This window comes from Malus domestica, chromosome 14, assembly GCF_042453785.1.
Source record: "Malus domestica chromosome 14, GDT2T_hap1".
NCBI classification, from domain to species: Eukaryota; Viridiplantae; Streptophyta; class Magnoliopsida; order Rosales; family Rosaceae; genus Malus; species Malus domestica.
Genome location: NC_091674.1, coordinates 31,145,451 through 31,285,540, shown reverse-complemented (window position 1 = coordinate 31,285,540; position 140,090 = coordinate 31,145,451). Strand labels below are relative to the sequence as shown.

Below are 140,090 nucleotides of genomic sequence, written 5' to 3'. Positions count from 1 at the left end.
TCATTAATAAAGCAAAAATAAATAAAAGTTATCTATAAAACGTTACAACTGATTGCACTTATGTGATCTGTTGGTTTAACAATATTCAATCTACATTGTGTTTGAAAGAGATTTTACGTTTGAATCATAATTCATTATAACTCATCGGTGGTTAACGAGGTGTTATAGAAGTAATTTGTAAATATCTTAGTTTGAAACAACGTGGTGCTCACTTACTATAAACCTTTTGTTTTGTACTAGTTTCCTTCCAAATCGATCGCTTGGTCAATGTCCGGTCAAATATTGGACAATTTTTAAGGATGATTTACGGCGGAATGACTTTGTTTTAGTTCGACTTTGTAAGGTGCTTACATACCTTATATTTCACAAGCCTCTGATTTTGTTATTTTCTTTTTCTAAACTCTTCCGGCTTTATCTTTCCCCGATTGATGGTATTTAATTGTTTGTTTATTTGTTTGTTAATTTGTTTTTATTGATTTTTATTCTTCAAAACAGACCAGTACAGTACCCCAGCTTTATTAAAAAAAACAAACAATATGGCTTGCAGCTAAAGGAAAACATGAAGAACTGAATTTAGGGTGGCAAGGTGCGGGATGATGACGTTTTTTTATATATTATTACGAAGAAGAATGAGAGGATTTGAAACTATTACAATAATTTAAAGGATGAGAAGTTTCGAACCTCATGAGTGGAAATGCAATACCCTATCCACTATGATGTTGGACCACATGCACGCAATGATCACAATTCAAAAGCCATGAATATGAAGATTTATCTGTTGTTACGATCATTTAAAGTGAAAATGTAAACTAAATGGTTGAGCAGTTAATGAAAGTGATCTACTACTACAAACAAGGGAAGTAAATCAAAATTAGGAAGATCATGAAACTGATTATTGGATTTGATCCTTGAAAATCCCAAAATATATTGTTTGGGGTCCGCGCAGTGGCCATTGGATCGAGTATAGGGGTGGTTCGGTATGAGATCTCATATCGAAACTCTTGTCCCGATTCCCAAATCGAAATTTTCGGGAATCCCAATTTCAATATCGACCCCAAACCAAATTTTTGGGAATCTCAAAATAGTTTCAGGATTTCGGGATAAATCGGGAATTCCGAAATGGTTTTAGGCTTTTGGACTAAAATTTGACATATATGCTTTTGGGCTAAAATTTAACCTTTTATATCCACACGAACAATTTCAATGCAAAGATTTCTACAAGGACTTGAAACTAGAAACACAAACAAAATATAACATTTGGATTTGGTTTAAAAAACAGATTAAAGCTTCATCCCAAAACTCAATTCTAAAATGATTATCCCAACAATTTCGATACACAGATTTCGCACCAAAGTTGGAAATTAGCAATGGAATCATAACATTTAGTAAATAACAAGTTCATACATATAGAGCTGCAACAGTGAAAAAAGTAATTAAAAAGAGGGAAAAATTAACCTTTCTCCTTGTAATTGCTGTAAAGCTCAATCTATTGGGTATATAATTCATATCAGTAAACCCACAGAAGAAAAAAAAATACAAGAATTTATCAATTGAAATTAAACCAGAAAATAAAAACAAAAGAAAAAAAAAGGAAAAAGGGAAGAAGAAGAAGAATCATTTGGAAGCAACATTGACAACGAGGACAACCTTCCCTTTGTAAACGCTGAGTGATAGAGTGAGTAGTTAGTTTCTGTTCTTCAGTGGATTTGATAAGATTCAACGGTTGAGATTAAATCTCACCGAATTCGACGGCTATTAAAATTCTAAATATATATTTAAAAATTAAATAATATATATATTTTTTGTTTCGGTTTGGGATTACTGAAATCCCGAAAACTTGAGACCGATTCCCGTACCGAAATTTCGGGATCGGTTCGGTATTGGGTACCGAAATTTTCGGGATTTTCGGTTTGTGATTTTTTCGGTTCGGTTTTGGGAATTTGGTATTTTTTTTTCCAGCGCTAATCGAGTACTATAAGAATATATGGAGGTTAAGATCCTAAATGAGAACATGTTTCTACCTTGTTTTTTTTTTTTTTTTTTTGTCAAACGATACATTTGTTAGATTCAATGTTAGACTAAAAAGTCGATAGGATTCGAACCCATGATGTGGTTTGAGGGCAACACTCCTCCACCACTGTGGTAGAGGGCCACTTGCCATGTTTCAACTTAGTTGGCGTCGCTATGTTATGTGAGTGTCTTATAGGTCATTTTACCTTCCACATATTTTTGTTAATTTTTTACCAGTGATCTTCTTCAATTCATTCAGTTCGACAACCGTTTATTGAGAACAATGTGTGAGAAATAAAAGTGAGTGTATAGATAGCACTACCCCTATCTCCTATTAGAGGATAGAAGCCTTGTGTTAAGTACTTAGAAGTAATTGGTTTTAGGGTTTGGCAATTGGGTTTCAAATTCATGATACCAACTCATGTGTGCATTAAGTATTGAAAAGATTATGTTTCATCTCAAAATACTTCTTTTAATGTTGTCATAATAAATTTACTCAAATTATAACATGTGTAATATTATCTACACCAAGGGGGAGGATGGTGGACTTAGCCTCACAATCCACTAGTAATAATGTGGTTTAAATTCGTCTTTGGTGATAACCGAATTTAAAACCTCACTTACAAGTGAAGAAGAATATCACTAAACCGTAGCACATGCTAAGTGTCAATGTTTGTTTACCAATTAAGATTTAAGAAACCAACCAAACTTCCTTCGTTGTAAGCATTTTTCCAATCTTCATTACACAAGGTTTTTGCTAATTTCCTAATACGTGGAGGTCGTTGTACAAAACGTTGCATGTGCTAAAAGTTAAACCATATTAATTAGGTATTAGTCAAAGATCAAAGGCGCGGCGATTGATGTTACATATTCGTCTAAAACTTGTACTTCGTACGTTGTTGAGAGAATCTTACTGAGATAGGGAATTCAGTTTGTTATACAAAGGCTAAGGATTGATCAAAAGAGTAAGAGTTTTCGAACCACATAATGCTAATTAAATTCAGAGCCTGTTGTTAATAGGTACTAGGAGTTGGGCACTTTAGTGGGTTTACCGACCAACTTGACCAACCCACTCGAAATTGGTTTAGTTGTGTTGGGTTGTAAATTTTAAAAATATATTTCTAATTAAGAACTTGATCACCCGTCCAATAGGTGGGTTGGATTGGGTTAAAGTAATATTAACCTAATTGAAATCCGACCCACCAAATATCAATAATTTTTAAACATGCCTGTATATTACTTGCATATACATAAAATCTAACATTTACTAATAAACAAACTTGTTTATTTATACTTTAGTTCAATAGTGAAATTCAAATATTAAGTAACAAATAGTGTTTCTACAACACCAAATTCACATGCTTTAAGCATGATAGAACATGCATTTTGAATTATTTGTCACTCACACTCACTCCAGGAATAAGAAAAAAAAACTAAATAATCTCAACCCGTGTGGAACCTGCCCAACCCAACTCGTCTTAAAATCATGAGTGAGTTGGTTTGCCCATTTTCTTGAGTGAAAATAATGTCAATCTGAACCTATTAATTTGACCAACAGGTTGAAGTTCAACCTGACCAACCCATCCAAAGCCCTTGAATTATTTAACAACCTGACCAACCCATTTTCTTGAGTAAATTGGATGTTGACTAGTATCGTGATGATAGTCAGCACCCGATTCACTCACAACCTATGTTCCCTAATAAACTAAAGCCACATGTAGTTTTAACTAGAGTAATGCTATGTATATTAAATTTGTAGATTAACTTTACAACTAAATGATGGATAACCAAAATCTATTCTCTCTTTCTTCCTTTCCTGTTCTCTCTCTTCAAGCCCATAAACCATTTTCCCTCCCGACCCCCCTTCATCTTCTTCTCTCTCTTTCTAAACGCTAAACTCTGAAAGTGGAGCTCAATAATCCTCACCATCTCCATCTTCATCAGGATACCGAGAGCAAGATTTGCAGGATTATCAAAGTCATTGCCGGAAGCGGAGGTGTCTAGTTCTGGCCATCGAAGCAAGCCGCCACCGGCCCACCGACTACTACGCCAACGACCTCATTATTTTGTTGCGAGGTTGGATGACGGGATGAGGGTGGTCAACGTTGTAGAAAGGGAGAAATTTTTCCAGGTTCCAGGCTCATAAGCTGACATGAAATTCTACCGATTATAATTTGATACCTATACACATTTAAACATAACCCCGCTATTTAAAAAAAAAACACATATTAGGGTGTGGGCCTCACTAGTCTCTCTTTCCTCTCTCCCTTCTTCGAAAACTGAAAGGTCTTTTTGTTTGTTGACAAAAAAATGAAAGCCTTATATGAGAATTTTTTCTAGGCAATCTCCGACCAAAATGTCCCCACCACCTACATCCGAATGTCCGCCACTGCCACAGCCAAGATCACCCACTTGATGTTAATGCCCTCTACTCAACAACCACATCATTGTGAACCCATTCGAAACTCCAATATCGCCCAACTGAAACATGAATTTGAAAGAGATTGGATAATTTTGAAATTAAATATTTTGAGTTATGATTTTGAATACTTTAAATGCAAAAATCCTTGACGTTTTGGTCTGAGATTGCTTGGTTGCCGGTGTGCATATAGACAGCGAAGGGAGAGCAAGAGAGAAGGCTGGTGTTGTGTTCACCAAAAGGCCTTTCAGTTTCCCGAAGAAGGAAAGAGAGGAAGGAGAGACTAGTGGGGCTCTTACCCCAATATGTTTAATTTGTTTATTTTTCAAACGGTGAGTAGTGTTTAAATGTGTACAAACGTCAAATTATAATTGGTGGATTTTCAGGTCAGCTTATGAGCTCGGAATCTGAAAAAATTTATCGTAGGGAGGGAGTGGGGGTCAGGTTGTAGGAGATTAGAAGAATTGGGTGGGTTGGAGTTGAGGTCGACAAAGAATGGTATATATGTTGGTGTTTAGTTAGAGAGTTAAGAGTGACATATAGCATTTTTTTAGGGAGTTTTAACAAAATATTCTCAGTACTGTTCATTTTTAACGAAAAACCACATTTTTACCTTTAACTGACACTATTCACTATACCTTTAAACATGACTTTTCATTAAAAGAGAAGTTTTTTTGGACTTTTCGTTAGTTTTCCTTTTTTTTTATTGAGTCACATAATTAGCATCCAAGTTTTGTCTTTGAATATATATCATGCTTTAAAGTGTCATCATGGCACTGCCATGTAAGATAGAGAGCTAGGAACCCTTGACCTCAAGTAATTAATCTTAAAATTAAGCCTCGTTGTTTTAATTATAAGGTCTCAATGAATTTACTTCACTAATTAAAGAGGGATTAATTTGCACTGCACTTGTTTCATTTAGTGGTTCAATTACACACATGGAAACTTAATTTGGTTGGCGAATTTAATTAACTTGATTGTTCCATGAAAAATAAAGGATCCATAAATTACAGTGTATGTTGAATATGTTTGTTCTAACTCTTTGTTAACCATATCGAAATATATATTTTTTTAGGGTTAATAAAAAAAAAAAATATATATATATATATATATATATATATTTGCAAGGTAATAGCTTGTGCCAAATATATTAATTAGAGTTGGAAAATTTGTTTGATGAGTACTGTATTAAAAGAAATTGAATATTAATTTTCATAATTACAGCCTTATTAATACTCGATCGATACATGCATTTATCTTTCGTCAGACAATTATCTTATGGTTTTGAGCTGATTTCACAAAGTCGGATGAGAAATGGATTTCAATTGAAAAAATTTGAATGTTTTATTCAAGGGCATTCCCAAATCAAAATACGAAATTTTTCCACCAATGGGCTTCTAACTGGTGGTGAAATTAATGTTTAATCATGGTCCAGAACCATGTGGTTAAAGGGGGACCGAAATACCAAAGTTTTCCCGCCGACGGACATCTAACCACCGGAGGAAATTTTTTATGAAAGGGCTGCGTGATATGAGGGGAGTGTGGCAAGATTCAGAGGAAGGAATCAAGTCAACGGTTTTGGATTATTTCTAGATATTTTTGGTTCTTAGGTTGTGGTGAATAATGTAGTGGTTGAGGTTGTGGGTGCGGTGGATACTCGAGTTACTCAAGAGATGAATGAATCTCTGATGTATCATTATTCAGGCAAGGAGATTTAAAGCTGTTGCATTTCATATGCATCCTTCAAAATTACCGTCGTCGCCTCTTTTTTACCAACGTTTTTGGGACGTTGTTGGACATAATGTGATAGTACGTTCCTCCTTCTCAACTACTGGAAGATTAGTGAGATCAATGTGTTGTACTCATATGTTGCTTTAATTTCGAAATTCGATGCTCATCCGGATATGACGCAACTCCGACCGATGTTTGTATAAAATTGATGCAAAGGGTCGGGTTGGCGAATCACCTGAAGCTTATTTTTCCTTCCATTATATCACCCCACCAAAGTGATTTTATGCCGGGTAGGTTGATATCTCATGACACATTGGTGGCAGCTGAGATTGGGTATTTCCTGCACAATAAGCGGATAGTAATGGACGGGATTTTGGCTCTCAAGTTGGATCTCAGTTGGCCTATGATAGGGTGGAATGGGTGTTCTTAGAGGATATAATGATAAAGTTAGGGTTTAACGAGGCATGAGGTTATGGCTATATATCCAATTAATGGTTTCATTTCTCAAATTTTCATCATGCATGTTCTTTTAACAAGCCACTTGGAATGACAAGGACCGAGCAAATAAAGCGAGTTAGTTAATCAATTTTTTGATGAAAATTTTGTTAGGTTTTTTAGCTAAAATGATCTCTAAGATTGGTGTAGCTCCTCATTTTGGTCCCTGATTGATAGAAATGGTCATTGAGTTTGTTCACATTAAATTATTTTGGTCATTTCGTGAAAAATCTGTCAATATCCTTATTAAGTGGAGGGATTGATTTGACAAAAATACCCTTAAAAAGTTGGTAACATAGTCGTTCACATGACAACTTAACGACGATATTAAAATTTTTCACGAATGGGCCAAAATGAATTATGGTGGACAAACTCTATTTATTTTCATTTTCAGTAAATAAGAAATTATGTCAATGTTAGATTCTGTTTTCGCTAAAAAAGCCAATTTTTAGGTTTATATATGAATTAGTACAAGTAATAAAAGATCTTAATAGTCTGTTGCGGCAAGTCATTGCTATTATATTATGGAAGGTTTCGTGGTAGGGAAGGTTAATTAGTGTGTTGCAGCTGCATCTGTTTTTTCAAGAGCCATTTAAAGAGATTATTAAATACTTCTGCTATAAAATTCAAATGTATACTGACAACAACAATAATCAAACAATTCTCCCTTCAATATATGAAAATGAAGAACAATATCGCAACATGCACGATTGAGATTACAAGTTCCGGTATGTTTTTGCTCACGACTCTCTAAAATGATGGTGAGGCTCACAACACAATTGATTATCATTGGATGAGTTTGATTTAATCTATTTACTGTATAAATTTCGAAATTTAAACTAATCTAATTGTTATTACTAAGATGGTGAGAAAAAATACACACAAGTTCAGGTGTAATGTGGTTAGAGAATGAGTCTCGTCCAAAGAAACCGTCTCACCTAAGGTTTAAGAATTAATATTGTAATCTAATTCTGATTGTGTTCTTAATTTGTAGAAATCTTTACTTGTACGTCAAGTATATACGATTATAGAATAATGTTTTTGCCTATGAATACAATTATCAAGTTTATAATTTTTCTATAATGGAGATTTTCAGCATTAAACATTGGTTAATATTCTTTTAGAAAACTGGTTTCATTTCATATTTTATATACACACACACACACACACACATACATACATAGATATATATGGGATAGTTATATAGTTAGCTAGAAAATGCATATTAAGGCATGCAGGGACGTTGATAGCGAGCGTGTGGTTTTTAATATAGTGGGGAGAGAGAGAGAGAGAGATAGAGAGAGAGAGAGAGAAACCTAGAAGCTAAAGGCCACAAAATGGAGAAGCCCAAGCAGAACAACTGTAGGAGGTTCCCAAATTTCAATAAAAAAAATTTCGAAATCGAACTTTCCCAAATAAATTTTGGAATCAATGTTATCTCAAAAATTTCGGAACAAGATTCAAACTTTCTACATTTTTTTAATTTTCAAACAATGGGTGGAGAGGAGCCGTCTGGTAAAGCTTTGTGGCGTGCAAAGGTCCCGGGGAAAGTTAAAATTTGTGTTTGGCGTGGGTGTATGAATGCTTTGCCTTCGAAGGTGAATTTGAAGATTCGTCGGGTGCTTCCGGAGGACATTTGTGGGTTTTTCCATAAAGAGGCTGAAACAGTTGAGCATGCTTTGTTACAGTGCCCACGTTCAGCTGCTATTTGGTTCTGTAGTCCTTTGGGTATTCGTACGTTTCAGAGGGTTGATGAAGGTTTCAGTGGATGGTTGATTAACATGGCAAAACAAGTTACTTTGGAAAGTTTTGAATTGCTTCTTGTGTTAGTGTGGAGTGTCTGGAAGGTTCACAATGATGTGTTATGGACTGGAGTTGATTTTTCTCCACTGGATGTCCAACTCAAAGCTCAAACATGGTTATCAGAATTCAAGAAATGGAATGTAGCTCCAATGCCTGCAGAATCAGTTCGTGATCTTAAATGGAAACATCCAGATTTTGGGTGGATAAAGTGTAATTTTGATGCGGCTTGGGAGGAGAATGGTGAATGCGGAGGATTTGGGGTTGTAGTTCGAAATGCAACATGGGGTTTCATGGCCGCTATGGCGGGTAGGGAGTATGGAATTGGCTTGGCTATGCATGCTGAAGCTGTTGCGGCACGGACAGTAGCACTGTTTTTGCAGCAATGGAGGACGGCCCAGGTCCAGTTAGAAGGTGATGCTTTATTAGTGGTTACTGCTATTCAGAATGCAGGTTCGGCATTAAATGGTCATCTGGGGAACCTGTTTGCTGACACAAGACGAATTCTGCAACAATTTGAGCATTGGAAGGTATCCTTTGGACCTAGAGAGTCGAATAAAGTGGCACATTGTCTTGCAAGGTGGAGTCTTACGCTGGATCATCCACTTTCCTGATTCGAAGAACCTCCTGATATTATTAATGATTTGTTAATTGAGGATAATCTTCATATTTAATTGGTGTGGGACACTCTTTTTTCCTTCGATCAGGTTGAAACCCGGACAAGATTTTTATTGAGACCCATTGTTAGCACCCTATCCTCTTTATGTACGTAATTCTCCTTTCAATGATTATCGTACTTTCTCAAAAAAAAAAAAAGTTATTTTTTGTCTACTTTTATATCTCAAACACCATCCATCATATTACATATTATACATAGATCTTTTTTTTTGGGAAACCTTGACGGTACGAGGGTAATTTTATTGATAACAAAAAAATAAGTTACACCTAGTCAGGGGGGACATAAATCTTACCCCTCAAAAAACAGAGACAACAAAAAGAAATACACTAAAAAGAAGGGGGGACATAAATCTTACCCTTCTAGAAACAAAAAACGAGAATGATACAAAGAAAAAAGGGAGGGGGGGACATGAAACCTAACCCCTCTAGAACCAAACATGAAAGTCTAAACCTGCAAAACAAGCCAAACAACACCATAAAGTTAGGAGAAAAAAAAAAGTGAGATAAACCTGGATGCCGACATGCACATTAATTTGAGAAACGGTAACCAGACAAGCCAACATAGTCAAAAGATAGAGCAACATGAACTACCATCGAAGGAGAATCATGCCATGTTAAAGATGGACAAGACAAGCCCATGTTAGCAAAATTGTCCGCAACAAGATTTCCTTCGCGATATATGTGAGATGCGTAGAAAGTCATTTTCCGAATGCGATCCAAACAAATAGACCATTGCGTATGAAGAGGCCAAGGAGGATCAAAATCAGATGATTGAAGAGCAGAAATAACACTAGAACTATCACTTTCCAACCAAAGACAATGCCAACCCAGCTAATAAGCAAACTTAATACCAATAATAATTGCTGATAACTCTGCAAAAAAAGAGTTGCGATGACCAATCTGTTGACAGAAACCTCCAAGAAAACGACCATGGCAATTCCTGAAAACTCCTCCACATGCAGCATAATCGGGATTTCCTTTAGACAAACCATTTGTATTAAGCTTAACCTAAGGAAACCAAGGGGGAGACCAAAGGACAGAAAGAATAGTAGGTGCCTTGCGAGGGATAAGTTGGATCCCCAAAGAAGAAATGACCCGAGTGTCAAAACCCTGAGAATAACCAGGAATAAACTTCTCACCATGAACAGTCGCCGAATTGATGGACATGCAAAGACGATGAAAATAGATTGGACGACCCTCAAAAATAAATTTATTTCGAACCTTCCAAATAGCTGAAATAGTAGAAAGACCCGCAAAAATCCATAGATTGTGCAACTGTTTGGAAAATGGCTTACGGACATATACATCCCAAAAAGCAACCAAAGAATCTAGAAGAGGCAAAGATGTACCAAATTAACATGTTAACCACCTCCAAAGTTGCCTAGATATTCGACATCCAAAGAAAAGATGATTAATAGATTCTTCAGAATTACGACATAAACAAATGGATACCAAAAAAATACCACGTCGTTGTAGCGCATCTTCTGTAGGAAGTTTATCATGAAAAAGCCTCCAAGCCAAAATAGATTGTCGTGGTGGAATAAAATGTTTCCAGATAACCTTAGCCCAATCACAATCACTATGTCTCCTTCGAATAAGGTGTTAACCAGAAGAAAAAGAAAACTTCCCAGTAGGTGAGGGCTCCCAAATCAATTTGTCATCCTCAACATTTAAAGGCAAAGGCAGACTTAAAATCTGTTGCACAATTGAAGGGAATAAATTTGTAAAATAATCTGGCAAAGACCAACTTTGTGCTTCAATAACATCTGAAACCCGAGGAAGAACCTTAGGTGAAAAGACCGAAAATAAAGTAGGGCTAATAATGGGCTCATCCAACCATTTATCAAACCAAAAGGAAACTGACCCCCCATTACTAATAATCCAACGATTATTATTATTCAAAATAGGCAAAGCACGCTTCAAATCATGCCACACAGAAGATCGTAAATAGATGTTTTGATTTCTGTAAGGCGAAAGAGGAAAACGCTGACGAGCAAAAGAACCCCACAGAGAATAGGATTGTAAAGCATCCCATCCAAAACTAAGCGAAGCCGTCAAATTCAAAGAAGCTAAATCACAAAGACCAAGCCCACCTTCTTTTTTAGGTACAATAACTAATACATATGCTAATTAGCTTATAACAATGCATTATTGGATTGGGATTGAGATTGGGGTTGAGAATGAGATTGAGACTGAGACAAGTCGGCTCGCTGTAGGCGTTTTTTCCTGTATCTCCATGCTACTTGAATGCATCTTGCTGCAAGGCCTCTCCAGTAAGGTGACTCATACCTGCCATAAAAACCAAACTTCAAAATCAATGTTCTGTCGTAAACCATTCCCACATGCATCCTAAACGATTTCTTGCAGACCATGTATGCATGTGTCACCAGTCTTCAATCGTGTGTGCATACATGAGATATGAATAGCTTTAATAAAATAAACCTTATGGCTCCTTGAACACGTGGTTTGCGCAAGAATCTGGAGAAAACACTGGTGACTTCTTCAATGTCAGCTGCTCGGAGTGAAAATGCTTCAACGTTTGTTGAGCATCTTACCATCCTGTTGCTAAGCAACCGCTGTCCGGGAATCCTGATCTTTTTACCATCTGCAACAGAAACCACACTGATAAATTGATGTTGTTTTTTTAAATTTTTGAAGAATGCTCAAGACTTGTACCTTTGTTTACTGAAGAATGCTCAAGACACCATGCGAGAAGTTCCTCACCACAAACGTCTCCTTCAGATAAAGAAATTCTATTCCCATCTTCTCCAATGCTCTCCATTTTTCCCCTCACTATAAAAACCATCTTCTCGATGAGACCACCACGGGACAAAACTATACTTCTGTTGATGTATGTCTTTTGCCTTAATCTTCCACAAATGGAATCTAAGATGGGTTCATCCATCAGGGCAAAAATTCGTACCTGCAGAATTTTCGGAATTTAGAACATGCATTATGAGTTAAAATGCGCCAAGCTGATAAATTTGAACCTTAATCAAATAATAATTCTAAGGAAAAATGAAGACCATCATTTAGGCAGTAAGCAGAAATCCGATCATTATAAATTTATTATTCCGTGATACTAAGATGCTCACTTTCTTAATGAACGTGAAGAGATGGCGTCTTATATCCGTCTGAAGGTCTTCAGGCAGGACTTCCAAAAGCATTTCTTCATTTACTCCTCTGGTTGCTGCCCAATTGTACCGCTCAGCTTCTCGTACTCGCCTTCAGAGCACAATACATGAGGCTTTATTAATAAAATTTTAACATCATAGACTTATCGATTTAAGAAGGGATTCTTCTTTTCATAAAGCATTAATTTATTTCTTTTACAATGGATAGTAAAACCTCATGCATAAGGAAATTCAAATGTCAAAATGACGTTATGAATACATCATACCTTCTAAGTTCCTCTGGTAAGCGCCTATGGCTCATCCACTGCTCAACATCACGACGTCTCAGGGACATTTCTAACTGTCTGTACAGAGAAAGAGAGTTTCCTTTTCTTAAAACATAGCATAAGCAACATGGAAAACTAACTGGCGTTTTCTATTGCTCTATTTCTTTGAGATTTAATCAAAAGAATGAATCACATCATGGTTGCAGGTGACAAGCGAATGCTCATGGTATTTATAATTCAATTAGTAGACATAACTTCTAACTTTGAATTTCAGACAAACAGGAGAGAGTTACTAACATTTATACAGCTGGACATGTACTCAGTAAAATATGCTACGATCGTGACTCTAAATGTAGGAATATTTAAGAAGAATAAATCCTAGAATAAAAGTTGTACCTCCGGCCAAGAGCCTGCAGAAAGTTCTGCATATTTCCAATAAGAAGAGCGAAAAGCAAGAGACCTAGGCCAATGATGGCCATTGTAAAAAGGACTTCCCAAACAAAATAGCTTGGAACTTGATTTCCAGCCAGGGTGCTGATTTGCTGCATAATGTAAATCACATGGTTAATTTCAATCAGCTTTGTAATGAGACCATACCAAAACAACCCTTACGCCAGGAGATAATGGAACGTAAATTTATTATTCAGTTAAGCACTGATGTCATCAACTTTGAGCTTTCATTTCAGAATAATAAGATTCAGAACCAACTCAGTTTAGCTTTGAACTAGGTGGGACAATGCAGATAAGAGTCAAGTTTGTACCCCCTACAGTATAAGTTTTTGGGGTAGAATGGTAGTCAATCGCAAGACTGTGATGGACTATTAACTTAACTGAGTATAAAGTAAGAATTAAACAGTTATTTGAAATGATTCGGCCAAAAGAAGGGACAAATGAAAGCGATACCTGGAATCCCCAAAATAATCCATACACATATCTAGTGACTATACTATTTTCTGTTGTAAGATTGACAGCTTGGACGTAAATTCCGTAATCAAAGCCATCTGCAGTTAAACAAGCAGTAACATTCACATTGTTTCTCCAGCTATCACGTGATGGATCATCTGCTTTAGAATCTTCAGTTTGACTTCCATGCCCACAATCTAGGAAGTCCATACACTCAGCAATTGCAGAGTTATGGCAGGCCTCTCGAAAACATTGATTAACCCTCTGGGACAAGAAAGAGGGGAAGTAAGTGGGTGAATGAAAACCAACCTTCAGTCCGATATCCAATAGAATTCACTGCCTCTACATTATTTAAAACTCATGATGTTATTTATTACAATAGTGAAAAAAAAGAACTATCAAATCAAATCATAATATTGCAAGTTTAAGCAAACAGATAAAGACGCAATTTTTCACATTTTCGCAGGCCTGAAAAGTTTCGATTGACTTAAGATAGTATGCAGGAAGAACTTATCAGATATTTCACTGTTTGACAAAGAGGTGAGAAGAGATTGTATATGAATCTTGAGTAGTTCTGGACATACAAAATGAAGACACACGAGGAACATAAAAATGTCTATCTCGGGAAACTTCAAGAGTTAAGAATAAAATCTTTTCCACCCACCTGTAGCCCAAAGAGGTACCAGCACGATCCAACAACGTGGCCAGACAACACAAAAGTGAGAAGATTTATTATAAAATTTGCCCATGCTGACTCAAATATGAAGCCACTTGGAGTCTGACCAGCAAGAAACGGTAGAAACCTAAACAACCTGGGAATATACTGAAGAAGAACTGCAGCACGTAAAAGATTTTTTGCATGGTTTGCTCCTGTTAATCCCAAGGTGTTTCGTAGAACTAACAGTATTATGATCTGCAAACAATTGAAAGAACAACTTAGCACATGGGAAGAAAATATGTGCTTACATCAGACTGAACAAGTTACAATGTCATGTTAGCGTACAAATAGATATATTGACTGATTCACGTAATTTAGGGGATTGAGAGGGCAGCAGGCACGGGTGATCACCCTCCCTCGGCAAAGCCACTGAAAAACAGTTTTCTTCCATGGCAAAAAGCAATATACCATCAAGCACTTGTTAGCATGTCAGAATCGCAAATTGCATCTGCCTTAAATCCTTCTTTCAATCTTTTTTTTTTTTTTTTTTTTTTTTTTTTCTCCATTTAGCCATTGGATTTTCCTTACCAAACACTAATTTTTATTCAGTGTCTAATCTAAGAGATAATTTATGAAAGAATTGTTTTTTATTGATATTCAACAATACTATAAAATTGTATCATTCCATGAATTAAAAACATGAGAAACTTGCTTGAAGTATAAAATGGATGAAACAAAAAAATTTCCAATACAGCGAAGGAAACCAAGAATACAGAATATGGCGCGCATGTGTGTGTGCGTGAGAGAAAGACATGTTTACCTGAGGCAGCGGTAATACAATAAAAAGGTCTAGTAGAAAATATCCTTGAAGGTAATTCAAAGCGATTTTCTTCGGATGGTCAACTAACTCGCCAGCACCAACCACCCTAGACTCAGGAGCCACATAAGCCAATCTAAACTGCAGAGAGAGGGAGAAAGAGGGAGAGAGAGCGAGAGAGAGGGATTCATTTGTCTGTCAAGGCTTGAAACTAATCAACTTATCTCATCCATAATTTATTTAACTTCTAAAATGAGATATGGATGGATGAGAGGGAAGGAAATCTTACCTGAAGGAGTATGTGCAGTAGGAATATGAAATCAGTGATGCTTCTAAATACCACAAGTGTTGTCGTCAAGGGCCAATCAATAACTATACAGCTATTCTCCTGCATTCAAAGATTGGGAAATCAGGTTCAAAAGGAAGCAATGTCACAACGAAATGATCCAAAAAAGTTCTCTTCTTCTCCATAGAAAGCCTTACAAATAAACAACTACAATGTGTAAATTGGAAAACCAAACTAGTCCTCGGTCAACTGATAATTCCAATCTAATTCATGAAATGACAAGGAAGAACCCAAGAAATACCTTTTCAACGGACAGCAGGAAGAAAAACAACGGATCTACAAAAATTGATATTAAGCAAGAAATGACGAAAAACTTGTTCCACTGTTGCACAAATTTAGCATGAGGGTTCATAACTCCAGGAATATATGGACGCAGAAAAGAGAAAAATCTCCTTGCCCAGCCTTTGGCATCCCCATACAGAGCATTATGGAACTGCACACAGTTGAGAATAAAGGAACTACGCATAAGTTTCTTGGAGTGCTTATATCTTGTCATTCCAAAAAATAAAAGAAATAGGGAAGCGACGATGAGAATATATTAATAAAGTACAAATCGTTGCTAAATCTCAAGCAATAGTCATATCAGTGAAACAAAAAAGGCAACACAAGAAAGAAACAGGATATGCAATGCAGCTTGAGAGGAATTGTTGCTTTGTAATTGCTTTTGCATACAGAGAATGTAAGTACAGATATTATTTCCATTCTCTCCAGAGTCTCCATGGCTATTAATTGCATTGTTAAAATAACAGATCAAATGATAAGCAAACATGAATGAATGTAGTTGCTTCTTCTTTGTAACTGAGAAGAAGAGACAGGCAAGCTCCTAATCATTTGACAGGATTAGACGCAAAACTCGACGTATTAACTAAGTGGCAATCATGCAGAGCATATAAAAAAAGACAGCACCTAAATTTCTACAAATATTGTACACAAATTAAAAGAAAAAAAAAAAACCTCTGATTAGAGAGTGAAAAACACCTTGGGATCAAATATATCTGAGGCCCTTCGATGTTTCGCTTGAGCAGCCTTGAGATTGAATGTTGGGCAAGTTGTGCAGTAAGGATCATTGCACAGCCCCAGTTGGCCAGATCTCAGCAAGTGTTCATTTTTACCCACATAGTTTTCACCCGCCCATTCAGTCTCAGTTGTTGCATTGGTAGAAGGAAACTTTTCTCCTGCAGGTTCCACCGCTTCTTGCCCTGCTGTTGGAGCTTGAACTGGCCGGAAAATGCTATCAGGCCTGCGGTTAGCATATAATGGACCGCTCATAGGTACGAAAAGAGTTTTGCTTTGACTCCTTAATGGACCAGTATGACCTACAAGTCTTGGTTTCCCTTCATATGACGAGTCCATAGAGCTCATAGGGATGGAAACTGATGCACTTCGGGTTCGGGACATAAATTTGTCGAGTTTTAGCTGCACATTATCGTCTGAGTCTTGCGGGTGAGTGTCTGATAGCATGGGTACCTCATCTTTATCATAACCAGCCATTTCTCACAAATTGAACCTAAAAACGAAGAAGCCAAAATAAAATTATACTACATAGGTATTCATACCAGTTCAATTAAATTACTTTCGAGTAGAATTACAATACAATTAGTACAATGTTTGAAGTACATTAGTGATCATGCTAGTTAGCTCCATTTAAGTTCAAAAAGTTGTTATTTTTCTTTGTTTTCTGCAGGGAACAAAGCTTAAATGTATCAAAGAACACCATAAGACAAATTCTGTTGCAAATTACTACTTCCAAATTTTTAATTTCTAGTTTCAAGGCATCAATTTGCAGTTTTAATTAGAAAAAACAAAAGAATATAAAGAGGAAAGGGCATACATTATAATCCATCGGAGTTCAATAAATCCTTAAATAAAAGGTGTGAAATTTACCTGAATAATTCGAAAGAGAAGCAGAGCTCAACAGGGGTTGCACCAGAGACCCAAGAATATTAACTCTTGTGATCATCAATTAGCCAACAAATTAAATAAAGATACATTCTCATCACAAGGAAAGAGAGAGAGAGCGAGAGAGAGAGAGAGAGAGAGAGAGAGAGGGGCCGGCGAAGACTAAAAGAGCTGACTAAGAACTTGGGGACTAAACAAAAGAGGGAAGCTTGGAAATTCCAAGGGAAACGTAGGAAAGGGGTGTTTGACTGTTTGTGATTGGATTTGGGGAGATTGAAGTTTCCTGGAGCAAGGAGGGGGGACCGGACACAATAATCTAACGACTACCGAACAAGACAATCCAATGTCTGTCCGTCCTCCTTGTTTACTTTTATTCTTGTGGACTTTGGTAGGCGGGTGTTGGTTTGACAGGTAACACCCTCTCCGGTTAACTCGTCTCTTGACAAAAACTTTACACACACAAAAGAAAAAGAAAAAGGAAAGAAAAACAAAGAAGCTTGTTCGCTTGCTGCATCATTATTTGTTTTTTGCTGCATATTCATTTGTTTAATATTAAATTTACTGTTGATATCTACGACCACAGGACATCGTCTTGGGATAAAATTTAGAAACTTTTATACTTTAATACATGATGATGTAAATACCCGAGGAGGGTAGGAGCTGAACTGACCTCCATCCCCTAGGCACTTGGAATTCCAAGGTTGATGTAATAAGCCTGTGGTCCTACAGATAATATTCCAAATTAATTATTCGCAAATCGCAAGCATCACACCCTTTGGGAGTGACCCAGCCATGCTGGTACCATTACCAAACATATTTACCACTAATTAATTGGAAGTTATGATATTTCTTTTTCAGAAATTTACTTGAAATTTCATACCTTATAGTAATACTCATTCTATGTTCAACTTGATAGTTCTTGGATATAAAGAGGTAATTTCATACATTTCAAAATTCATCCAACAACAAAAAATTAGTATAGCTTTTAAATAGTCAAAACAAGTGGGCACTTAGATGAAATTTGAAATGCCCGATCACTAGATCCGGTAGCCTTAATGAAAGAGATCCATGGAGGATCTCTTTCCGTAATTTTATTGTTTTTACCAAGTTTGTTAGTTAAGAATAAATTGTAGCAAGAACTTTTTTGAGTGTTCACTTGTAATTTACTTGGACTTACATGAGAAATTCTGTCTGCACTGGATACTTATTTGGGCCTATACCCGCTTAGATTTGGGCCAAACTTCTGTCTAGCTATATTTTTTGCTACTCTGCTCATTTCATAAAGTATTCTACCGGGTTTAACGACAGCTATATTCGTTGTCCAATTAATGAAACATAAGTACCTCTAACTACAAGATTACTACAAGGGAAATTCTCCTTTACGCATTGTTTTTCACAAGTAAGCAGTTGAGATTTAACCAAATGAGCTTTGGTTTTGTATTGCATTTGCCACTGCATGAGTTTAGATCCCGTCGGATCCCTAATGTTATCTAATCTAACAAATATATTATTTGACAAAAAAAATAAAAAAATAAAACTTTCTTTCTACGGTGCAAGTGGAATTTGACAAGATCAAAATTTGCGGAATGTTTATATATAATTATGTATTGCCAACGTGAGTTCCCTTCCGTGGTCACATTAATATTAATTAGTGTGTTTGAGAAAACCAATTCCATTACTCGTAGAGAGAGGAGTACGTTGGAATATTTCAATTGGCTTTAGCTACTTATACCTTTTTTAATACTTGCATTCCCATTTGGAGAAATAAACTCATTCTTTCACTTGCAAATAACGTATATTCACCGTAAAAATTTTGTAACCAAACCGTCCAATATCTTAATTTTTACTTGAAGATTATCCCTACAAAAAATCATTTATATTCGAAATCGTTTAGTTGTTTAGATGTACCAAATAAGTTCATAGTGTAGGTACCAAACAGAATATTCGTGATAAACCGTCTAATTATTTGATACATTTGGACAACTAAAAATTTCTAATTCGAATGTTTTTTTTGTAGAAATAATCTTCAAATGAAGGTTAAGATATTGGACAATTATGATTATAAAATTTCTACAACAAAAATACACATTATTTGCAAGTTGAAAAAAATGCAAGTATTATTCTTTTAATATTGTGTACGTCGTTTGACCAGATTTTCCCTCCTCCTAACAACTCTTGTTCTTTTTGGTACTAGTTTAACTCCTTTCCTCTACATCTTCCTCATTTTATAAATAAGTATATTTTATATACCTAACAGATAGACCTTTATTAAATAAAGGCAGTCCACTTATGCAAAGGAATCTTCATTTTTTTGCAAAAAATGAGGATTAGGTGTATGGCCCACTCAACATCGAATTTCAACGATCCGAATTGTTTATTTTGTAAGTCTCGATTTATAGATCTTCCTTGCAAAAATTCAATTCAATCCAAAATCATTTGCCTATTTATTATCAAGATAAAATTTCATTGTTTCTTATATAATAAAGTATACGTTAATTTTTTTTATCCCAATTAGATGTTTTAAATATATCCGATTTGGCTAATATTTTGCAAAGATGATCTATGAGATGCAACTTAAAAAATAAACGGTTTAGATCGTTAAAGTTTGATATGGTATGGACCCCATAACTAATTCCTATTTTTATATAAAAATAGAGATCCATTAGGTATCGTTTGGTATGCAGACAGGATGGGACGAAACAGAAAGGGAGCAAAGATGCCCTCGGATGGAAACAAGGAGGAAGAAGAAGGAGATGGAACGAAAATTCACCCAAGATGGAAACACATATGCGGAACGAAAATTCACCCAAAATTCGTCCCGTGGAACAGCGCGTTCCACCCGTTTTAGGCGCACCAAACGTGGGACAGAACGCCTCGTCCCACTCCGTTCCGTCCCGTCCTACGTACCAAACGGTACCTTAAAGGCTTCCTTATTAAAGGTACCCTTAACTGGATATTCTTCGCTTCTTCTTTTTCAAGCAAAATTATATATTGTATATTGGAACACCAAATCATCCAAATCATGGGACTCAGTCAAATTATTTATGTGCTTGAAAATTCTAACATAAGTAGCTTCTAATTTCAACTGTTAAATGCATGGTTGATCCGCCTTTTTTTATTTTTGTTTTGTAGTTTTTATTTCCGGCTATCTTAGTTAATATCGATTTAATTAGTTACTGTTTGGGTTAATTACATAAACATCTTTTAAATTTTACCGTGTTTTTACAAAACTCCTTTACGTTTCAAACATTACGCTAACTCCTTAAGGTTGGCGTGAGTTGACTCCTCATTATAGTAGGATTTGATACCTTTCTTTTCTCCTTGTAATCAGGATAGGGGTTATTAGTTTTATTCTTTCCTTGTATCATATATTTACGAAGCATTCCAAATCCCTAAATTAGCACATACAAACCAAGGTTGTTGCTGGGAATGAGTTGGGGAAAGGGTAGATGGGGATTGTCTGTGGGTCCGCAGTGAAAAAACTAAGGGAAGTTAGATGTTTGGATTCAAGGGAGGAGAAGATGTGAGATTCTGTCAAATTTTTTAGTTTGTTTTAATGTTTTATTAATTTTTAATTTGATTTCCTTTTCTTTTTATTTATAAAGGTTTTTGTTTTCATTTTGTTTGTAAGTAATTATAAGGGTAGATTTGTCCTATTAAGATGATTTTTTTACCAAAAGGGATTATGTGAAACTAAATTAAAACTTGAAGGAGTATTAGTGTAGTATTTCAAACGTGAGAAAGTTTTATAAAAACACAATAAACCTGCGGAGTGTTACTATAATTAACTCATTGAAAACACCTATACGTGCATGCATGTTTTAGTGTACAAAGCTTAATTTTCATCAAAATTTCTAACGAACAAAAGAAATGCCAAAAAATGCAATATTAGGATAATCGACCATATGAAAAAACGCGATATGGTCAGTGGCTTATTGCAAAAAGAAATGGTACAAATTAATATTAAATTTGAATCCAAGACCAGTTCAATTAAGTTGTAATTACAACCAAGTCTTTAGCTGCTTCTAAAATGATCCAAGTCTTTACCTGCTTCTAAAAATTAATACAAGTCTTTACCTGCTTCAATTAATTATCTACAGGGAAAATCCAAGACCAGTTCATCATCAGTCTCTCTTGCTAATCTATAAATAGACAAGTGTCCCCATACATAATTTTCATCCTTCTCAAAGCAACTGATCATCTAGTTAAGTACAAGTTCCAAGTCCTTGCTAATCCCCTATAGACCATAGCTAGCGATGAAGGGAGTTCATTTCCCTGTAACTGCTGCTGCCCTGTCAGTGTTAGCATTCGCCACCCTCCTTGCCTCTGCCTCTGATCCCGATCCTCTTCAGGACTTTTGCGTAGCAATTAATAACACCGATTCTGCTGGTACGTATACTTATATGTTTTAATTATGTAAAAACAATAACCTTAATTAAGATTCCATTCAGTACAGAGAGTACGTAGGAAATAGCAAGGCCTAAAGCCTGACTATATGATTTTGCATGGCTGATGGCTCATCATCCATACGTGTACAACACCTACGTACATAAAAAAGATTAATTTGCTTGTGTGTATCATTGCGAGCAGTGTTTGTGAACGGGAAGTTCTGCAAGGACCCAAAACTTGCATCAGCAAACGATTTCTTCTCTGACAAGCTACGGTACCCCGGAAACACATCGAATCCGGTCGGTTCAATAGTTACGGCGGCGAACGTGGATGTTATACCCGGACTCAACACTCTCGGCATATCCTTTGCTCGCGTAGACTTTGCGCCAAATGGCCTCAACCCTCCTCACACTCACCCTCGTGCCACGGAGATCCTCATAGTCGTTGAAGGCTCACTCTACGTCGGATTTGTCACATCCAATGGCGACGGCAATCGGCTGTTCACCAAAGTGTTGTACAAGGGAGATGTGTTCGTATTCCCAATCGGTCTCATTCACTTCCAACTCAATGTCGGAAAAACCAATGCTTTGGCCATCGCCGGTCTCAGCAGCCAGAACCCGGGAGTGATCACCATTGCGAATGCAGTCTTCGGATCCAACCCTCCCATCAACCCTGATGTTTTGGCCAAGGCATTCCAGGTGGACGATAATGTGGTTGATTATCTTCAGAAACAGTTTTGGTACAATAACAGTTAATCAAAACGACTCACAAATTATATGAAATCTAATTTTAAATAAATAAGATCATGGTTTGATTTGCTTATGTAATGATGTAACAATCTTCCTATATAGCCAGTCTCCTTCCTACTCCGAGGGATGTTTTGAGCATAATTTTAATAAAACAGTGATGTGTGTTATTTATCCCTAAATCTCTTACTTGGAAGGTTTTCTTTGTTGGTCGAGCTCTTACTTGCAGTTTGAACAATCGAAAAATGAACATAAATAAATATAATATATCATTCGATTCAACAAAATTATCATGACCACCTTCGATAAGAGCAAAAAGGCAACAAAAGAACGAACCTCACCTTATTGCCATAAGAACACCGTATCAACCAAAAGAGAAGAAAAAATTGGTTCCAGCAGCATATCCGAGGCGAACCCACATCTGCTGGGCCTGGAAAATTTATGCTCTGTCAAACCACATCTGCTCTTCCTACCAACCATCAAATACAAAAGAGAGTTTAAACTTATTGTAACACAGAGATCATGATAAAATCATTCGACACCTCAAACATAATGATCTGCTCGATTCATCCAAAACAACAAACAATCTGCTTCTCCAATCCACTTCAAACAAGCAAATGCGTTCCTCCAAACCACCTCGCCCCAAAATTGATCAGGGCACCTAAATTTCTCTTTGGGTCAGCATTTATACTACCAATTCCCACCACCACCATCTTATTAGTATGTCGTATGAGCCACTCATTTGGGTCTGATCAGAAAATACAAAAAGGAGGACGACGAAGCATGCAGCACTATTAATGTGGCCGGCTACTAACCATCTCAGCTCGGACCAGAGACACCACCATTGAGACTTGGGGCTCTTATTCTCCAATTTTCCCTTAATAATAATGGACCGGGTCACGCCACTAGCTACTCTCGTTGTTCATGCATGGAAGAAGTTTCTCCTAGCTAAGAACAAGTTTTCTCTCTTTAAGTTCAAGTAGAATAGCAGAATAAGTCAAATGCGCCTCCTAGCTAATAACGAAGTCTATTAACCAATTACATGAAATTGAAGCGGACCAAGTCATTTACAAATACACTTAAACTTGGTTCTTCATACTACCATGTCAACCAAAACGAGGCCATCCATGATGAGGTCGACTCGATCATTTTTCGAGCTCAAGCTAGGCGAACATTTTAGGTGGTTCGGTTGTAAATCACCAGCCACTTCACCATAACTAGGCTCAATCATTTTGCTCTGCCTTATATTTGATAGGCATTGTCAAAAATGGCGATGGGGGAGGAGCATGGTTGGTATGCGCCGAGCAGATGTTGGATTCGACAGCTGAAACTACCAAGTTGGATTTTGGTACTCGGTTTTCATTATCTCGGTTATATATTCTAGTTTGCAACTTTGGACAGAGCAGAATATAGGAAGGATCTGGGAATCCGAGTGGTTATCAGTCGTGATCAAGTCGGCAAGTTGTATAAATTTGTGTTTTCATGGTCAATTTTAATAGAGGTGCTCTGGACTTGTGGGTGTTGTCTTTGGGCTTCAGTCATCATCTCGTATTCTGTTTGAACAAAATCCAACAGCTTCGGATGCCAGTTGTGCCCTACAAGCATTATTTACTGCTTCTAGTATTCTGTTTGAATCAGCTTCAAATGCATCTACATCTCTAGGTACGTCAGAGATTTTGATGTAGTTAGCTGCATTGAGCTTGTTATTTATCAGTTCTTCAGTTGTACTTGGTTTTGGAAGCCTTCCCTCGAATCCGTTGGAAGAACAAGTTAAGTCTCCAGTGTTAGAGTATGAGTGTGATTCTCACAGTTTAGTAATAATCATTGTTATTTCAGATTGGTATAAAGATGTCTTAATGTGTTTATAAGAGTTAATTCAACTTTGGTTTGGATTGAAACTCTACTGTTGGCTCGAGAATAGAACTCATACTTATACAAGGATTTGGTCTTGTATTCCTTGTAGGATTGTAATAGGGCAATCTATGTTTAGTATAAAAACATAAGCCACTGCTCTCACAAAATATACGCTCAATATTGAACTAAGACCTATTGTTAGTTTGAGTACTTTTGATTTTGCAAGAGAGGAGAAGCTTGTGTGTAGATTCGTCCATGGCTTCTTCATCCATGAACATGTCTATGTTAAACTTAGAAACACGGCAGCTTTTCAAATCAATTTCATATCTCAGGCCTTACGGGAAGGCTTTGTTACATACACTACAACATACAAACTTTACAATTTACCGAGAACGCCGTTATTGAAGGAACTGTTTTTCAAAGATTTCCTCCGGACTTGCTTAAGAAGTTGAGTACAGATTATCTTGTAATGCAAAACCATAAATATGGAATCTCACCAGAGAGGCTTATGGAGAACGAGAATCTGTCGAGTTTCTTTAAGATCTTGACAACTTGTACTGATGAAGATGATAAGGTCTATGTGTCCACAGTACACGCATACAACTATCTTGTGACTGCCTTCCAATGACATCCAGAGCTGCACCATCTGTTGTCTTCTGACAGCACACATGGGAAAAACTTCGTCAAACAGTCTGCAGGTACGTGTTGCAGATATTACTTCAGTATTTGCATATGTAGAACATATTTGATGCGTTGGTTGTGATTTAGTTGCTAAATTCTTGTGTTCTTGGCTAAGTATATTATAAAGGCTATGCTTATTCTTACATGTGGTATCAGAGCCATTGAATTTAACAACTAAATTCGATCAAAAATCATTTCCTAAAATCTGCAACATATAAAGTCTGTCTATTTGGTTTTCTGAAGAACAAGGAATGCGACGTCGTTTTGTGCGAATAATTTTTTATTAAATGACTCTTGGCTGCCCAAAAGAAAACTGGGTTCTTTAAACTATTTTTAAAAGTTTTATGACCATTATCGATTCAAAAGAAGAAAACAACCAGCGATCTTTTGATCATGTCTGCAGACATCTTCATCTTGTTTGTCTCTAGAAGATCCATGTAAGTGATCTGTTAACATCAAATCTCACCAAAATATAATTATATATTTCTGGTAACTATTGCTTCCGTTGCGTTGTTAATGATGTCTGCAACTTATGGTATTTTCTGTTTTTCTGATCTCTCTTGTATTAATAATGGTCATAAATATAGATAGATGTTCTGGGTTTTCAAACCATGATGTCGTACAATGCTTATGAAATATTTACAGACTTTATTTGCATTTTATTGACCCGCATGCTGTTTCTTTTGGTTTTTGATGTTTCAATTGAAATCGCGACTGTAACAATGGCAATGCACTTCGATAATCTGCAATGGTACGAGGTCCATAGGAATTTGGAGTGATGGCAATCCATATGGATGGGTCTCAAGCATTGATGGATAATTTATTTCGTTGATTTGGAGCCAAGGAATTGCAATCGGGTTGACGAATACGGGTCCAATGATGCATTCAGGTAACTCACTTCACTGTTACATGCATGATTAATTGTTCTCCTATATGCGTGATTATAGTTCGATGAGTTGGAGCATAATGAATTAGGGCTTTTGCTATTTCGAGTATGCTTGTTTATTTATATATATTGTGAAGGCATGATTAAACTCGAAATCCCTATAGATGCCAACTTGTGATTTATGTGAGATGTCTGGAATCATCCTTTGCTGCATAAATAAATTAGTGTATGTCTAGATATACTCTTCTATTTTTCATTAAAGAGTCAATGTGTATGCATTTTTTCATGTATGAATCTCGATACATTTAAATTGCGGGGAGCTACACATGCACATCTTAGTGTCAATTCCTGATTTTCAATTGGTTTGATTTATATCAAGTTTGGGTTGGAATGGATTTGACTGCATATCATATGCAAGTCAGGAGGTATTATAAAGCGACAAAAATAAATGCATATATAAAGTGGATGCAAATTGCTTTGTGATTTATACATAATAGCATATTTGAATGAAATCTGTATATATATGGAGATAGCATTCGTGCATAGACGTTGTAATTATGGGCATGCGTTTTTATATATATCAAATGGAACTTGCATAAGTTTCTCTGCATATTGATGCATGCATGCATACAAAAAAAAAAAAATATATATATATATGAACAGATGAATATATAAGGTAGATGTTTTATTGACTGCCTATAATGAGTCTTGTGACAATAAACTTTTAGCCATTTACAATATATATATTCTATTATGAATCGGAAAGCAAATAATTATTTTGTCATCTTATTGGAAATTCATAAGATTAATGATATGTGGCTATCGTTATTTTCTCCAAGGACTTGCTTACGAATCTGTATATAATTGATGATGGTGTTGACAATGAATTAAAGGCATGAATATTTTTTTTTTTTGGATTATTGTCGACTAATCTTATCATGTATATATCGATGCATGCTTATTGTATATGTATATTTGTGATTTCATGATGCATGCTTCCGCTATTATATTTTGGTTGAAATCACAAATAGGGAGGAAGATGAACTTCGAGTTCTCCAGAAGAAATAGTGGTCTTGATTATCTCGTTTTAATCAAGACATGTTGTTGTGATATATATCCAGACATTATCAAAATTTGATCGATCTTGCTCGATGGATATTGAACTAGTTAGGATCAAATTGAATGCAAAAATATTGTGCTTGCTATTCTGATTTTGATCATTGTTGAAACTAGTGATTTTGGGTTTATGTGAGATAAGTTTTTCCGAATGGATTGTGACTATCTTTTGATACATAGACTGTTTGCATAATGGTTTAGGTGTATTTGACTAAACTGAGATTATGCAATTGGTAAGGAATCGGGAATCAATTGGTTCATATCTCCGGTTTCTTTATTGGCTGTGCAGTACATTCTGCTTATGCTTAAGTGGGAGAAGAATGTAAGCATAAGGTTAATTAGGCCGGCCATTATAATCCATTTGGATGCTTGAAAACCAGATTATGGTTTTATTGAAGCAATTGGTAATTATTTATGTTACTTAATTTGTTTAAGTAATGAGAAGTTTAGTGCTATTTGCTGGAACTAAACTTAACTTGATATAGTGGGAGCAAATCAATTTGTGTGTTTGTTCTAGTAAAGTAAAATCACATTGTTGTAAATACAAATTGGATGAATGTGATCATGGAATTTGTTTGCATATTTGTTGCGGCAATTGATCACATTGATAAGACATTCAGTGTATTGCAATGACCATTAGTTAATACAGTTGATATTAACTTATACTTAACTTGTTTGTGTTAAGTATAGCCCAGTTAAGTGGGAGCAAATTGGTTTGGTTTTGCTATATTGGTTCACATAATTACAAAGTGCAAATTAAGTATGTTGTGACTTTTGAGTTAATTCTGCGATGTAACAGAAAAGATTCTTAAGTTCAATACTTTAAAATGCATAGGTAAGTTGTATGTGAGGTTAAGCTTTTGTTATCCAAAAGATTTTGTGGCTATATGAGTGGGAGTAGACGTCTTGGTTTACTTTTAAGCTTAGATACATTGCTATGAACATGAACTAGACATTGTGATTTGTAAGTTAAATCTGTATTTTGTGTTGCATAGGCAATTATAAATTCATTGTTTTGGTTTATGTAAGCTGGTTGTGTCTATGTACTAGTGTGTTGATGAATGACTTATGTCATCACCTTTATATTGAATTTGAGATGATTATTTACTGTTGTGAATCATACTCAAGTGGGAGAATGTTAGAGTATGAGTGTGATTCTCACAGTTTAGTAATAATCATTGTTATTTCAGATTGGTATAAAGATGTCTTAATGTGTTTATAAGAGTTAATTCAACTTTGGTTTGGATTGAAACTCTACTGTTGGCTCGAGAATAGAACTCATACTTATACAAGGATTTGGTCTTGTATTCCTTGTAGGATTGTAATAGGGCAATCTATGTTTAGTATAAAAACATAAGCCACTGCTCTCACAAAATATACGCTCAATATTGAACTAAGACCTATTGTTAGTTTGAGTACTTTTGATTTTGCAAGAGAGGAGAAGCTTGTGTGTAGATTCGTCCATGGCTTCTTCATCCATGAACATGTCTATGTTAAACTTAGAAACACGGCAGCTTTTCAAATCAATTTCATATCTCAGGCCTTACGGGAAGGCTTTGTTACATACACTACAACATACAAACTTTACAATTTACCGAGAACGCCGTTATTGAAGGAACTGTTTTTCAAAGATTTCCTCCGGACTTGCTTAAGAAGTTGAGTACAGATTATCTTGTAATGCAAAACCATAAATATGGAATCTCACCAGAGAGGCTTATGGAGAACGAGAATCTGTCGAGTTTCTTTAAGATCTTGACAACTTGTACTGATGAAGATGATAAGGTCTATGTGTCCACAGTACACGCATACAACTATCTTGTGACTGCCTTCCAATGACATCCAGAGCTGCACCATCTGTTGTCTTCTGACAGCACACATGGGAAAAACTTCGTCAAACAGTCTGCAGGTACGTGTTGCAGATATTACTTCAGTATTTGCATATGTAGAACATATTTGATGCGTTGGTTGTGATTTAGTTGCTAAATTCTTGTGTTCTTGGCTAAGTATATTATAAAGGCTATGCTTATTCTTACATCCAGAACTTTGACCTGGGCACACTACTGCAACATCAGAAACAGGATTGTGAGTATTGAAAGCCGCGTACCCTTTAGCAGTGTCTTTAAGAGTCCATCTCCTAGAAGCTGCCTCATCAGAATCTTCGAGTGATGAACTGCCAGATCCAGTAGAGTTTGTCAATCCGGGATTCTTTAACCCAATTGGCATCCACTTGTGCGTAAAAGATCCAGAAGTACTATAGTTTTGCCTGCTTTCCGCAAGAGAGGTTTCTTTCTGTACTTCTTGACTTGCTGTATTACAATGTAGATGAGCAAGGTAAACTGGAGACTGCATTGTGCTACTCTCATTTCTTACACTTTGATTCTTCACGTGAGAGACACCATTACCGACGCTTTCAAGATAAGCCATTTCATTTGGACAGAGTTGCATGCTGGGAACTGATTCAGAGGTCATGCATTCTACTTTGCTGCTCTGAAATCCAGCGCTTGGATCTAATCCTTTGTTGTCCTTCGCCTGAACTGATATATCATCCTGTTCTATCCTATCCTTCACACAACTGGGCATGGTTATATGGGTATGGTTATGAAGCTGGGAGACCAAAATATGGCATCGGGGTCGAAAACAATGCGGCCTAGCTCGCGTGGGCTGGCTGCAATAAGGGGCAGGCCCTGCAGCGTGGCTACATGCCTTGTTTGGGCACGGGAAAGGGCATGCAGGCCTAGAGCCGTGTCTGGGATGAAGCCCAACAGCGCAAGGTTGCTGGTACTGGACCAAAACCAGTGCAGGGAGGCAGACCCAGCATGAGCCGGCCTGGGTGGGGTGTGACGAAGCCCAGCTACGAGCTGGCTTCGGGTTTTGGGCTTGGGTGCCAGAAGCCTAGCTAAAGGCTGGCTTCTGAACGTGGGCCTAGACTCGGACAAGCTCATCAATCGAAACAGGCTAGCCGGTGCACTAGGACATAGCCCAGCAAGCATCGGGCTTGCTAGCAATGGGCCATTTTACGTGGAGACAAACCTAGCAAGGCTGCAGGCCTGCTGGTGGGCTTAAGACTTTAGGACCGTATGAGAACCCAAACCAGGCCGAAGGCAAGTGTAGCAAGCCCACGGGGCTATTGCATGTGATCCATGGCGTCGTCCAGTATGGTGGCGTGGCTGCAGGCTAGGCAACTCGGCTTGGCAGCATAGTGTGTGATGGGTGCATATTTCCATATATTTTTAGGAAAACTAATGAAAATGGCTTGAAAACTTTGAGTTTTAATGATAAGGACAAAATAAAGGGTAAAGTGAATAGTACCAGGATTGACTTTTTAGTGTAAAAATATGGTTTTTCGTTAAAGTGAACAGTACCGGGTGCTTTTCGTTAAAATTCCCTATATTTTTAGGGGTGTGCTATCTACACACCCCAAATTACTTCTCACACACCCTTATTAATTTCTATCCGTTGATCTTCTTCAATTTATCCGATCCGACGGTCGAAAATTAGAAGGGTGTGTGAGAAGTAAAATGAGGTGTGTGGATATCACACCCCTATTTTTATCACGTACTTTCTTTGGATTTTGTATATATGAATGCGTTAAATGCACTAATTTATATTGTTTTAATTTATAGGCATTAAATATTGGAGTTATGCAAAAATAAAGTGAAAAAATGAGCTTCTTGGGTGTCTAGAGTAATTCCGGTGGAACAAAAGACTAATTAACTACACCAAGGCATATGCGTTACAACAAGAAGATGAGACTGCAACGGTTTTGGAAATCAAATGGACATGGGAGTGCTATTCAATGGATTTAACAAGAGACATAATTATTTGTTTTTATTATTTCCGTTTATTTTCTTTTTATTTAATAAGAACTTAAAGTGCATTAGTTAGGATTTTAGTGGGGTTAAATTAGTTTGACATTAGTTCTTTACATTATCTTTGTTTAAACTATATTTTTTTGATGATCATGACTTGGAAAAACAAATGCACATAGCCTTGTTGGTGTGAAACTAGAGCATGATTTAAAGTTTCATATGTGAATCTAATGAGCTAATGTAACCCTTGTGAGTTTTTGAGCCTATTTTATGATTGAACCACTATACATCAATCTCGTTTATTCTTGTGCACATGATCTCATTTTTACATGTATCTCTAGAACTTACTTTATACCTCTCGTTGCATTCATCAATTCACATAACAAACTTGGAAGTGATTTATGCATTTGTTTCTTTCGTTTGAGCCTTTCTAGCCAACCATTATAATTGGTTTTCCTAGTTAGCCATTTTGAGCCTTTTTGTTCTTAAACCTAAATTTTCCCTACCTAGCCTTGTAAAAAAAATTCTACCTGTCTAAAAAGCTTGTAGAGTAATTTTTTTAAGAGGAGAGAATTCCAAGCGTTGGGGTTTAAATATTATCATAGAAAGGGAAAAAAAAATGATGAGAAGAAAGAAAAAAAACTCATGAGAAAAAAAAATGAAAAGAAAAAAATAAAAACGGTTGTCTACTTGAAAAAGAAAAAGAAAAGAAAAAAGAGAAATGTGATGTGAAATTTTGGTGCTCAAGTTTTGAAGTGCGGGTTTAAAGTTTCTCTATCTCTCAAATACAATTGTGATGCTCTATAAGTTATTTAGATTTTGTGTTTTTTCATACTCTTTTCTTGTGTAACCAATTAACCCTCAACCTCGTTATAACTATGTGAAAGATCTTTTGATCCAACAAGTTACTTAATATTGATACCAAGTTAGGTAGACAAACAAGCATATGACATCATGTATGATGAGATCATTTGAGTGTGTTTGTACCATACTTGACCAATCCCGAAACTACCGAGCACCGGCCAACGCTATACTGTCAAGGACCCAGAAGAGTTCCCCTCCGACCAGGAGGCCAATCACTACTCGACACGTGTCAAGATTAGAAGCCAATCAGAGCGCAGCACGTGTCGACATCAAGAACCAATCATAACATGACACATGTCAATGTGACAAAGCTACAAGTTTTTCTATAAATAGGGGTCATTCCCCCACAATATTGCCTAATGCCATTTGTGTTAAATCATTCACAAGAACTCACTAAATTGAGAGCTTGATCCCTTGTACTTGTGTAAGCCCTTCACTACTAATAAGAACTCCTCTACTCCATGGACGTAGCCAATCTGGGTGAACCACGTACATCCTGTGTTTGCTTCTCTGTCTCTATTCATTTACGTACTTATCCTCACTAGTGACCGAAGCAACCAAGCGAAGGTCACAAAACCTGACAATTTCTGTTGTACCAAAGTCTTCGCTGATTTTGTGCATCAACATTTGGCGCCGTCTGTGGGAAACGACACTTATTCCTACTCTCTTCAGCTGTGTCAAGCTGGTTTCTATCATTCGTACACTTTCTTTTGATCAGGCATCCCTCTCCAGCATGGGAAGCGAAGGAAGCCACAGCACACAGAATGACACCCCCCTTGCACATAGTGCGAAACAACGAAAGAAGGAAGGAAAACGAGTTCTTCTTCAAGCTAAAGTCGATGAGTTGGAAGCTCAGAACAACAAGATAGCAATGAGGAATGAGGTCCTCCAGGAGCAATATGAGAAGCTCTTCGAGACACTTCACGAAGCTAGGCAAGCTCAGACACGCGAGCTTGTTGCCCCCGTGGAAGTCAACCATCAACTGGGTGCCCTCCAACATGGAGGGTCACATGCATTCGACATAGATATCCCTGATAGGGAACAAATTACCCCTCGATTTGATAATCAACATGAGGCTTCTCTTAACCCAGTTGCTTCAACCCGAACCATGAGAAGCGGAGGGAGACACCTCTTTGCTGAAGGGGCAGAAGGATCGAAAGCCGTCTTTCGCGATTGTCGGGATTTCCTGAAGCAACGTCGAGAGAATTCCATCCATATAAGCTCAAAGATCAATGACCCAAGGATTTCTGAGAGACTCGGTCCCCTGCCACGGCCCGAGCCGGCCACCAACTTGGGGAAGGTGCAACAAGTCCTAGAGAGACATGAGGGTACAGGGGACTCAGAGGTGTTCCGACAGACATACCCTGGAAGCCAGTACAGCGAGTCCAGGGAAAAATCACATGCCCTTGATCAAACCTTCCTAATTCCAAGAGGAGATGGAGATTTACGAAAGAAAGCTCCAGTGGCACATAACTCCGCTCAGGACCCCCTTGTCCTACAACTTCTTGAGGAAGTAAACAAGTTGAAGGCTGAACGTCAGGCTGAAATACCTGACTGGAACCAACCCAGGCCTGGCCCTCTTACAAGGAGGATCCTCAACACCCCCCTTCAAGCAAAGACAAAGCAAAAGCTTGGCTTGCAACTTTATACTGGAAAAGAGGACCCGATTGAGCACCTTAACCTCTTTGAGTCCACCATGGCATACCGGATGCACACCGACGAAGAGCGATGTCTTCTCTTCCCCTCCACCCTCTCTGGCGGAGCTCTAAATTGGTATTGTCGTCTTACACCTGAGACGGTAGACTCATTTGAGGAATTGAGGAAACTATTTGTTTCCCAACACATTTTCCAAACCGATCGCTTGCACTCTGCAGATGACCTGTACACTATCCGCCAGAAGCCAGACGAGTCATTACGTATGTATGCTGGCCGCTTCAGCCATGAATACTCCCGGTGTGCCGAGGCAGACGACAAGACTGCCCTCAAAGCCTTCACGGCAGGCCTACGTGATTGTTTCTTTAAATACATGATCAATGCCAATACTTGGAAGACTTACTCTGAGGTGATGGCGCAGGCTTATAACCATGCCTCCGCCGAGGCAAAGACATATCAGGAGAAACCCCCTCACCCAACGCCATGGAGGAAGAACTAGCAATAGCTAAAGTTCGACGGTTGGGAAGATCATCCAATGTTTCTCTAGTACAGGACTCTAACAAAGACCCTGAAGACTCCGACATTGCAGACTCAGACTTAGAGCTAAAGCTAGAAGAGCCCTCATCACTAGAACTTCCAGGCTCTGACATCTACAATAAGAAGAAACAAATTCTATCACTACATGCATGATCAAAACATAAGGAAGTTCCTATATTACCCACAGGAAGATGGTGCAAAGCGATGCCGGAACCCTTCTCAATCAGAAAGCAATCCGTCTTCCTCAGTCACTACAAAACAAGCAAATGAAGACCGTGTCAAGCGCCAAAAAAAAAAAAAAAAAAAAAAAAAAAACAGCTTCATCCAAAAAGCTTCACCCGAAAAGCTTCACCTCCAAAACTTCACCCAAAAAGCTTCATCCAAAAAGTTTCACCCAAAAAGCTTCACCTAAAAAAGCTTCACCCAAAAAAAAAACTTCACCTCCAAAAAGCTTCACCCACAAAGCTTCACCTAAACAGCTTCATCCAAAAAGCTTCACCCGAAAAGCTTCACCTCCAAAACTTCACCCAAAAAGCTTCATCCAAAAAGTTTCACCCAAAAAGCTTCACCTAAAAAAGCTTCACCCAAAAAAAAAACTTCACCTCCAAAAAGCTTCACCCAAACAGCTTCACCTAAAAAAGCTTCACCCACAAAGCTTCACCTAAACAGCTTCATCCAAAAAGCTTCACCCGAAAAGCTTCACCTCCAAAACTTTACCCAAAAAGCTTTATCCAAAAAGTTTCACCCAAAAAGCTTCACCTAAAAAAGCTTCACCCAAAAAAAACTTCACCTCCAAAAAGCTTCACCCAAACAGATTCACCTAAAAAAGCTTCACCCACAAAGCTTCACCTAAAAAGCTTCACCTAAAAAAGCTTCACCCAAAAAAAAAAACTTCACCTCCAAAAAGCTTCACCCAAACAGCTTCACCTAAAAAAGCTTCACCCACAAAGCTTCACCTAAACAGCTTCATCCAAAAAGCTTCACCCGAAAAGCTTCACCTCCAAAACTTCACCCAAAAAGCTTCATCCAAAAAGTTTCACCCAAAAAGCTTCACCTAAAAAAGCTTCACCCAAAAAAAACTTCACCTCCAAAAAGCTTCACCCAAACAGCTTCACCTAAAAAAGCTTCACCCACAAAGCTTCACCTAAAAAGCTTCAACCACACAGCTTCACCCAAAAAAACTTCACCCGAAAAGCTTCACTTAAAAAAGCTTCACCTACAAAGCTTCACCTAAAAAAGCTTCACCTACAAAGCTTCAACACAAAACCTTGCTCCAAATAAACAAATTTTGTTCACAAAACCCAAGATGCCCTTGAACTTGTACAAAAACACTTGGGTAAACATAAACATTTTTTGTTTTACACCCACAAGGGCCCAAAATTTTCCTTCTTATTTATTCACTTATATATGTTCCCAAACATATTATAATAGATCCAACAACAAGCCAAAGTCCCAAGTTTCATAATGGACAAAAGTACAAGCAATTCATCAATAATGAAGGTGCTACAAAACTTGGAATCTGCCCCAAAATAGAAATCCAACCCAAGAGACTTTTTCTCTCTCTCCCTCTTCCGCCTCCTTTCATCTATCAAATTTCTGCAACCTCTGCTCTTCTCCAATGGAGCTGAATTTTGGACACCCTATAGTTTTTGAGCATATGAACAACTTTCAAGAAGGAACCATTTCTGTTTGAGCGACGGAAATTAAAGTGTTGAAGCTCCAAACATGACAGTCGGATTCTTGCAGATTTCGAAGCTGCTGTGATGTTTCGAAGATCTGGAAATATTTAACCATTAGTTCATTCTGAATTTTTGATATGTTATGAAAGAGACGATGAGGAACAACTTCAATGAAGAAAGCATGCTGATCTGAACAATAGAAAATGGAGTTTCGAAGCTCACAACAAATCTGACGGGTTGACAGAAAAATAATAACCAGTCATTCATCATACCTGAATTTCTTGAGTTATACAGCTCCGAGGGATCTCAAATTTGGATATGTTGTAGTTCACAAGCTGAGGAACAACTTCAATGAAGAAAGCATGCTGATCTGAGCAAGAGAAAATAGAGTTTCAAAGCTCACAACAAATCTGACGGGTTGACAGAAAAATCATAACCAGTCATTCATCATACCTGAATTTCTTGAGTTATACAGCTCCGAGGGATCTCAAATTTGGATATGTTGTAGTTCACAAGCTGAGGAACAACTTCAATGAAGAAAGCATACTGATCTGAGCAAGAGAAAATAGAGTTTCAAAGCTCACAACAAATCTGACGGGTTGACAGAAAAATCATAACCAGTCATTCATCATACCTGCATTTCTTGAGTTATACAGCTCCGAGGGATCTCAATTTTGGATATGTTGTAGTTCACAAGTTAAGGAACAACTTCGATGAAGAAAGTATGTTGATCTGAGCAAGAGAAAATGGAGTTTCGAAGCTCACAACAAGTCTGACAGGTTGACAGAAAAATGATGAACAGTCACTCATCATACCTGAATTTCTGGATTTGTACTGCTCCGATGGATCTCAAATTTGGATATGTTGTAGCTGACAAGGTGAGGAACAACTTCAATGAAGAAAGTATGTTGAGATGAACAAGAAAAAATGGAGTTTAGAAGCTCACAACAAGTCTGACGGGTTAACAGAAAATTGATGAACAGTTACTCATCATACCTGAATTTCTGGAGTTGTACTACTCCGATGGATCTCAAATTTGGAGATGTTGTAGTTCACAAGATAAGGAACAACTTTCATGAAGACGACTTTGCGATCTGAGCTATAGAGAATGGTGTTATCTTGCATCCACTCAGGCTGATTAGTGGAAACGAAAAGCAATTCCACCAAAGAAAAGATGAAAAAGAGAGAAAAGCTACTAATTGCACTTAATCTTGTCTAGTCAATAGCATGCAGCATCAAACACACAAAAGTTGGAAATATTTTTAGATAAGGCATATGCGAATGTGTGACATCGAAACAAGGATTCGTTACTTTGACAAATTAGTAACAAGCGAGACACCTCATTCGGCAACTCTCTTCGCCTGAAGACTTGGGGGACTCCCACCATATGCTACTGCACCTTGACACTCAGCAGTCTCACAACCACTCAGTGACTTGGATTTTTCAAGTCTCCAACCGAGAAGTTTTCCTCACTCGGGAAATTAAGGGAACACTACCTCAAACTACATGCTTCACTCACAAAGCTTCAACAATACAGGTTCCAACAAAAGCAAAAATTCAAAGAACTTTATGAAGAAGGCTTTGGTGTATTTAACACAATATGTTGAAATGAAGCAAAGCTTATTTATTAATATTTTCGATAAGCCACAAATATGTACATATACATGAGTCAAAATAAACAAACAAAAGGAAGCCTTCACAAAGGTTGCTTAGGGGAAGTCTCAGCAGTCGGTAGAGCCCCAGAAAGAGAAAGCACCGGAGGGTGGTTATCCGGAGCCTCAGTACTTGACAAAACCCCAGAAGGAGGAGGCATTTGAGGGTCATCATTTGAAGCTTCATTACCAGGTACAGCCCCAGAAGACGAAGGCAATAAATGCCTTTGGAACAAACCCACAAACCGCTGATGATCAAGTAAAACCTTACCATCAGATTCCTTCATCTGGTCAAGCTTCCTCTTCATGTTTGTAGCATAGTCATGGGCGAGCCGGTGCAACTGCTTATTCTCATGCTTGAGCCCTCTAATCTCCTGTTTGAGACTCATCACTTCAGCAGCCAATGATTCAACTTGGCGGGTTCTAGCAAATAGGCGTTGGGCCATATTAGACACAGAACCTGCACACTGAACACTAAGAGCCAGAGAGTCCTTAACAGCCAACTCATCAGACCGTTTGGAAAGTAGTCTGTTATCTTTGGGAGTGAGAAGGTTCCTGGTCACCACTGCAGCGGTCATATCATTCTTCATCACAGAATCCCCAACGGTAAGAGGACCAGTAGGGGATATGAAGGATGGGCGCCATATGTTGTCTGGAGAAGGCGTGGCTGTCTCTTCTCCAAGGTTCAAGTCAAAACGACGGTCGGAGGGTCCAGACATTTTCAAATGTGTTGAAGAAGGAAGAGGTCAGACAAATCAAGATCTTAGAAGTGCAAGAAATGAGCTTCTACTGGTAGAGATTCAGGTGTGCTGTGGAACTTAATGCCAGCCTCTATAAAAATCTGCACTCGACGGAGCTTCAGAAATCGAAGAGGCGTTTGCTTTCTCAAAAGCTGGGCTGCTCAGAGACCACGAGGGCCGATCTCAGAAATCGAAGAGGCGTTTGCTTTCTCAAAAGCTGGGCTGCTCAGAGACCACGAGGGCCGATCTCAGAAATCGAAGAGGCGTTTGCTTTCTGAAAAGCTGGGCTGCTCAGAGACCACGAGGGCCGATCTCAGAAATCGAAGAAGCACCTGCTTTTTCAGCCTCGTCAGCACCTGTCACATGCACAATCAGCTTTGCGAAAATTACGGGCAATCTGTCGAAGATTTCTGGTGAAGTAAAAAGCACGTGAATCTTACTGTTCAATCACCGCTCTCCATATGCACCATCAACTCCTCGGGTACCACATATAACTTTGTCAAAGATCTCTGACAAAGTTTAGGCACGAGAATTTTGAAGTTCCAGCTACCCTACTATTACCCATAAGGGTAAAGGAACAGCACCACTGCTTGACAACTGGAAAGTCCCTATGTGTGTCGACCTCCGTGTTTTGCGGCAAGACAGGTTGGCAAGAACGTCCAACCTTTACTCACATTCGAGAAAAGACTCCCAACATAATTACTTTCTCAAAAACCGGAGTAGCACCGCTTTCCGAATCTCGAGAGTCAGATCCTCGACGGGATTGCTTGTTCGAAAACCGAAGTGGCACAACTCTCAGAACTTCGAGAGCCAGATTTCCTTAGATAAAGCTTGTCTGTAATCTTCACACGTAATATCAGCTTTCCAGATACCACATACCACTTTTTCAAAGTGCTCTGACAAAATTAAAACACGTGAAGCTGGCAAGAAGGGTAAATGAATAGCATTACTACTTGTTATTGGGAAATCCCTATATACATTGACCTCCCTCCTCAACGGACAGGCAAACCTGCAAAAATGCTCAACCCTTTCTCGCATTCGAAAAGGCACCCTCAACATAACCTCTCGAAATACTCAGCTTTATTTCCCCCCGATAATACCTCAGCAAATAAGCCACACCAAGAACAAGAGTATCTCATATCATCAGGGTCGAAAGCAAGGGTATCCCATATCATGCTTTCTCCCTATCTTTGTCTTTGTCATTGTCCACACCTGCAGGACAAGGAGAAAGAGAGCAGTCAGTCGGAACCTGAAATCAAACCTCCAATTTGGAACTGACTGCCTGGAGCCTTTGCCTGGTTACTTACTTAGCATTGCTCTCGAGTACTCATCCTCAACTGCTGTCAAGGTCACGAATTCCACCGGCAAATACCTCATGACAGTTGATCAGATATTGGCTCTTTACACTGAAGCTGCCAAGCATGGATGAGTCACTATGAAGGAATGTTCTGAAGGACCATTTAAATGCAAAGGTTGCACACCACTTCTGCCATGCAAAAGATTGAAGCAGAAGGTTCAACGGTGAGCTGAAACAGATCACTACAGCACGACACCTTTCCATACCACATTCATTATTCCGTCAACAGCAAAAGTATCCCATATCATCAAGGTCGAACGTACTCTAGATTTGATGGACTTGTTTTGACCCTCAAATTTTTGAGTCGGCCTTATACTCTGAAGGGCACCAGAAAACCCTCCAGCACAGTTCAAGAATAAGCCTGTGGAAAGTTACTTCTTCAAAAGCAAAAGTATCTCATATCATCTCTTATCCATTTGCTTCTCCTTATCCTGGCAGTTGAATGAGAGACAAGGAGAAGGAGAACAATCAACCGGAAGCCGAAGTCAAACCTCTGATCCTGGGTTGCTTACTTGGAAGTTTGACTGCTTACCTTGTCTGTCACCTCTTTCGGCAGATCTCCTAGCTCGGCGACTTGGGGGACTCCTACTATAGGGTTTGTATCACACTTGACTAAGCCCGAAACTACAACTAAGCTTCAAGTGAAATTGATACATTACCTTGTGCGTCAACATCAGCTAAATACACCATTCCCGGATGGAGGAAAGGTACTTCCAGAGAAGGGCAGATAAAGATCAGACCACACTTCGGTACTTAGAAGTTTCGTGATTACTCAAGGGATTGGATCTTGCAAGTCCCCAACCGAGGAGTTTCCCTCACTCGGGAACTTAGGGGAGCACTGTTTGTACCATACTTGACCAATCCCGAAACTACCGAGCACCGGCCAACGCTATACTGTCAAGGACCCAGAAGAGTTCCCCTCCGACCAGGAGGCCAATCACTACTCGACACGTGTCAAGATTAGAAGCCAATCAGAGCGCAGCACGTGTCGACATCAAGAACCAATCATAACATGACACATGTCAATGTGACAAAGCTACAAGTTTTTCTATAAATAGGGGTCATTCCCCCACAATATTGCCTAATGCCATTTGTGTTAAATCATTCACAAGAACTCACTAAATTGAGAGCTTGATCCCTTGTACTTGTGTAAGCCCTTCACTACTAATAAGAACTCCTCTACTCCGTGGACGTAGCCAATCTGGGTGAACCACGTACATCCTGTGTTTGCTTCTCTGTCTCTATTCATTTACGTACTTATCCTCACTAGTGACCGAAGCAACCAAGCGAAGGTCACAAAACCTGACACTTTCTGTTGTACCAAAGTCTTCGCTGATTTTGTGCATCAACAGAGTGAAACACATTAACCTACAAATATGAGTGAATGAGTGTATGCATTGTGAGAAGCTCACTTGTTTGCATATGATGATTTTAAGAAGCTTGGAATTGCATTGATATGGTTATTACACACACTACACTCCAAGTTGGTTCATTAAAATTTGGTTAAAGCTTGGATAATGTCTTGAACTACAGTTGCTTATTTCTTGAAAGTTATCTCATGGTTGGTGTTTTCTCTAAGATTAAAATTTGGGAATTTAGCTAAAAATTTGTTGTGTTTTATTTTCTTTTGTTTTGCTCAAGGACAAGCAAAATCTAAGTTTGGGGGTATTTGATGGGTGCATATTTTCACATATTTTTATCATATACTTGCTTTGGCTTTTGTATATATGAATGGGTTAAATGCACTAATTTATATTGTTTTAATTTATAGGCATTAAATATTGGAGTTATGCAAAAATGAAGTGAAAATGAGTTTTTTGGGTGTCTAGAGTAATTCTAGTGGAGCAAGGGGCTAATTAACTGCACCAAGGCATATGCATTACAATAAGAAGATGAGACTGCAACAATTTTGGAAATCAAATGGACATGGAAGTGCTATTCAATGGATTTAAGAAGAGACATAATTATTTGTTTTTATTATTTCCGTTTATTTTCTTTTTATTTAATAAGAACTTAAAGTGCATTAGTTAGGATTTTAGTGGGGTTAAATTAGTTTTTTTTTTCTTGTCTTTGCCGTGGGTGTTATAAGGAGATTTCTTCTCTTTGTGATGCATTACTAAAAAAAAAAACATCAACAAATTTTCCCATAGGGGGGTTGCGGCAAGGAAGGGCGAAGAGGAAGAGCTACATTGGAGTTTTTCTTTACTAGGGCTACGATGTAGCCTAGTCATGAATACTCAATTGCCTTGTGACATTGTTATTATCAAGTTTTTCATCTTTATTGAGTATCTTTTGCTAATCGTAATGTGTTTCATTTTAATTTAGATGCTTGATCACTATCTAGGTTTACATTAGGTTGATTTGATGCAAGTTAGAGTAGATGCCATACTTAACTTGGGTGTAGCTTCTTGCAATTGATACCATAAACACCTATTTGTCGATGTCATGCAATTAGGGTTTGTGTGATTTTTCAACGATTTCCATAGAGCTTAGTGGGTTCTTACTTGTTTAAATCCATCTAGATGTCATAGAGGGTTAACATGTAAGGATACTTTTGATGTAACCAGATGCCATGGTTGTTGAATAATTTAGGGAAAATTGATCATCAATATTGGGGAACTACTTGAACATAACATATTAAGGGAATTAAGTAGGATTGGTTACGGTGAATTCGGATGCCCTAAGTCTTCTTTTCTTATGTTTTCAATTTATAATTTACATGCATTTTATTTTCAAGCTTTATTTTATTTTAGTTTAATTTCAAAGTTTCATATCTTTTCCATCAAAGCTTCTCCACTATGATTTGTTTCAATTTAGTAAGTAAGACATTAGAATCAACTCGATCTCTGTGAGATGATATCCGTGCTTATATGCTATACCGTCATTTGATTCGTATATTTGTGAGCACAAAAATTCGAGACTTAATGAGCCTAATTTCGGTTATCTAATTTTCGCAACAGTGTGGAGTAGCGAAAATCCTAGAAATTAATTAACTAATTTGTTTCAACATCTTGGGTTTGAAAACCCTAATTGCTTCTAAATTATTTCGATGTTTTGACTCACAAATTCCACGTAGCATAATTGCGTATTGCATGAACAAATATATATATTGACAAAATATATGAACAATATGCAATATATATAATTGAAAGGAAAATATAAATATATGGGGTTCATGCATCATTGGGAATGTTTCTGCAGTTCTAGTTTCAAGGAAGGAGGAGAGACTTTCTCTCTCCAAATCCCATAAATTTCCATAATAATTGCTCCACTCAGCCTTTATTTCATTTTAAATACCCTATAAATACTCCACTCAACCCTTTATTTTCCTTTAAATTCCCATAATTATTATTTTATATCATTTTAAATATCCTATAACTACTTCACTCAGCCTTTATTTCCTTTTAAATTGCTTATAATTGCCACATTCAGCCTTTATTTTGTTTGAAATTTTCCTATAATTGTGACCACTCATCCTTATTTTTCTTGAAGTTATCTATAATTGCGTATAATAAAATAAATAATTATAAAATTTTGAGACAATATGACATAGTTTCCAAGTACAACTAGACTTAGTAATAAAGAAGATGATATTATCTTTGATTTAGTTATAGTTATATTTGTTTTTACAAAGTATTATATTGTTATAAATATGGATAAGAACATGAAATTATCATTTTAACCCTCTAATTAAAACAGAACATCAATAAGAAATATGGGACAAAAATGTAATTTCACACAACCAAATTTTGTTTTTTTTTTAAACCTCACATACATGTAATCCTAACATATCTCTAATTAAAAAAAATAAAAAAAAACTTCCCACTCCCACATTCTCTATCACTCTCTTCCTCTCTCATTCTATTTCAAAAAAAAAAAAATATATATATATATATATATATATATATTTCTCACACACTTTGTGTGCCCATATGCTAGTATATATTAAAATTTTAGGTTATGTGAGGCTTTGCCTCGCTCCTAGACTCGGCTATCCATTGGACGTCTCGGCCACGCCCTGCCTTTTAATACTTTGGGGTCAGCGTACTACCAATACTCACCACCACCACCTTCTTAGTATGTCGTCTGAGCCATTCATTTCGGTCTGATCAGAAAATACAAAAAGAAAAAGGCCGACGATGGGATAGGAGCAGATGTTGGATTCGACAGCTGAAACTACCAAGTTGCGAGTGTTGCTTTTGGTTCGCTCGGTTCTCATTATCTCGGCTATATATTCTAGTCTGCAACTTTGGACAGAGCAGAATATAGGAAGGATCTGGGCATCCGAGGGGTTATCAGTCGTGATCAAGTCATTTTGCTTGAGCCTTTTACCTTATATGTTGTTGTTTGTTTATTGGGTTCCTTTTGGTATGGTCAGTGGCTTATTGCGAAAGGAATTGGTAAGGTCAGTGGCTTATTGCAAAAGGAATTGGTACAAATTAATATTAAATTTTAATCCGAGGGGTTATCAGTCGTGATCAAGTCTCTAACTGCTTCTAAAATATCCAAGTCTTTACCTGTTCTAAAAATTATAATACAAGTCTTTACCTGCTTCGATTATCCGCGGGGAAAATCCAAGACCAGTTCATTATCAGTCTCTCTTGCTAATCTATAAATACAGAAGTGTCCCCATGCATAATTTTCATCCATCTCGAAGCAACTCATCATCGGATCATCTAGTTAAATACAAGTTCCAAGTCCTTGCTAATCCCCTATAGACTATAGCTAGCGATGAAAGGAGTTCATTTCCCCGTAACTGCTGCTGCCCTGTCAGTATTAGCATTCGCCACCCTCCTTGCCTCTGCCTCTGATCCCGGTCCTCTTCAGGACTTTTGCGTAGCAATTAATAACACCGATTATGCTGGTACGTATACTTATATGTTTTAATTATATAAAAACAATATCCTTAATTAAGATTCCATTCAGTACAGAGAGTATGTAGGAAATAGCAAGGCCTAAACCCTAACTATATGATTTTGCATGGCTGATAGCACATCGTCCATGCATGTACAACACCTACGTACATAAAAAAGATTAATTTGCTTGTGTGTATCATTGCGAGTAGTGTTTGTGAACGGGAAGTTCTGCAAGGACCCAAACCTTGCATCAGCAAACGATTTCTTCACTGACAAGCTCCGGTACCCCGGAAACACATCGAATCCGGTCGGTTCAATTGTTACGGCGGCGAACGTGGATGTTATACCCGGACTCAACACTCTCGGCATATCCTTTGCTCGCGTAGACTTTGCTCCAAATGGCCTCAATCCGCCTCACACTCACCCTCGTGCCACGGAGATCTTCATAGTCTTGGAAGGCTCACTCTACGTCGGATTTGTCACATCCAATATTGAAGGCGACGGCAATCGGCTGTTCACCAAAGTGTTGTACAAGGGAGATGTGTTTGTATTCCCATTCGGTCTCATTCACTTCCAACTCAATGTCGGAAAAACCAATGCTGTGGCCATCGCCGCTTTCAGCAGCCAGAACCCGGGAGTGATCACCGTTGCGAATGCAGTCTTCGGATCCAAACCTCCCATCAACCCTGATGTTTTGACCAAGGCATTCCAGGTGGACAATAATGTGGTTGATTATCTTCAGAAACAGTTTTGGTACAATAACAGTTAATCAAAACGACTCACAAATTATATGAAATCTAATATTAAATAAGAAGATCATGGTTTGATTTGATTATGTAATGATGTACCAATCTTCCTCTATAGCCAGTCTCCTTCCGACTCTGAGGGATGTCTTGAGCATAATTTTAATACAACAGTGATGTGTGTTATTTATCCCTAAATCTCTTACTTGGAAGATTTTCTTTGTGGGTCAAGGTCTTACTTGCAGTTTGAACAATCGAAAAATGAACATAAATAAATATAATATATCATTCGATTCAACAAAATTATCATGACCACCTTCGATAAGAGCAAAAAGGCAACAAATGAACAAACCTCACCTTATTGCCATAAGAACACCGTATCAACCAAGAGAGAAGAAAAAATTGGTTCCAGCAGCATATCCGAGCCGAACCCGACCACCAAAAGTTGCAGCCACAAGTCTTATCGAAAACTAAATCTGCTGGGCCTAGAAAATTTATGCTCTGTCGATCAAACCACATCTGCTCTTCCCACCAACCATCAAGTACAAAAGAGAGTTTAAACTTACTGTAACACAGAGATCATGATCATTCGACACCTCAAACAAAATGATCTGCTCGACTCTTCCAAAACAACAAACAATCTGCTTCTCGAATCCACTTCAAACAAGCAAATGTGTTCCTCCAAACCACCTCGCCCCAAAATTGATCAGGGCACCTAAATTTCTCTTTGGGTCAGTATACTACCAATACCCACCACCACCACCTTATTAGTATGTCGTCTGAGCCATTCATTTGGGTCTGATCAGAAAATACAAAAACGAGAAGGACGACGAAGCATGCAGCACTAATAATGTGGCCGGCTGCTAACCATCTCAGCTCAGACTGGAGACGCCACCGTTCTGATCCTCCAATTTTCCCTTGAAAATAATGGGTCTGGTCACGCCACTACTCTCCTTGTTCATTCGTCTTGGCTGAAACCTCCAAACGATAACAAGTTTCTCCTAGCTAGCTAAGAACAAGTTTTCTCTCTTTAATTTCGTTCAAGTAGAATAGCAGAATAAGTCAAATACGCCTCCTACCTAATAACATAGTCTATTAACCAATTATATGAAATTGAAGCGGACCAAGTCATATACAAATACACATAAACTTGGCTATTCATACTACCATGTCAACCAAAACGAGGCCATCCGTGATGAGGTCGACTCGATCATTTACAAATACACTTAAGCTAGGCGAACATTTTAGGTGGTTCGATTGTAACACACCAGCCACTTCACCCTAACCAGGCTCAATCATTTTGCTCTGCTTATATTTGATAGGCATTGTCAAAAATGGCGATGGGGGAGGAGCATGGTTGGTATGCGCCGGGCAGATGTTGGGTTCGACAGCTGAAACTACCAAGTTGCAAGTGTTGCTTTTGTTACTCGGTTCTCATTATCTCGGCTATATATTCTAGTTTGCAACTTTGGACAGAGCGGAATATAGGAAGGATCTGGGAATCCGAGGGGTTATCAGTCGTGATCAAGTCGGCAAGTTGTATAAATTTGTGTTTTCATGGTCAATTTTAATAGAGGTGCTCTGGACTCGTGGGTGTTGTCTTTGGGCGTCAGTCAGTCATCATCTCGAGGCACGGATCCTCGAGTCTGGTGACTGCTCGGATCTTCTGCTCGGCTGGGGGCTTTTCTCCAACACTCTCTCCTTCTCTCCCCAACCTCTCGGTAGAAAGGCGTATGTATATATGTACATACTCAAATATAATACAAATCTATAGCCCAATTATAGGTGAACCGCTCAAATATATAAACATCATGAAATGAAAGGTTATATCAAAGAATCGTTGGATTAGTAACTGCATCCAATCTTCAAACTCAGCACTATTTACAGATTAATGCTACGAGGAAAATTATATACACACATTTGTATAACCTGAAACACAAAAACAGAGAGGAAAGCTATATATACACAATACATATTTATGGGGGTTCAAACCAGTGTAAGCGAAAAACAAAAGGTCAGGAAAAGGTTGGTAAGGTAACTCTTTCTCCCATCTAATGTTAAATATGCTTAATTTGGGAAGACTACTCAACGCGTTGTACGCGTTGTACGAGTTGTTAAAATGAATTAATTAAGACTTTACGAAGTCCTCCAGCGTCGCCGGGAGAGGAAGAACTCATAGTCCGGATGCCTGTTTACAGATGTCGTACTTCCTTTGCTCACAACAGCTCTTGCCATAAGCGATGCTGTCTCCTCAAGTGTCCTCAAACGCTCTTCTAGTACTCCACAAGGGTTTAAACCCGGTGGTGTTACTGTTGTCTGCCTCGATGCTGAGGGCCTTAACTTGAACCAGCATTCAGCCTGTGCACGTGCGACACAATATATATTAATTAATAAGCGCAGCAGCTTTTACAATATGCCTTAACTATGCCACAGCTGCGCAATATTTGTGCATCTATGCACTATTAGCCATGACTACCTGAGCATTGTAGCTTTGCAGACCCACAACTGGAGATACAATACAAGTATCCAAGATATGAGACTCAAATTTGGTACTTCTATGGACCAAATGACCGAGTGAATGGTAAGTCAGAAATGCTGCACGTAAGTTACCATCAGGTATCCGGTAAATTGGATACCATGCCACTGAGTACCTGAAAATTCAGATGGCACTTGAAAGTTATGTACTAGTTAGAATTCGCTCGGCATCAGTTGTATTACTAATAATTTTGCTTCGTTTTGTGAAACTAACAAAGGTCGATTACAAACACATATTTTACATTTTAAAGAGACTGAAGCCAGTTTTATTACTAACCAGGATCTGGGATGCAGATCATTTAGATTTATAGAGTTTAGATTTGTTGGATCTCCATAAGCTTTAGAATGTGACAGTCCATCACCTCGTACCAGCTCTTTTATCCTGAAATGAAGGGCAACAGATATAAGATCTTCAACAAATACATAACGTTCCTTATGATCTTTGACGAGCTACAAAGTAAATACTGCATCGTTTTAAATGACAACTTTAGTAAAAAATAAAAAAGGATACTTACTTGTCATATAAAGGTCGTCTAACCTGAGGTTGTTCTGATTCAAAATATTCAAACAGTAGCTCTAAATCACGGGACTCTGTTGTGCCAGTTAATCGAACAGATACATCTCTGGCATAAGCAGAAGATTGTTCTGAAATACACAGTTGATTTACAATTGGTGGAGTGACCGCATCTTCCTTATGATCAGGCTGAGGAAGAAGTAATGAAAATAGTGGAAGACTACCAATGCTAGAGGAATTTTTGGATGTGTCACTATCCAGGCTTGCGCTTGGCGCATCAGAACCAGGAAACCTATTGTTAGCATCTACATAATCAGCATTTCCATTCTTGAATAACTGAATTCCTGACAAATAAGGGACAAAATAAGCACGAAATGCAAAGCGATCAGCACCCAATCTCTTCGAATCTCCAAGTTCCTCAGCCCTTATTTCCAGACCATAGCTACCATATTTCTCATACCACTGCCATAGGCTTCCTAAACTGATGTCAGGTGCCTCATGTCTGCACAATGGCACACCCCCAACCTGACCAACCTGGTTCCTTGAGCAGCAAGTATGACAACTTACAGAATTGGGTGACTGATGAATAGCTGGGGATGAATGATAAAGAAGTCTTTCAAATTCAGCAATGGGGCGACCAGTGGCCATTTGAACAGCTTCGGATGCCAGTTGTGCCCTACAAGCATTATTTACTGCTTCTAGTATTCTGTTTGAATCAGCTTCAAATGCATTTACATCTCTAGGTACGTCAGAGTTTTTGATGTAGTTAGCTGCATTGAGCTTGTTATTGATCAGTTCTTCAGTTGTGCTTGGTTTTGGAAGCCTTCCCTCGAATCCGTTGGAAGAACAAGTTAAGTCTCCAGAACTTTGACCTGGGAACACTACTGCAACATCAGAAACAGGATTGTGAGTATTGAAAGCTGCGTACCCTTTAGCAGTGTCTTTAAGAGTCCATCTCCTAGAAGCTGCCTCATCAGAATGTTCAAGTGATGAACTGCCAGATCTAGTAGAGTTTGTCAATCCGGGATTCTTTAACCCAATTGGCATCCACTTGTGCGTAAAAGATCCAGAGGTACTATAGTTTTTCCTGCTTTCCGCAAGAGAGGTTTGTTTCTGTACTTCTTGACTTGCTGTATTACAATGTAGACGAGGAAGGTAAACTGGAGACTGCATTGTGCTACTCTCATTTCTTACACTTTGATTCTTCATGTGAGAGACACTATTACCGACACTTTCAAGATGAGCCATTTCATTTGGACAGAGTTGCATGCTGGGAACTGATTCAGAAGTCATGCATTCTACTTTGCTGCTCTGAAAGCCAGCGCTCAGACAGCTAGGCAGAGAACAAGATCTTGTAGCAAGATCTAATCCTTTGTTGTCCTTCGCCTGATCTGTTATATCATTCTGTTCTATCCTATCCTTCACACAACCATCTAAGCCGGACATGCTGGCATGAGACCCCTTCCTAGAATAACAATTGTATTCTTGTTTCAAAGCCGGATCACTCTTTCTTTTCAATTTCTTTGAAGCCTTAACTTTTTGCTGTTTTCTATCCTCACTCTTTGGAAAGGCATTTACATCAGCAGCATTACAGGTTCTTTTAAGAAAATGAGACTCTCTCAGAGGGAGATCGTAACGTGAGTAAACAGAGCTTGCTTTCTTCAACTCACCAGTGCAGTCGCCGGAATCATTCCTCTGGACCTTTTGCCAGACAGACTGATTGTTTTCCTTCCCTGTACGAGCATGCAGATTTCCAGAACTTCCAAATTTAGAGACATTTGAATTACGAGGTGCTACTTTGTTTTGTTTACTTCTCTTGTTAAGCGCAACGAGTTGCACGTCACTGTTGCTACGACCCTGAATACCATGCCTTGTTCCCTCAGTGTGGTCGTAGGAGTCCATGGAATCATTTAACAAGCTTTGACAAGAGAAATATCCCTTTCTTGAACATAATCTTGGCGGTTCAGAAATATATAATTCGTGAATTTCAGTCTCAGCATGTTTTTCATCACGACCAGCATTAGTACTATCATCACTGTATGAACCAAATGAAACTGCATCCAAAATGAATGAGTCATGGATATCAAAGTAGCCTTTGGTATACATATCATTGTAACAGCTTGTCTGTGGATGAATACCTTGCACACCGTTGAAGATGGGAAATCCAGAGTCCTTGAGCAGAACCTGATTTTCAAAATTACCAACAGACGGTATACCCGCCTCATCACTTGAAGAGGTGAATGTATTTGGCGTTTCAGAATTATTGGCACCACCATCTGGCAATGAATTATCTGGTGCTGTTGAAGACAATGGTCTGTCCCCACCATTGTTACCACAGGTTTTAGATGCTGAACTTCCATTGGGATATTCCTCAAACAGCACTTCCGATTCATTAGAGCCAGTGTTGCATGAAAACTTCTTGTTCTGTTTTCCCTTCTTTATATTCTTCTTTCTCGAACTTCTTTTTGCGGTGTTGTCTATTTTTTGGTTGCCGATACTCATATTTGATGAGTTAATAGCATTAGAACCATTTGGGATGGCACTTGCGGAATCACTGCGGGTTATTGACTTGTGAAAAGATTTCCTAGGAACTCCATTCCACTTAGTAGCTTTATTTGTCAAGGTCTTATTTCGAGGTTGGTGTCGCACGCTTGAACCAGTGAAGCTTCTACTTGCAAATGAATTGACAGAATAAGTGGCGTCAAGAGGAAGCACTTTCTGAACCCTGTGTCGATTAACCTTGAATGGGTTCAATGGGGGCGGGTAAAGCAGATGCAGAGTATCCATATTCACCGGAGTATCAGATACCGACTGATTTGTATTGTAAGGACATTGTGATGGTAGTGCTACGATTCTCCATTGTTCATCAGGTTTAAGGGAAAGGAATGTAAAGATACCACACCTGAAAAGCCAAATAAAAAGTCATTCCCCAGCAAGGACCAGAAAATAAAAGGTACAAAAGCTATGATAATCTTAGCGGTGTCTAACAAACGCTGACGTGCAGTATGTTACGTATTAGATGTATTTATGATGATTAAGTAATACGCAAAATCATCAAAGCATATACAAACTCAATTTAGTGGATTAGTTTCACCGTATAGCTGTGAGAAACAAAGCAATTAGGCAATGGAAACTGAAACAATTTTACCTACGATCAGAGTTCCTCCATGTGACGGAAGGCACTTCACAATCCTGAGCAAGGTAAGCCGCAGAAGACTGGTCAGATAATTGTTTTCAAGTCATAGCCGAGAAGTGAAGTGCATCAAAATTGATTTGTAAAATAGACATATATTACCTCCAAAGATGTTCTAGAACTTTTTCGTTGTTTCCATACTAACAAATCTCTTCTTCTGTCTGAAATTTTCTGGACATCATTATCACTGGTGGTCCTTGGAAGGGCACAATGCATCTTTTGCCGTGCCTGCCCACTTCGTCGGCATAAATAAAACAGTTAGTGATGTTCTAATACAAAACTATAAGGTGCTAATGTAATCAAAACCCAAACACTTCACAGCATCAGCAAGTTAGATTTTACAATTACAGTGCATTGAGAAGAACCCCAACTTTTAGCACTTTTTCACAATCAGCACACGCATTAGTTTCGGTAGTTTGCATTGCACATTTTCAGCACATTTTCAGCAACCAAAGTCGGAATCCTCTAATGCAGAAACATCATCGGACCTTCTCACTACCAACTATTATCTATTATCACACCAGACCAGCCTTATATTGATAACAAACACAAGAGAACCAAATCGTAGCATCTTCTCTCTATCCTAGAATCCAAATCAGTGGGCAACCTATTATCACACCAGACCAGCCTTATGACATTCTCAGAAGCGTTGTGTTAGGCTGTTAGCTAGCGGCTTGACCTGTCCCGTAGTCATATATTGATTGCATCCAAAATTCTTATTGCAGCTCAGACATGGCTTATTGACACACCTTCGTCCTGCAACCTTGGTTTGTCGAAAAGCCTGGTTTTCTATTGGATGGGTTTGGCTTTGGTTTACAAGTTGCATCCGTCCACAAAAACTTGCAAACACTAACTAAGACAACAATTACAAAGGTAACACAAAACACAACAGTAATGCCTTAACCTTAATTCAATCAAATGAGGCAACGATACTAATGTCAATCCACACGAATCAATTAAGTTAATCACGCAACTAAAACAACAATTCCAAAAATAAAAGAACATTTTTTTCTCCAAACATCCATAATCTGCAGATAAAAGAACATAGGATTGAAGGCAAAGTACCTCAAAGGTGTTCAAGATGAAGGTCGAAACACGAACAAAGCCTTATTCGCTTTTATCCTCACACAGGTGAAGGGCATTGATTTCATAACACACAAGCTGGCAAAAATAACAAAAAGGATTGAGACTGAAAGCAGAAATGCAAAAATGTGGATAAAAAGGAAGAAAAACAGAGAAAATAGAAACAAAAATGGTTTGCTCACAATCCTCAGACTAAAAATTCTATCTACAACCCACTCATTAAATTTAGACAGAAACCCAGCTAAGTTTATCCCAAAAAATACCCAAAAATATGAAGAAAAAGAGGAAATTCCCTAAAAAAATAAATCAAAAGAAGTGGAATTGACTGACTTGAACCATTGATTAGGAATCTAGTACTAAATTTGACAGCAACCCATGAATCAAAATCTTGGAGTAAAAAAAAGTCTAAAAATGCAAAAAGAAAGATTGGATTGTATTTGCAGAGAAAGCTCCCCAAATTTAGGTGTGAGGCTGAGAATAACAAGAGCTAAAATTACTGTGCTGATTTCCCCAAACCAAATCTCACCCAAACACCTATCATTCTTCCACCTCTCAAAACTTCCCTCCCAATCTCCCTCCCATTTCATATTATTATAGTTCCACATGGTAAAGCTTTCTTCTTGCCTATAAATACTTAATACTTTTTTTTTTTTTTTCTAATCAAGTTTTGCATGCAAGATTAGAGCTTTCGAGCATATATGGGCACTACGCTACACTACACTACTAGGCTAGTAGCTACCACATTCAAGAGTGGGGATGGCAAACTTCATAAGTACTCCAAATTTATTGCAGGGGAACTATTTCCACACTTTTCGTGTTATCTTCAATCACGTTCTTGAGAAACAAATAGTGTGTGTCATAGATGGTTCTCATGATTATTATAATTTAGCGAGTGGTATTAGCTAATGCCACATTATGTACAAGTTTTTTTCTTTTTTCTTTTTTTGAGTCAAGGTTAGTAAGTTATATTAGCCATTAATGGGATTCGACACCCTTCCACCTTTCTAGATGAAACTAGAGAAGTGTTTCATTATGATATGGATAGCGCTTTTATCTTTTATGTTATTCTTAGGATAGGGCCGACAGACTTTCTATAACATTATAACCTAACCAAAAAAAAAAAAAACGAAAAGGAAGATTTTAGTATTATTAATTTTAAATTAAATTAATAGCCATAACTCAAACTAATAAAATGGCTATATCTAACCATTCCGTTAATTTAGAATTAGAAGATAATTCTTAATAAAATTATTTATTAAATAAATATGAAATTATTTCGAATTATATATAACTAGCCTCTTGCCACATGCATACACGTGTGGCAATTGGCCTTTTTATAATTTTTTATTTAAATAATTAATTTACATATTTTTAAAAAATTATTAAAAAAATGAATTAATGACTTGAAACCACCCACTAACGTGGGAGGTTTTGTTTTTTTTTTCTTTTCTATAATTTTAAATATTAAATTCATTCAAAATAAAAATATGGTTAAATACTTTAGCTTCTCTTGGTTCAATTGTAATTTATGAAATTCTTAAAGGGCAATTTATGGTATTTTAAATGTTTCACCATTTTAGGATGCTCACTTTATATATATAGATAAGATAAATAATAATATTATAAGATTGTAATATACAATAACTATAGAAATAGAATAAGATTCTAAACTTAATTACATTACTCGATATGAAATTATTTCGAGTTATATATAATAATTATAGAGCATGGGACACGTGTGAATCAGCAAGGACCATCTTGTAAGGCTAAATACTCATGGGTGATCGATAGTGAAGTAGTACCGTGAGGGAAGGGTGCCACTTGCTATCAACAAGTTATATTCTCTTAATATTGTACTTTTCTCACATTATGTAATTAGTCTCTTATTTTTCCTTTAATTACTCTTCTTTTCTATTTTTTCTGTCATTTTATATAATTTTTTTCTCCTATCAATAACAAAATCACGACTCCTTGTTTCTTTCGTGTTTTTTGGTTAAACAAATGGGGCTAAACGCTTAACAAAAAAAAACTAAAATAAAATATAACGAGCATCCAACCCCAAGAGATGCAAGAGAGTGATAATCATTTTTGATAAAGAGAAATAATTCTATTTGCTAAAATGGTTATTGAAATTGGTATAATTTCTCATTTGTCTTTTTATCTGAATTTGTTCTCCGAAAATTATTTTGATTTTTCAAAAAAAAAATTGTCGATAATTGTTTTTGGTAAAGATAAAAAGACAAATAATTCGAAAGGATAATTGTTTTTTGGAAAAAACGAAAAAAAAAAAAACTCCAAAGGAAAGACGACAAAAAAAATGGCGTCAGAGAAATAGAGTAGATACAGAGAGCATGGAAATGGAATGAAAAGAAATGTTGGTTAGTCGCAGCTTCCTCTTCTCTCCGATTAACAAACTCACCGTCTTCTCCCAATCCCAACCCCAACACACTCGCCTTCTCTTACAGTCTCATCGGATTCACACTATGGCAGCGGAGGCCGCCACCACCAACACCTCCAATGCGACGGCGAAGGCCGCGGGGATGGACTTCCTGACGAAAAAGGTCTACACTCCTCCTCCTTGGGCGTCCCACATCAACCCCATCCCTTCTCACACCTTCTCTCTCGGACACGTAAAAACCCAATTCTCTTCTTCATCTGCTCATATTTGTCCATGCGATTACTGTTTCTAATTGTATTGATTACTGATTAGCAGCTGATTTGTGTTTGTTATCGCAGCTTCCGACTCCAATTCACAAATGGAATCTTCCCAATTTGCCCCCCAACACTGAGGTCTGGTTAAAGGTATTTTCTTTTACTTTTTTTCTCTCTGGTATTTGATTTCCTATAGAAAAATACCATTTGGGTTTTATCATTTGTGTGATATATAATGATTCATGTACACTTTGAATTGATAATTTATTACTGATGAATGCTCAAATCAATTTAGCTTTCACTCAATCAAATATCGAGACTTTAACCGCGAATTTGACGAAAATGTTGCATCTTTTGTTGAAGTTTATAACTTTATTGAAACTTCAGAGCTGGATTTGTGGATTTGATGCCCCCCATGACTTATGTGTAGAATTATAGTTTGCAATTTTTGAGGTGTAAATATATGAGTTGTTACTTTTGTTTTATGTCTTCACTTTCCTGGTTTTACACTGACAGAAGTATTTGCAAATATCTAGCGTGATGATCTTTCGGGAATGCAACTGAGCGGTAACAAAGTCAGAAAATTGGAGTTCTTAATGGCAGATGCGGTAGAGAAGGGTGCGGACTGTATCGTGACGATAGGGGGCATCCAAAGCAACCACTGTCGTGCAACTGCAGTGGCTGCCAAGTATCTCAATCTTGACTGCTATCTCATTCTACGTACTTCAAAGGTTGATTTCTGTCTCTAAGTTTCACGACTTGTTTTTATAATCAAATTGCTTAGTGCCTCTTGACCTATTGCAGGTTCTTGTCGACCAAGATCCTGGACTGACTGGCAATCTCCTGGTTGAGCGTTTAGTTGGAGCTCATGTTGATTTAATTTCAAAAGAAGAGTATGCAAAAATCGGGAGTGGGGTATGCTAGTTTTTCCTTTCTTGTCAACAGTGTCTATTTCTTTTAAATTTTCCTTTTAATATTTTTATGGTTCAAGTCTGAAGTTGAAAACAGTGATCACTGGCTAAGTAATTCTATTAAGACTTGGTTGTTATGAACTGCATATCAAGTTATCTTTATTTTTTAAATGGTCCATCGCTCAACAGATTGGGAAGAAAGAGCATACAACCAGTTATTTTACCGTTTTACCATTTTGTATTTCTTTTGGGGTCAAGAACATGCATTTCTGATAATAATGAATTTATATATTTCGATTTCTATTACTATAGTGATTTTGATTCTTATATTAAATGTGGTCCCAGGTTCTCACTAATCTCTTAAAGGAAAAACTACTAAAAGAAGGAAGAAGGCCATATGTTATTCCTGTTGGCGGATCAAATTCCCTCGGAACTTGGTGAGATTGGGTTTGTATTTCGATTGAAATCTTCATGGCTAGTCTGTTTTGTGCAAAAACTCTTTTTATACACTTTCGTATTTATTTTCTCTATTTTCTTTCAAGTGCCATATCTATTCTTCATTAATTATTTTGTGTTCCTAAATTGGATGCAATATCTTTGCTTCATATTGGAAATGAGAAATCTTTAATATTTTTTTTGACTTTTCAAGCTTTAATCTGTATTTAGTACTGGTAAATGTTCTTCACAATAATCCATGATGACTAATATCATATGGTATAAACCTTATATTTGGGGTCTTCTAAATGAGAAGGAGGGGCGAGGGTTTTGAGGTGTCAGTTTCTCATGATGGTTTAATGTTTTTTTAAGGTTATAAAGTTTGAAATCCAATATTCCTTGATTTTGTGCTCACTGTTGATCATAATAGCTGTCGTTTAGTTTTTGTTGATATCACGTTGTGTATTTTATTATATTCAGGGGCTATATTGAAGCAATACGTGAGATTGAGGAGCAGCTTCGGAGTGGAACAGACAAAGTAAAGTTTGATGATATTGTGGTTGCTTGTGGCAGGTTCTCTATGCCATCTCTTATTTTTTATTGGATTTAACTCCAATTTATTTTTGTGAAATGGAAAGATAGTGCATATATGTCACCCTATAATTGTTTATGTCGATTGTGATTAATATCACTTCCCTCTAATTAATGTTTTTATTTTATCGATTTCCAGTGGGGGTTCAGTTGCTGGTTTGTCATTGGCTTCTTGGCTCAGTTCGTTGAAGGCAAAAGTATGTCATTAGCTTCCTTTGTGTAGATAATCAATTCGCTACTCCTTATGTGTCATGTAATTATTTGTTCCTTTGCTCTGCAGGTTAACGCATTTTCTGTCTGTGACGACCCTGATTACTTCTACGACTATGTTCAAGGCCTACTTGACGGGCTTGAGGCAGGTGTTGATTCACGTAATATTGTTGACATTCAGAATGTGAGTATCGTATCAGATTAGTCTGTTAATTCATAGTACATATTCTTTTGAGGCTGATCTTACTATAATGGTTGTAATTTATATCCTAAACTGTAAACTCCAAAAAAGGAAGTAATTATATATTGTGGTTCGACAGGCCAAAGGTCTGGGCTATGCAATTAACACCTCTGAAGAGATTAATTTTGTCAAGGAGATTGCTGCGACCACTGGGATTGTTCTTGATCCAGTTTACAGGTCCGTAACAGTATTAGTTTCCACTTTGTTATTACCAAAATTCATGAGTGTACTTTATATTTCCAGTCAAGAATTTTAATCAATTTTACTGTGTTCCTCGTACAGTGGCAAAGCTGCTTATGGAATGATGAAAGACATGGCTGAGAATCCAAAGAAGTGGGAAGGAAGAAGGGTCCTCTTCATACACACAGGCGGGCTACTTGGGTTGTACGACAAGGTAGAACAGATGGCTCCATTGTTGGGAAATTGGCGTCGGATGGATGTCAACGAATCTGTTCCTCGGATTGATGGTCTCGGGAAAATGTTCTAAGGCTCGAGATAAATCAAAGAAGTGCTCAGTTTATAAGGGTGAGATCAAAATCCTCAAATCGAAGTGTATGCTGTACTGAAGGATGCATAAGAAATTATCTCGTATTAAATAAGAGTAGTTGTATTGGAGATTTGTAATTCCTTGTGGTCTGATGCATGTTTGTTAATGGAAATATGATTGTTGTTTGTGTTGTGTCTATCTCTCTATCTAATGTTGTGAATTGCAATTTTACCTGTTGCTTAAGAATCCGTCGTCCAATAGCGTTTCCCCTATTTTGGACCAATATTTTTTCCCTATTTTGGACCCTATTGAATTCCTATTTATAGAATTACACGATCACATTCCTAAACAATATTTACTCAAAGAGGAGAAAAATCTGTGTTACTCAGAGAACAGAGAATAGTGTAAAAGAGAAAGCAGAGACCATGGATGCAAAGAGAGCAGAAACCATGTATAAAATGACATGCCTTGCAGTCGCAGCTTCCCCGTTCATCCGATCAACACAATGGAAGTGGACGCAGACACCAACAGCTCTGACACCGCTGTGAAGGCGGTGGCGATGGACTTCCTGACCAAGAAGGCCTACGCTCCTCCGTCTTGGGCATCCCATATCAAGTCCATCCCTTCTCACACCTTCTCCCTCGGACAAGTAAAACCCATTTCTCTTCTTCCTCTGCTTTTATTTCTCTACTATTTGATTACTGTTTCTGTTTGTTATTTGTTATCACCAATAACTTTCTAGTTTCCAACTCCAATTCATAAATGGAACCTTCCCAATTTGCCCCCCAACACCGAGGTCTGGTTAAAGGTACTTGCTTTTGCTTTTTTCTCACTGGTATTTGATTTCCTACACAAAATCCCATTCGGCTTTTGTAAATTGTGTGACTTTTGGGGTCCGTTTGGAAATGATTATCGAACGGCTAAAAGTGCTTTTCTGAAAGCCAAAACGCACTTACTAGCTACGTTTGTTAGAAAAACTTAGAAGTGCTTTATGGAGAAGCGCCTTTCTAGCATAAGCACTTATGAGCCAAAGTTCTTTCTACAAATGCAGTCCTAAACAAGCCCGAAGCTCCACCTAATCAAATATTGAGACTTCTGAATAAATACGCTGCTTTTTGTATGCAAGTTTTCTTAATCAAAACTTCGATAAGCTCTTTTCGAGGTGTAATTCATTGATTCGTTGTGAATATCTGGCGTGATGATCTTTCGGGAATGCCAGTGGGCGGTAACAAAGTCAGAAAATTGGAATTCTTGATGGCCGATGCCGTGGCAAATGGTGCAGACTGTGTCATAACGATAGGGAGCATCCAAAGCAACCATTGTTGTGCAACTGCAGTGGCTGCCAAGTATCTCAACCTTGACTGTTATCTCATTCTAAGCACCCCTAAGGTCAATTTCCATCTCTTGCTTTTACTGCTGGTTTTAAAGTAAAAATATTCTTTTTAATCAAGTAAGTTATTCCGCACACTCTTTGCTTAATGCATCTTGATGTACTGCAGGTTCTCTTGGACAAAAACCCTGGACTGACAGGCAATCTTCTCGTCGATTGTTTGGTTGGAGCTCGCGTTGTATTTGCTGCAAGAGAAGAGTGTGCAAAAGTCAGGAGCATGGTGTGTTGTGTTTCCTTTCTAGTCAGCATTGCCTTTTTTATTGGTTCAATAGCAGTTATGTTGAAGTACCCGGAGCCATTTACGTCTAAAGTTCAGATTGGTGAAGCTTATCAAGCAGAAGTTCCTGACTGGTGTGATCAAAATTCCTAAGTATGTCAATTGTTTCTTGTTCTGTGCATCTGTTGTGGTAGCTAGTACTATCTGTTTAATTGAGTTTTTTTATAAATTGAGTTTAATATTACAGGACTCCACTGTCTGAAGTCGAAACAGATGACGGGGATTGTTCTGTTGCTGTTGTTTTGGACCCATCTCCATCTGATTGTGCTGGCCCTCCTCCGCAGGTAATTTAATTTTCAACTGGTTGCATTCTCTCTTTCTAAAAAAATTTCCCTCAAGTACGTTTACTTTGTTAGTCCAACAATGGCACTGCACAAGTAAATCTTGCATGTCAATTGTATATTTATTCAGCAATCAAGAAAGTTGAAGGAAAACGATTTCTGCACGCCCCTTCTTTTTCTTCTCTGGAATCCTGTTTATTTCTGTCTAATGATTCTCTTTTGATTTATTCAATCAAAAGACGGATGGGAGAGAAGGGTCACATCCTAAGTTGAAACGAAAATCGCTTCCTAAGTTGAAACCATAAAAGATAGCTTGCTTGCTTGATTGGTTTGAAGTTTGAACAGAAGAATTTGATGACATATACTAGTCTAGATGATCTTGCATCTTCTTCAAGTAGTAACTTTTCCTGTTTTACTTTGTTCATGTGGATTTAACAATTGCTTATTTGTACTTGCCGTGTTTGCATTGCTGTGTGTAGATGGCATCAGAAAATGGCATTGCTTCTAGAAGGAGAAAACTAGAAATGGTGGAAAGCCCCGGAATTAAAAGTCTAGTGAGTGATGAAATTGAGGTTCTACCGTAAAACTGATTGGCAATATGGGGAGTAGTCCAAGACCATATAAGCACATAACAAACCTTGTTCCTCACCGATGTGGGACAACTCTCAACAGTGAGTATGCATACATACGTAGGTCGAACCTTTTTCTTCGTACATACGTAGAACCTTTTTCACTTAAGGGCGCTAAACAGGTAAGAAAACACGTCTTAGCGTCTCTTCATTGCCTGTTCAGCGTCCCTTCAGCGAAAAAACATCTATCTTCCATTGACGATTTTTGAAATTAGAAAGTTTATGAAGTGAAATCTTCTCTTATTTGTCCAGTTTTGGCACACTACTCATGTACGGATCAGACGTTAAAGGAAGAAATTACAAAGTTTCTGTATCTGTATGAGTTTATGCCTCCAAACTCCAAATTACGAATACAAAATGGTAAGTGATTTTGGGATCACAGGTGAAAACCTTCTGCATTTGTATTTAAGCCATAGGAATTAGAACAGAAGAGTGTCTTTTTAGTTTTTCTTTTTCTGGCTTTTTTTTTTAATTTTCTTTTTATTAAGGGAGGAAGATTCGAAATTATTACAATAATTAAAAGAAGTAAAAAATTTCGAACCACATAAATAAAAATTCAATATCCTATCTATTAGGATATTGGACCCCACGTGAAGTGTCTTTTAGTTAGCAGATAGCAAGCCTTCCTCCCGTTTTTCACATCTGTTGTGAAATTAGTTTAATTTTTTATTTTTGGTTGGTTCGGGTCCCTGACACTGACTCACTGGTGGGGTCAAAATTTGTAATCAAAGTTATGATAACGTGATGAGAGAAAGTTTGTAATCAAAATTATTGTGATAAGAGAGATAGAATAAAGGAATATACTTTTGGTTACAAAATATGATTTTCCCAAACAATACTATATGAAAATTTTACTCATCAATAATTATGATATTTGCAAATTACTGAATTAAGTCGATTGCTTGGTATGGCCTACCCTCTGTAGAAACGTAAGCAATACATGAACAATGTTATTTTTCACGAGAGAAATTTTGATTGGACACTCAGTAGGACAGCTCATATAAGAGGAGAAATCAACACAATATAGCGTTTTTGTCGCTTAATATTACAATTTAGTAGTATTTCTCTCAATTTGTAAGTGAAATGTTTTATATTCTATTATATTATTACGGTTAGTCTAGTCTTTCATCTATTTAGTGTATATAATATCATTTATTGATAAAAATCTTACAGTTTTGTGATAAGTGTTTTACAGATAAAGCGATTCAAGCGTTGTTTACCCAAGTTTATGTTTTATTTCTCGAAGTGTCCGTCAAACGAATCATAATCGTAATGTACGTGGAGCAATGAGACCGCATGAGAAGAGAAAGCCAGGCCAAAAGCCATCTTCCTGTCCAGTGTCCACCACCAGTCGGTCAACTTCAATACCAACAGCAATTCTTTCCTTGTGCTTCTTTGCTCCCTTGTTTTACTTCGCTTTCAAGCAAAAATCGTATTGAATTGTGTAAAGACGATAAGATTATATAGTTACTGGCTTATCGGGTCCGATCCGATCTGGGGGCCATATGCCATTACTCCATTTCTCCTTGGTTGTCAAAGGTTTGCGCTGCACCTACACGTTCCATTTCTGGACCACTTCGGAGTTCCAAACCATTTGCCACGTCCTTAAAGCGATTCATACCTAATCAGATGTTAACTACTACTTAACTTTGTGATTTACCAACTTCCTTTGATGTGATTAACTTAAATCTTATTGCATAATTACAATTTACTATAAACTATAGGAGCTGTTTTAGACGAGGAATATAAAATTATAACAGAAATAGTGTGTAATGATTATGTTGAAGTGTCTTTAATAGCGCCTTAAACTAACTAGTTCATGCATTGTAATTTATAGTTGAACTAAAAATGTGGATGATTTAAAACTTGGAAGTATCCCGAAAAACTTGAGTAGGATAGAAGGCCACTTTGACCCCACTCTCACCACAAATATTTTAAAAAGGGTCATGCAACGAAGATTAAATTTATAAATTAAATAACATGAAAGTTGACGATTGGTGCTTAAACGTTAATAAACATGTTCATTTCCTATTAGTGACTTGTCATTTAATTTGTAAATTTTATTTATAAATTTAGTTTTCCTAACATTACTCTTTTAAAATTGTGATAATTTTTTATTAGACGGCCCTTCAAGTTTAACCGTGAGTCCCTATCGGAAATGCCCTCATAACCTATAAAAAAATGGGGCCACGTGGGCTTCACTGTCATCGATTTAACCCAATGATGGAACTCCACGGATGCTTGAAGACGTTCTGTTCGGAATAATTTTAACCATTAAATTTAATCAAATCCGCTCAATCAATGAATTCGGATATTTAAAATTTGATCAAACGGTTAAAAATAGAAAGTTCATTTAAAAATTATAATAATTTTAATAATTTTGATCTAATTTTAAAAGCTTTAATTTATTAATTGGATGAATTTGATAGAAGGAATCCGAATAGTATCCCTTTCCGTTTTGTTCTCTCTACCGACACAAGGTGGATAGAAAACAAGCAGGGTAGGGTAGGGTGGAGGAGTCGATAGCGATGTGTTTTTTTTTTTTTTTTTTGAAAACTCGATAGCGATGATTTTAATCATTAAGATTCCCTTAAAATAATGCATGGGTAAAATGGCCAACTCGCCAAATATTTTCAGTACGTGTCCTTTTTCTGCCATACGTTACGTGCTTCAAGACGTTATGCTTTTATTACTTTCCCGACTTGCTCCTTATTTATCATAAAGTTTTGAGATAATAGTATAAAACCATCTACTCCTCAGTTCCTCCTCCCTCACAACCTTCAGCTGCAGCTGCAACTGCAACAAGGCTTCATATTTTTGTTCCCTATTTTCTTCTTCTTTCTTCCTAAATTTAACAATTTATTGAGATGGTGATCTCAACGACTTCCGCTGAGCGTCGTGGAGAGCAGGTGAACTGTACCTTTGCTTCCAGATATGTGCGTAACGTCCTCCCTAAGTATGTTTTTCCACTCTTTAATTCCTTACTTCCCTTGTTTTTTTTTAATAAACACTAAGTAATATTAATGAAAGCTAGCGAGTTTTTACCAAGAATTAAGCAATGCGTACGTGTACGTGTAATTGTGTAGGTTTCAGATGCCGGAGACGTCGATGCCAAAGGACTCGGCGTATCAGATAATAAACGACGAGCTGATGCTGGACGGGAATCCGCGGCTGAACTTGGCGTCGTTCGTGACGACGTGGATGGAGCCTGAATGCGATCGGCTGATGATGGCTTCCATGAACAAAAACTACGTCGACATGGATGAGTACCCTGTTACTACTGAACTCCAGGTCAGCTCATCCATCTATCATCTCTTTTACTTTTACGGTAAATTTTTTTATGTTATCGGTTGTACATTGCATTCGTCTTTGTTTTTTTATTTTTTATCTTTCGTCAGTGATTTGACGAAAGAAATATTGCATGAAGAGTCTCTTCTAGGTATTTCTTCACTACTCATTATATTAATATTAATTATAACAAAGTTAACTTAATTTGCAAACAAAATTAAACGCCATCTGTCGAGATCTAGGAAGTATTGGAGCCAACAGGATCTTCTCCGGATTTTTTTGGTGAGGATTCTAGGATCTGTAAATCGTGTCCATTCATCATATATTATACGATCAATTTTTGTTAAGTATTGTTTAATAAAGATATTTAAAATAATTTTCGCCCACATGATGTACAATAAAAGTACACAATTCATGGATTTTCGAAATCATCAAGGATCCAGGATCCGGACTCGTATTGGAGGATGCAAGTCAACAGAAATATTACTTATAAATTCACTCGTGTGGGTCCAGAATGTAGTATATATGGGTGAGAGGATTAGGGCTGGGGATGGGATAACAAGAACCCAGATCTTTTTCGGATCTAAAAAAATTGAGCCTAAGGATCAAATGATTTAGACCGTTGAAATTTGATCCAACGGTTACAATGTATAACTTTTAGAGGGACCTCCTGTTTGTAGTCGTTGGATCAAATTTCAACGGTCCAGATCATTTGATCCTTAGGTTCAGTTTTTGTAGATCCGGATAAGATCTGGGTTCGGATAACAATTTATCATGTACACATGTTCTCTCTGTCACTTTTATGATCAATTATTTTTTTATTTAACATCAAAAATAAAGATTAAATAGATGCAAATTATGATATTTTAACCTTATTCTTTTTTAGACGAAATTCTTGTTGATGTTATTGATATTTTGATCTTATATTTTTTTAGTAAGCAATTTGTGTAAATGTTAATATGTTATCAATAAACTTGACTGTAATTTTATGTAAAAGAAAAATGCAGCTTCATTTGTGAGAACTACTATAACTAAAAGGTTACTAGTTAGACATTCAGCTTCGAAATTTTGACATTGTAGGTAACTTTTTACTCTTGTTGTACAACGATAAGATAAAAACAATCAAATGGAATTTCCAAGGACGAAGATTATATTTGCACAACAATATGCTTCTAACATTACGAGAACATAAACCTAATAATTTAAGTTAAAAGTTGTAGGATGATAAGATTATGGTAAATGTCTATTGTCCCAATTCAAACTTGCCATTTCTTGGTAATGTTGATATTTCTTGCTGTGGCTCTTTCAATGTAGAATCGTTGTGTGAATATTATCGCAAATCTGTTTAATGCTCCCATTGGAGACGGCGAAACTGCTGTTGGTGTGTCAACAGTAGGTTCTTCAGAGGCAATGATGCTGGCAGGCCTAGCTTTCAAAAGGAAGTGGCAGAACAAGAGAAAATTAGAGGGAAAGCCTTTTGATAAGCCCAACATGGTCACCGGAGCTAATGTGCAGGTCAGATTCTTACTCTGATGTCTTACATTTACGGGTTGTATTCAATTGAGATTTCAAAAGATTATTGATGCATGCCTAATATTATTTCTCCATCAAAATATATTCCGCAGGTTTGTTGGGAAAAATTCGCTAGGTATTTCGAAGTTGAACTGAAGGAGGTGAAGCTGTCGGAGGGATACTACGTGATGGACCCTGCGAAAGCAGTTGAGATGGTTGATGAGAACACTATCTGTGTTGCTGCTATTCTAGGCTCAACCCTAACAGGAGAGTTCGAAGACGTGAAGCTCCTTCATGATCTCCTTGTTGAAAAGAATAAGCAGACGGGCTGGGACACTCCCATTCATGTCGACGCTGCCAGCGGAGGCTTTATTGCTCCGTTTCTGTATCCCGAGCTCGAGTGGGATTTCCGCTTGCCGTTAGTCAAGAGCATCAATGTGAGTGGTCACAAGTATGGCCTTGTGTACGCCGGTGTTGGGTGGGTTGTGTGGAGGAGTAAGGAGGACTTGCCGGACGAGCTTATATTTCACATCAATTACCTTGGATCTGATCAGCCCACTTTCACCCTCAACTTTTCTAAAGGTACTGAATTATACATAATCTATCAATTTGCTATGTAGTATGTACAATTACTTTGCTTTTGGGTCTCAAAAACACTTTTTGAAGATGCGCCGGCTACCATGTGCATCCTGAGGAAACAGTTTTATGTGCTTCTACCTGTACAATCAGTCCCTAATCGATTCCCTAATTTTCATTACATACTGTGTAATATGTTGTGCTGTAGGTTCTAGCCAGATAATTGCTCAGTATTATCAGTTCATTCGACTCGGTTTTGAGGTAACTTTTGCTACCATTTCATACATAAAAACCTACGTCAGTTAAAATGTTCTCCGGTTTGATTTTACGCAAAATGATGTTTTATTGTCTGATTAATTTGTGTCTCTTTCCCTGTATGTGTTAGGGTTACAAAAATGTGATGGAAAACTGCATGGAGAATACAAGAATGCTGAAACAAGGACTAGAGAAAACAGGGCGATTTAAAATTCTCTCCAAAGACATAGGAGTGCCACTCGTGGCCTTTTCTCTAAAAGACAGCAGCAAGCACACCGTGTTCGAGGTAGCAGATAGTTTGAGGAAGTTCGGATGGACAGTTCCAGCCTACACGATGCCAGCCAATGCGGAACATGTAGCTGTTCTTCGCGTGGTTATTAGGGAGGATTTCAGCCGGGGCTTAGCGGAGAGGCTCATCTCAGACATTGACAAAGTTATGAGGGAAGTAGACACACTCCCGAGCCAAGTGTCTAGCAAAACTGCCCACGTCACGGCTACTGTCGATGAAGTAGTCCGTGACAGCGAGGTGGCTGTGAAGTCTACTGTTCATAAGAGCGAGACAGAGGCTGAGCAAGAGATAGTGTCGCGCTGGAAGGGGATTGTGAAGAAAAGAGGCGCATGCTAGGCAATATTTTTAGGAGTGATTGTGTTTGGTTTCTTCAATAATTAAGGATTGATTTGATTTGCCTGTGTAATCTTAATGACAGATTTCTAATTTATTAAAGTTTCACAGAAAGCACTTTTTTAAAGTACCAATTTTATCGTTTCATAAGCACTTCAAAGGCAATGTCTGAACTATTGATGACCTATGTTTGATATCTAATAATAATGGATTGGATTTGATAACTCGTTGGATTTAGGTGATGTTGAAAGAAAAACTACTGGCTCACTTCCAAATTTAATTCAAGTTAAAGTTAGAAAATTAATTAGTCATGAAGAAAAAAATCCCTACAAATTGCAGGATTTAACACCTTATAACTAATTCATTCCTTCAACTTTTTGTCCATTTGAGATTTTCCTCTAATAGTAATCAAAAGATGCCTTCTCGCCGCTCTCTTTCTTTTGCCGAACAAATTGAAGAACCTAAAGAATCGAACTCAGTCCATTTTGAGTTGGAGGCAAGAGCTCGTTTGATACTTTGTTGTTAACGCATCACATTTTTTAATAGGGAAATGATAAACACACGTCTTTTTTCTCTTCATGCACATTCTTGTTTAATTATGTTCGCTATTTTCGTTTGATTTATTCAAATTGATGGAAAAAAAAATAAAGAAGACTGTGTAAGGGACTTAAAAATATGTGTGAATACCAGCTCCCTTCTTAATCAAATGAGTTATCTAATCTTAGCCACTAAACAAGGAGTGACAAGACAAATACGTGGGCAAATGCAACTGGATCCTGGTGGACTGCGTTGGGCTCCCAGAGCCCTAAACGCCCAGGCCCACTAAAAACACCCCCTCACTGAGTCACTGCCCAGTGCCCTGCAAAACGGCCATCTTCTGCTGAAGAGCGAAGACTCTCTCCCTGTTTCTCTGCAAATCCTTCCCCTTCTCTCCCTCTCTCTCAGAAATTGTTACTGGGTTTTTTTGTTTATCGTTCTCCAACTTACTCACTGGCTCTGGGTCTAAGCCAAGGCGCGTAAAGAGAAAAAGTTGCAGAGTTGGCATCCTTCCTGGTAATCTTCTCCCTTTCCTTTTCTCAAACAATATGCTGTTCCAATCTCTTAAAACTTCCTTGTTTTCCACGCGAGGCGTATATTTCATCAATATGTTCACTTCTAATAATCTCTACTTATCCCTCCCCTCCAAAGCTAATATCCTTGGATATGTGATATCCCCGATTGAACCCATATCAAATTTTCGAAATTACGTGCTCTCTGCGTGTTCATGTTATCATTCCATGCCATTTCTAGGGACCCCATGTTTGAATTTGGTTAAATTATCGCAACCCATCAATGTTCTTGCAAGATTTAAGGTCACTGCGCGTCCTTTTTGTTCAGAAATCGTTGCAGTAGGTCAAAGTTTGGATTTTGATGGGGTTGGTGGTGAGGAAAGGTTATTAGGAAGTGATGTCGATAAATTTTACGAGGTGATTATGGATAACTCTTACTCATATTGTGATATGGAGAAAGCTCTTGATCAAGTTGGTTTACCATTGACTACTCCATTGGTTGTTGGAGTACTTGATAGGTTTCGTTTCGAGGAGAAACTAGCATTTAGGTTTTTTATGTGGGCAGGCCGCCAAGAGAATTATGTTCATGAATCTGCGGCATACAATATTATGATTGATATATTGTCGTGCACGAGGTATAAGGTGAAGCAGTTTCGAATTGTTTGTGATTTACTGGATTATATGAAGAGGCATGACAAGAATAAGGTTCCCGTTGAGGTTCTTTTAAAGATTTTGAAGCAATACACGGAAAAGCATCTCACCTATCTGCAGAAATTCGCCAAGAAGAAAAGGATAAGGGTGAAGACGCAGCCGGAAATCAATGCCTTGAACCTGCTGTTGGATGCTTTGTGTAAGTGCAGTCTGGTTCAGGATGCTCAAGACATGTTACAGAGGGTGAGGAAAAAGGTTAAGCCTGATGCTAATACATACAACATTTTGTTTTTCGGTTGGTGTAGAGTTAGGAACCCGACTAGAGGAATGAGGCTACTGGAAGAGATGATCCAAGAGGGTCATACGCCTGATAATTTCACATACACTACTGCCATTGATGCCTTTTGCAAGGCAGGGATGGTTTCCGAGGCCGCTGAACTATTTGAATTCATGCGAACGAAGGGTTCTACGCTTTCTTCTCCCACTGCAAAAACTTATGCAATTATGATTGTGGCTCTTGTCCAGCATGATAAAATGGAGGAGTGCTTCAAACTCCTGGGACATATGATAAACAGTGGTTGTCTTCCTGATGTTTCTACATACAAGGAGCTACTTGAAGGGATGTGTTTGGCTGGGAAGGTGGACGAGGCTTACAAGTTTTTGCAAGAGATGGGAAACAAAGGTTACCCTCCTGACATAGTTACTTATAACTGTTTTCTCAAGGTCCTTTGTGACAATAAAAAGAGTGATGAAGCACTTAAGCTTTACGGAAGGATGATAGACGGAGGTTGTATGCCTAGTGTGCAGACTTATAACATGCTGATTTCAATGTATTTTGAGATGAGTGATCCTGATGGAGCATTTGAGACTTGGCATGAGATGGATAAGAGGGGCTGCGCACAGGACACTGATACTTACTGCATGATGATTGAAGGGCTTTTTGATTGCAATAAAGTGGAAGATGCATGTTGCCTATTGGAAGACGTCATAAACAAGGAAATGAAATTGCCATATAGCAAGTTTGACTCGTTTCTGATGAAGCTTTCAGTGATTGGTGATCTTCAATCGATTCACAGGCTTTCGAGTCATATGAGAAAGTTCTATAATCCTTCCATGGCAAGACGTTTTGCATTGAACCAGAAACGGAAGAGCATGAGTTTGAGAGAGAGCTAATGAAGTTTGTACCTATTTGCCTGATAATTTCTTTCAGACTGTCTAATTGAATGGAATCAAGAAGGGAATTGGAAGGAGCTTGAGCACATTAGCAAATTCTGAAGGTGATGTTTCGAGATAAAATATTGTTGCTGTACCAGGTCAGCCATGCCTCAGACTGGAACTGGAATGAATGCAGTTCGATACCAACATGGAGATTTTCCACCAAGTCCCAAATATTGTGTTTCGGGTTAAAAGACTGCAGAGCTGTCTGTCTTGCAAAAGGAGTAAGGAAGCAGGCTTAGTAGTGCTGCTAGTTGAGGGTGATGCGAAGGTGACGAAAATTCAGATGGAGAACTTGTGTACGGGAAGCTGCATGAGGCACCCTCTCAAAAGGTGGGAGCACCGGTGGGTCTCGGTGATACAATAATACAAGGGGTCTCAGGTCTTGTGTGTGGGCGCATGGACATGTGGTCCGGCTGCCAGACACGAAATTTTCCCCAGTTGGAGGTAATTACATGAAGAGTAGAATTTGTAAGAAGAGGGAAGTTAACGTTAAGGGAGCTTGTTTAGCGGGCGTTGTATCTAATTTTAACGAAAAGGGGAAACAAAAAACACAAGTTGAAGACCTTGAACTATAAAACTACACCTCATTTTTTGCGGAAATGAAACTTTTTGTTTGTTTGGTAGGAGATATCTTCAAATATTGAGAAGATAGTACTACTCACTGGTCTACGGTTTGATGATATTTCTCTTCACTTGGAAGTGAGAGGTCTTAGGTTCGAATCTTGTGGATGACGAATTCAATACCAAATTAGGTTGTCCATTGTGTAGCTTTGACGAACTGCTCCTCCCCTCAGTGTAAAAAAAAAAAAATATCAATTTATTCACAAAAAAGAAAAAGTACTACTCACTGTTCGCTTGTTGGTTGTAAAAACAGAACTTCAAATGATTCAATAAGAACTTCAAACACTATTCCATTGACAAATCTCATAAATTAAAGTTTCTAATGTTTCCAAAAAAAAAGATAAAGTGAAAAACCCTTATGTTATCATGTTTTTAAATTTAAATTTGAGGTGGTGTTATGAATTTCCGTTTTTTTTATTTTTTTTAATTTTAATTTATTTAATTTGACGACCGAAAATTAAGATGAGTGTTTGAGTAATAAAAAAAAATGTGGAGTAGCTCTGCTTCACAAGTGGATAAATTTTCCCGGCTCTTGCGGAAAAAGAGAGAAGAAAGACAGTTTCCCGCCCAAAACTAGTAAAAGCCGAAAGCCCATACCGAGGTTTTAGCAATCGGAACTAAGAAAGAGATGAGCAGTTTGGGGAGGAAGAAGGTGCAGAGGAAGTGCAAGATCAGAGGGTAACGCTTGACCAGGACGCCGTCGACGAGGTCCTCTCCTTCGCATCCAACTTCGAAGACTGTGCTCCCGACGACGACGCCATCGATCTCCTCCTTAACTTCCTCCAGACCCAACCCCGTAATTCCCCCAACTTTTTTTCTTTCAATTTTCATCATTTCTTCACAAAATCAATCATTTTCAATTTCCCTTTTTCTTCCTAAACAAAAGATTGTGCCTTTTTCTTTGGGATTGCAGGAAAAGACAAGGAGACGGTGCACCGCCTCGTTACCAAACTGTCGCGTGCTGACACGGCCATCTACGACGGCGATGATGACGGTGTTACTAGTACATCTGAACCTGATTGGCACATAATTGATACCTTCAAGGTCCCAAAGTTCCGATACGATCCCATCAAGAAAAGTTTTTACAAGTACGTCTCTTTTTTGCCAACCAATTCTTTAATTCTTTGTAATGTGAATGTGTTTTTGAACAGGCTAATGTGCTTTTCTTTTCGTTTTTCGGGTTGATTTTTAGGCATGCTGGGAGATTACCTCTTCATGGCGAAGCATCTGCCAAATCGGCACTGTACAAGGATAGGTTTCTCTTGCTCTCCCAGATTATCTGTCGCCATAAGGAGTTTTCCAGACCAGCATTTGGTTCTAAATCGTCGGATTCAGGTAGCCGCGAGGTTGGTACTCACATTTTCTTTCTTTGAGTAAATCTGATTGGAATCCTTTCGTAAGCGCCAAGGTTGAATTGAATGAATTTTTATTTATGACATGCTGGCCAGATATCTCCAATTCAGTCTCTGATTGGGCAAACCGGAAGGAGATGGGTGATGGGACTGATATCTCAGTTGGAGGATGGTCTTTTTTACTTGGAAGACCTTTCTTCGTCTGTGGAAATTAACTTATCGAATGCAATATCCTTTACACGCTGTAATCATTGATAACCTCAGTGTTGATTTTATGAGAGGCATTGATTCCGTATCTTTTTTTTATAGAGGCTCAGTTGTGCGATGAGTTATGGCTATCCCTGAACTCGTGAAATACAAAGTTGAGGTTCTGTCAAATGTAAAGTATGAAATAATCATTTTCTTTGACAATCCATACCAGATAACTGCAGGGTTTTTCGTGGAGAACACAATAGTTGTTGCAGAAGGTGAGATGCTCTTAGAGTGTGTCTTTCAGGTTAGCTAACATCCCTTTCTTCTCTATGCTCTTAAAAAAAATTGCACATGCTTTTATGAGAATTTAGTTTTAAAAATACCAGTACTTAATATCTTGTAATTCCCAAGGAAGAACATTGCTCCTTCTCGGAATTAATTATTTTCACCTAATATGGGGCTGAATTAACATATCATAATGTGGTAATCGATTTAGCTAATCTGGACCAGATCAGTGAATCTTAAAAGTAACTCGAGTGAATTTGTTTCTCAAGAGATTGTATCAGGCATCAGGCTGCTAAATTTTTTTGTGAAGGTGATTACTTGTGGATTTCCTCCGCTTGAGCCCAGACACGAGTCCCTCCAATTTATTGCAGGGAATGACTTTTTTGGAAGTAGTTCACTAACAGAAGAGGAGACTGTATCCTAAAATTGTTGCAGTCTTTTGGACATGTTCAAAATTTTGTAAATATAGCTGGTAAAATTGTTGAACCATATAGACTAGCCAAAGGTTATTATGGATATATAGTTTCCTTTACACTTCAAACAGCTCAGACTTGCAAAGTTGGACAGCAGCTAATGACAATGTTGTCATACTATCTGACATTTGACTCGACAGTGAAGAGGTGACTAACATTCTTTTTCTTATGAAAGATGGTAAAAACTTATATATTCTCAGAGTTTCTCGACATTACATCAATAGTTCTTTTCTTATTTGACAAGGCGATGGGAAAGCTAGGGACAGTCCTCAGTGCCTTTGAGGATGAAGAATTTGCACCATGCTTATTTGTATTCATGGGGAATTTTTGCTCTCGCCCATGTAATCTTGCTTTTCATTCTTTCTCCAGTCTCAGGTGAGGAATATTTCGTAAGATTTATTTTGTGAATCTGGATAGTCTTTTCTTTCCTACATCAGTAAAAACAATAGTGAGCTCCCTAGACATGCAGGTCGCAGTTTGGCAATCTAGGGCAGATGATTGCAGCCCATCCACGGCTAGCAGAGCGTAGTTGTTTTCTATTTATCCCAGGTCCTGATGATGCAGGTATATGATGCTTGCTTTAACATGCTGCTCCAAAGAAAGAAAAGGTTTCTTAAAAAAGGGGCCTAGAGTATAGGTGCATTCTTCATCACTTTCTACTTTTTGACAATTTCAGGCCCTTCAACAGCTCTGCCCAGGAATGCTTTACCAAAATATTTAACGGAAGAGCTTCAAAATCACATTCCAAATTGCATATTTTCCAGTAATCCTTGCAGGTATGTGTTTTCTGAACACTGATTCAGTTGGCTACAATAAATTCCAAGACAAAAGAATTTATTTCTCCCCAGGGTACCTTGTGAGTCTTGAGATACAAAGTTTCTCTATTGTGCTTGTATTTTCAGTTGTCCTGCTACTCAATGACTTCCCCTTCTTGAATGCAGATTAAAGTTGGGTACCAAGGATGTTGTATTTTTCCATCAGGATCTTCTGTACAGAATGCGTCGTTCCTGTCTGGTTCCCCCTTGTGCAATAGAAACTGATGATCACTTTGAGCATGTAATCTCTCTCCCTCTCTTTCCAACTATTTTTAATATCTCGTTGACTGACGTGCATAATCACTAGGAAACTTAACAGGTTCTCAATTTTTTCATTTTGTCACAGCTGTTGCTACCATAGCCCATCAATTTCCTACACCTCTTCGGGACGCCACAATAGCATCTAGAATTGATAACACAACGGCACGTGTTTTAAATTTTTGACACAACATCGCTTGATTAGTTTTGGGAACCGTCGCCTTGGCGTGACTGTTTCATGTAAGTCCTGATTTAGAGGTACCACTTTATTTGTATTTACCATCATGAATCATGATGTTTTGACCGGAACATCAAAATCAAAATAAGAGTAGGGTTTTACAAACAATTACTTTCTTTGTGGAAATACAACGTGGCAAAAAACTGAATATTTCAAACATGCACCGAACTTGTGGCCCGAGCTAGTTTCATTGAATTTAGAGCTCACTATGCACTTATCATATGTTTTAGGTGAATTTTGAGAAGGAATGCTAAGTTTTTAACTTTTCACATAGATTTTAGTATTATACCAATTTTCGTTTTTCATTTATTTAATTTCTTAGCATTTTGTTTAAATTGATGATGTGAAAAATATGAGACATGTTTTCAGGCAGCGTAGAAGTTACACTTACAATATTAAGACCAAAATGTGACAAGTTGTTTTGGAATGTGATTGAGGACATATCAAAAGACAAATTGATAATTTCAAAACTTCATAATGCAATGTGAAAAAAATAAAAAAAATAAAGTGACCTATTTTAAAAGTTACTTCAAATTTGAAAGTTATAAGATGTAACTCTTGAATTTACCGAGGTTACATGTTGTAACTTCGAGTAAACCCGAAGATTCCTAATTTGCTAGTGGTAATATTTCTCTAAATGAAAGGACGGAGGATGTCCACTAGTCAAATTTGGACATGAAAAATGTCGAAATCATGTTGGACTTGCGAGCTCATTGCGTCAATCAACACTTGAGCCGAAAGAAATGGTATCTAGTCATGATTTTTTTTCCATTGAGCACTAGCCACTTATATAATTTCCAACTAATATTATATACTAAAGTTTTCTTCAACAACAATTCTAGTACAGTAGTGGAAGCTCCATTTATAAACTTAAACAAGTCAAGAATTGGCCAAAACTACTTGTGTTTTTTTTATACAGAGAATTGTTATTTGCACTAAAAAAGAGTCATCTCACCTTAAGTTCTTTTTTACAAGTTCTCTACTTATCTTTTGGTACAAAAAATACATGCCACGTTCGTTTTATAAACTTACAGTGAACTACTAAAAAAGTACATTAAGCTCACTAACATGGAGTTTAACTAATTACAAGCTTTGAGAACTTAACGTTGTCAAAAATGTTAATTAAAATAAAACGGGAGTTGAAATGTCCAAAATAATCTTGAAGGGGAAGTTAAAATGTTCAAAATAACCTTGAAAATAAGTCATGTGCAAGTTTTTTTGGAAAACTTTACCGAGTTAAGATGAAATGATAAACTAATGATTTTTGAAACTTGATATGACAAATGGCTTAAAATTTTAGTTTATATAACAAATTAAAAAATAGATATAAGTTCCTATGACATCCCTTTTTACATAACGCCAACGTACAAATTGCACTTCAAAGAGTGCATCTTGTTTTTATAGGGTGCTGATAACAATTCTTTAGGTATCATTGTCAAATATCTACTTTTTACTTTTTAATTTATATTTGAATTCAATATTTTCATTTTTGGGTCAATATTTTCTTATGGTTAATCATGGTCTTATTGCTATGTATAGAAATGCAGTCGCTTCTCAGTTGGACAACCAACAAAGTGAAGTTAGTTAACTAATTAATTAATGGTACACAATTTGGTCCTAATAATTGTGCTAAACATTGAAATGTAGGCAGCCAGGGATTGGATTAGAAAATGTAAAGGTGCTAGATAACATCAAGGTTAGTACAACTGTACAAGGACATATCCATTTTAAAGGGAACAATGTTTGGCTTTGGATGCTCAAGGATGAGTAGGAACCTCTTATTTAAAATTCTATGTATTCGAATCACAGAGCTTTGTGCTTATGATCAAAACCGTTCATATTATGAATTACTTTATAAAGATCATCTCTGTAAACAAATGAATTAAAATAAGGTCGTTTAGTCAATCTATTGTAGCAAATACATAGACGGTTCGTCAAATTTTTATCAATTCCGTTCATCTGTTTTATATAATTTGAAGACTAAACGACCTTAGTTTTAATTCATTTTTGCAGAGGTGATTTTTATAAAGTGATTTATAATATGAATGGTTTCGATTATAAACACAAAGTTCTATGAATCGGCAATGAACGATTTTGGGTAGGAACTCCTACTCATTATTTGAGTAACCAAGTATTGTTCTTTTAAAGGAATGTATATATATCCTATCTAAGCTAGCGAAACAATGACGTGCATGAGATTGAGAGTTTACATATATCCCTGTCCTCTACCTAATACCCTAGAACCAACTCAAAAAAAGTGAGTTGCACTCAAGGAAGCATCTGCATTTTATTTCCACAAATTATAATAATCTTTGGGTTGGGTTGTGATTCGCCTGATTTAAACATAAAACATATTCTAGATTAATTAATCACCGAGTCCGTACGTGTTGAAAGCTGATTCTTGACCTTGACATTTGTACAAAAAACAATAATGAAAATTAACTGAAAATTAAAACATGTACGAAAAGAGCTAATTATTAGCTAAAATAGCGATAAAATGCTAATCATGTTATGGGGATATATATATATATATATATATATATATATATATATGGTTTGGTAGGTAGGTGTACTCTTCATTGATCTTGATTAGTGGAGAGCTCGATCAAGAAACAAAAGCAATCCCTTGGAATGGTTCATAAGTTGGGTTTGGGCAGTTTTACAGATGGGAAGTTTATGTTACTTCTGGAACCAGAAACCCTAGCTTTATCCCATATTATTAGTTAGGTGAGTGTCAAATCCGTACCCCTTGTGATCGATTGTGGGGACTAATTAACGACCTTAATCAGGATTTGGTTAAACTTATTGCAGAAACGGGCTTTGAGTAAGAGAGAAATCTAGAATCGCAGAACAAGAGAAAGTTATAGACAATGCTACCAGCTACCTACCTTATTTCATATATCTATACGCATATATATGTATACGGTAAGGTGGACAAGACCACTGTAAACTAAGGTACGTGTCCGTTAAAAGTTCATCACAACATCCCTTCAAAATGGAATTTATGTATCCTCATATATTTGTACCCTAAGAAGAGCGAAAAAATCATCATTAATATTATTACCAGTCACAATAGTTACATAGATGGTCAAAGATCATGCATTCATTCTTTTATGTACATAATGTAGTGCAGAACTATTGAATTCGATAGATTTCATTTATGGGGTAAACTTCTTTTATATATGTACATCACAGCATTTGGATTCAAGGATTAGAATTTCTCAAAAACTAAGCTAATTTACATTTTACTACAATACTTGTGGAACAAGGAAACCTAACTAGCAAGAGTTTTATTTTATCAATACCAAGAAATCGTTATCACTCGAAGAAGTTAAGATTCCACTATAAAACTAATTGGCAATATAGGAAATAGTCCAACTACTTATAAAGCACATGCAAGGTTTGTTATTTCCCCGATGTGGGATTAATACTCTCAACATCTTTGAATGAGTTTAATAGCATTGCTCAGGACTCACTAAGAAAAGTAGGTGAAACTGGTGAACAGTCATGAAGAACTCTACAATTGATGAATTTAGAGTTTGAATTTTCAATTTTGACAAAAAAAAAAAGTTTGAATTTTCAATTAACAAATTATATATATGTACACTTGTATGCAATGAATTGCGTTATGATTTGGGGAATGAAAACGAATCTAGATAGGATGCATTTTCTTCATTCCTCATCATCCATATATTCAAGATTTTAGCACTCCATAAATTAATTAACAGTGAACAATACTTAATTTGCAGCAGATGTATGTACACCATTAATTCCATAAATCTTTGTGAATATCTCAATATGAGAGAGAGAGAGAGAGAGAGAGAGAGAGAGAGAGAGAGAGAGAGAGATCGCTAGGTAGGTAATGAAGAAACAGTTGATGAAGTACTTGTGACATTTCCAATGTCAAGCGCAGTGTAAAACATATCACATATGTGGGTGAAGATGGAGGTTGTATTTCCTGCCTCACTTTTTTTACAAGCAATTTAGATGATCTCCTACTTGGGAGAATGGTAGGCCAACGGTTATAAGAATGGCTTCTTTCCCTATAACTAATATCAGGAAAACTAATTAATTAGTTTCCTTGATTCTGTGCAGTTTGGATGTTGGGTCACACCAACATGCTCGATATATTTTTTTTCGGTAAGTTGGGGGTCTACACCAGCATTTTCATACATAATTTAATATTACACACAGGATAAATGGCTACAATAGGAGAGAGACGTCATCCTTCATTATAACTCATGCAGGTTACTTAGTTATCAGAAGCAGCCCAATAGTGACCTACATATTAATTTCATTGGTTGTAACTCAAGCACTGGTCCAACACTATAAATTTTCTTTTTCTAATACTTATATGTACTACACACATTAACTTTCATGTGTTAAAAAAAGATTTAATTTTTAGCTAAAATGGTCCATGAGATTGATATAACTTTTCATCTCTGACAATGAAAATTGATAGAAGTAGTCCCTGAGTTTGTCTACTGTAAATTATTTTGGTTATTCCGTGAAAAATATGTCAATATCCTCGTTAAGTGGAGGGGTTGGTTTGACAAAAATACCCTTAAAAAAGTAGTCACACGGTTGTTCACGTGATAATTTAACGATGATATTGAAATATTTTTCATGGAAGTACTAAAATGATTTATGATAAACAATCTCAGGGACCACTTGTATCGATTTTCATTGTCAGAAATCAAAGTAAAATTATGTCAATCTCAGAGATCATTTTACCTAAAAAAAACCTTTTAAAAAACGATAAAAGAAAATTAGACCATCTAATTAATAACAATCACAACATGCATGCATGAACTCAAACATAATTGATATGACACAGATCTAAGGTTAAATTTATAGTATTTGAATGGAAAATATTCTATGGTGCCTTTTTTTCTTAAGGGTATTGGTAACCTTTGTAAGATTATATGACAATATTTATTTTTAACGCTATTTAATAATGGCGAGGTTATATTACATTAACAACGTTAGTTGTTATGTTGTAGACGTCTTTTTACAATATAGTCGTAAGATATTATAAGTTGAAATCATAAAATCACTCAAGCATCGCTATTCACTTTTGAGCCCACAACTTTCACGTGAAGGCTATTACAACGTGGCGTTAAGTTCAACGTGATTCAACACTACAAGAAGCGTAAGATTACATTATAATTGCCAAAGCTTATTGCCAAGCTTACTGTCAACGTTGTGTTACAAAATGTGGAACTTAACATTATAATTGTTATTATACGAACAACGTTGTTTGTTACATCATGGACACCTTGTTGTAATATATATAGACATGAGATATTATTATGACATGAAAATGTTAATCACACACTGTTATTCGCTTTTGAGCTCCCAACCTTCACGTTAAGACTGTTTTTGAACATAATGTTAATTTCCAACGTAATTCACTGTCTTAACTCAAGAAATGTAAGGCTACATTATAATCATCAAAATTTACTGTCCAAGATTAGATACTAATGGTGAGGTTACAAATTACACTATCAACATAAGCTATTATGTGTTGTCGTGATTGCATTATATCAAATCATAGTTCAACTTAAATGTCGGTTAATTAACCAAAAAAAAGTACTAGTTAAAGGTAGAAGAAGATAAGTGATATGACCTATTTGTATTGGTGGGTTGCCCTACTTCAATTAGAGAGCTAATAAAAAGTGATATATACACATGTGGAGTACTTGAGAATTGAGATTAATATATGCATGTGTTTGCCTGAAAGATGAAAACAGGTGATTAAGAAATTGAGGTTGTATTCTAAAATCAATTGTCAATAAAATACTGAAGTTAAATCTAATGTGAAACAATTTTCTTCGCATACTCACAAGAAAGAGCTCACGAGGCCAAAAAAAAAAAAAAGTGCTGTCTATGTACACAGATACACGGCCCGATATGAGAAATAGATCGAGCAGTTTGAGTTAGTTTGACTAAAAAAGTAGTAGTTATTATCACCATTTTGTAACAATGGTGTCCGATTCTCCACGTGCAGTTGGAGTCGTGAGGTTTGTAAGCTACAATTGTTAGTTAGGTTTCAGAAAGGTGAACAAAACCTAAACCTAATTAAACTCCCATATTCCGAGTACACCACCATAGATACCAAACCAACCCGCCCTTTTTCTTCTGGTCTTTAAAAATTGTTTAATTCCTTTTCTTAATAAGGATAAGGTTTATTTAATTGAATTAGGGTTAGTTGTATGGGTACGTAATCATCTGGTGTACACAATCAGTTATAACTTCTATTTAATGATGCATATTTATGTTAACGTGACCATTGCTGAATTAAATAATTATTTATGTGTATATATATATGTATAAAATTTAATAAATAAAAGAAAATGAGAGTAAGATGGCTAGGTGGGTTATAAGTAGACGTTGTAGGTTAGAAACTTGGAAAGACGTTGAAAGAGGAACCATATCTCACCCCCACCAAGCAACCCATCTCTCTCTCTCTCTCACTCTTCATGTCATATTTTCATCTTATAATATTATAATATAACTTGGTGGGATGATGATGATATAATTGTGGTTGTTTTTTTTGTTAGCCAAGACGTTGCATCAATCGCAGGTGTAAGGTCTGTCCAAACCCTCCCACTCTCTAACGGAACTTACTTTTCATCTATCTTTCCCTCTCCCTTATATAATTAATCTATTTAGCTAATTCAAAGGATCTCTCTAGCTCGGCTCCTCCCTTGTATCTATTGATCTCTCCTGCAGTTCCACAATTATAATTGTCTCGGTTGTTATTGCCTTGCCCCTACGGTCTACATCATCGTCCTCGTCGTCATCTTCTTCTTCTTCTTTGCTCTCGGCAATAGTAAGCATCTAGCTAGTCTTAATCGATCCATTCGATCACGAATGGAGAACCTCAGGCATCCATGGTCCTTGTAGTGAATTAGCTCTACCTAAGTTGTTCGGCAGCTTTAATTCCTACTTATTAATTTGTTCTTTTGTGTTTATTTATGAAAAAAACACTTGAAGATCAAATTTGAATACATATAATTAAGATGTGCACTAGAGGCCATTGGAGGCCAGCTGAAGACGAGAAGCTTAGGGAGTTGGTGGAACGATATGGACCTCATAACTGGAACGCAATAGCAGAAAAGCTCCAAGGAAGATCAGGTACTACTAGTTCTATTTTTTTAATTTGTGATTGATGTGTTTGCAATGGTTGAAATTGTTGGCAACTACTTATACCAAGAAGCCCCAAATTATATATGCTGCAGCTGGCTAGGGCAAATATATTTTTATGCGATTATTTAAATTTGTATAAATTATAATTACTCAACTAAGACATTCATGTGTGTGTGTGTAGAAAAGAGATTAGTTAATGGGTTAGGGTTAGTGTACGGTACCCTTGAAGAAAAAGAGGGGTACCATTTAATTGAACGATGTTTTTGTAATCACGTACACGAATGATATATACGAACTGAATGATGCAGGAAAAAGCTGTAGGTTGAGATGGTTCAATCAGTTGGACCCAAGAATCAACAGGAACCCTTTCACAGAAGAGGAAGAAGAGCGTCTCTTAGTTTCTCACCGCATCCATGGAAATAGATGGGCTGTTATTGCAAGGCTTTTCCCTGGACGTACCGATAACGCAGTCAAGAACCATTGGCATGTCATCATGGCACGCAGATGCAGAGAAAGATCTAGGCTTAATCACTCCAAATTAATAAGGAATACTTCCAGTATTACTGCTCAAACCTCATTCATGAGTATCATTACCAACAATAATGAACCAAAATCCTCTTCAAAACAAGACCATCCCCTGCAGATCAATTGCGATATCGGCACATGGAACCTTGATTCATATAATTATATTGGGAAATACTACTCATGCAGCGACAGAAATTATCACCAATATCGGCCAGCTTTCACTCATAACCCTCCTCCATTTCCAAAAGAGTTCTATCCCAATACCTGCAGTGTCACAATGCACCAAGGTGATTATCCTCTAGTACCAATTAATGCTTATGATTACTCCAAGTGTGCCATGCATGCATCTTCCTAACGATAGAATATATGCCATATATATATTTGATGATGATGCATGCCTTTATCAGTTATAATTAATGACCATTGATCAATATTCTCATGCATGCATGGTTCCTAATTATATATTTATTATATCTATGTTGCAGATCATAATAAACATCAGCCAATTGAGTTTTACGATTTTCTCCAAGTAAATACTGAGTCTAATGGAAGTGAAGTGATAGATAATGCAAGAAAGGATGAGGAGGAGGTGGATCAGGAAGGTATGGGACAACAGAAAAGCACCGTGACCGGTCTTCCTTTTATCAATTTCTTAGCTGTTAATAATGGGACTTCTTCATAATTTGGTGTCTTGATGAAGATCAATGATATCTCAGCAGTGTAAAACTTATCACTAATGACATACAAACGGTATAACTTACCAGTTAGATGCATGTTAACTGCATCAATGCACAGAGAATCATATTTATTGAGATACCAATCTACGGATCATGTTGTAGCTTGCTAGCTAGGCAAGTATTGTAGAAAGGAAGATGCTGTTATGCAAGTGTTAATGTTAAATTATATTCTGAAGCAAGAAGCTAAGGACTCTGCACACGTTTACCATGGTCAGGGCTTTAATTTACATGCAGGGTGATGCTGGGAAGACTATCTATTAATCATATTTTATAAATCATATGAAGTGACGATTGATAGTTAAATTTATTTTCTAAATCATTAAAGAATGAAACATACAGACATATAATGTGACTTACAAAATATGATCTAAAAAGATAGTTTCAGTTTCTTTTGCATGCATGACGCATTTGACATTAGTTTGATTCTTCGGTTGAAATTGAAATCCATAAACGAAAGGTGGGATGGGAGCATATAATTCACATGCATATTTGTTGTGCCTTAGTTTTTTGGTTGTGTGCGCTTCATCAATCTCCCTTCTATATACACATAAGCAATTAGAAAGCGTCCTTTCTAGTGCATGACTATAGTGAATGAAGTTATGTTTATCCTAAATAAGTTGGTAACGGAGAGGGTGGCCCAACTTCTTATAAGTTATTGCAATCTTACAAGAAAATTGTGAAACACTTGTAGCTTAAAGTAGAAAATTAGTTGTCATAAGGTATCTTAATGACTCACAGTCGTTGCCTTTGGGAAGTAGCGAGTATTTTTATTGTTTTGGAAAAAACCACAAATCAATCTCACATAGCATTGCTATCATGGGTAGTGGTAATGAGGTAGCGAATAGTTACAAACAATGATTGCAATCCTTTTGTGGTAGCAACAATCTGCCGTCTTCATTCTTGATGAATTTGTACCTACAAAACAATCAAACACATTTGATTTCATCTCACAGGTCAACCATAGTTGCATGTACGAACCAATTGCGTCGGGGGTAGGGTTTAGGTTTAATCTCACATGTCAGCCATGGTTTTCCGTACGAATTGTAGGTGTCAAGGGTAGGGCATTTATAAGGGATATGTTTAGTTTTAATTCCACGGGTCGACTGTTGTTACTCACACCAAGCATTGGTGCGCCGAGGAGGGGGGGGGAGAGAGATGGGCATTTATAGGACGTTATCAATATGAGGTAGGGTTTGGTTTTAATGTCAGGGGGTCAACCATGGTTGGTCGGACAAAGCATTGTTGTCGAGGCTAGGGCATTTATAAGCCAATATCAACCATGATAGTATTCACATTAAAGTCGTAAATTTTAACATGGTAAGCCCTTCTTAAAAAAAAATAAAAATAAAATAAAAATAAAAATAAAAAAAACATTTCTCTGTGGCGCTGCGGCAAGGGAAACAAAATCGAGTGCGCCGGGCGATGAAATGCGCCTAACTTAGGGTGCTATTATTCATACGCCCCTAAACTCTTGAACTCAGTGTGTTACTATCCACATGCCTCTAAATTGTAAACCTCATGGGTTTGCTGCACCTTAAGTCTTCTCGAGGGCATGAGTTTGGGCTACATCTCCCTACGCCTAAACCATTTACTTATTTATTTTGTTAAATTTTCATTTTTCCCATACTACAACACCAAACTATCATCTTCTTGTTCTACAAAATGTATTTCCGGTGAAAAATTTCTTATAATCTATGTCAAAAAATTCCAAAATAAGGATATAAATCTAAATCTAGTTCTAAAGGTATTTGAATCTAAATAAAGTAATGTAGGAAGAAAAAAATTCAATGGAAAAAGAAAAGAAAAGGATACGATCGGTACTCTCCTTTCGATTGTCATGGAAGAAAGTCGCTACACCTGAATCAAGTCGATAGCTTCATATCCGAATAAAGTCGCTAGCTTCATACCGATCCCCCACCTTTCAATTTTTTTTTATTTTTCAGTTTTTATTAATTTTTTTGTTAATATTTCTTTTATTTATTTACCATAACAACAAACTATCATATTAATATTCTTCAAAATATATTTTCCGTGCAAAATCTTCATATTTAAACACTTGAAATCAACGATTTAAAATCTAAATTTAAAGATATTTTTCTATTTCTCAACTTTAAAAATCAATAAAAATGCTAAATTTTTACAAGATTCATTATCAGCTAAATTTTGAGTTATTCTAGTCGCATAACATGTTTTCAAAATTAATTTAGGACATTCCAAAGATTTTGACACCTACAAATCTCTTTGGAGGCCTCGCTATTAGTTTATATTATTTTTCTACCTTTTCAACTTTAAAAATCAATAAAAATGCTACTAAGACATAATAACTGATAAGATCATATCCCATGGTCTTGCAACATCTTAAATTGTTAAAAAACTCACGGAGTGGCGAAAAAACAAATAGATTTAATGATAATATTTTTACGAATTTTTAAAACCAACTAAAAATAGCGACATCAATGTTTTTTGTGCAAAATGCAAATTTTTTATTTTTACGAAAATATTTTTCGTAAGCATTAAAAAAACTTTATTAGGCATTTGGAAGTGGTTTAAACATTTACTGATCCACAAATTTTTTTTAATAGATTTTTTAAGTCAAAAACTTTAAAAAATAAGTGAAAAAATAGTAGTAGGGCACTAAATATTGCCAAAACGAGGGTTTGCCCTCAAGAATATAAATGAAAAGTTTTACATTAATTTTGAAAACCTCACGGTGGGGAAAAGGCAAAAGCAAATAGATTTTATAATGAATTTTGTAAGAATTTGCAAAACTGACTAAAAACCGTTAGTGCTAACCCACATTTTTTGAGAAAAATACAAATCGATTAGGGTAAATTACATTTTGCTCTCTTAGGTTTGTGTTCAATTATTACAATCTCATACTATATTTTAAAAATATTTCCTTATTATTTTATTTCACCATCATACATCCGTCTCAAAATCTATTAGTTTTCTCGTTATCTTTTGATGTGAATGTCGCGGGCTAACAAAATTTATGCACATGAATGAAAATATATAAAATAATTTGTATTTGTAAAATGGGCCCAGCCTCTCCTTCTCCATCAACCTTTGGACAAGTTTTTCGCTGACATCGATTTTGGTAAATTAAATTAACATTATTTATTTACTGGGATCTTCGTGGTGTTCTTGAGCTGACGAACATTGAAGTTTTTCTTGCTTGCGGATTGAAATAATATGTAAAAATCCTAAAACCATATCTTCCCCACCCGCAGGGTCACATCCACCCCCTTCCCCCATCACCGCGCACTTCTCCTTCATTGTGTGGCTCGCAACGTTAACATAGGCAAATAACGAAAAACTAACAAAAATTGAGACGAATATATGACATTGAAATAAATAATAAATAAATGCAAGGGATTGAAATGTTTTAAAGATTTTGTATGAGTTTACAATTGAACACAAAACGGAAGAGGAAAATGTAATTTACCTAATTTTTTATTTGGAAATTGTTATTAGCACTAAAAAATTCTCATTTGGTACTCTAAACTTTCTATATTTAGAAAGAAAAATACACTTATGCAGTTCCTTTTATTTTCAGATAATATTTTCCATGAGCATTAAAGAAAACTTTATAAGATACTAGCCTCTTGCCACATACATACGTGTGTGGCAATTGGCCTTTTTAGATTTTTTATTTAAATAATTAATTTACATATTTTTTAAGAAATTATTAAAAAAAAAAATGAATTAAAGACATGAAACCACCCACTAATGTGGGAGGTTTTGCTTTTGTTTATTTTTCTATAATTTTAAATACTAAATTCATTCAAAATAAAAATATGGTTAAATACTTTAGCTTCTTTTGGTTCAATTGTAATTTATAAAATTCTTAAAGGGCAATTTATGGTATTTTGAATGTTTCACCATTTTAGGGTGCTCACTTTATATATATAGATTTGAAGCGGTTCCATTTATTGAGCTGTAAATATATTATTAATAGAATATTTGATCTGAAAAATAAAAAATAAGAAAAAAAAATAGTAATGGGACCCAAAAGATTGCCAAAACTAGGATCTACCTCAAGAATATCAACGAAAAATCTTACATAAATTCTCAAACCCTCACGATGAGGCAACATCTTAGCAAATAAAGTATTAAGTTTGTACTCATGCAGTCCGAACCCTCCCCGTCCCTTCAATAATAATTTTCATAAGGATTCGACGTGATCATGGAGTGCCGGCTGTCGACTACCTGACGCCCTCCCCCTCCTCCTTTATCCGGGCTTGGGACCGGCCATGTAATAATTTGAAAAAAATACATCCACATGGTACGACTTCTTCCGATTTCCTTGCCACGAGAATGACCTCAAGAGAATTCCAGAGTTTGATCTTCACAAAAATTGTGAGCAGTATTGACGGTTTGTCATAAGTTGTGCGAATTTGGACAAAAAATTCATTGAAGAAGATTTGGGCGTCCACACAAATGTCTAAAAATTCTCTGTTATATACATCATTAAAATGGTTGTGGTTGTGTTTTCAACAACCTCCGAACAAACATTGTAACACGTCTCTTCCAACTCGTTTTGATCAAGTATACCATTTCTGGCACGCATCCAGACACAAGTTGTTACGATACAAACTCATCTTGCAAAAGAATTTCGTAAATGTCCGTCCTCAGATTCAGTTCCTTGTCCCGCATGACTTCTTGGAGATCCGACAGCTCTTTTGCAGATAAGATGGAATTCAATTTCACAAAACCATCAAGCCATAGCTTTTTTGACCTATCATAAATATTTATCCAAGTTAACACGATGCAGGGAATAGATGAACGCCAAGTGAGCAATATCTTACCATGGGCAGGCATGGATTGCTCGGAAGAAGTTTCTCCTCGCCGCTGAAGGATTGCTTGCCATGTTCATCTCATATGCAATGTAGCATCGCCAAAGAACAACTGAGTTATGAAACCTATCATTTGCCAATGCCCTCTCAAATAATCCACGGATCCTATGCTCGGATCCCCCTTTACTCAATTCAAATGACAATGCAAAAAGCCAGACGACCACAGAAGGTTTCCTATGGAACATCACACGCAATGCATATGTTACCACAATTTAAATCATCATATTACAATATCTCACTTGTAACAAAGAACGTCAAGAGGAAAAAGATCTTACTTGTGACAGAGGTCGTCAAACACCCACCGCAGTTTATTAGGTGTCGTATAAAGATGGCCAACTTTGATGAAATCACTAAAAAGTTCAGGGCTGCATGGATATATTTGAAGCCCCTGCAATATGGACTCCCAGCATTTTGATAGACTTGATTGACCATGATGTCTCCAAAGCATCTTCATATAAAAGCTGAACATAAATTCAAGTTGATAACTACGGCTCTTTCTCTCTGCAGTTCACATGCACTCAATATAAGCCCAAACAAGTTTATATTTCATTAAATCATGCACATGTCCCCCCCCCCCCCCCCCCCCCGCAATATCTGGATTGTTTCATAGAGACTAAAAAGCAAGTTGACATTCTCCATAATTCATCCCACTTAGATACCTTAACATTTTCATCTCACGTATCAATACAATCAAAGTGATGTTCAGTATCATTACCTAACACATGCGTATAATGAGATTTCATGCCTTCACCAATTTTTTTTAATGATCCTTTATTAAATTTAAACCATTGAAACCCTATCTCTTAACATGTACAAGATTATTCTACATAAAAAGTAAGCTATTCAAAAGACACCCTTTCTGCAGGGTAGAGGAACTAAGAATATGACTGACAGGATGAAGTAAAATGCTTGAACCATATAGAATACTAACACGACAAGACGTAAGGAGATGAACAGGAAAAATACCTGGAAGCACCAATGCAAAAGCCTGATCTAGAACTTCAATACCCGCAGCCCATCCAGAGGTTAACTCTTCAAATAAAGCAGCAGAACATATGAGAGCAACAGATTGATCATCTATAACACCTCGCATCAATGCCATTTGTACCGTTCTTATTTTTTCTTTGAAACCTTGGCGTGCTCTCATTAATTGCAAATTTGATGGGTGAGATTTATATGGACTATACGTAGAACCACTTCCTAAGCAAAATAAAATATGCATTGCACGTAGTGATGATTCACACCCATTGCCATGCTCATTAGCAAGCTCCGTCTCAGCATACCAGAAATATAGAAGAGAAGCATTTGACTGTAATTCCTGCTCAATAGTAAAAGATTAAAATAAATACGTTACGTAAATGCCAACAAACAAAATCCATAACAAACCTTCAGACAGAAGGCTGAAAATTATTTAAAGGAATCAATGTTCTAGTCATTCACTGTGAACAAAATACATCCAAAATCTAACAGCCTCATGAAAAATCATATCTAACAGAGAAAAAAAAACTTAAGAGGTTAATGAAATTGATATCAGACTTGAGCTCTAAGAGATGGATAGCTCAAACAACAAGTTTACAGAAACCATGTGCAGAATAGCACAGACAAAGTCAGCATAAATGCTCAACATAGGTTCATTGTGATCACTTGTTAGCATATACTTTGAAAATAACAATCTCTTTGATGGTCTCAACATTTGCATGACTAACCTTGTAGCATTAGTGACAAAGCATAAGTTTAAAACAAACTAGGAGTATTATTTGTGCATTTCCAGAACAAACAAATATCGGTAGCTAAAATATACTATGAAACATATTTGCAATAAACATGTAGACCTTACCAAAGGAAGCCCTTCAATAGATGACAATGCCATGTCAAATACCCTTCTTGCATGATCAATATTCCCATGAAAAGCCTCCCTTCTTGCATAAACTCCACATAGCAACACATCCTATTTGTAAAAAGTGGCAAAGAGGACAATATCAGGTATACTATCATACAATCTGTTAGTCAGTAAGAAAGAGGTTGTCACTTTAGAGCATGTCAGAATGTGCAATAATTTAATTTTAGCGAATTGGCCCACTTCTCACACCTGCTACCTCCACGTATCACTGCATTATGATAAATGTATACAGATTTTTCTTAAACCTTCCACAATCGTGTCCCTCATTGAAAACACTTTAAAGCCTTTTTTACAAACAAATAAGGTAGCTCAAAAGTCAAAACCTGGAAAAGTGACTAAATGAGGCCAAACAATTCATAGCTTTAGAATTTCAGATCTGAAACCAAATAGGAGATATGATATGTCTGGCAATTGAGAATCAAATATAAATATTACCTGACGGTCACTCTTTAAGAGGAACTTTGCCAGAGCTCGGCATGGGGTAACTGAACGGCTGGAAGGATTCAAATTCATAGCAGATAGCTCTTCAGCAACTAAAGCAGCATCTTCTAGGACAAAATGACGTGGAAAAGCAGATAAACAGAGCAAGGTAGCATTACGAAGAAATTTCATCATGTCTGTTCTTCCGTAGATGTCATTGGTGGTGCCCAAGAGAGATTCCAAGCTGAAATTACTTGAACTGCCTTGTGTTTTGATTAAAAAATCATGAACCTTTCTCAAAGTTTGTAATATAGAATCTGGCAATGCCTCCAAGCTAAGGACTTTCTCGGCCCAAGTGGAGCTGTTTGTAGATATCCTGTGTGGATGAGGGGTAAAGGCATTATATTATTTGTTGATGAAATTTAACTCAAAAATACAAAGAAATGAAAGCAAACTTAAAGAAACAAAGGTACTTCTGCAAGTTTAAACACGACACTAAAATTTCCACTTTCATCGTGGAAATCAGATTCCTTTATTTTACAACAAAGCATATGGACAAAGAAAATACGAACATAAATCCCATGCAACAGTGATAAGATTATATAGATACAAGGCTAATAGGACCTCACCACTGAGAGCTTTTCCCGCCAAAGAAATCAACGAATTGTAACACTAGAGATAAACGGGCCTCAGATGAGCTCAAAGAAAACAGGTATTCATTGACATCTTCATACATTATGACTCTCGAAAGGTGCTCATCTGCTTCTCCATCAGGTGTACCAACATTATGAGAGACAGCAGCTGCATCATGTTCAACCCCAATATAAACTGTGTAAGAAAATCTACCGGGAAGGGTGCACGCATAATAACTTCAAGCACATTCACATCTTAAAAGAGAGAGGGGGTTAATCAACAGGAACGGAACAAAGCAAAAGAAAAAATATGCAAAGACCAAATGAAAAATACAAGCACCCATGAAAGAACACAACATTCACACAGAGAAGGAGTGAACCTCTTGTACGAACAGGCATCCATTGAACACAATCTCTTGATAACTCTTCTTCTGACCATTTGATCCAGGTTGAACTGTCTTTAATCTCACCACTAGCACCAACATCAACATCAATCCCTAGCATCTTTAGCAAAGCTTCAGTATCTTCTTCTTGCTTGACATCTTCATCCTCAAGTTCTTCTTGAAACTCCTCAACCACTACATTACTTTCGGACTCCTTTTCTGTCTCTATACTATTTTCCTTATTTTTTGCGAGTGGTTCTGACCAACCTGTCCAGCCACCTTCATCATCATGTGCAGTCTCCTCTCTGATAACCCTTTGCCTATTCTCTTCCTCTTTCTCCAACCATGTAGACCAACCAAGAGCACCTTCTTCTCCAACTCTTGCACCATCACTGTTCCAAAAGTGCTCGAACAGTATCTGTTTACTCTGTTCGGTGAGGAGTAAAGAAGGACAAAACAAACTGAATTCAATTTCAGCCTGAAATAGGGCAGTGGCCAACTCTTGATAGCCAGCCTGCCATTCAAACCTACAAAAACTGAGAAATATATCAACCAGACCAAGTTCTAGTTGAACTGTAGCAGCATCTGGAGGATGGTTTTCTGCTTGGCAAACCTGCATCAAATGGACACCACATTTAAACAAAAATAAGTTAACCTTAGAAGCTTGATAAATTATGGACACTATAGCCTATAGGCACTAGTTTCTTGTAACAGAGTATAGAATAATACAATCTCCAATAAAACAAAATAATCAGAGAATTAAGTAAGTTTAAGAACCTGCCTAATGTGCTTTCTGCAAGCAGAAGCTAGAGCCTGGATTGCATGTGCGTACATTTTTCTCATTTCTGAAACCTTGAACCTGGAGAACTCCCCTTGAATGACGCGCAAAAATTCTCTCCACAACTTGTAACTTCCTGAATGCTGTATAAGTATCTTTTCCCATCTACTAATTAATACATCAGAGTTGTCCCTCCTTTGATAAGCCTTTAGAAGAGGAAACAACAGTTCCTCATTATCTGGGTTAAGCTCTGCCGCCTTCTCCAGTATGCTAATCTTTTTTTCCAGAATCTGCAAGCGAGCACCTTTCTGGGGTTGCATATCAGCAACCCTGTCTTGGAACTCTGCAAAATCTAACCAAACCTTTTCGTCATGGGGGTGCTCCCTTGTCAGTTTGTTAAACTCACGTGTTTTGCGCAGCACTTCATCTTCCCAAGACTCTTCAACCACTGAAGTTCTTGAGAGTGGATCATCACCATCAACACATTCGTCATCAGATGTTTGAGCATCTGTTAAAGGAATAAAATCTCCGGAAACTGTAATGTCAAGGTCTCTGGGGACAAGTATACGAGCACGCTTTAGGTTCTTATGCCGTTCCAAAGCCATGTACTTTGCAGACCAATATCGACCAGCAGATTTTAGTTTCCCACCCAAAGCTTCAACATCAGCATCTCTATCCAATGTCGAACCTGTCTTGTTCCACCAGGACAAACCTCGAAAATCAGACCCGGATAGCTCAGCAAGACCATAAGGTTTGTAGCGAGCAATGTCCATTCTGCATTAGAATTACAAATTAGTTCGAGTCAATCAAAAGCTTCAACCTCATCAGTCATAACAAACGAATCCTACAAATTTGGCTCAATTCCTAGCATAAAAAAATTCATTGATTTGCTCAGAAAATACATATAAACATGAAAAATTTAAACTTTAAGCATAGTAATTAGCAATTTAGCACAATAATTTGACTAACATAGCAATTTATCATAGCAATTAGCAATTTAGCACAATAATTTGACTAAAATAGCAATTAGCAATTTAGCTGAAATAGCAATTAGCAATTTAGCTGAAATAGCAAAATACCTGTACAAACTTCCAAAGGCCAAATTGTCACGGTCCCCATGAGAATCGAGGTAATAATCTTTGGAAGGTTTAGTCTCGGAGTCGGCCCAAACCCGAACACCGGACTTCCTTGACCCATAATCGGCGAACGCTCCGCTTCCTCTCTCGACGGAGCTCTCTCTCCTCCTCCTCTTCCTCCTCTTACTCTTCTTCTTCTTCTTCTTCTTCTTCGTCCTCTCTCTCTCGTCGCTCCTATCGGATCCAGAAGAAGACTCCAGCATCTCGTACGGCTGCGCTTGCGACCGCACATCCCCCTGTTCATGTTCTTGCGGCGCGGGCGGTGACGGCGGAGGCTCGGGTTTGAAGTGTGCGGCGACGGCGTCGTTTATGGCGGAGAGTTGGGTGGTGAAGCTGGTATTAGAAAGCCACGGCGGGACGCTTGTGATTTGCTGAGAGGCGGGTACGACGGGGAAGAGTGACGTTTTTTCCGCTGCGGATGCTGCTGCTTCTCCATCCGACGGTTGTCCGTCGTCCTCCATTTTTCTCGACGAACGAAAATATGCAAATTGGCAAAATCCAATCTGAGGTTGGAGGGCCACGGCGTTTTCTACATTCTCCTCCTCTCCACCTCCCCCTCATACCACTGCAATTTGGGCCGAGTATTCTGATCCGGCCCATGTTCAATTTTTTCAATCCGCACATATTTAACTCAAGCCCAATCTACTGAAGCCCAACCCGACCACAATCCAATTACTTTTGAAAAAAGCACTTAAAAACGCAAGAAGGTGCTTCTCCGTTGTATAACGTTGTCAAAAGCGCTTTTAGTCATGATAACTCAAGCCCTACATTTTTATGTTACGTTCATTCAACTCGTTTGATGGACTGGTAGTTTAAGCTAATTGAAGGCAAACCGTGTAAGTTTGTGAGGACATGAAAGCTGCAACTTCTGAATGTTTTAAGAAGATAAACGGCATCCGAAAGTAGAGCAAAATTGGACAGGGAGAGTTTCACAAGATAATTACTAAATTACCTAAAAGAATATCACACACTCATGTACAACACGATTCCAAGATGATTTTCCCCCTCCCCCCGATCAAACAAAGCGAAGAAAGAAGAACCCTAAGAATACAGTCGGTGCGTGCAAAATTACACTCTTGGATTACAGTTAATTTTGGAATACAACTTGGTAAGGGGGGAGGACCGAAAGGTATTTCAAACAAAAACCAAACACACCTTTCAATGCATCGTGCAGCAACGCCGAGGGCCGAAATCTAACATATGTATGACCGGTTCCATTGTGGAATCAAATGCTGGCCCCTTCATAAATTGGACGCCCAAAACTCCGAAATGCAAGCGCAACTGCACTATCTTGTCTTTACCAAGAGCATCTTCATACCGTGCGAGTGTTCAAGATGATATGGGTTCGTAAGGATATGATAGCCACGGGTGCTTCAGAGCTTCAGATGCAGAAGGGCGCTTCTTCGGGTTTATCTCAAGCAGATGAGCAACGAAGTCTATGAAGCCTTGGTCCCCCATTGGAAGCCTGTGCCTCAAGGATGTCTTCTTTGGTATCAGGTATTCCAGTCTGTTTGTTTCCTGAAGAACAGAGAAGAACAGCACCGTTTACGAGATAAATAACAAATACATGAATACCTGTAAACTAAGGTTACCGGTGTTTGTACAAAAACGAACACGACAAAATTGGAGAAGGCTGATCTGTGAATTAACAAAGATTTATTAAATAAATGGAGTAATTAACTCAAAACCATATGGCTTACCTGATTCCGTTCATAAAGCATGTGATTTTTTGTGAAGTATTTGTATGTATCACGTCCTTTGGCTAGCATGCCTTGATCAATAGGGGAAATGATTCCCATCACCCGTGCAAGTAAAGTTGCAGGGGAATCATTCTGGAAGAGTACCTACACAAAGCAAGTTCATTTCTACATTTAGCACCAGTATCATGATTTTTTTCTTTTTCAGAAAACTTGTAGCTTATCGAATTCGAATCACAATATACATACATAGCTTGTACTGAGAAAGATTTCTGTTCAGTATATTATCTGTACTTTATTCTATGTACAGCTGAATCTCTGAATGAAGAACAAACATGATATACTGACACAATGATATAACTCCATTTCCTGCCTAAATGTCAGGAGAATATATATTCGGTGTATTGCAAAATGATGACTCAACCCGTATTGAGACATGATCAAAATTCTGGTATAAACTTCATATTTCTTTAGTTTGACTTTGCAGGCACCAAACTGTTCACAAAACGACAGGAATTTATAGCAACGTCGTTGAATAGACAAGTCTGCATAACAATATATAAAAAACACACTTGTTTTGTTTTGTCATTTATCAAAACACAATCTCATGAATTAGTGTTAAGTTGTTCATCTCCGCATCCACTAGAACGGATTTATGGATGAATCACAGATACTTATAAGGGGCAATAATATAGAACAATAATAGTCACAACTTCATGTACACAGACAGACAAACCCGTAATGTTACTCCTAATAAACCAGTATTCTTACAGAAGCTGAGATTTACTTCAACCAGCAGTCAGGTTAGAGCATAACATTAACAGATCTCAAATACCAGATAATTAAACAAAGTCAATATCTAGTAACCATGTTTGTAATAACTTAAAGAAACAGATACAACCAAAACTAAAATAACAACCACATGCTCTAATCAATAATCCAAACATTTGTATTAGGAAAATAAAATCTAACGATAAGTATACATAGATGCATAGCACTTACATTGCCAGTACAAAGTTCAGCCAAGATGCAGCCAAGCGACCATATATCTATCTTCTTATCATATGGAAGTCCCAAGATAACCTCAGGAGCACGATAGGATCTGGACTGAACGTAGGAGCAGAGATGATCCGTCTCAAAGCAACTACTCCCAAGATCAATGACTTTGACCTCACATCTACTGTAGCTTTTGACCAGTATATTCTCAGGCTTCAAGTCACAGTGTATCATGCCAAGGCCATGCAAAAACTGAAGCGCCTCTAGACACTGAATCGTAATTGACTGCATAAAAATTCAATAAACCTTAAACACCAGCATAAAAAAACTAAACAGTTGTCAAATAGAAAATGGAACTAAACAAACCTGCAGTCGTGGCATTGTGAAGTAGACCTCCCCTCCTGACTCCCGATTAAATTTATGAAATTCATACAAGTTTGCTTTGAGAAGTTCACATACTATTAACAAATGTTCCTACAACACAAAGTAAATTCTAACTAATTAAAATTCATTGAGAGAAATATGTAATTTATAAATGCACAAACAAGATCAATGCAGGAGGCACAAGTTGGGAATATAAATGACTGTAAAAACCTGCCCCCAAAGAAATCTCAATCTTGACATGACTAACCACAGAATAGATACACAAAGATTTCAAGTTTTTGCCTCCCTATGCTAACATAAAGGCACTGCCATGAAGCATATGAGTCCCAGGTACACAAGACAATGAAAGACGAGTCATACCAATCTAGCAAATAAATGGACACATATGAAACAATTATCTATCTCAAAGTCTTATAAAAGCGACCAAATAAGATAACCGCTCTCCGGGGTAGTATCGACTGGTTGAAAGGTTTGAAAGAGAACGTTGTTAAAGTAAATATCAAATTGTGCATTTCCTTACTCGATAGTAGAAGTAATCGTACAACCGAAGAATGTGATACTTGTCACCAGGATCATGCTTATTGACGTATTTGAGAAGCTTTATCTCATCAAGGCTCTGATCAAAGAAGTCTTTGTTGTTCTTTATAATTTTCACACACACATCCATGCCTGTATGTAGATCATGAGCTTGTATGGCTTTGCTGAATGCTGCTGATCCAAGATATTCAGTAACATGATAGCGGCCAGCTAATACAGAATTCAAAACAACTTGAAAATTTTTGTCCTCCTCAAAGCCAGTTCTGTGGAACAAAAACATGGGGTTCAAATCAGAAGAAAGTCAAGTAGCCAATGATAAAAAAAATAGCAATGAAGAGCTTCAAAGTAGCGAGAAACATCAGCAAAAGCCGAAAGACTAAAGTCTATCACAAGAGTACACGTCTCTCAACAGAAGAAATCACACAATAAAGCTGTTTCAAATTTAGGGGGATTGTGTTGTCATAATGCTGTTTTATGTTATACAGAAAAAAAAATAAAGGAATCAATGAGAGAGATAGACAGATAGATAGAGGGGAGTAATTAAGGTATTATTCTTCTATCTTGAAGAAAACAAGGTCTAACACTACAGTTTCAAAAGTTTCCAGAGCATTTCAAAATGTATTATTGGTGTAAACAGAAAAATCCAATGCCCAAAGCACATTCTCCTGTAACGAACCATGATCAATTAGTTTATATTTGAGATTGGTGAATAGGTGAGGACGTGCCTGTTTTTCCTGTGCACAATCTTGAGGTTGAAGGTCTCAAACTCTTCCTCTTGAGCCTTTATTTGCCTTACTTGTTCTTGCACAGCAGCCGCCTCTTCATCCTCAAGTGATGCCCCCGTATCTTCTTCCCTAACAGCAGCAATTTTCTCATCTTCTTCTTGCTTGGCGTGCTCTCTTTCAGCATAAGCATAATTAGAGAGCGTTGAGGGAGTAGAGTTTGTGGATCTAACAGCATTAGCATTTCTTTCATCCCTAGAACTCATTCTAGGTGAGGACTCGTTACTTTTCTCCCTCCATGAAGCAAGCATGTTATCATCATCAGGTTCTTCAGTGACAACAGCATTGAAGTTGTTTGACCATAACGGTTTACTAGAGCTTGCCTGCACCAATTGTCCATCTCTCAGTGGCGGCGGGAATGAAAATCCCCCTTCTGAATGATTTTTCTTCTGTCTAAATACACCATTATCATTCTCAACTATATATTTACTTGCCTCATGTTTACTAGTTTTCTTCTTATCCCTCTCAAGTCTATCAATACGTTTCTTATCTGAGTCCTGATGATTCTTCTGTGGCCCACCAATTCCTACATCATGGTCCCGAAAGTATTCTAGATCCCCTTCACTACTGCCACCAATCAAACTTTCCCGCACTTCGCTGCCGATATCAGCAGCATCGCTATTGATTCCCACACCTATTGATCTTACTGAACCAAGCTGGTCGTCATCCACACAAACCTCCTCCAAACGTGGCCTTCCACTCTCATTCACAACTTTCCCATTCCCTAACATGATGAGTTCATTGGTCTGAGTGACAAAGCCCTGCCAGACAGGTTCTGAACGCATTAAATTAAGCTCCTCTTCATCCATCAATTGTCCATCATATTGAGCTATTAAACCATTATCATCAGTTCTCCCATACAATTCAGTCACTGATAATCCTATAGGATCATCTGAACTTATAATCGGTTCAACATTTTTCGCTTGGAAGCACCGCTCACCAGAGAAATAAGAATCCTCCTCAGCAAAAGATTGATCATCATCCTCATCTTTGGTTGGACCCCTTTCCTGTGGATCTGGAACACTGCCATGACCTGTTCCTTTTTCATTGTCACTAGGGTAATCAATTTCATGGGCCAAAAACCACGCCTCATCTTCAATCGGTTGTCTCATGTATCCGACATCATCATCATCATCATATTCATCAGAGTCCCAATATGGGTAGTCAATCGATTCACTCAAACCATCACCAACAGTAGCAAAACCAGAAACCAGATCAGATGCGTCCTCTGCAATCCCCTGACTTACAGACAGCCAACTACCTCCTACAGGCCTTTTTCCACCTGAACCATAATCTTTAAAGAAGAAATTAGAGACTAGACATATCAAAACAACCAAGATAATGTGACAAGAAATTTGACTTTGAACAACTTCAGAAATCCAATATTTGAGGAATGTTCAAGACAAACTCTACTTATCTAAGCACACAAAGGAATGGGTAAAAATGATCATTGAGGTAAAGCACATACGAATAAAAAGGTGTGCAATGATTTTAAGTCTTGAAAACCAGTAAAAAAAATTAAACTGACGTCTGCAATAGCTACCTAAAACAAAACAAAGTGTATCAAAAACTAACCTGAAGAGTTGATTTCTTGTCCAATAGGTACATCCAAATATGACCCAATAAGATGAGCATTGTCAGCAATGCTGAGTTTTGCGCCTGGTCCGTCTCTTTCAAACTTTTCCTCCCAATTAACATTTGGTTTGTCCTCTGACTTGAGTTTGACGGGTGGCAGCCTAGGGAACTCTTCCTTTTGATTCTCAGACAAAATAGGAAAAACTAAATTACTAATGGTCTTTTGCTCAGAAATCCCTTGTGACTGGCTTAAGTATAAAGCTCTTCCCACCTCATCAACCTGCTCCTTTACTGTTGCCCTAATATCAGCCAACTCAGTTTTTCTCTTTCCTTCTTTTTTGTCAGAACCAGGAGCACTATCATAACTCGTTGACACATCACCCTTGGAGAAAGGAAACGCGGTCTTGACGGAACAATCTTTCCACATCTCTGAAGGTGGATTCGTTGGTTCTTCGATTCTTGACCAAGGATTCCCTGCTGCATTTTCTTTGAAAACCATGGTACTCGTCTTAAGTTGTTCAAGTTCCTTAGGTTCGCTTGTTTGGGTTCTGTCACACTTGAATTCGACACTAGCTTTGCTAGTACTTCCAGACCAAGAGGTTTTCTTTTCACCAGAAAAGCTAATCTCTTCTCCATATTTCACAATGGCTTTACCTGAATCAGGAACTTCAGTTGTATGATTCTTTGATTGTTGGGATATCTGAGGCTCTGGGAAGTTAGCGATAATACCACCACCATCATTTTGATAAGGTTCTGCAGGTCCATTGCTCGGACTGGACTTCCAAGAATATAAATCAAGCACGGTGTCCTCTAAACCTTTAGAGAATGCAAAGCTCTTGTGATTTGTCCCAGCCACCTCAATAGACTTATTCCGCTCCCCAATAGAAGCAGCATTTTTCAATTTGCTTTCAGACCCATTTCTACCAGTTCCACACTCTATCTCTTTCACTATAAGTTCCTTATAGACTTCACCACCATTCCGAGATCCCAAGCCTTGATTTTCCACCACTAGCTTGTCCCCGTTTTCAGCTTCCAACAAACGACCTGAATCCTTCTCTTCAAGAGTAAGCTTCTGAAGGAAACCATTCAAATCAGAGCGATTACCAAGCTCACTTCGCAGAGCTGCCTCTGCTCTTGAAAACCTATTCTTCCGCAGAAAGTCCAGAATAACGTCAACAGAGTTTGAGTCCGCCATTTTCAGCCTCCTAAAACCTACAAGCATGCATCAAAAACTAAGCACCCACCAATCCTGAGAACACACCATTAACAAAAGTTCAAAAATCTATCTTCCAGTTTGCCTCACTTTTCTAAGAAAATGAAAAACAGAGCAGATTTTCGAAAAATAAATAAATAAAGGAAACGAAATTGACACTCCTTCCTTCCATATAAAGTGAAGAAGTCACCTTGTATTAAGCTCAACGACTGGCGCCATTTTGTCTTCTACTGTCCTGAGCAATGAAAAAATGGAACATTCAGAATACCAAAAAAAATCATTTCCTTTCTCCCACTTTTTCCGAGCAACCAAACAAAGCAAAACCATTCAATTTTTCCCCAAAAAAAAAAAAAAAAAAAAACCCAAGTTGTATTCAGTAGAGTGTGCCGACCCGCCTAAAAGTCTCATTACTTTGGGTCCCGAAACCGCTTATTCTCAACGAGGATCCGGCATTTACAAGCAGGCCGAAATTCCCAAATCCTCCACAAATAAAAATTTACAAACCCTTAAAATCCCAACAGATTTACGAGTTCGCGGAGTGGGATTCAAATCCCACGAAACTTTAATAGCCATTGGACCAAAACACTAAACTATTTCTCGGCCGGAGAAAATCAAGATCTGATTTTTAATTTAAACCCGTGATTCTTTGGGGAAAAGGATTTGTGGGTATTGGAGAAGGGGACAAAAAAGGTTGAAACTTGCAATTAGAAAAGAGAAAAGGGGGTTAGAAATAGAGAGAGCGGCGGAGGAAGAGAAGATAGTCACCTGGTGGGAATGGGAGTGACCGGTTGCTGCTGGCGCTGCTGCTGCTGCTGCTTTTGTTTCTTCTCTACGTAGGCTTTCGGGCGGGGCAGGCGTGGTCTCCTGAATTGAGGTGGAGCCTTGGAGGTGGTCCAAAACCAATAGCTTCTTTTAGTTTTAAAATTTAGATGCCAATGGAATAACTTGAATATATTCACTCTATATACTCTCAACTTTATGACCAAATAAAAGTACTAATAAGTCACCATTCTCGTTTATTTTTATTTTTATTTTTGTAGGCGTCGTTAATTTATTACATTGCATAAATTGTTACGACTAAGATTTATTTATTTATTTATTTTTCTCAAACAATAGATTTTATTAAATTTAGTATTAAATTAACCAATAACGGTATTTGAACTCACGTCGTCATACAATAACACCTTTTAACCATTGTGGTAAAATACCACTTGCACGACTAAGATTTATTTTGGCACAAATGAAATGCCACACTAATTTATACTTGAGAGTTCTTTTAAAAAAAAAAAAAACTAATGAAAAGGGCTTGAAAACTTTGAGTTTTAATAATAAGGACAAAATAAATGGTAAAATGAATAGTACTAGATTTGACTTTTTAATGTAAAAATATGATTTTTCGTTAAAATGAACAATACCGCGAGCTTTTCATTAAAACCACCGTAAATAAATTACTCTTGAGAGGGTTTGAAACTTTGAAGTATGACGCAATAGATTGTCAACATTGAGATAATCGTAATAAATTATATAGAACTCTAGAGGAAAACATCAAGAATAAAAAGTTGGCAATTACTATTTTGAATTATTAAAATAAAATAAAATAATTATTTGTACATCAGCATGATAGCATCTAAGTTGTCTGTAGTTCCGCATCTCTTAATGACATGATAAACTTTCTAAATAACAGTAAAAAGACTGTGAAAACCAAATTCACACTACTTTTATCCTAAAAAAATATTTATGACTTTTGTTGTTATTTTAGTTTTTCTTAACACGTGTTTTTAAGTATCATTATATGAGTTGTGCTAGCGTCAATCGTAGTATTATTTTAACACATTATGAGTGCGGCATGTATTTTGGGCTTCTCACTGTCCACTTAGAAAAAATTGGGCCCTCCACCATTGGACACAATTGGTCTCCCTCGGAAGCAATGTGAGCCCATTTTCCCTCGCTGGGCCTGGAGTTTACATTTCTCCGGACAAAACGAAGATCTGGTTTGGCATCCAAAGAAAAGATGGGCTGGACTTTATGTGTGAATAAGTCCATGATTGGTTCAATAAGTTGTGGTGTTCGGAGGTCCGTTTATATTACTTTGGACAAGACGAATATTTGACTTATATTACTCTAGACTCATCCGTTATAACATTTAATTTTATAGGATTTAACGGTTATTGTTCAGATGTATAATTTAAATGTGTACTTTTGACATATACTAAAGAAACCCTTCTCCCTCTCTTTACTAGTAAGCCACAAAAACCACAAGATGATAAAAAGACATTCAAATATAAACGAATAGTGGATGCAAGTTGTGTGTGTCTGAATAGAATAGAAGGGAACTAGGGTTGAGATTGCTTTGCGTTAATTCTTCGACGAGAATTAACATGCAAATACAATCGTATTTCAACGATTTCCAACCGTTCAAAAACCGCACATTGACTATAGTAGCAACTGTTCAAAAACCAGGCATTTGCATGTTCAATTCATGCATTCATAGAATAGAATTATGTGTGTGTAATTTTGGTTCATTAACATGGACGTGATTTCTTTTTTTTCTTTTTTTGTGTGTGACAACACGTTATTGTTGCTTAAAGCCGTGAAAGTACCACAATGAGCATAATATGATATATATATATATATATATATATATAATATGGTTCTCAAATTAGGCTACTTGGGCCATAGTTCATAAATTTATAGGGGATGCCTTTCTTCCTAAGCAATCACCAACTAATTTATTTGTTCTATATAATTTAAAACTCAAATGAAATGTCATCATGTTTTTGCCCTTTCTTTTAGATCAGCTATTAGCTTTCTCACGGAAATCCACTTATTCAAAAATCAAGAAGATTCACCGGAGTATTTTCAACCTCGGTTGAGATAAATAGTTGGTCTAAATAACAATAGCAACTTGACCAAATAAAATAGCACGGTAGCATTTTGGTCCAAAAGCACAATGAACATTGTGCCCAAACGTCATTGTAACAGTACAGTGGACGCCCAAGACCTTGGTGGAAAAAATTGGTCTAATTTTGAGATCGCAAAAGGGAGGAGGCCAAGGAATCATCCCACGGCGTTGACCAACAAACCACCAGATCTCTCATCCTCACAAAGCAAACCAATCACGTGCGACCACGTAGACAGAGAAAGGAAGAAATAAATAAAAAAAAAGGAGAAGCTTGAGACGCACCCAACGGCATTAGGTAGACACCAAAGCGTCGGTAAGGGGTCAAACGTGGTGAGGCACTCTGTCTCCGTCACAAATTGTTCCCCGTTTGGCCTCATTTTTATTTCACATTAAAAACAAAAGAGTAATGTTATTCATATCATATTTTTATACCATATTTTTATATCATTTTATATGGCATTTGATGTGGACAGCCACATCATTTGAATTAATTAGATTTTTTAATTTAATTCATTATTTAATAAACTAATAATTAAGAAAAACTAGTTAATTAAATGATGATGGTGGTATACGAATAGTCTTTCTCCTTCATTTCCTTGAGTTTTGCAAATTTTTCAAATGATGTGATTGTCCACATCAGATGTCACCTAAGGTGGTATAGAAATATAGTATAAAAACATGGTATTAATAGCATTACTCAAAACAAAAACAAGTTATTTCCACATTAACTAATAATTATTTCATATGCATATTAATGAAATCTTTATTTCTTCTAATCAATATTACTACTCTAAGTTATATTCAAATGGAAGAAAAATATTAAAAATTCTGACCATAACATCGTTACTTGCATTTTTAAGTAAATAATAAATTAATAATTACATTGTGTGAGTTACGATTTTCTGATTTTGTACATGCAAGAAAAAATTCAACACAAATATGTTAATTACGTGTTTACTTATTTAAAATTTAAGAACTCATGAATCTAAGGAGATAAAAAGGAGTAAATTACATTGTCATCACGAACCTCCAATTGATACGGTTCATGATTTTCAAGTATTTTACAAATTATAACGTGGAATACATACTTTTTAGCGTAATTAGAACCACACATTATGATTTTTATCTCACACATTTTTGTTTGTTTATGACGATGGAATTGAATAAATAACATAAAAGTTGTAAGTCCAAAAGCTTCACCCCCAAATAAATATATAAACCAAAGACCCAAACCAAACCCAGGAAATCAAATATACCGAACGTGGTTGTCTTATCTCTGCAGAGGTTAGAGAGAGAGAGAGAATGAGGAAGACCATGACTGTAGGAGTACACTGCATCATCGCTTTGCTAATTCTGTCCGGTGCGGATCTAGTCAGGTCCGACGGGTCGGATCATCGCTACAAGGAAGGAGATTTAGTCCCTCTGTATGCCAACAAGGTCGGCCCGTTTCACAATCCCAGGTAAAACCCAACACTCCGCACTGCTCGATCTCAAAATTTCATGCTTTCTTAACTCAATTCAGCTTCTGGGTTTGTTTATTTCGCTGTTAATTGTTATGGATCTGAGTTTATTTCCGCACCCATTTGTTTGGTTACTGAGAAATCTGCATGAATTACAAGTTCTGGTTCAGCTGGGATAAGCTAGACATTGTGATTTGGAAATTGAATTTACATTGGCTATTTGTAAATACCAGAGCTTGATCTGTTTTTGAAAGATTTGATTTGGGTTCTTAGTCATTTACAATCAAGTTTATGAGTCAACTGTGTTTTTGGGTTTTCGTCGAAATTTCATGTGTACTGTAATCCGAAGTTTAGCTCTGTTTCTGCGCTGGATAGCAAATTGTATGTTAGTTTGATTATGGTGGAACTTTGGTGTTCCTGATGGTCTAAAGTTTGGTTCTTTTTGTTTTTTCGGTGCTTCCAGTGAAACGTACCGCTACTTTGATCTCCCATTCTGCTCACCAGGTTTGTATCAAATCGATTCGTTTCTTTCGTATTTACTTCCTTAATCTTCTCCGAGGAATTGAATTTGCCTCATTATTTGGATCCGAATTGTAGGTGCGGTGAAAGAGAAAAAGGAAGCTCTTGGTGAAGTATTAAATGGGGATCGTTTAGTCAGTGCCCCTTACAAACTTGAGTTCCTAAAGCATAAAGATACCGACGTAGCTTGCAAGACAAAACTCAAAAAGGAAGAAGTGGCCCAGTTCAGATCTGCTGTCAACAAGGACTATTACTTCCAGATGTATTATGATGACTTGCCGATTTGGGGTTTCATAGGGAAGGTTGACAAGGAAGGCAAAGACCCGAGCGAGTACAAGACCTACCTTTATAAGCACATTCATTTTGATCTCTATTATAACAAGGACCGCGTGATTGAAGTCAATGTTCGTACAGATCCAAATGCATTGGTTGACCTTACAGAGGATAAAGAAGTTGATGTTGAATTCATGTATACTGTAGAGTGGAAGGAAACAGCCACTCCTTTTGAGAAGAGGATGGATAAGTATTCTCAGTCCTCATCGTTGCCTCATCATTTGGAGATCCATTGGTTCTCAATTATAAATTCATGCGTGACAGTTCTCCTCTTGACTGGGTTTCTTGCTACAATTCTCATGCGAGTGCTTAAGAATGATTTTGTCAAGTAAGCATATTTAGTAATCCTTTTGTCCCTGTTTTATGTCTGCCGGTTCACCCATTCTTATATATACCTTTTCTTTCTGTATAAAAGATATGCCCATGATGAAGAAGCAGCTGAAGACCAGGAAGAGACTGGATGGAAATACATTCACGGCGATGTATTTAGGTTCCCCAAATACAAGTCCCTGTTTGCAGCAGCTCTTGGTTCGGGAACCCAACTTTTTACTCTGTAAGTGCTCATTTATCCAGCTATAGGTGCAGCACTCAGTTGTCGAAGTTTCTCATGTTTTTTTTCTTTCCATTCCATGCAGTACGGTGTTCATTTTCATACTCGCGCTTGTTGGTGTGTTTTATCCATACAACCGAGGGGCTTTATTTACTGCTCTGGTAGTCATTTATGCACTCACTTCAGGAATTGCGGGCTATACTGCTACTTCATTTTATTGTCAGCTAGAGGGATCAAACTGGGTATGTAATGATAAATTCTCCTTGCTATGGTTTTGGTATCATTGATTGAAGTTGATGTTTTAATATTGAAAGGTTCAAACTTTCTGGTATGACAGGTTAGGAATCTATTGCTGACGGGATGCCTCTTCTGTGGACCTCTGTTCCTTACATTCTGCTTTTTGAATACTGTTGCAATTGCTTATACGGCTACTGCTGCCCTTCCATTCGGCACGATTGTAGTTATAGTTCTGATATGGACACTTGTAACATCACCTTTACTGGTGTTAGGTGGGATTGCTGGGAAGAACAGCAAAGCTGAGTTCCAAGCCCCTGTTCGCACCACTAAATATCCGAGAGAGATTCCACCATTACCTTGGTACCGGGCAACAATCCCTCAAATGGCAATGGCCGGTTTTCTGCCCTTCAGTGCTATATACATTGAACTGTATTACATATTTGCAAGTGTATGGGGTCACAGGATTTACACCATTTACAGCATCTTGTTTATTGTGTTTATCATTCTTCTGATCGTCACTGCTTTCATTACCGTGGCATTGACATATTTCCAACTTGCTGCCGAGGACCATGAGTGGTGGTGGAGGTAAGCAGCTATTATTATCTGTGCATTCTAAGTTTGGTTAGGGTTTCTATGCAAGTTATTATACTTTTTATTCTTGTTGTAAACCAGTTTCAATTTCAGAAGATGCAAATATACTACCTTGACTGATGTATACGTTGGTTTCGGTACAGGTCTTTCCTCTGTGGTGGGTCTACTGGACTATTTATCTATACCTATTGTTTGTATTACTACTACGCACGCTCGGATATGTCGGGATTCATGCAAACATCATTCTTCTTTGGTTACATGGCATGCATCTGCTACGGTTTCTTCCTCATGCTTGGAACTGTAGGCTTCCGTGCAGCTTTGCTTTTTGTCCGTCACATATACCGGTCGATCAAGTGTGAGTAGTAGCTTGTTCTCCATGAATCATCGGATATGGTTTCTCGTGTTTTTGGAGTCACAGGCACCCCTGTAGAGAATTTGGTCAAATTAATTTTGTTAGTGCTTGGTGTACTAAAGCTGTAGTCGTGAGATATGTATGCTTCCGGAGCAATATGTTAGATCACAATATGGGCGACTATATTCAGAGACAAGTTTGTATCTTTACCTTTGAATCTTTTGCAATACATTCTTCAAATATATTCTCTCTCCTTACATACCCATCTCTCTCTCTCTCTCTCTCTCTCTCTCTCTCTCTCTCTCTCAGTTACATAGAAGCGTCAAATTGTAAATTACTGAGCGGGGAGACGTCGAATATCTTCAAAATCTGTAGCTAAGAACTTCAAACCGAACAAGGGGAATGATAAGTTGATAACCATACGCATTTTTCCTTCACTTATGTTTAATAATGTTCGATGTTTCCGTTTATTAAATTTGACGGTCTAAAATAAAGAGAGGTTTGTAAGAGGAGAAAAATAGTGTGCAAAAGAGGAGAAAAAGAATAGTAACTTAGGGCTCGTTTGTAAGTACTTTTGAAATGATTAAAATCACTTTTGGAATCAATCTTTAGTAAAATGACAAATGAATCATAGAAAAAACACTATTGTTTCATGGAAGAAGAACACAACCAGTGTTTTTTTTGCAGTAAACACTTTAAGTGCTTTTAGAACCCAAAAAAGTATGTTCTCTAAAAACTTTTAGTCATTTAAAAGTAGTTCCAAACAAGCCTTTAGGCTTTAGTTGTAACTTGTAAATTAGGCTTTTTTAATAAAGTAATGGTTTACACTAAATTATTCTAAATTAAATTTGCAGAGGGTGAGCAAATTATTAGCCTGCGCTCCTTCTGTGAGAGTTCTTCTCCCCTTTTGGTGAGGGTTTCAATCTTGACCACCATCTTAGGCGCCAACTCTAGTTTTGGTTCGAGTCGGTTGCCACTTTTCCCTTTCTTTTGTTTTCTCCTCTTTTTCCCTTCTCTCTTGCTTTTTCCCCCTCCTCCTCATCTTGATTCCCCCTCTTCTTCTTCCCTTGCTGTCATCCCTCTTCCTCCTTCATCTGTGTTTCGATCTTCAGCCACATTTGCGTTCGACTTAGTGCTGCGAGTTTCGATGTTTCGACCAACTCGGGTGTTCCCAACACCACCACCTTCTATTTGTTGTCTGGCAGTGTTGCTCATGGTGATCCACGGGCTTCCTTTTATTGATAACCAACTGATTTCCTTCAGTTTTTGGTTATCCTTACTTTATGGTTGTGCTCGGGAAGTAGATCGGTGTTGGATGATACGATCAGAGAGGCGATATTTGGCGGTGGGCATGGATTTTTGCAGGTTGAGATGCACTGTCCTAGTGGAGGCGGTAGCAGCGGACTTCTCATCTTTTTGTTTGTTTCTTCTGTTTTTGGGGCTCAGCTGTTTGGTTGAGCTTTTTGTTAGTTTGGGGTTTGATCCGTCTTTTGTTTTTATGTTTTCCCGTTATGATCATTTTTGGTTTGTGTATTTTGTCTGTGGGTCAGTAGTTTGTAAATTTGTGTTGTGTGTTTAATAAAGCTTCTTGGTGATCCTTTTGGATCCCACTTGATCAAAAAAAAAAAAAAAAAAAAAACTTGTAAAGGGTGAAAACTCGAGTAGGGGTGGATGTTCGAAATTGCGAAACCGAAACCGTACAAATACCGTTCCTAACTGAACCGGCTCGGTCCGGTTTGATTCATCCAGTGAACAGAAAATGAGTCAATTTTACCCTCTCAGCAACCGATGTGCAACAGCCGAGCGCGGTGAGATATGTCCACTGCCTCATCAGCTCTGGCGCTCCACCTCCCCTTTGCTCCCCCAATCGCCACCACCGCCTCCGCTGCCGCCATCAAACTCACTTACCCAGTAAGCCTTCTGCTTTTATAATCACAACCCAGATAATAAAGTTGCTGCCTTTACTAACAAGTGCAGTCGTAATTAACAGATAAGCAGCTCACGGTGGTCAGCAAGTGGTTTGAGGCTCGTAGGTTCTGCTCATGCAGCAATTTCAGGAAGCGGACAAGGTACATTTTTGCTATGTTTATTGCTTTTGGTTTATTTTTTTGGATTGTTTCGAATTTTAGAATTTCGTAATTAATATTGGGTTTTGTTAAATTTTCAGGAACCTTTGATCCTGAGCTCCGTTCTGTGCTTGAACTCGCCACGAATTCTGAGTTATATGAGCTTGAAAGAATCCTATTTGGCCCTAGGTAACTTCAAAATCGATACTTTCTGTTTGGTTAATGTGAAACTTTGGACTAGAAAAGAAAATTGACGTTTTGCATCGTATTTCTTTTCGTTTTTCAGTAAAGGGGTAGTGTCATTTCTCAATCAAACTAAAGATGTAATCAAATTCAAATTTCGCAGTGTAATGTTGACGTTTTTTTTTTTTTTTTGATCTTTGGATGAGTCAATGTCCAGCTACTTCAGCCCTTTGCTGAAGTCTATAATGAGTAGAACCAATGTTGACTATGCGATGGTTGAAGAGGATCTCCATAAGCGAGAGGAGTTTTTAACAGTATTAGAGTCTCGATTCTTATTCCTTGCAGCCGAAGCCCGGTCTACGATAAGGTTTTTCCTCAACTCGTCTAATTTAAAATTCACCTCGTTAGTTAACTTGTTTGGCGTCAATATTACTCGAGGGCTGACATACCACTGAATTGCGTGTGAAGGGTCCTGGAAATGAAAAATTGTTTCAATTCTGTTTTTCTTTATTAAACTAACTCCTAGTATCATACAATTGTTGTCGAGTTTCATCTTGACCATCCAATTGGTGTGTGTGGAATTCTTGGTAGGGGTTGGAGGCCATCATATAGGAATGTCTTACTTACAGTAAGGAAAGAGTTGAACATTCCTTGCTCGAGCAAATTGTCAACTGAAGACCTTGAAGCAGAGATTTTCCTTCATCTGTTGCGAGACTATTCAAGGCATGTCTTCTATATGTATAATTATATTATATATATAGTACTTTGGACCTTGTTTTTTAGTTTCTCGCTGAAGTAGAAATAAGTAACTTCACTTTTTGATCTCTCTATACTTGTAAAGAAGGAGAGATCGAAACAACATGACCTTTAGGTATGAAAAGTGAATCGTCGGATGTGCTTCTGAAATTTGTGTTGTGAATGTGTAAGGGTAGAAAAGAGTTCATGTCTTGGAAGAGTTGATACATACGTCCATGAGTTGATAGATAGTAAATGTGATTTCAACTACTTGCTGTTTTAGCGAATCATTGTCTTTTAGAGAAAAGGTTTACTTTTTTTTTAATTTTTAAAGTGATGTATTGAAAATCATTCACTTCCTTCATGTAGTGAAGAATCAGGAAATTTCGAGGGCTTGTTGGAGTTCTCTGAGCCATCTGATGGTCAACATAGTCTTCAATTTGGACTCAGTCAATGGAAGGTGCAGGCCCTCAGTGCTTTAAAAGTCGGGGCAGCAGAGCTCCGATCCATGTTTTTGAAGGCAATGTAGCTTTACTACGAAGACTTTATGCACGCTCAATTCTCTCCAACTTAAGTTCATCTCTTTTAATTTTGTTGGTTTATGATTTTCTCTGAAGATAACTCCGCCGTGTAAGTTTATCTTACATTGCCGGTCCCAAGCCCGGATAAAGGAGGAGGGGGAGGGCGTCAGGTAGTCGACAGCCGGCACTCCATGATCACGTCGAATCCTTATGAAAATGAATCCAGAACGAAATCGCGCTAAAGCTAGGGCGTCACCCGTAAGTGGCGCGCTGTGTGGCCTGAGCACAGTGATAAGTGAGCAAGGGTCGCTGTATCTCCATCGGCACCCGGATGCAGTGTTAAATGAGCAAGGGGGCTATAGAAACTTCTTTTCGAACGACTCCACTCAAAGTTGTTTGAGAGCATATGCTCCTATCAACTTTACACGGGACACACAAAAGAAGTACTTTGATCCTATTAGACGGGGAAGGGTGAAGAAGCTAAGACAGAAGGGTAGAGTTCAAGAGAGCAAAATGCGTTTAGGAACGTGGAATATAGGAACCTTGACGGGAAAATCTATGGAAGTAGTAGAAGTTATGGTGAGGAGAAGGATAAATATTATGTGCCTACAAGAAACTAAGTGGGTTGGTCGTAAGGCAAAGGATCTAGAAAACTCAGGGTTTAAACTATGGTATTCGGGCACAAATAGAACGAGAAACGGTGTTGGCATCATCGTGGACAAGACCTTGACACAAGATGTTGTAGATGTCAAGAGGGTAGGAGATAGAATCATGGCAATCAAGATTGTAATAGGACAAGAACTTATCAATGTGATTAGTGCGTACGCACCTTAAGTAGGGTTGGATACGAGTTCGAAGGAGAAATTTTGGGAAGACCTTGGAGACTTGGTGCAAGGAATTGCTCAGACAGAGAAGTTATTTATAGGAGGAGATTTAAATGGACACGTGGGCAGGGAGACATGCAACTATGGAGGTTTTCATGGTGGCCATGGTTTTGGGGAGAGAAACGAGGATGGGGAAGCTATCTTGGATTTTGCAATGGCATATGATCTCTTCTTAGCCAACACCTTCTTTAAGAAGAGAGAAGAACATGTGATCACCTACAAGAGTGGGTCGTTAAAAACACAAATAGATTTTCTTCTAATGAGGAAAGGGGATCGTATAACTTGTAAGGATTGCAAAGTTATACCAGGAGAGAGCGTGGCTAATCAACATCGCTTGTTGGTGATGGATGTACATATCAAAAGAGTGAGAAAAAAGAACAAGACTTGGAAGTGCCCAAGGACTAGATGGTGGAATCTAAAAGAAGAAAAACAAGCCATTTTCAAAGAGAAAGTAATCACCCAGTGTGTGTGGGATAGAGAGGGGGAAGCTAACCAAATGTGGGATTCCATGGCTAGTTGTATCCGAAAAGTAGCAAAAGAGGTATTAGGAGAGTCCAAGGGCTTTGCCCCACACCAAAAGGAATCTTGGTGGTGGAATGAGGAGGTACAAGCAAAGGTGAAGGCTAAGAAGGAATGTTGTAAAGCCTTATACAAGGATAGGACCGATGAAAATGGTGAAAGGTATAGAAAAGCGAAGCAAGAGGCGAAGAAAGCTGTGAGAGAAGCTAAGTTAGCGGCTTATGACGATATGTATAAGCGACTAGATACCAAAGAAGGAGAGTTTGATATCTATAAACTAGCTAGAGCAAGGGACAAGAAGACAAGGGACCTAAACCAAGTGAGGTGCATCAAGGATGAGGATGGAAAGGTTCTTGCTACAGAGAACGCGGTTAAAGACAGATGGAAAGGTTATTTTCATAATCTTTTCAATGAAGGACATGAAAGGAGTGCTTCTTTAGGGGAGTTGAGTAACTCAGAAGAGTGTAGAAACTACTCTTTTTATCGTAGAATCCGAAAGGAAGAAGTGGGTGTAGCTTTGAAGAAGATGAAGCATAGAAAAGCAGTAGGCCCAGACGATATACCAATCGAAGTGTGGAAAGTTTTGGGAGAGACAGGTATAACATGGCTTACTAACCTTTTCAATAGGATTTTGAAAACGAAGAAGATGCCGAATGAGTGGCGAATGAGCACTTTGGTGCCTATCTACAAGAATAAGGGCGATGTACAAAATTGCATGAATTATAGGGGTATTAAGCTAATGAGTCATACAATGAAGCTCTGGGAGAGAGTCATTGAGCATAGATTGAGGCAAGTGACACGGGTTTCGGACAACCAATTCGGGTTCATGCCAGGGCGCTCAACCATGGAGGCAATCTATCTCTTACGAAGATTGATGGAAAGATATAGAGATGGGAAAAAGGATTTACACATGGTCTTTATAGATTTGGAAAAAGCGTATGATAGGGTCCCAAGAGACATTCTTTGGAGGATTTTAGAGAAGAAAGGAGTACGAGTAGCATATATCCAAGCTATACAGGATATGTATGAAGGAGCAAAGACTGCCGTAAGAACTCATGAAGGACAAACCGAAAGCTTTCCCATAACTGTAGGATTACATCAAGGCTTATCCTTAAGTCCTTACCTTTTTGCGTTGGTAATGGATGAGTTAACAGGACATATTCAAGGTGATATTCCTTGGTGTATGCTTTTCGCAGACGATATAGTGTTGATAGATGAAACTCAGGAATGGGTAAATGCAAAGCTTAACCTTTGGAGAGAAGTGTTGGAATCTAAAGGTCTTCGCCTAAGCCGATCAAAGACAGAATATATGGAGTGCAAGTTCAGTGTAAATGGAGGCCAAAACGAGTTAGGGGTGAGGATCGGAGATCAAGAAATACCAAAGAGCGACCGTTTTCGTTACCTAGGATCTATCTTGCAAAAGAACGGAGAATTAGATGGAGATCTCAACCATAGAATACAAGCTGGATGGATGAAGTGGAAGAGTGCATCCGGCGTGTTGTGTGACCGTCGTATGCCACTGAAGCTCAAGGGAAAATTTTATAGGACGGCAATAAGGCCGGCGATGATGTATGGCACAGAATGTTGGGCGGTGAAGCATCAACACGTACACAAAATGGGTGTAGCGGAGATGAGGATGCTTCGTTGGATGTGTGGGCACACGAGAAAGGATAAGATTAGGAATGAGGATATCCGGGGTAAAGTAGGAGTAGCCGAAATTGAAGGAAAGATGAGAGAAAATCGGTTACGGTGGTTTGGACATGTGCAAAAAAGGCCTACTGACGCTCCGATTAGAAGATGCGACTATGGGACAGAGGTTCAGGGCCGAAGGGGCAGAGGAAGACCTAGGAAAACTTTGGAAGAGACCCTAAGAAAAGACTTAGAGTACTTGGATCTAACGGAGGACATGACACAGGACAGAACACAATGGCGTTCTAAGATTCATATAGCCGATCCCACTCAGTGACTTGGATTTTCCAAGTCTCCAACCAAGAAGTTTTCCTCACTCGGGAAATTAAGGGAACACTACCTCAACCTATATGCTCCACTCACAAAGCTTCAACATACAAGCTTCAACAAAAGAAAATTCAAAGAACTTAGCGAAGAAGGCTTTGGTGTATTTAACATAATACGTTGAAATGAAGGAAAGCTTATTTATTGATATCCCCGATAAGTTACAAATATGTACATATACTTGAGTCAAAATAAACAAACAAGAGGGAGCCTTCACAAAGGTTGCTTAGGAGAAGTCTCAGCAGGCGGTAGAGCCCCAGAAAGAGAAGGCACCGGAGGAGGATCATTCGGAGCCTCAGTACTGGACAAAACCCTAGAAGGAGGAGGCATCAGAGGTTGATCATTTGGAGCTTCATTATGCGGTACAGCCCCAGAAGACGAAGGCAATAAATGCCTTTGGAACAAACCCACAAATCTCTGATGATCAAGTAAAACCTGACCATCAGATTCCTTCATCTGGTCAAGCTTCCTCTTCATGTTTGTAGCATAGTCATGTGCGAGCCGGTGCAACTGTTTATTCTCATGCTTGAGCCCTCTAATCTCCTGTTTGAGACTCATCACTTCAGCCGCCAATGATTCAACTTGGCGGGTTCGAGCAAATAGGCGTTGGGCCATATTAGACACAAAACCTGCACACTGAACACTGAGAGCCAGAGAATCCTTAACAGCCAACTCATCAGACCGTTTGGAAAGTAGTCTGTTATCTTTGGGAGTGAGAAGGTTCCTGGCCACTACCGCAGCGGTCATATCATTCTTCATCACGGAATCCCCAACGGTAAGAGTACCAGTAGGGGAGACGAAGGATGGGCGCCATATGTTGTCTGGAGAAGGCGGGGCTGCCTCTTCAACAAGGTTCAAGTCAAAACGACGGTCGGAGGGGCCAGACATTTTCAAAGGTGTTGAAGAGAGAAGAGGTCGGACAAATCAAGATCTTAGAAGTGCAAGAATGGAGCTTCTACTGGTGGATATTCAAGTGTGCTTTGGAACTTAATGTCAGCCTCTATAAAAATCTGCACTCGACGAAGCTTCAGAAATCGAAGAGGCGCCTGCTCAGAAATCGAAGAGGCGTTTGCTTTCTCAAAAGCTGGGCTGCTCAGAGACCACGAGGGTCGATCTCAGAAATCGAAGAGGCGTTTGCTTTCTCAAAAGCTGGGCTGCTCAAAGACCACGAAGGCCGATCTCAGAAATCGAAGAGGCTTGCTTTCTCAAAAGCTGGGATGCTCAGAGACCACGGGGCCGATCTCAGAAATCGAAGAGGCACCTACTTTTCCAGCCTTGTCAGCACCTGTCACACGCACACTCAGCTTTGCGGAAACTATGGGCATTCTGTCGAAAATTTCTGACGAAGTAGAAAGCACATGAATCGTACTGTTCAATCACCCACTTCCCACACGCAACAGTAGCTCATGGGTACCACAGATAACTTTGCCAAAGTTCTCTGACAAAGTTGAGACACGTGAAGCTTGCAGCTCCCACTACATCGCTCTGACCAAGAAGGGTAAAAGAATTGCAAAGAAACAACACTAACAAAGTTTAAACACATAAATTTTGAAGGTCTAGCTACCATATTATTACCCACAAGGGTAAAGGAACAGTACCACTGCTGGATAATTGGAAAGTCCCGGTGTGTCAACCTCTGTGCTTCGTGGCAAGGTAGACTAGCAAACATGCCCAACCTGTACTCACATTCGAGAAAACACTCCCAACAAGATTGCTTGCTCCAAAATCGAAGAGGCACCGCCCTCCGAATCTCGAGAGCCAGACTCCCAACATGATTACTTTCTCAAAAATCGAAGTGAGGGTAAAGGAACAGTACCACTGCTGGATAATTGGAAAGTCCCTGTGTGTCAACCTTTGTGTTTCGTGGCAAGGTAGACTAGCAAACATGCCCAACCTTTACTCACATTCGAGAAAACACTCCCAACAAGATTGCTTGCTCCAAAATCGAAGAGGCACCGCCTTCCGAATCTCGAGAGCCAGACTCCCAACATGATTACTTTCTCAAAAATCGAAGAGAGGGTAAAGGAACAGTACCACTGCTGGATAATTGGAAAGTCCCTGTGTGTCAACCTCTGTGCTTCGTGGCAAGGTAGACTAGCAAACACGTCCAACCTTTACTCACATTCGAGAAAACACTCCCAACAAGATTGCTTGCTCCAAAATCGAAGAGGCACCGCCCTCCGAATCTCAAGAGCCAGACTCCCAACATGATTACTTTCTCAAAAATCGAAGAGACACCGCTCTCCGAATCTCGAGAGCCAGACCCCCAGCAGGATTGCTTTCTCAAAAATCGAAGAGGCATCGTTCTCCGAATCTCGAGAGCCAGATCCCCGACAGGATTGCTTGTTCGAAAATCGAAGAGGCACCACTTTCCCAACTTCAAGAGCTGGATCTCCTTGGATAAAGCTTGTATGTAATCTTCACACGCAACATCAGCTTTCCAGATACCACAGACCACTTTTTCAAAATGCTCTGACAGGGTTAAAACATGTGAAGCTGGCAGCTCCCACTACCGTGCTATAACCAAGCAGGGTAAAGGAATAGCATTATTACTTGATGTTAGGGAGACTTCTATATATGTCGACCTCCATCCCTAACGGACAGGCAGACCTGCAAAAATGCTCAACCCTTTCTCTTATCTGAGAGGGCACTCCCAACGAAGCCTTTCGAAATATTCAGCTTTCTTTCCCCCCGATAATACCTCTGTAAACAAGCTATACTAGAGCAAGAATATCTCATATCATCAGGGTTAAAAGCAAGAGTATCCCATATCATGCTTTTTCCCTGTCTTTTCCTTTGGCCTTGTTCTTACCTGCAAGACAAGGAGAAAGAGAGCAATCAGTCAGCACTTGGAATCAAGCTTCCAGCCAGGAACTGACTGCCTGGAACCCCTTACCTGATTACTTACCTGGCATTGCTCTCGAGTACTCATCTTCAAAATCTTATGCTTCCAGGGAAGATACCGCATCTGCCTGAGGAACAAATAGGGCAAGTGAGAAGGATACAAGGAAGCATGTGGAGACAAGCGTAACAGCACACGTGCCGATACATCCACTACTCTGTCAAAAGCAAAAGTATCCCATATCAGCAGGGTCGAACGTACTCTAGATTTGATGGACTTGTTTTGACCCTCAAATTCTTCAGTCGGCCTTATACTCTGGAGGAAACCAGAAAACCCTCCAGCCCAGTTCAAGAATAAGCCTGTGGAAAGTTACTTCTTCAAAAGCAAAAGTATCCCATATCATCTCTCCTCATTTTTCTTCTCTTTATCCTTCATGCTGCCTGCAAGATAGGGAGAATGTGAACAATCAGCCGGAGCTCTGATTGCTTACCTTGTCTGTCACCTCTTTCAGCAGATCCCCTAGCTCGGCGACTTGGGGGACTCCTACTACATGGTTTGTATCGCGCTTGACCAAACATGAAACTACAAGTAAGCTTCAAGTGAAATTGATACATTACCTTGTGCATCTCCACCAGTTACAGATACCACCCCTGGATGGAGGAAGAGTACTTCCAGAGAAGATGCCACATCTACCTATGAGACAGATAAGGCAAGTCAAGACGATACCACACTCCGGTACTTAGAAGTTTCGTGGCTACGAGATCATTCTCCCACAATATTTCCTAATGTCATTTGTACTAAATCATTCACTTGTACTCATTAAAGGAGAGCTTGAACCTATGTACTTGTGTAAACCCTTCACAATTAATGAGAACTCCTCTATTCCGTGGACGTAGCCAATCTGGGTGAACCACGTACATCTTGTGTTTGCTTTTGTGTAAACCCTTCACAATTAATGAGAACTCCTCTATTCCGTGGACGTAGCCAATCTGGGTGAACAACATACATCTTGTGTTTGCTTTCCTATCTCTATCCATTTATATACTTATCCACACTAATGACCGGAGCAATCTAGCGAAGATCACAAAAAGTGACCGTTTTCGCTACCTAGGATCTATCTTGCAAGAGAACGGAGAATTAGATGGAGATCTCAACCATAGAATACAAGCTGGATGGATGAAGTGTAAGAGTGCATCCGGCGTGTTGTGTGACCGTCGTAGGCCACTGAAGTTCAAGGGAAAATTTTATAGGACGGCAATAAGGCCAGCGATGTTGTATGGCACAGAATGTTGGGCAGTGAAGCATCAACGTACACAAAATGGGTGTAGCGGAGATGAGGATGCTTCGTGGGATGTATGGGCACACGAGAAAGGATAAGATTGGGAATGAGGTTATCCGAGGTAAAGTAGGAGTAGCCAAAATTGAAGGAAATATGAGAGAAAATCGGTTCCGGTGGTTTAGACATGTGCAAAGAAGGCCTACTGACGCTCCGGTTCGAAAATGTGACTACGGGACAGAGGTTCAGGGCCGAAGGGGTAGAGGAAGACCTAGGAAAACTTTGGAAGAGACCCTAAGAAAAGACTTGAGTACTTGGATCTAACGGAGGACATGACACAAAACTGAGCGCAATGGCGTTCTAGGATTCATATATGCCGACCCCACTTAGTGGGAAAAGGCTTTGTTGTTGTTGTTGTATGATTTTCTCTGAAGATACTACCACCCTTCAGAGAAAATCATAAAAAGGTCGTACCCAGTGCACAAGGCTCCCGCTTTACGCAGGGTCTGGGAGAGGTGAATGTAAGGCTAGCCGACATTCACCTCTCCCAGACCCTGCGTAAAGCGGGAGCCTTGTGCACTGGGTACGACCTTTTTATGATTTTCTCTGAAGGGTGGTAGTATCTTTACTTTGGCGAAGATTTATCAGTTGGTAAGTAAGAAAAGAGTATAGTCAAACTGATTATTCCATTTCTTCTCTACATACCTTTAACTATTTTTCCTTTGTGGTAGTTAGCTAGAAAGTTATCTGGGAAGGTGTTCCTAGAAGCTGCCAAGTATCAGCTAAAAAGGGATTTTGTTAGAAGGGTACATCTTCGATTTCACACTTCACAGCTATAAAGGAACCATAAATGAGTTAATTGTTTGGTCACCAGTCGTATGGCTGTACATTACCGTGTTCCTCCTGTGTCTAATATTTTTCAAGGTTTTTACTTCCCTTGCCTTCATGTCACGGGATCTCTCATGTCCGTGTCTGTTTTAACTCTTAGCTTTATGCTAGTTTCTCTCTCATTATTATATGGAGTGTCTCTCTTTGTGATGTTAATGACTTTCCTTTTGTTTATCTAGTTACCCTTCCTTCCTGACATGTAATTCCGTACTTTTTTATTCTCAGGGAGGACAATTAGCTGCTATTAATCTAGAGTCAGGAGCAGCCCTTCTTGCGGCAAAACAGGTAATTATAATTTATATCCCGCAGATGACTCAATTTGTTGCAACTGCTATGTAATGACTTCTTCATGTGATGGAGAATGTGTAGAAAAACTATTGTTTGAGCTAGTGGCATTTTATTTTTCCAGGTCTTAGTATTTATTTCTGCAAAAGTCTAAATCGATTGACGCTTTGTATCACATACTGTTACCAAGGAAACCTCTTTCGTTGTTGTGGTTCAAATATTGTTTTATGTCCCTCCCATCCCCCGTCCTCTCATTTCAGGATTTCTAATATTGCCATTTTGGACAGGGTTTTGCAGGGGCTACATCAAGATATCTTGGTTTAAGAAGCATGATGGCTTTGCTTGGCCCAGTGTATTGACTCTTCCTACACTTGATTTCTAAAACATCATTATTTCCAGCTTCCCTATGTTTGCTTTTCTGGTTCGTTTGCGACTTTATTTCACACACGCCCTCCTACTCATGGCCGCCGCCACACGGGTACACACTCACAATATGTATCATTTCATTGTTCCTTAATCAAAGTATTACTAATTTCTATGAAGTAGAATAAGGAGGAAAGTTTAGATAGGTGCCGTTGATGCGCATAAAAGTGAAAAGTTAGTCACTTCTCAGTAAGCAAGAGTTATTTTGGGTGAAAAAAGACTCATGTTACCGACATTTAATCGAGTGTAGATTTGCTCAAACCATTAGCTGACAGGTTGAGATTAAGCACTGCCTTTCCTCAAGTAGCCCGATGCTTCAATTTTTTATGATTAAGCCAACCGTGCAACAGCTCATTGCTGGTTTTGATGATCTTCAAGATTTTGCTTTTTACCGTTCCGAATAATTTTCCAGCAACTGTTATTAATCTATTTCTTTTGGCTTTTTGTGCAGGCTTTGGGGAACATTTTTGGCAGATGTTGTCATTCAAATGCTCGGAACTGATTACGCAAGAATCTTGCGGGCAATTTATGCTTTTGCACAGGTACTGATTTTTCCTCCTTCGGGCAGGTTTGACACCTTGTCAAACACTAGTTGTTCCTCGAGCCCTATTTGCGAGAATATTGCTATTCATTTTGTTCTGATTAGTCTTATTGCTTCTGCTTCAGATCCGTATCACTGGAACATATAGGCTACCGCCTGATTGCTGAAAGGCTTTACAGTTTGCGAAGATGCATCCTTTTCGACATCCATCAAATAGTTCCGGAGCATGAAATGGATCCCAAGCAGCATTCACACCGAAGGTAAATGGGGACGGCCTGTCATCACTTTAACAAGAGACTTGTGTTCAAGATGAATTACACTGTCACAGTCTGCTTCTGTTATTATTTTTTCAATGTGTAATATACCTAACGTTGAAGCTGAAAAGATTATCGACTTCATGGTAGTTTATGTATGCCATTTTAACATTAAAAATTAATCTCAGAAAAAGAAATGAAAAGAAGATGCATGTAGATCATTATGCATGGAACTTGAAATGGAATTAGTTTCGGGTAGCATTAAGATTCTAAAGGGCGCTAGTCGGGTAAGGGACAAAGGCATAGCGTCTAAGCGGGGCCTAGGCTGTTTTTTTTTTTTTAATTAAATTTATTGTATAGCATGAATAGAATGACATATAATGACATAATTGTATTGGGTACATAAATTACAAAATAAAATGACACATAAATTATAAAGTAACATACTGAAGACATGGGAACAAACATATAATTAGTGTTCATCTACGTATCCAACAAGTTTCTTTCAATTTATTGAAAAAAAAGCGCAAAATGGAAGTAACTTATTTTCTGTCTAAGTGAGAGTTGTGACTTAAGCGGGCAGGCGCCTAGGCAAAGTTTAAATTCCATTATTTATTTATTTTTAAAACACATAGGAATTAGACCATTTGCCTAACGCCAAGCACTGCGGAAACTTTTAGAACATTGGGTAGCATAGAGCTTAGGGGTCATTATCCCAGAGTTGGTCGAGTGACTTGCAAGGTCCGGTTTCGGAAACAAAGAACTCTGCGGAACACAGCCTGCGCTGGGGAATCTGCTTGATCTTGTTCATTTCATCTTCATTTAGTTCCCAATCGAATATGTCAAGGTTCGGCTTCATCCGCTCCTTGTTGAAGGTCCTCGGAACTGCACTTGCTCCTTGCTGGACGATGGATCTCAGTATAATCTGCATGAACACAACCAAGTTAATCTGTCCTAGTTTCTGTATTTATAAACTAATTAACCAACAAAATCGGAAACAAATATTACCTGTGGCACAGTCCTCCCTTTGGCAGCAGCGAGGTCCTCGAGAACGGAATAATCAATCCCAGCATTGTTAAGCTGAGGAGTTCCATAAAGTCCCAAGGGAGACCACGCAGTCACATGAATTCCTTTCTCTTTACAGAAGTCTCGCAGTTTTCCTTGCTGCCACGAAGGGTTCATTTCGACCTGGTTAACCGCCGGGGGGATGGTGGCATTGTGAAGGATTTGAGAGAGCTTTAAGGTGCCGAAATTGCTAACGCCAATAGACTTGGCTAAGCCTAACCTGGAAATTTCTTCCATGGCCGCCCATGTCCCCGTTATATCAAAGGGTATCATATCTTCTTTAGTTAGTTCAAATCCTGGGACTCCATGTTTCAGCCTCAACGGCCAATGAATCAGGTACAGATCCACGTACTCCAGCCCCAGCCTCCTTCATATATATAGATCAATAATGTGAACTCGAACTGGAGACATCTTACAATGAAAGAAAAATACCTATATATTCTGTATTTGAGATTGTTTTGTCAATTTCTGGATTTGGAAACATTGAAGAAAGGAATTGAATGCACTTGAAGAAAGTGTGCTTCGTATTTTTGTGCAAGAAAGCTGCTGCTCAAATTATTGCAGAGCTCAGCAAAATCACGTTCCCTAGTAAAAAATCCTTGTCACTGAATTCAATCAAGCCACACACACTAGATCATCTATAACGACATGACACTTGGCTAACATCTAGGACATATAAGTCATACATGGATAGATTGTATCTCAACTTTACACTTGTCTTCGTGACTCAAGTAGACCATTGTAACTTGACTCAAGCAACCAGAAAACATTTCACTTTAACAAATACCACTAAACTAACAGCTAGTTGAGTAACAGCCTATTAGGCAAATTATATAAATATTGAAAAGCTTTTCATCGCACTTGCTGCCTATGATTGAGTTTTGGTTTTAATAACTCGCTAGATTTAGCGTATGCTGAAGTAAGAAACAAAAGTCAACGTTTAAATTTTGTTCAAGATTAATCGCAAAGGAAACTTATGGCTTCCGACTAATCCATGTTCTGTGTTCAACTTTCGAACAGAAAAAATTTATAAGTTTGACCTCTATTTTTCTTTCAACGTACTTTTAAAACTAACAAATTATCCAATCTAATCTAATCAAAAGCATGAAACGTGGCCCTTATATGTATATATAGGTTTGTATAGATAGGTTACATACTGGAGTGAGGTTTTGAGGGCTGGGAGAACACCATCAGGATAAGCATCAGTACACCACAGCTTGGAAGTGATGAACATGTCATCCCGGTTCTTGATAAGACCTCGCTCTTTCGCTCGGACCACGGCTAGACCGACGGCTTCTTCGGTTTGGTAGAAAGCGGCAGTGTCGATATGGCGGTAGCCGGCCTCAATGGCATCGACGAGAATGGGGACGAGCTCATCAGTTGGTGTTGGAGGCACTTTACCTGTCCCTAACCCAAGCACTGGCATCTTGTGGCCTGAATTTAGCACCACTTCCGGTACTAATTTCTTTGTGCTACTATTAATTATAGTCTCCTCCATTGATTAGTTCTGATCAATTCAATATTTCTGATGATGCTAATGATCAACTACGGCACCCATATATATATATCTACTAATTAATAAAACACTCATTGTCAAGCAAAATCCTATAAAATTATATGTTTAACCATCTAATTAAAATAGAACATGAATAAGAAATATGAGGCATAAATGTAATTCCATACAACCAAATTTTGCTTTTTTTTTTTTCAAATCCTCACCTACATGTAATCCTAACATATCTTTAATTAAATTTAAAAAAAAAAAAAACTTCTCATTTCCACATTCTCTATCACTCTCTTCCTCTCTCCTTCTATTTCAAAAACAAAAATAAAATTTTTTCTCACACACTTATGCTAGTGTGTGTGTGTGTGTGTATAATAGGAAGTCGGGATCCCTTTTTTTCCTTTTTAATCTTATTTATAAAAATGAAAATTAGTTGTAAGGCTCACACCACATCGAATTTTAATGATTCAAACCGTTTATTTTTTCAAATTGCACCTTATAAATATTCCTTGCAAAATTTTAGCCAAATCAGAAATATTTGAGGCATGTAATTGAGTTCAAAAAAATTGACGAACACTTTGATCTCTAAGAAATATTGAAATTTCACCATGATAACTAAATAGGCAAATTACTTCGGATTGAATTGAATATTTGCAAAGGATGATCTGTGAATCGAGTATTACAAAATAAACGGTTCAGATCATTGAAGTTCGATGTAGAGTAGGTCACACACATATATATATATGTACATATAGAGTTTAAACTAGAAACGAAGAATAGAAGAAGCAACAATACAAAAATAGTAAACAACAACAAAGTCTTATCCCACCAAGTGAGTTGGTTGTATGAACCCTAGAAAGTCAATGTGTTCGGTTTTGCGCCAAGTTATCCGTTAGCTCTAGGTACTCCATATTTTTTTCTAGAATCTCTTTCCAAGTCTTCATATGTCTTTCTCTACCACTTTTGTTTTGAGTTTCTATCTCATAATCACATCTTTAAATCGGATCATATGTACGTCAACGATTCATACAGTGACGGAGCCAGAATTCTAAATGAGGAGGGGCCTTTCACAAATATGTGTGTGTGTGTGTGTGTGTGTGTGTAAAACGTTGAATTCATAACATGTTGACATATGCAATTTGTGTAATCCTCACAAAACTAAAAAAAATCTCTTAAATTCAATACTAAGAAGAAAAAAATGTAAAAACCCAGACAACCAAGTAAGAGGTAGGTTGTGGAAGGCTAAAGAAAATACAAAGAAGTACAAGAAGGAAAAGGGGGACATGTCTGCAAATAAAGAAGGTGAGTTGCTTTAGAAAATTATAGGGTGTATATTATTATTAGGTGAGAGAATCGAACCAGAAGTGGCGTTGCTTTTTCCATTTAAAATTGCACATCTCTTTTAAAACTCCCTTGCCAAACTTATCATTTCATTAGACAGCCGAAAATATTTAAAATCAAAACAGTTTAACGACGTCATTTGCTTTATCTTCTTCCATGAGGTTCACACCTCAGATGAAGTTAGAATGGACCGGGAACTATCCTAGTCCCTTGGTGGCTCTGCCCCTGAATTGATACGTCCAAACCAACTTAATTGATTTTCCCACCTTAGCTTCAATTGAGGCCACACTTTTCTTATGCATAATTACACCCACATTTTTCCCAAGCCACCACGCCAGCCGTCCGTATAAATTCAGCTGTCCATTCAAATGGACAAGGATCCTCTCCGATTCTTTTTGTGGGGATCCAGGATCAATCAATCGTGTTCATTTATCGTACATCGTATAGTCAGTTTTCGTTAGATACTATTTATATTTAATTTTAAATTAAAATTTTAAAATAATTTCTAACCGTACGATATACGATAAACGGATACGATTGATTGATCATCCATATTCCCACAAAGAGGATCCTATTCCCATTCAAATTGTTATTCCAACAGTAATTTAAAAAAAAATTTATCCATAAGATAATTTCAATAAACCAAAGCAGATACAAAGGCCGAGTCACTGGCCACAAGCCAGGACCCAAACAGAAGCTTACACCAAAGGGAAATAGGAAGCTTGGGACAACAGTACTATATATTATACAATATAGCAACCAGTCAGCATGGCATCGGCAGCTAGTGGTAGTGGGTGGGGGTGGGGATATGCCTTTCTGGTATAGCATTGACTGTTTGGGCTGCTAGTTTGTTATATTTATTATGGAATGTGATATCCATACACCCTATTTTACTTCTCACACATCTTTCTAATTTTCAGCCGTTGGATCGGATGGATTGAAGAAGATCAACTGGCATAAATTAACAAGGGGTGTGTGAGAAGTAATTTTGGGTATATGGATAACACACTCCTTTATTATACTAATGCCAATTTTCTAACCTTTTTTGTTTATTCATAAGGTAATATACAGTACTAATCAGTTGTACTGATTAGATAATTATTTATTTATAATGTATTCATTTTACTTGTAACTGAGAGGTTTTAAGTTTGATTTTTTACAAAATGAATTCGAACTAAATTATTTTGACTATCCTATTATGAGGCTAATTCACTCTCCACTGTAAATAATACCGTATGTATGAAAAAATAATATAGTTCATAATCGGTGAGACGCGCACATTGACAAAGTCAACAATTTAAACAAATGGTAATGTTAGGTAAATTAGATGAAACGTGCACATTAACAAAGTCAACAATTTAAACAAATGGTAATGTTAGGTAAATTAGATGAGACGCGCATATTAACAAAGTCAACAATTTAAACAAATGGTAATGTAACAAAGTCAACAATTTAAACAAATGGTAATGTTAGGTAAATTAGGTTGAGAACTCAGTGAACGACACTCATAAAACAACTTAGCAATAAGGACGGACGTACAATGAGGCAATGTAGTCTGAGGACCATTTGCCATTTGAAATTTGGGAAACACATGTGAAAGTCTTTTATGGATCTTTCGAATATTTCGTACGAATCTCTTTTGTATACATTAGGTGTTTAATGTAATGCATGCTTAGCATATTTCTATAGTAGTTGGTAAGTACGTCGACAACACTCAACAAATGCTCTCAATTGCAATCATAAGATAAATTTGGCAGATGCCGATATCTATTTATATGTGTGCTACACATAGTTCGACTGATAACAAAAGCTCAATAAGTGTTCAACAAAATATCTTAGTGAATAAACTAAATTTTTTTTTCATGCTTTGCGCTTTGTTTCTATCTAAAACTTTTAACACTAGAATCCTCAAAATTTGAATCCTAGATTTGTCGCTGAGTGATCGACAAACATATAAATGCACAAAACTTACAACTCAAAAGTGTCCCGCTGTAGATTTTTTTGGGTATTCTGGGATTTTGGGTTCAAAATGAATTTTGGGGTTGGATCTGGTTTTGAGGATGGAACAATTCTAGATTTTTCTGCTATTTTGTTTCCATTTTGCCGGATCTGGGCTTGAAAATGGTTGTGTTTGCAGAGGCTCCGCGGAGGGATTTATCGAGCCTTCTCTCATGGCTTCGCAAGTACAATAAGAAGAAGATGATTTGTAGAAAGTGCTATACTGTCTGCATCCAAAGGCACTAAACTGCAAGAAGAAGTGTGAAGGACACGAGCAGAGAGCTATGCGAGCAGCATGAAGCATGAAGCATGTCTTAATTAGCTAGTCCCCTGGTTTTCAGGGACTCTAACTAAGAACCTCTAGGGACGCCCTTAGTCTAGGCAAGTCCCGCTGAATCTCATTAATGTTAGTCCCGCATGATAACAAACGCTTGACCACAATAATAGTTAGTCTAGTCTAATCTAACGAAACTTAGGGAAGCTAAACAAACGGGCCCTTAAAGAGTTATTAGAATGTGGTATTACATAAATGGGCTCTTCTGCACACTTGTTTTTATAAGAGTGTATGAATGTAAATGCCATCGGCTAGTTGTGATTTGCAAGCATTTTATTTTATTTTTATCTTTGTACATTGAGATAATTAAAGTGGCCCTAGCCTACGTGAATTTAAGCTTCCTTTGGTATAGAAGATTGATCTGAACAATAAAACATTATTTTCAATGTACATTGAAGGAAAAAATGAAAAAATTGTGATCAACTTCGAGGTAGAAGATATATTATTCAAAAAGAAAACTTACAAATTTCAATTCTCTAAGGCTCCTTTTAATCCTCTAAAAATGAAAATTCTTTCTCTTCTACCTTCAATATGCTCTGAATTTGAGCCTTAGAGATGCTGTATAATTGAAAGATTTTGTATCACAGTTCAGAAAAGAATAGCCTAACCACATCATGCCGCCCGTTCGTCGCATTTTATATGCGAGAAATGATCTAGAAGTAGAAACACCAAGCAGATTAATATGTCGTTTTTCAACATCAGGACCTCCGGCTAGTTGTTAGTATAAGGCTGTCACTTTGTACCATGACAAATATAATGCAGACAAATTGAGATGCTTGACATTAACAAGAGAAAGAGATGGACAAACAGAGACGGCTTCTAGTTTCTTTATAAAACTAAAGAGTCCGTGCATGTTTAATCGTATACTCACTGCAATTGATTGAGATTAATCATAATGCCCTCGTCTAAAGCTATTCCTAACTCGATTCTGGTGCTGAGGATCTTCACTCTTTTATCATTAGTTGGTTCCGGGGTGCTGCTCGTTCTTGATAACTTCACACTTGAGGATGGTACCGAAACACATTTCTATGATATCCTTTCATTCAGGTACGTATTAGATGTTGGATAATAGAATCAGACATCGGAGATACAATAAAATTCACAATGTTATATATGGGAGAGGGTCACTATTCATTTCACCAAGTCACCGACGTCTAGGCCTAAAATTTTTATCATTAATTAATAGTAATCATAACGCTTATATCTTTTCTTCGAAACAAATAAAATTCTCAATCCTTTTTTATTTCTTTTGTACAAACTTTGTATTTCCGGATTTTATGTCTTGATATATAAGATTAAAATGGCTACTGCAGGTTTATGCTCTCCACAGCAGCAATTGGAGCAGCATACACGCTATTTCAGTTACCTTTCGGTATATATTATGCCCTCACCGAAAAGAGGTTGATACGTAACGAATGCATGCCGCAGTTTGATTTCTACGGTGACAAGGTCCGGACTCCTCTTCATTCCTAATTCATTTTTCTTAGATGTGCAAAAGGTTTTCGAATTATCTCCGGTAGATTATAGTAGTTTATAATCTCATTTCGTAAGTTGTAACAAGAAAATCTCAATTCATTTAATAATTAATTCTTGGTTTTTTTTTATTTTTTTATTTTTTGCATGAGATTGACATGGAAATACGTACGTGTGCATGCATTGGTGAGCTTGCTTCTACCTTCGGGTGTGGGAGCTGGTTTTGGTGTGGGTTTTGATTTCAAAAAATTCCTCAAGTTTATATTTCCAGTGCTGGCAGCACCAGGCGGCTTTCCAGAGTCAGAGTTGGATGAAGCACAATCCAAGAATAGTAGCTTCTTTGACAAGGCAATTATTGCTACTGGAATTTTGTTGTTTGGAGCCGTTTGTATGTCTGTCGTTTCAGTGCTTTCTTCCATCACTCGAACCTCCAACAGAGGTTACTTCGGATAATAACAACTTAATATTTATTAATTTCCCAACAATCTTAATCAAATGAGATATACTTTTTTGTATTTGAAGCCGGATCCACTTATCAAGTTAAATAAAGATCTTGCAACTTATCAACTTCATTGTTTCTTTAACGGATTTGGGGGGTTACTACTGTTAATGTTGATTTGTTTGATTTCCTCTCTTAATCTACCCAAATAAATCTGTATTCATTTCATCATTTGCAGTCATTTATGTTGATTTCTTTCTCTGTTGTAATGTATACGTTGTTGTATCGAATAAAAAAACTCAACAAGATTCATTTGCAGTCATTTATGTTGAATTCTTTCTCTGTTGTAGTTTATACATTGTTGATTTGGGGGTTACTACTATTATTTTAAGGGCTTGTTCGAAAGTTATTTTAAAATAACCACAATAAGTGGTCAAGTGGAAATTGGTAGAATTCCAAGTCAGAAATTAGGGATCATCAAACCATGGATACTTCATATATCACCGCCAGTCACCACCACAATTAACACATATCTATACTTAAATGAACCTCTATTTAACTAAATGAGTACCCATTGACCATCCCTGGTCTTGGGTTCCAAGCACAAAGCTGACAAAAATACGAGTGATCCCTGGTTGAAAATTTTAGAAGAACGTGTGTTATTTGACTGTTAGCCAAAGGTGGGCTTAAATGCCTTTAGCCTTTCTGAGCCTCATTGAAATAATGAGTCACCATTGATATATATCAACACATATGAGATCACCAAATGTTTGGGAGTTCCTCTATGGGTATTAGTCCTACCCTTCAAGGTGTGGAATACCTCAGGCTTCAGCAAAAAAAAAAAAAAAAAAAAAAATCTTTTAAAATAACTAAATGCACTTCTGAAAATGTTTGGTAAAAATTAAAAGTGGTTTAGTATTAAAAAAAAGGGGTGTTTTGATATAGACCCCTCATTTTAGGCTTCTTAGATTAAACATCTATTCAATTTAACAATTTGATTAAACATTCTCCTACAATTTTGGTGCCATGTGTATTTTAATTAACCCATTGTAACGTACCTAAATTACATATTTTGCCATAGCCTTTAACATATCTCTTTGCCGTATCCAGTTTCTTCACCCCAAAATGCACGCAAGTTTCCTAGATTCTTGCTAACTATGTCTCAGAGTTTTAATCCGAGTAGAATACTTGTTGAATATCAGAAGGATTTGAATATAAGGATATTAATAATGTTATTTTTCTAGTGAATTTTATTTTCCAACGACACTTCCTTCCTATGAACGTACCATAAATTTCATAAGTCTTCTTTTCGTACCGAGGTCGACGTTGGTATTCAGGTTCCAGTTACTGATTTTTATTCAATTATCAGTTGGGTGCATTGATTTTGATTGTCTTTCGAAGTCGAAGGATTTGATTAAACGAAAAAAATAAAAGATGAAAACTTAATTAATCTAGGTATAGCTGAAGCTGTTATCGAGTTAAAAAACATGATTCACACGTTAGGGTCGATGCATGTTGTGTATTAGCCAAATTATTAATTATGGTTTTAGTATTAATTGAATTAAGAATCCCATATGGAGCTTCGGTTGGATCTCAGATCCATCCAACTTGTTAGGAGTTACACCGCAACGTACGTAGCTAGTATAAGAAGTTGAGGGTCCTGAGCAAGGCTATGATTAGTACATTATTAATGTTATGCTGACTCATATTGGACTGCGACTTTGTAATGTACCAGTTAACATTTTTAATTTGGTACATTATTGGACTGCAACTTTGTAATGTACCAAGAGTTTGGTATGTCATTTAATGTTATGTTGACTCATATTGATCGTTTGGTACGTAAAGTTTTTATTTTTGAAACATATTTGTCTGGAAAAACGTTATCAGTGTGTGTTTGTAATGTACCAAGAGTTTGGTATGTTACTTAATGTTACACATACTCATATTGATCGTTTGGTTCATGATAGAATGTTAAATTAGATCATTTAAGGCGTTTGGTACGTAAAGTTTTTTTATTTTTGAAACTTATTTGTTTGGAAAAACGTTATACAATGTGTGTTTGTAATTTACCAAGAGTTTGGTACGTTACTTAATGTTACACTGACTCATAATGATCGTTTGATTCATGATATAATATTAAATTAGATCATTCTAGGCATTTGGTACGTAAAGTTTCAGTAATTTTTGAAACTTATTTGTTTGTAAAAACATTATACAGTGTGTTTGTAATGCAACATGAGTTTGGTACGTTACTTAATGTTACACTGACTCATAATGATCGTTTGGTTCATGATATAATATTAAATTAGATAATTCCAGGCATTTGGTACGTAAATCTTTTTTTATTTTTGAAACATATTTGTCTGAAAAAACGTTATACATTGTGTTTGTAATGTACTAGGAGTTTGGTACGTTACTTAATGTTACACTGACTCATAATGATCGTTTGGTTCATGATATAATATTAAATTAGATCATTCAAGGCGTTTGGTACGTAAAGTTAATTGCATAGGGGCAAAGTTATACTCACTGGTCATTAGCTCCCATCAAAACGAGATTATACAAAGAAATTAGACTAAAAGCTAGAAATGGTTGACGCCATTGGGCTAGTATCGATATATGTAGTAGGCCAACTAAGAAATGTGGTTCTCTGTTCGGAGGCTTTGATTTTGAAAAAAAAAAAAAAAAAAAAAAACCTGAGTAAGAGACTTTCATAGATGGGATTGAATTAAAAAAACGTGGGAGAACCGGCTTCCTAAAGAATAGGCACGTACAGAAATATATCTACATAAAAGGATATATATGAAATTTAATAATTAATATATTAAATTAAAAAAACACAATAATGATTTGTAATCTAAATAAATATAAAAATGTTGACATGACTATTGTTTAGGTGTCCTAATCAAATTTTGTATTATAACCAATGTTTAATCTAAAGAGGATTATAAAAGTGATGGGGATTCTAATTTTCCCTAAAAAAAAATTACTTCAAGTACTTTATGAAAGAAACACTTAATTAAAGAAATATCTCCAAACGGGCCTTAAGTCCATGAGCCATTTGCAAGCTTTGAGTTTAGAAGTTGAGCCCAGCATCTTGAGGCTTTTAAAGCCCAAAATAATTTGTGTTTATTTATTTTATATTTGAGAAAATAATTTAGAGTTGAAGCTGTGATTGTGACATAGGACCATCCCAGTTCCATCTCAAATTCTACTGGTTACGTGAATTAGAGGCTACAATGTACAATTGCTCTCTCATTAGTTTATTTTAATAAAAGAAGGAATGGGGGAACTTTGATCTTTCGGATTTGATGCTTTGACTTTTGGAATTGCAGAGGCAGACTTCTCTTTTTGGATTGAAAGATTAAGTCTTCCCCACTCACGTGGTTTGTTTCTTGAATTATCACTGTATAATCAAACTTTTTAAGGGAGAAATTTGGGTATGGAGAAGAAAAGATGCCAAATTAGTGGGTCCCTACGCCCTACTTGAAATTTGATGATTAGGGTTTGTTGGGGCCAACTTTTCCCACATCTCTCTGATTTCATATATCTGATAACTTCAAATGAAAAAAATGAAAGAAAACTTGCAAACATAGCTTAACAAATCCATGACCTTTAGATCCTTCCCTGCAAAGCATATGTCACATTCATATATGGAAGCTTTTTGGTTGTAAATACCACCTTTGTTTAATTGGGTTATCTTTATTCTTTCTAGTGTATGTGACAGGTTACCACTTGGAACTTCTATTGGGGTATACACTTTGTGTTTGCTATCTCTGCTTTCCTTTAGCTACGATGCTGCACGAACCATGAAAGCATCAAAGTTCTATTCTTTTTCCTGCCAGATGATGACACATACAACCAGTGATAGGATGCCGGAACACGTGTCGGATGCTTGCCTTGATTTTGTGCTACTTCGGTTCACCCTTGTGTGAGCAGATCCCCTTACTTTATAGATATTTGTCTTTCATGTGGGAGGAATGAGGATCCACTACCACTACCATGGTTGAAAGCCTTGAAGCCTTGAAGGTGATGGAGAGAGGCACATGGAGACTATAAAAGGCCATCTTCCTATAAAGGGTACACATCACAACCAAAAAGATAATAAAGAGAAAAGAGATGAAAAGAAGAGAAAAAAAGAAGCTAGGCAGAAGAAAAAGAAAGAGAGAAAGAACAACCCACGCTCCCATGTTCTACTAACTAGATATTATTAATTGTGCCTTTAAGTTTGCCCACATGAATATAAGTTTATATTTTTCCTAGTTGGCAAGAATAAAGGAATCATACATTCCATGTTTAAAGAGGAAAAAGATGAGAAAAATAGAGTATAGGGGAATTAAGTTGGAGAAAGAGATAAGATTAAATTTCTAGATGAGGAAGCTTATCAGTTAAAAATTGTTTTTCTAGTCATCGAGTGGTTATGAAAAGCATGATCGCTCATCTTTAAATTTGATATCAAGAATGAAGAATAATTAAATGTACTTTAATTTAATGTTTTAATCTTAACCTTTGATATTAAATACAAATGCGAATGACTATGAATTCTTGATCAATTGGTGACCAACATAATGAAACTCCAATCTAGCTTAAGCCAAACCTAACTTATGTTGGGAAAAAAGGTCTCTTTTGTGGAAGAAGTGATGACAAACCTTTGGAAAGAATTCACTGGCAATATTGATATCTGTCCCTTTCTTGTTTGGCTCATGTCCATTATGGGTAACTGAAACTAATCTTTAGCTTTTCTAGCTATTGCAATACTCTTTACCCGAACCCACACAATTCCTTTGTGTCTGCTATGTCTCACTTGGTGCGTTTGGAGAGGTAGCATTATCACCATCAATCATATAATTGAATTATGTGCATTCTTAATATCAAGACTACAAATTTTTATTTTAAAAGAAATTTGAATTCTTTAAGTTACAGAAATTATTATAAAGCTGTAATGGTATATGATGCTATACAAATATGTACAAGTATGATGCCTACGCATACGTATGCACTAGCTAATCGCGATCCAAAGGTTGTAGAGACATTTGTACTATTTTGTTTTCTTATACAAAATTGGGGTTTCACAGACTTTTTTTTAATAAAGTTTAGTTGCATGCAATTTATTACGTATGCATCTGTCAAAGACTTAAAAAAAAAAAAAAAAAACAGAGAAGGAAAGGAGGTGTTCCAGCTGCAAAAGAATTGAGTCTCTCCACACGTATTATAACGCGGTCAATTTCTTAACAACAGATTGCACTTCAGGGTTTTTCTTGTTAATGGCTATTTGGAAAATACGTAACAAAGTGAAGTTTGAAAGTAAACCCCCTTCCTTCTCATGCCTAAGTAAACCCCCTTCCTTCTCATGCCTTCGCCGTTCCACCTCGGCCTGGATTAGGCAGGTTGGAGTTCTCACCCCTGGTCATGTACGAGTCATTTTGGATAGGCAACTTTTAGTCTCTCTTGGAATGTCGGCTAAGTCTTGCAAAGCTCCTTTTATAGTCCCTGTTCTTTGGCATCCCCCTCCTTTTTCTTGGGTCCTGCTGTTTGTGGTGGGGTTTTCCGAGATTCTACGAGCTATTTTCTTGGTGGTTTCTCCCTAAGCTTGGGGCATCGTACTTTTTTCTATGTGGAGCTCCATGCTGTCATCCTTGCTTGGCTCACGCGCGGGGTTGGCAAAATCTATGGCTTGAAAGTGACTCTTCTAGCATGATATCCTGTTTTGCTTCTGGATCTTTCTCTCCTCCTTGGTCACTCCAGACACGCTGGAACAATTGTATTCTCCGATTGCAAAACATGGTTTTCCATTGCTCTCATACATTTCGAGAAGGGAATGATGTTGCTGACAAATTAGCCAATTTAGGGCTTCTTTCATCTTTACTTGTTTGGCATTCTGCTCCTCCTATAGAGATTCTTCCTCTTCTGCACTTAGATCTCTTGGGCATGCCAGCCTACAGGTTTGTTTCCCCTTCTTGATGTGTGATTTCCCTTTTTTACCTAATCTTTTTGGATTTCCTTTTTCGTTTTCCAGCTTGTCTTGCAGGTTCTTACCTTTTAAGGTTTATAGAGGGATTTGGGTACATGTCCACCTAATCTTTTTCTTGTATTTTCTTTTTCAAGAGGGGTATGATCCCCCCTCTCTTTTCTCTGTATTTTCTTTTTCAAAAGGGGTAAGGTGTATGTCCCCCCTCTTTGTATTTCGTTTTTCTTGTTCTATGAGGGGGAAGGTTTATGTCTCCCATGACTAGGTATAACTTCTTTTTTTTCTATCAATAAATTTACCTCGTCCTGCAAAGATTTTCCCCGAAAAAAAAAAAAAAAAAAAAAAAAAACAGGTTGCACTACTCGGATTATTGAAAGTGTAAAACTTTAGCAGCATTAATGAATATCTTTTTCAGATTCTACCGTCAAAATATAGACAACAACTACATGGCAATGGCCAACATCCCACACCTTCCTTGTTGGTCTCTAGCATGCATGTCATGAGGTTTATTTGATAAAATGATCAAGAACAAGATGTGTTTGTCTCCAGCAAATTAAAGCTGCAATATTGACAAAATTGACATATTCTTCCTAGCCTTGAATTAATTCTTAACATCGGCCTCTTATGCTTGTCCCTATACTTATGTATTAATTAATACAAGTAAGTCAGAAAGAAACAAAAGAAAAAAGAAAACAGTGGAAAGGCAGGAGAGGATACCATCAACAATGTGACAAGATGATCGAGATAGAAGACATACATACATATGGCTTCCTTCAAGATAAACTTATCAGGACATGCTTCCAACAGAAAGCAATGCTATTTTTACCATACACATATATATCAAAATTAATTATTGGTGAAAGACATATATAGGTGGCCCACTGGACCTCTAATTAAGACAAGACAATTTAAGAACATATTATCATGACATTGCAAAAATCTTTCATATTTATATGATGTGAACTTTTGTGAAGCTATTTGTTGGTAGTTTTTATTTATTTTTTATTTTAAAATATTTCATCACTTTCTTACTGGATAAAAATGGCTAATGTTGTTTGTATACACAAAATGGACACATGTGGTGACACACTCAGACACTCTCTAGTATAAATGAGGTCTCACGTACAATACAACCTACAAATAGAAATAGTATTATTGAATTAAAATTAGACAAAGTTATGATATATGGTTTCGTTTTCTATTCCCCATACTATGTTTCCTCTTATGGTGGATTGGCTTATATAAATTCTAGTCATTTTTCCTCTAGCATTATATTTTTTGAAGAGACTCGGCAAAATTTAGGCTTTAAATATAGTTAACAATCTTTTTTTATCTTTTTAGGGCAATGTTTACTTATATAAACATAGACGGGTTGTTTATCCCATACTAATTCCTTCTCATACTTACTTCTTCTTATCCACATAAACATACCATGTAAGTAAACATTGCCCTTATTGATTCATATTTTTGTTAGGATATTTTTTTACATACTACATCTTATTGCTTTTTCGTAAGATAAGGATTATGACTTCCTTCCTATTTTCTACTCGGGTTCAAGATTACTCTTCTGTGTGTTTATTGGTTCCGCCTCTGTTTCAGAATTAGGTTTTTCTTAATACAAGTCTTGTAGCTCAGTAAAAAAAATGAAGTCGACAAAATGTAGTCCATTCATTTTGCAAATCTTCTTGACAAATTTGTAGTCGTCCTTTTTATTTTAGTTAAAGGAATTAGAATCAGGGTTTGCAAATTTTTCCCTTTTCTCGTCTTCTGATTTGTTAAAACTGGGAACATAGAAAGATGCATATGTAATTATGCATATCATCTATATACGTTTATTCTTTGGAGATGACATTCATTTTTTATTAACAGGCATATGGTTAATCTGATGTTGGAAAGCATCATACATTATCATTTTAATCAACGGACATTATGTGGAGATAATTTCTTCATCTATATATGTTTGTAAGTTTGCAAATTAATTTAGAATTTCATTTCCTAGCTAGTAGAGAGATATGTATATATAGGTGTAAAACATGTAGAATAGAGGAGTACGAAAATGACAAGGGAAACTTCTGAAAGTAATAAGAAGAGGCCAAGGAAGTAGTTCGAGAGGATGAGAGCTACAATATGATCAGATGATGCCAAAAGGAGAGGAAAGTATTAGGAAATTAATTATAGGTTGGCCATGAAGGTGAATAGGAGAGGGAGAGCGAAAGGGAGAGGGGACCCCTTCAGATTAAGTTGAAGGCTGCAAGGCATCTCGTATTCAGATTCAGCTCAGCACTTGCGAGTCTTTGGAGGGCTCTGCGTCATCCCCGTCACTGCCTGCTTTGTTATCAGCCGACCAACAGAATCCTCGGCCCAACTCTCCAAATGTCCATGTCGATCGTCTCCTCTCTCTATAATTTTATGTGCACGATATATGTGATGCTGACAGCTAGACGCCAATCAATCTCTCTTGCTAGCTACACTCTTGTGCTGTATGTATGAATACAGGATATATACATATAATCATATATATACACTAGGGTCCTGCAACAAGGAGTAGAATTATCTCCTCTTTTTTTTTTTTCCTCCTCTTCCCTCCCCTCCTATTTGAACGGTCACGATTAAACCACGTCAACATTTTATATTAATTTTTTATAAAAAGATAAAAGCAAAATAGAGAATATAAGATGAGGGGATGAAAGGGGATGAAAAGAGAAGGGGAGAGAATCCTAATCCCCGCAACAATTCCTTCATCATATTGGAGTTTGACGGCTGCGTTACACGTGTCAGGCATCCAACGCTTTTCTCCTTATGTATAGAGAAGGGACAATCCCATTCCACCAGCAATTAATATCATGCATGGTCAGTTCAGTGCTCTCTCTTCTTACTCTTGGCTAGCTAGGATCCCGTCATATATTCTATATTCACATTCCTTAAATTACTTCTTACACACATTTTTAATTTTTTTAATATTTTCTATACACCACTAACTCTTCAACAACAACAACAACAAAGCCTTTTCCCACTAAGTGGGGTCGGCTATATGAATCCTAGAACGCCATTGCGCTCGGTTTTGTGTCATGTCCTCCGTTAGATCCAAGTACTCTAAGTTTTTTCTTAGAGTCTCTTCCAAAGTTTTCCTAGGTCTTCCTCTACCCCTTCGGCCCTGAACCTTTGTCCCGTAGTCACATCATCGAACCGGAGCGTCAGTCGGCCTTCTTTGCACATGTCCAAATGTCCAAATCACCGGAGCCGATTTTCTCTCATCTTTCCTACAATTTCGGCTACTCCTACTTTACCTCGGATATCCTCATTCCCAATCTTATCCTTTCTCGTGTGCCCACACATCCCACAAAGCATCCTCATCTCCGCTACACCCATTTTGTGTACGTGTTGATGCTTCACCGCCCAACATTCTGTGCCATACAACATCGCTGGCCTTATTGCCGTCCTATAAAATTTTCCCTTGAGTTTCAGTGGCCTACGACGGTCACACAACACGCCGGATGCACTCTTACACTTCATCCATCCAGCTCGTATGCTATGGTTGAGATCTCCATCTAATTCTCCGTTCTCTTGCAAGATAGATCCTAGGTAGCGAAACGGTCGCTTTTTGTGATCTTCGCTAGATTGCTCCGGTCATTAGTGTGGATAAGTATATAAATGGATAGAGATAGGAAAGCAAACACAAGATGTACGTGGTTCACCCAGATTGGCTACGTCCACGGAATAGAAGAGTTCTCATTAATTGTGAAGGGTTTACACAAGTACATAGGTTCAAGCTCTCCTTTAGTGAGTACAAGTGAATGATTTAGTACAAATGACATTAGGAAATATTGTGGGAGAATGATCTCGTAATCACGAAACTTCTAAGTATCGGAGTGTGGTGTCGTCTTGACTTGCCTTATCTGTCTCATAGGTAGATGTGGCATCTTCTCTGGAAGTACTCTTCCTCCATCCAGGGGTGGTATCTTTAACTGGTGGAGATGCACAAGGTAATGTATCAATTTCACTTGAAGCTTACTTGTAGTTTCAAGCTTGGTCAAGCGCGATACAAACCATGTAGTAGGAGTCCCCCATGTCGCCGAGCTAGGGGGTCTGCTGAAAGAGGTGACAGACAAGGTAAGCAATCAGAGCTCCGACTGATTGTTCACCTTCTCCCCATCTTGCAGCAGCATGAAGGATAAAGAGAAGAAAAATGAGAAGAGATGATATGAGATACTTTTGCTTTTGAAGAAGTAACTTTCCACAGGCTTATTCTTGAACTGAGCTGGAGGGTTTTCTGGTTTCCTCCAGAGTATAAGGCCGACTGAAGAATTTGAGGGTCAAAACAAGTCCATCAAATCTAGAGTACGTTCCACCCTGCTGATATGGGATACTTTTGCTTTTGACAGAGTAATGGATGTATCGGCACGTGTGCTGTTACGCTTGTCTCCACATGCTTCCTTGTATCCTTCGCACTTGCCCTATCTGTTCCTCAAGCAGATGCGGAATCTTCCCTGGACACATAAGATGTTGAAGATGAGTACTCGAGAGCAATGCCAGGTAAGTAATCAGGTAAGGGGTTCCAGGCAGTCAGTTCCTGGCTGGAAGCTTGATTCCAAGTGCTGACTGATTGCTCTCTTTCTCCTTGTCTTGCAGGTAAAAACAAGGCCAAAGGAAAAGACAGGGAAAAAGCATGATATGGGATACTCTTGCTTTTAACCCTGATGATATGAGATATTCTTGCTCTAGTATAGCTTGTTTGCAGAGGTATTATCGGGGGGAAAGAAAGCTGAATATTTCGAAAGGCTTCGTTGGGAGTGCCCTCTCAGATATGATGAAGGGTTGAGCATTTTTGCAGGTCTGCCTGTCCGTTGGGGATGGAGGTCGACATATATAGGAGTCTCCCTAACAACAAGTAGTAATGCTATTCATTTACCCTGCTTGTTCATAGCACGGTAGTGGGAGCTGCCAGTTTCACATGTTTTAACTCTGTCAGAGCACTTTGAAAAAGTGGTCTGTGGTATCTGGCTCTCGAGATTCGGAGAACGATGCCTCTTCGATTTTTGAGAAAGCAATCATGCTGGGGGTCTGGCTCTCGAGATTCGGATAGCAGTGTCTCTTCGATTTTTGAGGAAGTAATCATGTTGGGAGTCTGGCTCTCGAGATTCGGAGGGCGGTGCCTCTTCGATTTTGGAGCAAGCAATCCTGTTGGGAGTGTTGTCTCGAATGTGAGTAAAGGTTGGGCATGTTTGCTAGTCTACCTTGCCCCGAAGCACAAAGGTTGACACACAGGGACTTTCCAATTATCTAGCAATGGTACTGTTCCTTTACCCTTGTGGGTAATAATATGGTAGCTAGACCTTCAAAATTTATGTGTCTAAACTTTGTTAGTGCTGTTTCTTTGCTATTCTTTTACCTTTCTTGGTCAGAGCGATGTAGTGGGAGCTGCAAGCTTCACGTGTTCAACTTTGGCAAAGTTATCTGTGGTACCCATGAGCTATTGTTGCGTGTGGGAAGTGGGTGATTGAACAGTAAGATTCATGTGCTTTCTACTTCACCAGAAGTCTTCGACAGAATGCCCATAATTTCTGCAAAGCTGAGTGTGCGTGTGACAGGTGCTGACAAGGCTAGAATAGTAGGTGCCTCTTCGATTTCTGAGATCGGCCCTCGTGGTCTCTGAGCAGCCCAGCTTTTGAGAAAGCGAGCGCCTCTTCGATTGATTCGGAGAACGATGCCTTATCGATTTTTGAGAAAGCAATCATGCTGGGGGTCTGGCTCTCGAAGATTCGGGGAGCAGTGTCTCTTCGATTTTTGAGAAAGTAATCATGTTGGGAGTCTGACTCTCGAGATTCGGAGGGCGGTGCCTCTTCGATTTTGGAGCAAGCAATCTTGTTGGGAGTGTTTTCTCGAATGTGAGTAAAGGTTGGGCATGTTTGCTAGTCTACCTTGCCACGAAGCACAGAGGTTGACACACAGAGACTTTCCAATTATCCAGCAATGGTACTGTTCCTTTACCCTCTCTTCGATTTTTAAGAAAGTAGTCATGTTGGGAGTCTGGCTCTCGAGATTCGGAGGACGGTGCCTCTTCGATTTTGGAGCAAGCAATCTTATTGGGAGTGTTTTCTCGAATGTGAGTAAAGGTTGGGCATGTTTGCTAGTCTACCTTGCCACGAAGCACAGAGGTTGACACACAAGGACTTTCCAATTATCCAGCAGTGGTACTGTTCCTTTACCCTTGTGGGTAATAATATGGTAGCTAGACCTTCAAAATTTATGGGTCTAAACTTTGTTAGTGCTGTTTCTTTGCTATTCTTTTACCCTTCTTGGTCAGAGCGATGTAGTGGGAGCTGCAAGCTTCACGTGCTC

At 37.7% G+C, this 140,090-nt stretch overlaps 14 protein-coding genes, 3 long non-coding RNA genes and 1 pseudogene across 29 annotated transcripts; 10 read left to right on the top strand and 8 right to left on the bottom strand.

The window, feature by feature from the left end:
- Positions 1–11,003: 11,003 nt before the first annotated feature.
- On the bottom strand, positions 11,004–17,676 carry LOC103455683 (probable cyclic nucleotide-gated ion channel 20, chloroplastic). The gene is made up of 13 exons (XM_029092368.2): positions 17,142–17,676; positions 16,236–16,764; positions 15,499–15,690; positions 15,201–15,299; positions 14,915–15,052; positions 14,101–14,349; positions 13,437–13,700; positions 12,930–13,075; positions 12,534–12,611; positions 12,229–12,358; positions 11,810–12,056; positions 11,576–11,738; positions 11,004–11,422 (listed from the first exon to the last, which is right to left on the bottom strand). Exons 2-13 carry the CDS (start codon positions 16,746–16,748, stop codon positions 11,269–11,271), a joined length of 2,373 nt encoding a protein of 790 aa, XP_028948201.1. The 5' UTR covers positions 16,749–16,764; positions 17,142–17,676; the 3' UTR covers positions 11,004–11,268.
- Positions 17,677–21,409: 3,733 nt separating this feature from the next.
- LOC103424622 (germin-like protein subfamily 1 member 13) lies at positions 21,410–22,473 on the top strand. Its single transcript, XM_008362719.4, has 2 exons — positions 21,410–21,545; positions 21,747–22,473. Exons 1-2 carry the CDS (start codon positions 21,413–21,415, stop codon positions 22,298–22,300), a joined length of 687 nt encoding a protein of 228 aa, XP_008360941.2. The 5' UTR covers positions 21,410–21,412; the 3' UTR covers positions 22,301–22,473.
- LOC114820964 (uncharacterized) lies at positions 21,538–23,228 on the bottom strand. The gene is made up of 2 exons (XR_003768338.2): positions 22,633–23,228; positions 21,538–22,267 (listed from the first exon to the last, which is right to left on the bottom strand). It is a non-coding gene; the product is annotated as an uncharacterized lncRNA (long non-coding RNA).
- Positions 23,229–35,062: 11,834 nt separating this feature from the next.
- LOC139191597 (uncharacterized) lies at positions 35,063–36,506 on the bottom strand. The gene is made up of 5 exons (XR_011575685.1): positions 36,367–36,506; positions 36,186–36,259; positions 36,005–36,102; positions 35,643–35,740; positions 35,063–35,467 (listed from the first exon to the last, which is right to left on the bottom strand). It is a non-coding gene; the product is annotated as an uncharacterized lncRNA (long non-coding RNA).
- Positions 36,507–43,752: 7,246 nt separating this feature from the next.
- Positions 43,753–44,916, top strand: LOC103455679 (germin-like protein subfamily 1 member 13). The gene is made up of 2 exons (XM_008395260.4): positions 43,753–43,983; positions 44,185–44,916. Exons 1-2 carry the CDS (start codon positions 43,851–43,853, stop codon positions 44,742–44,744), a joined length of 693 nt encoding a protein of 230 aa, XP_008393482.1. The 5' UTR covers positions 43,753–43,850; the 3' UTR covers positions 44,745–44,916.
- On the bottom strand, positions 44,023–45,304 carry LOC114820965 (uncharacterized). The gene is made up of 2 exons (XR_003768339.2): positions 45,076–45,304; positions 44,023–44,711 (listed from the first exon to the last, which is right to left on the bottom strand). It is a non-coding gene; the product is annotated as an uncharacterized lncRNA (long non-coding RNA).
- A 1,238-nt stretch (positions 45,305–46,542) lies between these two features.
- LOC114820963 (uncharacterized) lies at positions 46,543–52,785 on the bottom strand. 3 transcript variants are annotated; one of them, XM_070812270.1, is made up of 8 exons: positions 52,026–52,646; positions 51,063–51,195; positions 50,916–50,959; positions 49,906–50,669; positions 47,769–49,821; positions 47,531–47,635; positions 47,195–47,369; positions 46,543–47,076 (listed from the first exon to the last, which is right to left on the bottom strand). In XM_070812270.1, the coding sequence occupies exons 2-8, from the start codon at positions 51,174–51,176 to the stop codon at positions 46,855–46,857; spliced, it is 3,477 nt and encodes a 1,158-aa protein (XP_070668371.1). In that variant the 5' UTR covers positions 51,177–51,195; positions 52,026–52,646; the 3' UTR covers positions 46,543–46,854. The 3 variants fall into 3 exon arrangements, with proteins under 3 accessions (XP_070668371.1, XP_028948198.1, XP_028948199.1); XM_029092365.2 differs by having other exon boundaries at positions 47,769–50,669; positions 52,026–52,785; XM_029092366.2 differs by having other exon boundaries at positions 47,769–50,669; positions 51,063–51,188; positions 52,026–52,475.
- Positions 52,786–54,305: 1,520 nt separating this feature from the next.
- Positions 54,306–57,755, top strand: LOC103455678 (bifunctional D-cysteine desulfhydrase/1-aminocyclopropane-1-carboxylate deaminase, mitochondrial). Its single transcript, XM_008395259.4, has 10 exons — positions 54,306–54,673; positions 54,780–54,845; positions 55,232–55,426; positions 55,500–55,610; positions 55,952–56,043; positions 56,522–56,614; positions 56,772–56,829; positions 56,913–57,026; positions 57,163–57,260; positions 57,366–57,755. Exons 1-10 carry the CDS (start codon positions 54,416–54,418, stop codon positions 57,568–57,570), a joined length of 1,290 nt encoding a protein of 429 aa, XP_008393481.1. The 5' UTR covers positions 54,306–54,415; the 3' UTR covers positions 57,571–57,755.
- A 302-nt stretch (positions 57,756–58,057) lies between these two features.
- Positions 58,058–61,666, top strand: LOC139191414 (D-cysteine desulfhydrase 1, mitochondrial-like). 3 transcript variants are annotated; one of them, XM_070812267.1, is made up of 7 exons: positions 58,058–58,378; positions 58,790–58,959; positions 59,070–59,330; positions 59,425–59,521; positions 59,998–60,189; positions 60,400–60,507; positions 61,343–61,666. In XM_070812267.1, the coding sequence occupies exons 1-3, from the start codon at positions 58,333–58,335 to the stop codon at positions 59,328–59,330; spliced, it is 477 nt and encodes a 158-aa protein (XP_070668368.1). In that variant the 5' UTR covers positions 58,058–58,332; the 3' UTR covers positions 59,425–59,521; positions 59,998–60,189; positions 60,400–60,507; positions 61,343–61,666. The 3 variants fall into 3 exon arrangements, with proteins under 3 accessions (XP_070668368.1, XP_070668370.1, XP_070668369.1); XM_070812269.1 differs by having other exon boundaries at positions 58,123–58,378; positions 61,394–61,666; XM_070812268.1 differs by having other exon boundaries at positions 58,123–58,378; positions 59,998–60,207.
- A 1,274-nt stretch (positions 61,667–62,940) lies between these two features.
- Positions 62,941–66,557, top strand: GAD1 (glutamate decarboxylase). The gene is given in 6 exon segments (NM_001294057.1): positions 62,941–63,103; positions 63,234–63,438; positions 64,750–64,950; positions 65,061–65,529; positions 65,732–65,784; positions 65,909–66,557. Coding segments are annotated over 6 exon segments (1,512 nt in total). The 5' UTR covers positions 62,941–63,014; the 3' UTR covers positions 66,404–66,557.
- A 716-nt stretch (positions 66,558–67,273) lies between these two features.
- On the top strand, positions 67,274–69,941 carry LOC103455675 (pentatricopeptide repeat-containing protein At1g73400, mitochondrial). Its single transcript, XM_008395257.4, has one exon. It carries the CDS (start codon positions 67,486–67,488, stop codon positions 69,271–69,273), a length of 1,788 nt encoding a protein of 595 aa, XP_008393479.2. The 5' UTR covers positions 67,274–67,485; the 3' UTR covers positions 69,274–69,941.
- Positions 69,942–70,436: 495 nt separating this feature from the next.
- On the top strand, positions 70,437–73,711 carry LOC103455674 (DNA polymerase epsilon subunit B-like; annotated as a pseudogene).
- A 6,520-nt stretch (positions 73,712–80,231) lies between these two features.
- On the top strand, positions 80,232–82,148 carry LOC103455673 (transcription factor MYB54). The gene is made up of 3 exons (XM_008395255.4): positions 80,232–80,692; positions 81,013–81,516; positions 81,715–82,148. Exons 1-3 carry the CDS (start codon positions 80,578–80,580, stop codon positions 81,909–81,911), a joined length of 816 nt encoding a protein of 271 aa, XP_008393477.1. The 5' UTR covers positions 80,232–80,577; the 3' UTR covers positions 81,912–82,148.
- A 4,214-nt stretch (positions 82,149–86,362) lies between these two features.
- LOC103455672 (uncharacterized) lies at positions 86,363–92,715 on the bottom strand. The gene is made up of 10 exons (XM_008395254.4): positions 92,015–92,715; positions 90,935–91,709; positions 90,155–90,770; positions 89,772–89,943; positions 89,158–89,518; positions 88,660–88,770; positions 87,789–88,140; positions 87,098–87,323; positions 86,775–86,996; positions 86,363–86,704 (listed from the first exon to the last, which is right to left on the bottom strand). The coding sequence occupies exons 1-10, from the start codon at positions 92,530–92,532 to the stop codon at positions 86,551–86,553; spliced, it is 3,507 nt and encodes a 1,168-aa protein (XP_008393476.2). The 5' UTR covers positions 92,533–92,715; the 3' UTR covers positions 86,363–86,550.
- Positions 92,716–92,998: 283 nt separating this feature from the next.
- Positions 92,999–100,227, bottom strand: LOC103455670 (uncharacterized). Of its 4 annotated transcripts, none has more exons than XM_070812265.1 (9): positions 100,021–100,227; positions 99,446–99,490; positions 98,043–99,254; positions 96,411–97,761; positions 95,669–95,948; positions 95,131–95,238; positions 94,771–95,049; positions 93,772–93,915; positions 92,999–93,589 (listed from the first exon to the last, which is right to left on the bottom strand). In XM_070812265.1, exons 3-9 carry the CDS (start codon positions 99,235–99,237, stop codon positions 93,401–93,403), a joined length of 3,546 nt encoding a protein of 1,181 aa, XP_070668366.1. In that variant the 5' UTR covers positions 99,238–99,254; positions 99,446–99,490; positions 100,021–100,227; the 3' UTR covers positions 92,999–93,400. The 4 variants fall into 4 exon arrangements, with proteins under 4 accessions (XP_070668366.1, XP_028947950.2, XP_070668364.1 ...); XM_029092117.2 differs by having other exon boundaries at positions 96,411–97,749; positions 100,021–100,221; XM_070812263.1 differs by having other exon boundaries at positions 98,043–99,291; positions 100,021–100,212.
- A 3,095-nt stretch (positions 100,228–103,322) lies between these two features.
- On the top strand, positions 103,323–106,456 carry LOC103455669 (transmembrane 9 superfamily member 3-like). The gene is made up of 7 exons (XM_008395250.4): positions 103,323–103,617; positions 104,081–104,121; positions 104,215–104,797; positions 104,885–105,022; positions 105,105–105,261; positions 105,357–105,841; positions 105,991–106,456. Exons 1-7 carry the CDS (start codon positions 103,460–103,462, stop codon positions 106,208–106,210), a joined length of 1,782 nt encoding a protein of 593 aa, XP_008393472.1. The 5' UTR covers positions 103,323–103,459; the 3' UTR covers positions 106,211–106,456.
- Positions 106,457–107,806: 1,350 nt separating this feature from the next.
- LOC103424619 (uncharacterized) lies at positions 107,807–119,778 on the top strand. Of its 3 annotated transcripts, XM_029092771.2 has the most exons (12): positions 107,903–108,110; positions 108,190–108,268; positions 108,367–108,454; positions 108,666–108,815; positions 109,040–109,171; positions 109,553–109,703; positions 117,851–117,889; positions 117,970–118,044; positions 118,352–118,411; positions 118,699–118,763; positions 119,286–119,376; positions 119,501–119,778. In XM_029092771.2, exons 1-12 carry the CDS (start codon positions 108,015–108,017, stop codon positions 119,540–119,542), a joined length of 1,068 nt encoding a protein of 355 aa, XP_028948604.1. In that variant the 5' UTR covers positions 107,903–108,014; the 3' UTR covers positions 119,543–119,778. The 3 variants fall into 3 exon arrangements, with proteins under 3 accessions (XP_028948605.1, XP_028948604.1, XP_028948606.1); XM_029092772.2 differs by lacking the exon at positions 117,970–118,044 and having other exon boundaries at positions 107,807–108,110; XM_029092773.2 differs by lacking the exons at positions 117,851–117,889; positions 117,970–118,044.
- Positions 119,779–119,986: 208 nt separating this feature from the next.
- Positions 119,987–122,325, bottom strand: LOC103455662 (methylecgonone reductase-like). Of its 4 annotated transcripts, none has more exons than XM_008395244.4 (3): positions 121,852–122,325; positions 120,638–121,061; positions 119,987–120,554 (listed from the first exon to the last, which is right to left on the bottom strand). In XM_008395244.4, exons 1-3 carry the CDS (start codon positions 122,190–122,192, stop codon positions 120,330–120,332), a joined length of 990 nt encoding a protein of 329 aa, XP_008393466.2. In that variant the 5' UTR covers positions 122,193–122,325; the 3' UTR covers positions 119,987–120,329. The 4 variants fall into 4 exon arrangements, with proteins under 4 accessions (XP_008393466.2, XP_070668363.1, XP_070668362.1 ...); XM_070812262.1 differs by having other exon boundaries at positions 119,987–120,530; positions 120,638–121,058; positions 121,852–122,254; XM_070812261.1 differs by having other exon boundaries at positions 119,987–120,530; positions 121,852–122,252.
- Positions 122,326–140,090: the final 17,765 nt, after the last annotated feature.

Coding starts and splice junctions, on each gene's coding strand:
- LOC103455675 (XM_008395257.4), top strand. CDS start 67,486: ATGCTGTTCCAATCTCTTAAAACTTCCTTGTTTTCCACGCGAGGCGTA.
- LOC139191414 (XM_070812267.1), top strand. CDS start 58,333: ATGGAACCTTCCCAATTTGCCCCCCAACACCGAGGTCTGGTTAAAG. Junction 58,379..58,789: donor ACACCGAGGTCTGGTTAAAG/GTACTTGCTTTT, acceptor CGGGAATGCCAG/TGGGCGGTAACAAAGTCAGA. Junction 58,960..59,069: donor TCATTCTAAGCACCCCTAAG/GTCAATTTCCAT, acceptor GATGTACTGCAG/GTTCTCTTGGACAAAAACCC.
- LOC103455678 (XM_008395259.4), top strand. CDS start 54,416: ATGTTGGTTAGTCGCAGCTTCCTCTTCTCTCCGATTAACAAACTCACC. Junction 55,427..55,499: donor TCATTCTACGTACTTCAAAG/GTTGATTTCTGT, acceptor GACCTATTGCAG/GTTCTTGTCGACCAAGATCC. Junction 56,044..56,521: donor TCAAATTCCCTCGGAACTTG/GTGAGATTGGGT, acceptor TATTATATTCAG/GGGCTATATTGAAGCAATAC.
- LOC103424622 (XM_008362719.4), top strand. CDS start 21,413: ATGAAGGGAGTTCATTTCCCTGTAACTGCTGCTGCCCTGTCAGTGTTA. Junction 21,546..21,746: donor TAATAACACCGATTCTGCTG/GTACGTATACTT, acceptor CATTGCGAGCAG/TGTTTGTGAACGGGAAGTTC.
- LOC103455673 (XM_008395255.4), top strand. CDS start 80,578: ATGTGCACTAGAGGCCATTGGAGGCCAGCTGAAGACGAGAAGCTTAGG. Junction 80,693..81,012: donor AAAGCTCCAAGGAAGATCAG/GTACTACTAGTT, acceptor TGAATGATGCAG/GAAAAAGCTGTAGGTTGAGA. Junction 81,517..81,714: donor CAGTGTCACAATGCACCAAG/GTGATTATCCTC, acceptor TCTATGTTGCAG/ATCATAATAAACATCAGCCA.
- LOC103455662 (XM_008395244.4), bottom strand. CDS start 122,192: ATGGAGGAGACTATAATTAATAGTAGCACAAAGAAATTAGTACCGGAA. Junction 121,062..121,851: donor GCCCTCAAAACCTCACTCCA/GTATGTAACCTA, acceptor ATATATATGAAG/GAGGCTGGGGCTGGAGTACG. Junction 120,555..120,637: donor AAGGGAGGACTGTGCCACAG/GTAATATTTGTT, acceptor GTGTTCATGCAG/ATTATACTGAGATCCATCGT.
- LOC103455670 (XM_070812263.1), bottom strand. CDS start 99,264: ATGCTTGTAGGTTTTAGGAGGCTGAAAATGGCGGACTCAAACTCTGTT. Junction 95,949..96,410: donor ATTGTGCACAGGAAAAACAG/GCACGTCCTCAC, acceptor TTTGTTCCACAG/AACTGGCTTTGAGGAGGACA. Junction 93,916..94,770: donor CTGAACTTTGTACTGGCAAT/GTAAGTGCTATG, acceptor TGCTTTGTGTAG/GTACTCTTCCAGAATGATTC.
- LOC103424619 (XM_029092771.2), top strand. CDS start 108,015: ATGTCCACTGCCTCATCAGCTCTGGCGCTCCACCTCCCCTTTGCTCCC. Junction 108,111..108,189: donor CCATCAAACTCACTTACCCA/GTAAGCCTTCTG, acceptor CGTAATTAACAG/ATAAGCAGCTCACGGTGGTC. Junction 109,704..117,850: donor TCCGATCCATGTTTTTGAAG/GCAATGTAGCTT, acceptor TTTTCTCTGAAG/GGTGGTAGTATCTTTACTTT.
- LOC103455669 (XM_008395250.4), top strand. CDS start 103,460: ATGAGGAAGACCATGACTGTAGGAGTACACTGCATCATCGCTTTGCTA. Junction 104,122..104,214: donor TCTCCCATTCTGCTCACCAG/GTTTGTATCAAA, acceptor TCCGAATTGTAG/GTGCGGTGAAAGAGAAAAAG. Junction 105,262..105,356: donor AGCTAGAGGGATCAAACTGG/GTATGTAATGAT, acceptor CTGGTATGACAG/GTTAGGAATCTATTGCTGAC.
- LOC103455679 (XM_008395260.4), top strand. CDS start 43,851: ATGAAAGGAGTTCATTTCCCCGTAACTGCTGCTGCCCTGTCAGTATTA. Junction 43,984..44,184: donor TAATAACACCGATTATGCTG/GTACGTATACTT, acceptor CATTGCGAGTAG/TGTTTGTGAACGGGAAGTTC.
- LOC114820963 (XM_029092365.2), bottom strand. CDS start 51,176: ATGCATTGTGCCCTTCCAAGGACCACCAGTGATAATGATGTCCAGAAA. Junction 50,670..50,915: donor TGGAGGAACTCTGATCGTAG/GTAAAATTGTTT, acceptor TTGGCTTTTCAG/GTGTGGTATCTTTACATTCC. Junction 47,636..47,768: donor AGACGACCTTTATATGACAA/GTAAGTATCCTT, acceptor CCTTCATTTCAG/GATAAAAGAGCTGGTACGAG.
- LOC103455672 (XM_008395254.4), bottom strand. CDS start 92,532: ATGGAGGACGACGGACAACCGTCGGATGGAGAAGCAGCAGCATCCGCA. Junction 89,519..89,771: donor GGCGGGAAAAGCTCTCAGTG/GTGAGGTCCTAT, acceptor TCATCCACACAG/GATATCTACAAACAGCTCCA. Junction 88,141..88,659: donor CTATTGAAGGGCTTCCTTTG/GTAAGGTCTACA, acceptor ACTATTGAGCAG/GAATTACAGTCAAATGCTTC.
- LOC103455683 (XM_029092368.2), bottom strand. CDS start 16,748: ATGGCTGGTTATGATAAAGATGAGGTACCCATGCTATCAGACACTCAC. Junction 12,359..12,533: donor TTACCAGAGGAACTTAGAAG/GTATGATGTATT, acceptor TGTGCTCTGAAG/GCGAGTACGAGAAGCTGAGC. Junction 11,423..11,575: donor CGTGTTCAAGGAGCCATAAG/GTTTATTTTATT, acceptor TTTTTATGGCAG/GTATGAGTCACCTTACTGGA.